Raw genomic sequence first — 113,789 nt, 5'->3', positions numbered from 1 at the left:
TGTCTACGTTCCTTTGGTGAATAATGAGGAGACAATTTATGTGTGTTGTCTCCAATATTGCCAATATTAAAGTCATTGAAGGTATATAAAGCGAATTTTAAATGCACACAACTTAAAGGTTAGTGTTATTCAAAACAATGCAGTCTCCATTATGAGAGTTATTGTCAAAATGGAAGTGAAGAAATCTTTAAGAAAATACAAATTGTTTAGCTAATAAACTGCTGAAGTTTTGACCGCAGCAGTGTCCTAAATAACGTTGGATAAACACTCTGCTTGGTCGAAATGACATGTCAACATATTTCTTGATGGTTCCGCTAAATCTATGTTTGCTGCATTTAACATCCTTGACGCATTTGCCAATTATGTCCGGACTTAAAGTCAATGTAGACAAAACTAATGTGGTTTGGATAGGGTCAAAGAAAGGGCAAGATAGCAAGATATGTAAAGAGATCAATGCCCATTGGGTGGAACCTTTAGAAACCTTTAAAATACTTGGTATTCAGTTTTCCATAGATCTGCATTCTATGGTTCTACTCAACTACAACACGACTATTCTTTCTTTGCGTAACCTGATTTCGAGTTGGTCCAAAAGGAATCTCACGGTGCTTGGCCGAATCACTGTTGCCAAATCTTTGCTTTTGTCTGAGCTTATCTTTCTTATTTTAACCATCCCTGATCCACCTTTTAGTACTGTTAACGAATTGAACTCTATGTTATTTAAATTTATTTGGAGGGGACATGACCGGGTTAGCAGAAATCAAATGGTTCAAGATTACAGCCAAGGTGGGCTCCGTATGATAGATGTTCGTGAATATATGAACGCTCTTTTGGCTCCGCAGACTCCTAATTTCTGAAAATGGTTGTGGTTGGGTCCATTTATTTCAAAAGATTATGGGCATTTCTGGATTGTCCAGTTTTGAAGGTGGTTCCCTGAAATTACTTCACGCACATAAACAAACTTTGTACGGGAACCCTTTTTGGAGAAATATCTTTTCATCCTGGTCAAAATTCACCATGAGGGACCCTTTTGAGGGACAAGAAAGGCTCCAGCAGAATCCTAAAGGTCTTGACGAGCTCCTCCAGGAAAGTCACTTATACATTTATTTCTAAGTGGAACTTTAGTTTGCAAATAGATCATAGTTTTTCTAAATGGTCGTTAATTTTCAATATTCCTTTCAATTGCACAATAGACACTAGACTGAGATGGTTCCAGTATAGACTTATTCATAGAATTCTAGGCACAAACAGTTTCCTTTTCAAAATCAAAAAGCTGGATTTATGTACTTTTTGTCATAGTCAGGAGGAGACTCTTATTCATTTGTTTTGCTCATGTGCCGCTTCAATTTCTGTTTGGACAGCAGTTGCTTAATGGATTAATTACAAGACTAAGCGTAACATCATCCTTGACCATGAAACGTTTTTATTTGGCAAAACAGACTTTAAGTGTAAAGCTAATAACCTTATTTTATTAATTTGCCGTTTTCATATCTACAAAATGAAAATGTCCAAGAACAAACCATCCTTTTAGTATTCAAAACAGAACTCGAAAATTATTATGACATGGACAAATTTATTTCCACTTGTAACAATAAGTTGGCCAGTTTCTATCATAAATGGGATCACTATTCTGTTCTTTTCCAAGATTAATGCTCTAAGGGTTATCTCTCTTTAAATACGGTGTGTCTTGCTTTCACTAATAGTATTCTGTATGTTTGTTTTGACGATCTGATGTACGTTTTTGTGAAATGTTGTGAATTATCCCCCGGGATATATAAAAAAAAATAAAAAAAAAATATACACTTTCTTGTTTGTCCAAGTAAACGACTTTCGAGTAAACGAGAGTGTTTTAAGTGTCCTCTTTTAACTTTTAAACAATTACTCCTGCCCATAAATCAACAGGTTGTTTCAGGCGCGATGGAGAAAGAAAGTTTCGCTTTCTTTCCTGTTAAACACTGGATATACAGAAAAAGGGTAACACCCCCTTGTTATTGTAAAAACGTTTGATATCCGGTTTGATATTACAATGTTCTGTTATTGTGAACAACTGTACTTGACATGACACTAATGAGCCGATGGTAAATCTATTTACCAGGATGTAAATACACTTTTTTTTCGTGTCATTCAACATTTTATTAACTTAACATATTTTTGCTAAAGGGATGATCACAATTATTGACCAAGTGTTTTAAAGATGAAAAAAAAGCTGTTAGTAATAAAATAATGATGCTTATGTAGAGTCACAGGAAGGATGTGGGCCGTTCTTCTTAAAAAAACTGAGCATTTACAAAAAATAATACGCGAGCCGCTGATTCCATATTATGTTATAAAACAAAATTATAATCTCGTATTTATAATGATTTTAATTGGTAGCAACAGTCGAGGTTTAAAACAAAAACCACAAGATACCAAATTGAAGTTGTATATGAAAGACCCTCGTTGTTGCACCTCTCGGTGTGTATTCTCCATTTCCAGTCGCTTGGTATAACGGTTTACTGCTGGAGATCAGTTCAGTTTTTAAAATGCAGTTCATGATTTTAAAGACACTAGACACTATTGGTAGTTACTCTACATAATTATTATCACAAAACCTTACTTGTTAACAAGTAATGGGGAGCAGTATAGTATAAAACATTGTGAGAAACGGCTCCCTCTGAAGTGATGTAGTTTATGAGAAAGAAGAAATTTTTCCACGAATTTGATTTCGAGACCTCAGATTTAGAATTTGAGGTCTCGAAATTAACCATCTAAAAAGCACACAACTTCGTGTGACAAGGGCGTTTTTATCTTTCATTATTATTTGCAACTTCGACGACCAATTGAGCTGAAATGTTCACAGGTTTGTTATTTTATGCATAATTATGTTGAGATACACCAAGTGAAAAGACTGGTCTTTGACAATTACTGCTAGTTTCCAGTGTCTTTAAGATCGTGTAATTGTATCCGTTCTCAATTAGAATAAAAAGGTCTGCTCAAGCTAAAGTGTTTCATTTTTATCATTGATTTCCTGAGGTTAATGAGGCCAGGTAACAATAAGATCAGTCACCCGTGGACACGGGGTTGTTTGCATATTATATTTTAACTGTCCGAAATGGAGGACATGTTAACATATTTTGTCTGAGCTAGACGTCTCTATCTCATATAGACCTTTCTTTTGCAACGTCATAGCCTGAGATGTTGCTAACCCAGCTTGGAAAAATATGGAAAGCCATAAATTCAAATCAAAAGCAGACCGCTACTGTTTGTAATATTGTTATTAAAAAATTGTGTCGACTGTGTTGGAAACAAAACAACTAACTTTGGGAGGTGTTTTATATAATTGAATGTTTGCAGAAATCGTGAAATTGGTTAACATCTGTTAATACGATTGAGTGTTTTACAAACATTCGGCCGACCATGCCAGCCAAGTCGGTTTGATTATCAACAAACTTGTTTATTTCGTCAAAATGGGACTCTCCTTACGATATCCCATAATTATACAGAGGGAGCGTTTTTTTTTTGTTTTTTTTTTACTTTTTGACCATTTCATTTGAATGGATACAATTATGTAACTGGAATACCACTCAGTGACGTAAGCTTTACACATCTTTGCTCTAATTGGTCTGGGGTGATTTGGGTGGATCACAACGGACCAATCAAAACACAGATGTGGTAAGCTTTTACTTTTATTCGTTTGCATGCAGTGTTCACATGTGTATAACGTACAGTACATGAATATGTACATGTATGTAAAATAAATTTAGGTGAAAGGTGATCATGGACGGGATTGGCCTATAGGCTTGATGATGGACCAATCAAAACACAGATATGAAAAGCATACGTTTCCCAATGTATCATTGTAGCCAATGACATAATTGTTTCTGTGAAACAAATGGGTGCGTTCGATTAGCTTCCCCGGGTCGACCCCGGTTTGCCCCGGTACGTTCGAATAGCTTTGACGTCATTCCAGGGGCTCACCCCGGTCAGCCCCCAGTGCCCTGCTTGTGGAACGGGTCACTTGTATTGGGGGCTGGCTCGAGGTGCATGACGTCACCACGAGAGGGCGAGTGTGGTCGTTCGATCAGCTCTTGTCAGGGGTTTTGTGTAGAAAGAGAATGGTGCATGATGTGAGCCAGTGTAACATTAAACCATTTTGTGAGTTAGATTTGAATAAAGTATGGTACAATGACATATGCTTAGTCACAATGTACCTCTTATATTTGAATTCCTCAGACTATAGAGACAGTTGCTACGTCAAATCATGGCTTATTCAACCTCCAGATGAGCAAATCCTGACCATTGTGCCAAACCATACACATCCATTCAGAACCTTGTTGTATGTGTGTTCACTCTCTCTTACGTAACTAAGCAAAAGCTTGCCCCTAATCATGGGACATAACAACTGTCTTTGTTAAAAGGAATCCTCTCCCTCCCTATATAAGTGAGCCCCAAGGTCCACACCCTAGTGCATTTTTGTGACCGGGTATAATTCGACGATGTCTACACAACTATCTTCAGATATTCTTGGTCTACTCGACGACCCTTCGGACTTTGAGTTAAGCGGCACGGTGTCAACTGTTGGCCCGTCTACTTCGATCTCTGCCTCCGGTGGAAATCAATCGGGTGGAAAGGCAAAGCCGAAGCCAAAGAAAATGACCAACAAATCATCAAACGCCGGGGTTACTTGACAAGAGTTTGGGTCTCTACAAGAGCAGATGACAACGATGGAAGACGCAATGCAGATTCTACAGTCTACAGTGTTCGCCTCGCTGGGGAGTTCAAGCTCTGCGAAACGACAGAAGGTCGACCAAGCCACGTCAGCAGAAGACCAAGGGGCATGCACATCGAGTGATGACTCTCTTGCGACTGACCAGCTTATCAACAACCTCCTAAAACCCGACGCTGGTGATAATTCATCAGCCGGGGTACTCAGCGTGGTAGAGAGCAATTCTACTCCGAAGAGGATACAGATGCCACAGTACATGCATACACACAGAAATATTGCTAGAAGAGAGTGTATACATTACTGATTCTTTTCATACAAGTTTTGCCAGTTAAACTCAAATGAGCACATGGAAACCGTTTTAGAATAGTCTGTTCATGGAGGTAGTGTTGCAGTTTTATACCCCATCACGGAAGTTTGTGAAACTTATACGTAATGTACGTCAACGGCTGTTTTGAAGGTGTAAACAAGAACTTTGCATTATTGGTCAATGTTGTGAAGCAAAACGACATTAAGTTTCCTTAAGTCCATTCACAAAATTTGTTAGAGAGCAGTGTATTGGTCAGGACTCGGAATGTACATCTTTGCCAAATCCGTTTGTAGCCTACTTAGGAATCGGCCCCGTCGGGTTGTCACGTTGGTTGTCAGTTAACAAAAGAGCCCTCATGCGGCTGAATCGGGTACATTTTTTGAAATTTGTCTTTACTACAAAATTGACCAAACTGGACGTAACAACAGGCCTGCGCAACAAACCCCTAAAATAACTTTGCAAAAAGCTTTCTTAAAGTGAAATAAGTGAGAGGAAATTAAGGAGTAGGACCAATTTACCGTTTTTATCTAGTTTGTACGATATGACTAGGGTTCCAGGGATAAGGATGATAAAATTTATCAAAGTTCTGAAGAAAAACGACATTTTAATAGGTCCATTTACAAAATTTGTTGAAGCAGTGTGTTGGTCTGGACTCAACATGTTTTATCAGGGAATTTGTACACGTACAAACGAATGGGCCGTGCGCCCTGGCGGATGTATAGGGAGGTTTAGCTGCACGTTCAGCGAGCAACGTGAACATGAACATGAACGGTCAGAAATTGTGTCGTTAAACAGTCAATAAAGGATGATCTCAATATTTCAACTATTACCTTTTTATGGCCAAATAGACATCGTAGATACCGGTTAAAAATCATTTTACTCTCAAAATTTGCATTTAGAAATAAATAATTCTAGTCATAAATGCACCCGGCCGCGCGGCTTTTTCAGCCGAGAGTCAAAAGCTACTTATGAATGATAATGATTACGTAATACCCCTCTGACGTGAGCGGGGGCTAAAAATCACAACGGTCGACGGGTCAAAGACATGACAGCTGAGGTAAACACACACACACACACGTGTGCGACGATCGGGCGAGGCATCTAGAAGTGGATGATCTTGAGTCTTGGTAACATCAGCAAAAGCCAACAGGTGGTTTATTTTTGAACATTTATTACATGAAGAGAAATAACATCACAAAGTTTCAGTTGTTGGTTTTTCAAAATGAAAATTTAGTTTCACCTTAAAAAAAAAAAAAAAAACGCTGTTTAGTTTTTAGTGGGATATCATGGTGTAAACTTGATTGTATATAGGCACACTGAACATTGAACCTTCTATCCAATATTTTATGTAAACAATGTCCATGGACATATTTGTACAGGTTTGACAGAAAACCAAAAGTCATCACAGATTTATATTTAATTAAAGACAGTGGACACTATTGGTAACTGTCAAAGACCAGTCTTCTTACTTGGTGTTTCTCAACATATGCATAAAATAACAAACCTGTGAAAATTTGAGCTCAATTGTTTGTCGAAGTTGCGAGATAATAATGAAAGAAAAAAACACCCTTGTCACACGAAGTTGTGGGCTTTCAGATGCTTGATTTTGAGACCTGAGGTCTCAAAATCAAAAATATGGAAAATTACTTCTTTCTCGAAAACCAAACGTTACTTCAGAGAGAGCAATTTCACACATATTGTTTACTGTCAACCTATGCCCACTCGTTACCAAGTAAAGTTTTATGCTAATAATTATTTTGATTAATTACCAATAGTGTCCACTGCGTTTAATGATGTAAAAACAACTTTTCAGAATTAAAGGTTGTTGGATGGGCTACATTTCAATTGGGCATGTATGGGCTTTATTTTTATGTTTATTCCATAAAGAAAATCAAGGGGAACCGGAACAACATGGGATAAAATAGTTTAATAGGAACAATAATAATGTTAAAAATGTACTTCATTTCATGTTATTGTTAATGTGTGTCCACATCCCATAGCGCTCAGTGTTCCTGAGACGGGCCACATTTTCGCGGATGTCCTTCTTGCAGTTCCCCAGCTTCAGCCGTTTCTTGCCCTTGAAAATAAACACTCCCCAGGTAAATTGTGTAGTCTGCTGGCAACAAATTTAAAAACATGTAAACAAAAACAGGGTAAAGTTGAGGCAAGCGTGTCGTCGTGTCTCACACAAAGCAAACCATTAAGCCTTGTTGACATATTTTTTATGGCGGATATAATACTACAACACTTTGTATGCACCCGATTAAAACTGCAAACAGTGCACATGTCAATAGGGCCCTAAAGGAAAATACTGATACAAATCTTGATGATTACAACTGGGTGTTCGATAGCCTTTAGCTAACTTAAGGCGCACGCGGCACACCGAATGGCACGCAAAACCCGAAAAATTTAACGGAAGTTCTCGCTGCTAATGCTTTTGGAGTTAGCAGCAAAGTTAGCTACTCATGTGAACTTACCCGAAGATGTTAATTTTCCAGTCCCAGAAATACCACTAAATCTTCATTCAATCCTCAACACGACACCCTAGGCCTTTAAGTTCTTGGTGGGTTTCAACCAATGTTTGTTTGAGAGTTGGATGTCACCAGCTTGGCATTTAAATTAATCTGTGGATGCTTACTGGGTTGCCTTTGTTGGGATTACTGAACCCTTTTTCACTGGCATATTAGCCCACAAAGCTTGAACACACTACATCTTATTGTCTGACGATGCTTCAAAATACCTACCACTCACAATATCATTATTAGCTTTGATGATCGTCACCTTGACGTCTTCAAGCCTACTGTTCTTTGCTACACACTTAAATGTAGAGTTATTTCTTTCCAATGATGTCTTTACTGTCACCTTGGAGTTAAACGTGTCGCTCACAAAGAAGCAATCTAAGAGTGGATACAAGTATTATTAAAAATAATAAAATTTCAATTTTAACAATACTTTGAAACCTGCTTGGTTACAAAGATTTGGGTACTTTTTTTGTGGCACAAAACATCATGTCCACAGATTTAGATTAAACTTACACCGTTTGAAGATAATGATAGTAGAAAGCGTACCTTAACATATAAGTTGCTGAGGTGCTGTAGTTTTTGAGAAATGAGTACAACAATGTCATGAAAATACGTTTTACATGCTTAAAATAATTTTCGTCTCATGATCTGTGAGGCGAAAATTATTTTCATGACATTGTTTTACTCATTACTCAACAACTACAGCACCTCAGCACGTAATATTTTCAGGGAAGCTTTCTACTATCATTATCTCCAAACTGTGTAAGTTTAGTGTAAACCTGTGGACATTGTGTTTTTTTTTCCTACAAAAAGTACATAGACCCTTTAAAACACCATAAGGCTGTTAAAAATGCTTTGGATACTGAAAAGAAACTTACGGGAGTCATGAGACACTGGCGTGGCAGGAAATTCTGCCCTAGCCCACCACCCCCCCCCCCCCCCCCCCCGGGTGATTCTGTCCCCCAATATGGCGCACTGTGTACAAACTTCTTCTGATAGCGCCCTCTGTTGAATCATCCTCCTACAGGTCATGTTAATTTCCCATTGATGGACCGAATCTCCGGCGGCCAAAATTCCCTGGCACACCGGTGTGTCAGGAGATTCCGTCCCCCCATGGGACAAGATGTGTACAAATTTTTGTTTGATAGCGCCCTCTTTTGAACCATCCTCCTACAGCCCATGTTAATTTCCCGTATGGAGACCGAATCTCCGGCGGACAGAATTCCCTGGGACGCCGGCAATAAGTGTACCTTAGTTTTTTTCATAGCAGAATCTGGGGTTTTCAAACGACACCTGAGCACGAAGGATGCGTTTCTCCTACTTAAACCTTTTTATTTTTACTATTATGCGTCAAACCAGCCTGAATAATAAAAAAAACGTTTCATTTCAACTTCTCATTTCATTAAAAAAAGAATTTCAAAACAGACAGTTTTCTGTACTTAGGTCTGGTCAACAGCTGAAAATGTACCATGGAACGACTCACCTGTTGCAGATGAATTGCAGGAAGCATTTTCAAACGGAATTTCCACCCGTCTGTTCAAAATTCGAAACCAGACGAACCAACTGATGTTCACAGCCGGCTTAGCATGTTTTACACTGCATGTCAGTTTGAGTTCAGCTGTGTCGGATAGCACTTCAACTGTGTCGGATGAATCTTTATCTTCTCATGACAGTTGATCGTCAATATACAGAGAAACCTATTAGGCCGTTTTGATTTGCTGGAAACTGCAAGGACAATGTTATTGAAATTCCCCGAGTAATTTTGTTTTAAGTTTTAGTTTGAAGAACAAACACAGCAAGCCTCAGGCGATTGCAGGCTGTCAATACTTTACGCAAAAAGATGCACTTTAAATTTTGATTATGGCATGTATGGTGTAGTAATGTCTGTGTGTGATCTGGTGATAGTCAGATAGTAGTAGTACGGTAGTCGGACTCGCAGAGGTTCAACGACAATAGGTTTACTAAGTTCACTGAATTCACTAGGTTCGCTCTAGGTTCACTATGGGTTCACGTAAAAACTGCAATACAAACATTAAGTTACTAAACTAAAGTGAACAAATTATCACTAAATAGATACTGCATATATAACACATGCGCTTTTAACTCCCTTTTTTGTTAACTCTCAAAAACGTGAGAACTACACAAATAAGTCATCAAAAAACACTTCTTTTTAATAATCCAAAACACCAAAATCCTACTCCAACATGGAACTATAAATAATAAGTGAAGATGGATCTACCTTTTGTCTGAACGTCTGGACACAGTTGTGTAACCCTTATAATTAGGAGGAATGACTAAACATCCAGTGAAAAAAAGAGGCCGGAGTTATACAGCCTTGCCTGTTATCTCCTTTTCCAAACAGTGGACTCTAATCTATAATTGAATCTTCGTGCATGAAAACATTTTGTGGGTTTTACCATGGTTTAACATTGCTTTGAAATCTGAAACTGAGGAGTTAAAACCTACAAGCATGGAGCAATAAACCAGATCTAGTTTATTGCTCCATGCTACAAGTTAAAACCACCGGCCAGTTCGTTGCTGACTGCAGGATTACTGCTCATCCAGTTTGTTGATTCAACCCTAGCTATATGATTCAACCATGGAGATAGAAATAGTTCAACAAGGAAGTCATTATAAAAACACCCTCGAGCTGAAAAAGAAGGGGGATACATTCCGAGTTTTTTCAGACAAAACACGGGAAAACTTTAATGGAGCTTACCCGTATGCATTGGAAATCTTGATATAGCTTGTGCAAGATCCAAGTGACATTAATTTTTTGCGATGTTTTTAAAATTTTTCTTAAAAGTTGTCTTTCCATAAATGTTTGCTATTTATAAAACTGTTATTGTAATTTTCACTATACTTCTGTAAATTCATTTAATATGTACTTTAATTCTATTCCATGCCTTTACATATTAATTTAAGTATACTGCCTTACAACTTCGGTTGGACTTCTTAAACTGTGATTGATGATCTCACAATTCCATTTTGTCACTTTTATCGTGATACATTTTACATGCACAAAATTCATTTGCGTAGATTATTGACTTTATGAATATCTGTTACTACTTAAAGTCCAATGCTCTTTTTGATGATTAACGCAATATCATTCCCCCGATAAATTTAATGTGAGGAAGAATTCCCAGCAGTATTTGTAAACATCCACAACAAGTGGCACAAATCATGACAAGTCTCACCCCCAACTTTACACAAAAAACAATAGCACTTTCCCAGGCCACTGGGTAAGAATGATTTCCCAATATTTTATCTCTAGAGTAGAATTCTCAAATCGTTCCATTGTCCTTTCTCTATGGTTGTTCACACTTCAACAGGTGGCCCATATCCTCTGTAAGCCCGGGGATATTAGCCCCCCCTAACATTCCTGACCACCCACTTATACCCCCCCCCCCCCGTTGACCATTACATCATCTCACTTCCAGAATCTAGGTGATGATGTCACCAATCTTATATCATTTCTAAATTTAGAGTTCCCCCGCCACCAAAATCCTATATAAGCTCTGCCCAATATTCACTCTGGTGGAGAATTAGCTTTCAAGAACATTATTTCCTGCGTTACATCGTCACATAATATTTATTATCTGCAATGGCATCAAAACACATTTAGTGGTCGTCACACTTGGTCTCGTCATGGTCTCGTGTTATCAGAACTAAACCATTTCCCATGGTTATCACATCACAGCCTTGCAATAGACCATGCTACCTTTGTATACATGGTGACCTTATACATTCTAAAGCGTTTCCTGGAGGGGGTATACTACACACAGGCTATGGGGAAATTAATTTTTATTATTTTCACGTAAATTCAAAATTTACAAAAGCAACCTGTACAGTTTTAAGATGTGCCCCCTTTCTTAATATCAAAAGTTGAGAAAAATCAGACAATGCAATCTCCATAAAACATAACATTTGCTATTTTCTTCAAATCTGTGTATGGTACAATCATACTCTATGGTACAATGTGCCTGCAGGAAGTCCAAACTCTGTGGCTCTTTTGTAAACATGTGACGACGCAGTTCACATCGTCTATACCCGGCCCTACAACAATAGTCACAACTGTACATGTACATACGCCACCAACGATGATTTTCAGTCAGTCCTTAGTTTGTCGTCGATGTTGATTAAATGCTCAGGAGACTGATACGGTTTGCATTTTGTCCTTAGCTTTGACAACCGCCCTCAACATTTTGTAATAGTTAGTTTGATTTTCGTTTTCAACGATAGCCGATTGATGATTTCTCTTTATTGTTACTGTGTTAGTATTCGTCCCTATTTGACGTTTTATTGTCTGTGTTTGTTTAAGAATTCATTCTTTTAGCGTTTGGCTGTTTTTGTTTTGTTTTTTTCTTTTATATTTGATTGCGTTTTGTTTTATTAGTTTGATTCAGAGTACCTCTTGTTAAAAAACAAGTGTTTGATTGTTAAACCCTTTTCCCCGAAAACATAGAGAAGTGCATTTTGAAACATTTGCTACATTTTGAATTTATAACATTAAGAAGTTAGTAATAATTCCATCAATCTGGCAGCTTTTCATAAGCACTCTGTAGGCTTAGTGCATTACCAAACATTGATCAGGACTTGTTGATGACCTAAATCTTAGAATAGTTCTTGTTTTGTCATGACTACTTTACGTAGTTGTACAGGTATGATTCACATTGCAAGAAGAGAAGTAGTGCGATGAGCATTCTTTACTATTCTTGTCTATACGTGGCCTTATAACAGTCTTCTTGGTCCCCTGCCCGCTACCAAACTAAACATTTTTATCCCTATCAGAACAAAAGTGAGCAAGTACTGTGTCAAAAGAATCTATGGCCATTCACCTGCTTTGGCCTTCTGTAAGCAGTTCCCCCATCCATGGTGGGGTTCCTTTCAATTGTACTGTTGCAAACAATAAAGGAGTTGGTTTATTTAACGTGATAAACAATTCAGCAGGTAATGTTTGACAATGTTTTTTGTTGATCGTTCTCAGAGACATAGAAAATAATTATGAACTAGTAAGATAGTGAATGGAAAAAATAATCAAACTAGCCTGAATAAACTTTGTCACTGCAAATGCAACTTACTTATTTATGTTGAGGAGGTGCAAGTATTTACAACTTCTTTCAATGTTGTTTCATTAAAGGAACACGTTGCCTTGGATCGGTCGAGCTGGTCTTTGAAAAGCGTTTGTAAACGTTTATGCATAGGATTAGAAAGATATTTTAAAAGTAGAATATAATGATCCACACAAGTATCACTCAAAAAAATCTTTCTAACCATGCATTTTATAACAAGCGGTTACAAACGCGTTTCAAAGACCAACTTGACCGATCCCAGGCAACGTGTTCCTTTTAAATGATCTCTTACGCTCATCTTGCAAATCGTTAGTATCATTGTTTTTAATAAGATCTTGGCAAACTTTTCCAACACTTTTAAGCGGGCTTTTTAATTTCCCACATTTGTGTTGGACATGATTGCATGCTCCAAACCATCTGCCTCAAGCACAGAAACTACATTGTTTATGATCTCTATCTCTATGAAAAGTTTTACATTTGGTAGCAGGCAGGGACCAGGGAGAGTAGGCCCTGTATTAAAGACAACGTGTAAAGAATGCTCATCGCACTCTACTTGCAATGGGAATCATGTACAATAGGTAAAGTAGCCAAATCAAGAACTCTCAGTGGCAAAGCATTGGTTATGGTTTGGTTGGATACCATTATGTTTAAATATAAACTTTGTATTCATTACTCAAAGGGCATGGAAACAGTGCCAGATTTTTAACAAGCATGCATTGTTTTTGGAAAAATTACTATACTTAAGACATGATCAGTCACAACAGGATACAATAAACACAGTGTTTCTACCCAGAAGACATGAAAACACCAATAACAACCGAAAGGGAACACTTTAAAAAAAGAGGCGCTATTCACAAAACATTGTTTTATGCAATGTCAAGAAATATGATTGGGGCTGGGCCGGGCAAATTCTAAAATTAATGTCATCAACAGTTCCTGATCAATGTTGGGTAATCCACTAAGCCTATAGAGTGCTTAGGAAAAGCTGCAAGATTGATAAAATTATTACTTTTTTAATGTTAGAAATTCAATATGAAGAAAAAACAATTCAAAATGCATTTTTCTGTTTGGGGAAAAAAGTCTATTTTTGAGACACAACTGTTAACATCAGGATACACTTGCCCAAGTTTTTCTTACCAGAAATAAAAAGAAAAATTTTGGCCCTGATCAAAACCGAAAGGAAAATATTCTGAGACCCCTGAAAAAATGAAATTTCGAGGGCAAAAAATATGGTAAAAATGTTGATTTTGCATGTTCTAAAAACATATTCTAATGCACGTTCTAAAAATAGCACAAGGGTGAAATTTATAGCAATATTTTTTGTCTCAAGTAAAGCCAAGGATGATACTTTGTAGTGATGTAAAAGGTTTTATGAAATATTTTTGTTTTTTTGGTGGGGTGGAGTTGTAAATAATTAACTAAAAAAACAGTTTTTCAGAGCCCAAAATCGGCCTAAAGTGGCCTAAACACAAATAAACTGTTACCATGGCAATGTGTAATACTATGATTTGAAATGTAAATGTTGTTTATTTGGACCCCAAGTCCGTACCATCCACAAAGTTTAAGAAAAATATTCCTTTTTTTTTTACCGTGGACACGTATGTCGATATTATGTGAAAAGACCCTTAAAAAGTAATTTTTCACGTTTTGGGGAAAAAAGTCTAGTTTTGAGGCAGTACTTTCACAACAGGATCCAATTGCCCAAGTTTTTGACACCAGATATGGAAAGACCACAGTTGGCCCTAATCACAGCCGAAAGGAAAATTTTCTGAGACCCCTGGCAAGTTGACATTTTGGGGTCCAAAAATAGGGTAACAATGTAATGCATGATGCAAAAATAGCACAAGGGTGATATTTAAAGCAATAATTTTTTTTTCTCAAGGAAGGCCAAGGATGATACTTTGTAGTGATATAAAAGTTTTTTTGAAATAATTTTGCATTTTGGTGGGGTGGAGTTGTAAATATGAGCTAAACACCAGTTTTTCAAACCCTAAAATCGGCAAAAAATTGCCAAAAAAACTAAATGAGCCGTAACCATGGCAACGGGCTATATATAGAATTGAAAATGCAATTTTGTTTTATACTTGCACCCCAGGGCCCTTCAACCCACAAAGTATAACAAAATTTTTTTTGACCGTGAGCAACTATGTCAATTATTTACCTGAACCGACTCTTAATACCGCGGCGTCAAAGCGTGGCTTTCGAGGTATCAACGAGGTTACAAAACGAGATCCGGCCTTGTTTTGTAACCTCGTTGATACCTTGAAAGCCATGCTTCGACCCCGCGGTATCAAGTACTGTATGTGCCGTGCGGTATAGTATCTATGCATTTCGTGAAGTCAGAGCGGGTCGGTGCTTGCGTAAAGAGCCTTGGACAAGGCTAGCTAAAACCCAACCATAGCAATATTCTATGGCTAAAACACATCTTACGTCACAAAGTTTTACCTACGGCTGTTTGCTGCGTGCGCAACAAGTGTACATACTGGTACCATAGAGCTGGTACCCTGTACGAGCTTCATGGTTCCGTGTAGACTTGTTGACAAGTCGTTAGGCGCTGCCTATTTTACGGTTTTATTATGTTTGTTTACGCACGTCCCAGGTGCGTTTCCTGTGTTACTTTCCCGTTACTCGTTCACAATAACCATTGAACTAGTTATTTCCACCATGCATTAGGAAAACGTAACAATAACACGAAACAAGTGTTTCCTGTGTGTTTTTTAACCAAAAATTGCGAAACAGTCGGACAAAAATACATGGAAAATCAATTGCTGTTGAAATAACAAACAATTTTTCAATGGCACAAGGAACAGTTTCGTATAATCGATCACGCTGAGCTGCGAACACCGTAATTCTCTGTGGGCACACTGCCAAATAAACATGGTATGACTTTTAGTTTAGGAATTGGTAACCAGGTAAAAGTACAGAAGATTATAAATGACACAACATAAAGACACTAGACACTTTTTAAAGACCAGTCTTCTCACTTGGTGTATCTCAACATTTTATTTTGCACAAAATAACAAACCTGTGAAAATTTGAGCTCAATTGGTCATCGAAGTGCGAGATAACTATGAAAGAAAAAAACACCCTTGTCACACGAAGTTGTGTGCTTTCAGACACTTGATTTCATGACCTCAAAATCTAAACCTGGGGTTTTTAAATCAAATTCGTGGAAAACTACGTTACCTCAGGGGAACCGTTTCTCACAATGTTTCATATTATCAACAGCTCTCCATTGCTTGTAGTAAGTTTTTATGCGAACAATTATTTTGAGTATTACCAATAGTGTCAGTGTCTTAACAGCTGTCGTAGGGATTAAAAATCGCTTCCAGTGCTGACCGTTGTCAGCTTGTTTCTCCACTGTCTTAAAAGTTGATTCGAGTTTGAGGGGCAACAAGAAAAAGAAAAGAAAAATTCTGACAGAATTGTGTGTGTAAACCAGTATGCCATTGTTAATGGTATTTTTATTTTTTTTTAAATGAAACTTCCTTTACACATAGGCCTAAATTAAATATTAAACACATGATAATTTACTTAAAAAAAATTGTTAGCATAACAACTTACTTGGTAACGGGCAAGGGAGAGCTGTTAGTAGTATAAAACATTGTGAGAAACGGCTCCATCTGAAGTAACGTCGTTTTTCGGAAAGAAGCAATTTCTCACTAAAATTATTTGAATTTGTAATTCGAGACCTTAGCTGAATTCAAGCATCTGAAAGCACACAACTTGTGCGGCAAGGGTGTTTTTTTTCTGTCATTATTCTCTCGCAACTTCGATGACCAATTAAGTTCAAATTCTCACTTATTTGTTATTTTTATGCATAGGCCTAATTATGTCGAGTAGCCTACACCAAGTGGGAAGACTGGTGTTTGACAATTAAGGTGTCCAGTGCCTTTGAGGGGCTCCGTGGAATTGTCATTGTTAACATAATTGTTAAAGGCAGTGGACACTATTGGTAATTACTCAAAATAATTATTAGCATAAAACCTTACTTCGACGACCAATTGAGCTCAAATTTTCACAGGTTTGTTATTTTGTGCATTATGTTGAGATACACCAAGGGAGAAGACTGGTCTTTGACAGTTACCAATAGTGTCCAGTGTCTTTAAATTGATCGCGTATTTATTATTTGTTGCTGTTTCGCTATGCAAGCTAATGTTCCTTATTACTCATTGCCACAGCCAATGTGGTGGTGGATACAAAATTCCACGAGGCGGTGGGGGCGGGCTTGGGGCTTCATTCAGCCTCGACTCAGCATATGTATGTGCTATGGCATTGCGATTATCGGTTGTCGATGTTGCATGGTCGCCAATCTCTTTAACTTCTGCATAGGCTGTTTCTGCATCTTATCATAAATGCAAACAGAACACTTTTAAAAGAAATTATGGCTACATATGACAAGGTTTCCTTTAAAAGACAGTGGACACTATTGGTAATTACTCACACAAATTATTAGCATAAAACCTTACTCGATAACGACTAATGGGAAGAGGTTGGTAATATAAAACATTGTGAGAAACGGCTCACTGGCTTTTGTTCCACACTTTAAAAAAATGTCAAGATAATTAAAAAAAAAAGATAAAAAAATTGTATTGAGATTTGTTTACCTTGTTGTTCAAATCTGCTTGACAGATTGAGTCCAGATTGTATGCTTCCTGGTGAAGGGGCTCGTCTGAACGTCACAGTAGCTTTGTTCGCATCATTGCTGTTTTTCTAAAAACACTGTGTTGTTTAATTTTAAGTTTGCTCAATAAAAATGAAGGGAGAATATTATCTGAACATTTTGCCGTTAATGAAGTTGTTCTCCCCCCCCCATCAATGTGTAACCTCTTCCATAATTTTAAACTTCCTTCTCTTGCTTTATCTTCACCAAACAAACAAACAAACAATCAAACGTATCAGTCGGATGATATGCCAGCCCCCCCCAAAAAAATAAAAAATAAAAAAATAAAAATGTAGAGTTACTTACGTTTGGTTGATCTGGACAGCAGAATGACCTGGGGGAAAGCAGAGACATTTGGTAAAAGTGTTTTTTATGTTGTGATAATAACCATGATTTCCCTCTCTCTGAACCAGAGATGTAACCATTTAATATCAAGGAGGGCTTATAGAATAGGCCAACGAGATATGCTTTAAACTAAACTGAACCCCGCCAAAGGGCCTTGCCCTGGACCCCATCGGGGGCCCTTGAGCGGGACCTTGAACCCACGCCATAAAATGTTCAACTCCTTATGAATTGTGGCTAAATGCATGGATTTTAATGCGTGTTAAAGACTTTTAATGATTTTGTGCTGACATTTTTTTTTTGAAAAACCTATACTTTTCTAATTTTCCAGATCCCTAAATCACTAAACATGACAGGTCCTTACCGTCTTTACGAAGCCTCGATGCGACAACCAGCAGGCTTATTGCGACCAGGAAAAGTCCGGATGACACGGCTGTGATCAAAACAACATCTTTCCGAGCAGATTCCAACGGAGTATCTCCAGACCCTTAAGAATAATAACAATTAATAATAACAACTTTTTATCGCGCATTTTACAATAACCGTCCCAATGCGCTTTACATTAGTACCCTGGTCGTTGGGTCAACAATCCTTTAAACAGCTACCTGAGCTGAATGTTTTCAACGGAAATCGTATTTTAACTTGTTTATAATGCACTTGTTCACCATTTTAATGTAATTGTGATATGTGTACACTTCTGAATTTTTCGTAATTATCGATTTAAAAATCGGGCCCCAACCTAAAGGTTTTGAAAAACTAAAAACACTTCTGCCGTTGAGAGCGCGCGTCAAAGGACAATGCCGCTGACGTCATCTCTGGGAGCTTGCTTTGTTATGCCTCCATGCTGCAACAAAGCGGCTTTACAAATTGGAGCTCCCAGAGATGACGTTTTGAGAGTGATTACGTAACAGGGCTTTTCGCAAATCTCTCAGAAAAGCGCTGGATAAGGGCATTCAAAATTATTATTTTGTTTACCTGTTGAAATCTGTTTATAGTCATATGACTCGATTTCCCTATTCTTTGAAAACATTTTAAGTGAATTTCATGAAAATTTACGACTTGACATTTTCGTTTAAGCAGCCTCCTGGGAGAATACAACCTACTGTGGGCAACCATAGCAATCCAAATGCTTTTTCATTCACATATCAACCTCTACCCTCGCAGGTACACAGTTATACCCCTTGGTGAAGAGAAGTAATTATAGTAAAGTATCTTGCTATAGGACGCAAGTGCCGTGACCGGGATTCGAACCCACACTCCGATGACTTAACCACAATAACTTTAATTCTATGCTCTTTACCAGCACCCCACACAAATACAAACAAGATAAATTACAAATATCAGCGTAAAGTACAATGTAAACAAGTTTTAGAAAGGTCACAAAATCACATCGTGATCTGAGATTCGTGCTAATGACAAGGAGATTTACAAAACTTTTTTTTTTTTTTTTCGTTTTTTTTTTCGATCTTCTTGAACAAAATACTTCAAAGTCATTCAAAGTTGACCCACCTTGTCCCGTTTTCAGTGTTACGATTTTAGGTTTCACACCTCCATTAAAGTTTGTTTCTGCTGGCAAAGTTGTGATTAATGACGGTTCAGCTGTAACTGCCGAAAAAAAGAAAAAAAAAAAAGTTACTAGTCATCATTAAAAAAAATCGTTCTTGAAAAATAGCAGTTTGTAAAAGTTAACATCTTTCTAATAAGAAAAGTTATTGACCCGAAATCCCAACTATTTTGATTCTTCTTCTTTCTGTAGACTTATGACTGTTTCCATTGTAAATGCAGCTTGCTCAGCATTATTCCCTGCCAGGAAATCTGTATAATTATGGGGGGGGTGCCCTGACTTGCCTTAGTGAGAGAGAAAAATAAGAATTAAATAGTTTTTGAAAATATGTTTTGTTTAGAATCATATATTAGTATTCTTGACACACTTTCATTAATATAGAATCAATACAGATTATTGCTTTATTCATCCCATGTGATCATTGATAGAGATTGAATTTGGTAAAGATAACTTTAAGTTAATTTTAGATTGCGCCACCAACAAATGCTTTAAAGGCAGTGGACACTATTGGTAATTACTCAAAATAATTGTTAGCATAACAACCTACTTGGTAACAAGCATTGGAAAGAAGTTGATAGTACAAAAGTTACTTCAGAGAAACGGCTCCCTCTGAAGTAACGTAGTTTTTGAGAATGAAGTTATTTCTCAGTAAAATAATTGAATTGATTTCGAGACCTCTGGCGTGAGGTCTCGAAATCAAGCATTCTAAAAGCACACACCTTCGTGTGACAAGGGTATATGTATTATTTCAGTATTCTCTCACAACTTCGACGACCAATTAAACTTACATTTTCACAGGTTTGTTAATTTATGCATAATTATGTTGAGATACACCAATTGAGAAGACTGGTCTTTGACAATTACCAATAGTGTTTCGTGTACCTTCAAAGTAGACTGGTGCCACCGATACAAGTCCGGGCTCCCTATGTTATAGGCTACCATTGGCGTTACGGCTATTATATATTTATGTTGGCGTAATGGTTGGGGCAATTAATTTTGGTCTTGGGGCTATGCACTCGATCTTCTTACACAATGTTACTCAAACAAAGGCCATTAATGTAGCAGTTTCACTCACTCTGTGTTGTTTTGAACTTAGTCGTTCCAACATCTCTCATGTAGTTTGTTGCTGTCATTGATAATGGTTCAGCTTTAATTGTAAAATAAGTTTAAACAAATTTAAAATCATCATAAAGAACTTATTTAATCATTTAAACACTTAATAGTATGCAAATTCACATTTTTAAAATTGTACATCATCTCAAATTTCTGTACGAATCAAATTGCATTGAAATTGTACTTACAAGCAAGAACAATTTCTGTTGATGTGATTGTTGCTGGCTCATTGTGAATTGCAAAGGAGAAAGACAAGAAAAAAAAAAACAAGATTAATATAAACAGATGTTCTTGTAAATTGTCTACTTTGCGTCATGATACAGATTCGACCCGGTATTACCACTTGTTTTACATGACATTCAATAAACTCTTTGTAAACTTACACGCAACGACAATTGTTGTAGAATTGTAGTTGGACTGGTTGTAGAAGGAGTCATGAACGTCACATTGGTATCTTCCTTCGTCCTTCAAGCTCAAGTTTAGAATCGTAAGATTACAGCTTGTCATGCCGTGATGAAGCGCGTACTTTCCCGTCTGGTCGACAGAATAAATGACCTCGTCTGATGGATTGCACGACTGCAGTATGGTGCCGTTGAGTGACCACTCAAAAGTGAAACTTCTTTGATCAGTTGTGCCGCTGTCGATCACAGAGCACGGCAATGAAACGTCCTCCCCTTCTCCAGGAGTAAGAATGTTTTCTGCCTCAACACCAAAATTAGCTTTAAGATAAAAAGGTTTATAATTAAAAACGACGTTCCCAATGATAGATCAAACTCCTTGGCAACAATTTCCTTTTGTCATAACAATCGGCTTGAAACAAGAAAATCGTTTGAAATACTATACTACAACCCAACCTTCATGACAAATTGGTAGCAGTTTTAGAAAACACAAAATATATGGGTAAGCTTAAACATTTACAGGAACAGAACAAAAAATTAAAGTTTACAGCTTTACAAATAACTTACAGGGTTTACAGAAGGTAATTGTAAAAGACTTCTGTGCATTCAATAGTGACGCACGGGCCCTTCTGCGCTCCCCAAAAAGTCATCAATATTTAGCCTATTACTGCACATTTTTTCACTAGTTTTTGCCAACGTACTTACCTGACAACCTTGCTGACCATGGCCAAATCATCTGAAAAGAGTAAACCTGCACGAGGAAGCAAAAATAGAGGGAAACGGGATCCGTCACCGACCCAATCCCCCAAGGAGCCTGTTGGGGTGCAAGATGGCTGCCAGTCTTGTCATGGTTCATTGGCCAATGTGAACACCAAGCTGGACAAATTCTCGCTACTCTGGAGACCATGGGTGCTAGACTGTCCACCCTTGAAGTCAACCTCCGGGATACGGATCATCGTGTTAGTGCCAACATCAAGGACATTAACGACCTAAAAACATCTCTGGAAATGCTTGAGAAGCAACATATGAATCTCCTGGCAGCCACCAACAGCAGGTTCGACGGTCACCATAGCGATACACACAAGCTTGGTAACCAGCTAGACGATCTTCAAAACCGGAACAGGAGAAATAACATCGTCATCCATGGTGTCCCAGAGGGATCTGAGAAAGATCAAAAGTCCTGCGAGGAGTTTGTGGCGGGCTTTTTAGCTTTCCACATGAAGCTGGAGGGAAGTGAAGAAGTTGAAATCGAACGGGCCCACCGCACTCCGGGAAACCATCAATTTCGCTCCGGGTCCGGTACTCAGACTCGCCCTCGACTAATTCATGTCAAGCTCCTCAGGTATACGGACAGAAAATTCATTCTCAAAAACGCCGCCCGAACCTTGAAGAACAATCCCTACAGAGGAGCTAACATCTACATCACCGATGACGTCACCTCAAGGATCCGGGCAGGCAGAAAATGTCTCAGAGAGGATCATCTCCAATCCATTCGAAATGACTCAAGGGTACAGTTCGCCTACATCCCTATGTCCATCCCCGCAGTAATCTCCTACAAACTGAAAAGCGGTCCGTTCAAGACCTTTCGGCTTGGGGAAGCAACCCCCATCTCCTAGCTTGTTTTCTTCATAGTACAACCCACGTCAGCTGAGTAATTTTCTTCTGAGTGTTATCACAACATTTCTTTAAATTTAATTGTATATTATTATCAATCTTATTGGAATGTACTTGTGTTATTTTCTTGTAAATCAAGTTACCCCATGTTGCTTTATATTGTGGTGCCATTTTGTTCCCTTTGCATTCATCAGTCTGTACACGGTGCATCTTCTTATTCTTAGCTTAATAATCACCCCCATTGTACTTAATCAGTCTGCTTGTCCATCGTCACCAATTTGAATTCATTTCACACAATGAGTGATAACGAAAGCGCAAGTAGTGACGACAGTAGCTCTGAGCCATTGAATGACACTCCTCTTCGTTTCAATGATTGTGGTTTTAACCCGACAATTCTGAATTCAGCGGATCCTAGTCAGCTTTTATTTAACACCTGTGGTGCTCAATACCTTTCAGAAAGACAACTCAGAGATAAAACAAAGGAATTAGAAATTGACTCCTTTTCAATCTTCCACGCCAATATCAGAAGTGTAAACAAAAATTTTGAAGATCTCACTTTTACTCTAAATGAAATACAACATAAGTTCCACATTATCGGTCTTGCTGAAACATGGCTCAAAAGCACCCTGCATTCTATGTTATCCATTCCTGGATATAAATGTGAGCACAAAAATAGACCTATGCAAAATTGTGGTGGTGTCATGTTATATGTAAAAGACTCATTGCAATACACCATTCGGCCCAACATTGTTAGTGCTTCAGGATGTTTTGATTCAATTTTTTTTAGAAATCGGTACAAATACAAAGAAAACTATCATCATAGGTTTAATTTACAGACCTCCCGGTCTTGCTGTTTCTAACTTTTCCAATAAAATGGACGAAATTCTTAACAAACTAACGACTGAAAACAAAATCTGCTACATTTTAGGGGATCTCAATATAAACTTACTTAAAAGTGATTCCCATAACCCAACTGGCGAGTTTTTGGATATCTTATATTAACACTCCTTTCGCCCAATTGTAGACAAACCAACAAGAATAACGTGTAATTCAGCTACTCTTATTGACAACATTTTCACCAACTGCGTAGACTCTCATCAAGCAGAAATTATTACATTACTTGTAAAATTAGTGATCATTTGCCGATTGTATTGTTCGGTCCCAGTTTTGTTAAAGTTAAAAACTTAAATATGTTTTATAGGAAACGGAATACCAGAGATCGAAATGTCTCCTTCATGAAACGTGAAATGGACACAATCCAATGGGATGAAATTGTTAATACTGAAGATGTAAATGAATGTTACTCCCGGTTTGTTACAAAATTAAATGAAGTGTTTGATAGATATGTTCCATATAAACGATTCAAATGTTAGAAATCAGTGTGCAATCCCTGGATGACCAAGGGTCTGTTGAAATCAATCAGACGAAAACACAAGTTTTATAAATGCTATCTCCGAAACCCAAATGAATCTAACAAAACAAAGTATGATAAATACAGAAACAAGTTAACAACTGTAATTAGAGAAGCGAAAAAGATTTATTTCACTGCTTCCTTTGATAAGGAAAAAGGTAATATTAAACAAACATGGAAAGTTATCAATAATGTCTTGAACAAAAGAAGTAAAGAGCCGCCCGGTTCTGATTCATTCCTTGTCAATGGTACGACCGTAGAAGACCCAAGACACATTGCTGAGCATTTTAACGATTTCTTTACTAATATTGGTCCTAACCTGGCATCAAAGATTCCGGATTCAAGACTAAACCCCACTGATTTTATCGAAGGTGATTATCCTAATTCTCTTTTTATTACCCCTATAACTAAAAGTGAACTTCTGAAGTGTATTGATGGTTTATCGTCTAACAAAAGTCCTGGCCATGATAAATTAGACAGCTATCTTATTAAAAAGACTGGCACCATTATTGCTGGGCCGTTGCTGAAAATATTTAACCTATCGCTAGAGTCAGGAGTTGTGCCACATGATTTTAAGAAGGCTAAGGTTATTCCTTTGTATAAAAATGGTGACCCTAAATTAATATGCAACTACCGCCCTATTTCTATATTACCATGGCTCTCCAAATTGCTTGAGTGCTTGGTTGCTAATCGTCTTAATACCTTTATAACTAAGTATAATATTCTGCATAACTCCCAGTATGGTTTCCGTGCTAACTTCTCAATTCAAACGGCACTTATAGACCTTGTTGACAAAATCAGTTCGTCTATTGATAAATGTAACCACACTATAGGATTGTTCTTGGACCTTTCAAAGGCATTCGACACTATGGCCGTGTCCGAAACGACGACTTCGGCTACAGCTACGTCTAGATCAGCGCGTCTACCAGTGTTGAAGAATAGGCAGACGCGGGCGATCTAGCCGTAGCTGTAGCCGAAGTCGCCGTTTCGGACACGGCCTATTGATCATGTTATCTTACTTTCCAAGCTTGAGAGGTATGGAATTAGGGGAAAGGCCTTGGACTGGTTCAAAAGCTATCTCTCTGATAGGAAACAATTCGTTCATTGGAAAGATTATGACTCTACATCTTAAACTATTAAATGTGGCGTACCTCAAGGCTCAATTCTAGGTCCAATACTCTTTCTCTTATATATAAACGATATCTGTAATTCTTCGAAATTGTTATCCTTTATTCTTTTTGCCGATGACACCAATGTTTTCTTTAGTCATAGTAACTTAAAGGAGGCAGTTTCAGTAATGCACTCAGAACTGCATAAGGTTTCATTGTGGTTTAAATGTAACAAACTATCAATTAATGAAAAGAAAACTTGCTTTATGTTATTTTCAAATATATGTAAAGATGACAACATCAATATTTATATAAACAACTCTAAAATAAGCCAAGTTAATTCTTTTAGATTTCTAGGTGTTATAATTGACAGCAACCTTACATGGAAGTCTCACTGCCAAAAGATTCACACATCAGTTTCCCAAATTTTGGGTGTTCTACGTAAACTTAAACATATTCTGCCTAGAAATGTGCTTTTCTCTATTTATAATACGCTGGCATTGCCCCACTTTCAATACGGGATTCTAGCCTGGGGAAATACTCATGCTTCTTACCTGAACAAGCTATTAATCGTACAGAAGAAATCCTTGAGAGTTATAGCCAATTCTAGCTTTAGAGAGCACACTGCACCCCTTTTCAAGCAATTTAAAACACTCGAAATTTTTAAACTGTTTAATATCATCTTGGGGTCATTATGTTTAAGTTTGAATCTAACTTGTTACCAGGTAACATAAGACTCCTCTTTACCCGAAATATTGACATCCATTCACATAACACTAGATCAGCTACTAAAATTCATATTGGAAAGGCTCGGACCACTCTATTTATGAAAACAGTCAGACATCAAGGCCCCCTACTCTGGAATCGACTCACCCCAATACCTTCATTTAGAACTGTGCACAGCTTCAAAAAATACATGAAAAACCTACTTATAACCAGTATCGTCTAAAATGACACCACCTGTAACTACACGTGTACCATGATTATCTATTCCAAATTATCAAGTTTTTGTAATTTCCTAAATAATGTTCTATTAATTTTCCTTTTGTTATCAACTCTCAATATGTATTTATGGCTGCATAGCAAACAATTTTTTTCAAAACAGTTTAATTACAAACATTCATTGTTTTGTGTTATTTTTGCTGTATGCACTATACCTTTCACCGTACCTTAATTTCAATAATCAATATTGTTATTGTTATAAACTAAAACCTGTTAATTTATGTTATAAAGGGTCCAGGCTCTGTATAAGCCCAGGCTTTTTCCTGGTGCCCTCCTACTATCACTCGTTGTTCTTATTTCTTGTATGTTTCATGATTATTTATTGTGATATTTGGAAATAAAAAACAAACAAACAAACAAACAAACAAACAAACAAATATTATTCCATGAAATGCTTTACTTTTTGAGAAAACAATATAAATTCTCGATATCGAGAACTACGGATTTATTTTAAACACATGTCATGACACGGCGAAACGTGCGGAAACAAGGGTGGGTTTTCCTGTTATTTTCTCCCGACTCCGATGACCGATTTAGGCTATATAAAGTTCAACAGGTTTGTTATTTTATATAGAAGTTGTGATACACGAATTGTGGGCCTTTGACATTACTGTTTACCGAAAGTGTCCAATGTAATGTTAACTATAAAGAAAATTCGAACAAACATTCTTTGTTGGGAAAATTGTTGCCCTATTTTATATCCTAATTTAGTTGGTGAACTTGTTTTCCAGACAAAGGTCCGTTTTATTGGTTTGCCGCCGTTCAACAATAAAAATGTGACCCCGCCGTACATTTTATTTGAAGGTTCCATTGTCGTAAATTTCAATGATTTAGAGGTAACACTTACCTTTTTTTACGTCGACTCTTGTTGTGTTTGTATGACTGATGTATTGTCCATACACGAAACATTCAAACACGGCTTCATCTGCAAGGCCTATATCCAATATTGTTAGACTGCCATTGTCTTGATTAAATATCACAGTCTTGTTCTTGAACGACGCCACTCTACCACATCGTGCAATTTCATCACCTGGCATGTTTCCCAACCTATTTACTAATGACCATCGGAATAACCCATGTCGCGTATCACACGCTGGAATCAATGTACCATCCGCATACCGAGCCTTGCATTCTAATTCAACGTCTTCACCTTCAAAAACTGAGACGACTGGTGGCATGTCTATAGTGATGGCCCCAGAAGAGATGACACCTGTTCAACAAACAAAGAAAAACAATAAATTGAACCCAAGAATTGAACAATGCTTCAAAGTTAGTACTGTTTGAAGCTTTGTATGGTGTGGAGAGATAAGAAGAAACTATAAAATAAATAGTCAACTTGCAGGTACAACCATGTGTAAATCTCTTAGGGTGAGTGTTGGCTCTGAGAAGAGCCGGTTTTCTCCTGTTTTAGACAATTTAAAACAGTCGCCGCTGGAAAAAAATTAACAGTCGCAAGAGTAGAACAAGTTCAACTTGTGCGACGTATTCCCGACGGTCGGGAACCAACGGCAGGCGCACGATTTCTCAGTTGTTGGAACTGAGCATAATTATTTTTGTCTGCGCGTTACCGACGGTTTGTTGTGGACGCATGGAAATCGTAGGTCGACCTGAGGCCGGCTATAAGCTTGACGAGTTCTACTTATGTCGACTTACCTTGAAATATGTTTCCAATAACAAGCAAGACTGAGAACTTCAGAGTAACTCCTCTCTCCATTTTGTGATTAGTTATATTGTCATTGTGAAAATTTTGGCGAATAACAGTTAGAACCTATAATATTAGCCTACATAATTTAATCTGCTTTTAAATCATATCTTTAACAATATCAAGTCTCTCCTGTAAATCAAACACAGATTGATTGCTGGAAATTACGATTTGGATTTCACAGTTAGGGTAGGCATGAAAGTGTTTAGAGACAAAATGGCCTACGTCGAGACTACCCTTTAAAAAACACTGCGTTTTTTAAAGCAAATGTGACCAGAAGCATCATATATAAATTGCAAATCAGCTGAGTTTGTGAATTACTGGTCGATTGCAAAAGAATGTACGTGTGTTTTGTCAGCCAGAATTTGTGATCAAGTTCTTGTTTTGCAACTATGCGCACTCCTTGTATAAACAAAACGACTGTCAATCTTCTTTCGAAAGTAGAAATTTCTAGTTTCCATTTCTGTTTTACTCTTAAAATAATTACTCCTGCTCCTAAATCAACGGTTTTCTGGTTTCAAGGGAAAGGGAAGTTTCGTTGTTTTCCTTTCAAAGCAAGGGATTATAATATCCAGAAAAATTTACCTTCCTTTGTAATAATGCAAATGAGTGATATCCGTTAAAGTGTGTCCTATCAAAATTTGCATAGTGTAAGCTATTCCCGTTGCAAATTAAACAACCATACAAAATGTTGTTTATTGAAGTGGTCAGTTGCGGGTAGGAGAAACATGGGCTGCAAACCACAGCACGGCCGTCACATGGCAAAACAATGCAACTCGAAAATGAGCATTTTAAGAAAAAGTGCTTCAAAGATTCATCGTCTGCCATTTTTTAATGTATTTCTCTATTCAACTAAAACTGTTACAGAATATTTGTGAGTTGTTGACATATCAGCCAGAAAAAATCGTTTGAAAAGAACAAATGGTTTCGTTGTTATTAATATTTAAGCGAAGTTACATTGTTTTACCAAACAAATTGTCTAATTTGCCACTTTTGTTATTTCATTGACAATAATGCAACTTATGTTACTAATATTAAATAGCGTATTTTTTTGGCAAAACAATGCATCAAACATTAATTTAAAAATCATTAGTAATGTTCTTCCCGAAATTTCATGACAAAACAAAGTATCTTATCTTACTTCCCATAAATTGTCCGCTTTCCCAAAATATTTCCTACCAAAACAATGTAAAAGATTTTAAAGGTTTAACACAAACGTCAATTTATGGCAGAACAACGTATCTAATTGTACGATCTTATTAAACTGTGTAAAACAATTTTTTTTAAACATTTGTATCACAAGTATTTATCAACCAAAAACGTTGATTGTCAAAATTTGAATATCCCTTTTAGAAAGAAACATGCGGCGAAGAAGTAATTTTCGATTGATTCAAATTTAATTTTTGTTTATTATGACTTTACAAATTTGGTCAACATTATTCACATTTATTTTATGAACTTTATCGAACAACAACACATCAATAAATACAACTCAACTTACAATATGTAAGTATGAAAACATCACTAAGGCAGTTTTGATCTCATTAATCAACCGAAACAAGAAATCTTGTTTTCGAACTGTTTTTTTTTTTTTTTTTTTTATTTATTAAGTGATTTGGGGAACTGGGGAGAAACACAAATTTAGTTTCCGGCTCATTACGGTGTGGTTTTAACAAGTATTTTAAGGATTTTGTAAAAACAAAATTCATGTTTTGTGGTACAAATTTATAATTATTTTGATTAGTGTATTGAACTTGCACCATACAAAACAGTAAACTTACACCTACAAAACAGTAAACTTACACCTACAAAACAGTAAACTTACACCTACAAAACTTGTAAACTTACACCTACAAAACAGTAAACTTACACCTACAAAACAGTAAACTTACACCTACAAAACAGTAAACTTACACCTACAAAACAGTAAACTTGCACCTACAAAACAGTAAACTTGCACCATACAAAACAGTAAACTTACACCTACAAAACTTGTAAACTTACACCTACAAAACAGTAAACTTACACCTACAAAACAGTAAACTTACACCTACAAAACAGTAAACTTACACCTACAAAACAGTAAACTTGCACCTACAAAACAGTAAACTTGCACCATACAAAACAGTAAACTTACACCTACAAAACTTGTAAACTTACACCTACAAAACAGTAAACTTACACCTACAAAACAGTAAACTTACACCTACAAAACAGTAAACTTGCACCATACAAAACAGTAAACTTGCACCATACAAAACAGTAAACTTACACCTACAAAACTTGTAAACTTACACCTACAAAACAGTAAACTTACACCTACAAAACAGTAAACTTACACCTACAAAACAGTAAACTTACACCTACAAAACAGTAAACTTGCACCTACAAAACAGTAAACTTGCACCATACAAAACAGTAAACTTACACCTACAAAACAGTAAACTTACACCTACAAAACAGTAAACTTACACCTACAAAACTTGTAAACTTACACCTACAAAACAGTAAACTTACACCTACAAAACAGTAAACTTACACCTACAAAACAGTAAACTTACACCTACAAAACAGTAAACTTGCACCTACAAAACAGTAAACTTGCACCATACAAAACAGTAAACTTACACCTACAAAACTTGTAAACTTACACCTACAAAACAGTAAACTTACACCTACAAAACAGTAAACTTACACCTACAAAACAGTAAACTTACACCTACAAAACAGTAAACTTGCACCTACAAAACAGTAAACTTGCACCATACAAAACAGTAAACTTACACCTACAAAACTTGTAAACTTACACCTACAAAACAGTAAACTTACACCTACAAAACAGTAAACTTACACCTACAAAACAGTAAACTTACACCTACAAAACAGTAAACTTGCACCTACAAAACAGTAAACTTGCACCATACAAAACAGTAAACTTACACCTACAAAAAATGTGTACATGTAGATGTATGGCAATTCACAGCTTGAGTTAATGACATTACAATTCATAACATTATGGACTGGGTTCGAAGGATGCCTATGTCTAGTACAGCATGAGCAGTTCATGCTCATTAAAACTTACTGTTTTTGTAATGGTTTCTATTTTCTCATTCATTTTAGTTGAACTAAAAGGCTACATGTTGTTGCAGTTGGTGCTGTAGCATTGCGCATAGCATGCTGTTAGATGGTCTAGATCTACCCATGAGATCATACTGTCATGCACATACCACCATATCTGGCAAAACAAAACACTGCTTCACATGTATTACATTGTACGAGTCCTTTACACATTAAAAGATAGGGAGTAATGAAGCATCTTGTAGATACATTGTTTTGCCATGTAAAAAGTCTAACATAGAATGAAACATTTCTGAATTTCTTTGTTGGCAAAAACGGTGTATCATACAGATAAGGCGTTCTGCCATGTGAACACTACCGTAGTGGTAAAAATTTACTAAACCCAAAACACTACATCATAATGAAAGCCTCTTCTACCAGATAGACACTGACGTGCTGAACAAATAGCTACAGTCAAGCAGAAGACTGCTTCTTATAAATGGACCGTTTTGCCATAAAATAAAGTGCAGAACAAAGTATAAGTCAACATAATGCGTTTTGCCATACCAAAACACACAAAAAGGCAACAAGACCACAATTTGTATAGTTGTATCTTGATAATTGAGCCACGTGCGAAAACGAGACCGGGCTATATGAAAAGAGCGCCCCTAACTTACCCAGACAACTGTTTTTCTCAAAAACACCACAAAATTAGTTGCACTGTTTTGCCATATGACGGCCGAGCATTTCTTGCTTGTAAAATTCCGTTTTCAAGTTTCATTTGAAGCCCTTTTCGATAAGTGTAATTAAACCCATCCATTTGCTCACTTATAGCATTTTTATTATACTGACAGGGTGTGGGAACGACTGTCCACGTTTCCCCCTCATGTAACTGGCTTGAAACGTGCTCAAAAAAGAATCTTTGAAATCAGGCAAAAAATGACCTTTCTTGTGCCAGAACGTGTTCCATTGTTGCCAGTGATTCTGGAAATGGCTAGACAAAAAATCACCGTTCGTTTCCCATGGGTACATTCGATTAGCTACCCAGGTGTGGCGGTTTCAGTCTTCCGCCGTGTTCAGTTTTCCGGGTGACGTAGCCGGACATTTCAGCACGTTGTTCGAGCGGTTTTAGCTTTCAGACGTGTTCAGTTGTCCGGGTGACGTAGTCAGACAAAGATACTGCCGCGAGTACCCTGGCGAGTACTGTAGACTAGTGTAGTGTAGTTCTCTCAGTGACCCCAAAGTGTTTCTACTACGATCCACGCGTTCGCCGCTCGTTGTACTCGTGGACGCCGCCTCGACAGCTACCGGAGAGTGTAACACGGATGACTCAATACGGCACTATAAATGGACTACTTTCGCTTGCTGTGCGCGGGCATCGCATGACGTAATGTTACCGTATTTGGTCATTCGGAAAACTGAACACGGCGGAAAGTTGAAACCGCCACACCGGGTCAAACCCCGATCTGCCCCCAGTACGTTCGAATAGCTTTGACGTCATTCCAGGGGCTCAAGCGGGTCAGCCTCAAGTACCCTGCGTGTGGAACGGGTCACTAATTTGGGGCTGGCCTGAGGTGCATGACGTCCCACGAGAGGGTGAGTGATCAATTTTGATTAGCTCTTGTCAGGGGCTCACCTGAATGATGAGCACCACGGGTCGACCCGGGGAAGCAATTGAACGCATCCTATGCTTACCACGGCCTTGAAAAAATGTGAAAATTATGTGTAAAATGGACTGAGAAAATTTTGTGTAGAAAGAGAATGGTGGTGCATGTTATGAGCCATCAGTGTAACAATAAGCCATTATTGCGAGTTAGATTTGAATAATGATTCGTACAATGACTTACTTAGTCATGCAATGCTGTTGTTCAGAATCCTGTTGTATGGGTGTTCACTGTCTCTTACGTAACTACGCAAACAAGCTTGTCACAATCATGCGACATAACAACTGTCTCACTAGTCTGAGGAATTCAAATATAAGCGGTAACTTGTGATCAAGCACGTTATTGTAACAATTTTAAAATCTCACTTATTGTCAAACGTCCTATAGCAGGGTCCAAGTAAGCAACAAAAAGAACATCGGTCGTATAACGGTAATTGTAACCCAATTATTCTCAACGTGATGAAAGTTTTGCTTGAAAGTTTGTGTCTTTGTTTTTTGTTTTTTTGACAACCGTGTGGATCTTTTTGTTCTACTTTCTGTGTTTTAAAAAATATAAGAAATAAAAGCGAAACCTTTTACTGCCATTGAGCCTGAAAACAGTTGGTTGCTGAGCTGTTTTGTTTAATAAGGGGAGAATATAAAGATAGTGGAACCAATACTCACAGAAGGAGATTGACAGTTGTTTCTCTTTTATAAGGTAAATATTCCGCATGTTTCCAAAAGGAAGAACTTCTTTCACCACTTCTGGCTTGAAAAGATATTCATTTTTGTTTCGATCGACCAGTTTTGCTCAGTTGCGGTTTTTTTTCAGTGTAGGCCTACTGTTGAGTTATACGAGATGTTTTTGATTGTCATGAATTTAAACAACTTTTTACGTAGCACCGAAGTGACCTGTTATCCAACAACGTTTTCACAGTGTCAATAATCATTCCAAAAATGGGAGGCGCATTTACAGTCTTGATAGTTGTTGGAATTATGTTTCAAGGTAAGTCGTCAAGCTAAAGTGTCGATAAAACTTTAAAAATAGCATTAGTTTTTATTTGAGAAGCAACCTGAAAATAAATAAATTTTGATGCAGTGTCGAAGACAAAAACGTAAAAAAACAAACGAAAGTAGTGGCGTGTCATGGCATATAGCGGTTAAGAGCACCGGATTCAAGCTCTGGTGTTTGCTCAGAAGAGTGTTGGGTCGAGTCCCGGTCGTGACACTTGTGTCCTTAAACATGACACTTAATCATGATTGCTTCGTAAAGTTGGGGAGGTAGTGCTTTCTGCTCTACCAGCCAGGCTTCTGATGGATGATACCCAAGCCTTCATCTGTATGGACTGTAAAGGGGTAACCCTGTTCCAGCCCCAGGAGTAGGTGGCAACGGCCTCTGGAATAAAATAATTGTAGCCCTCACCTTGAAGTGGCTTTCAGGCCTTGTGTGTCTGGCGACTGGCGATAAAAAACAAATGTAAAACAAAAGGTTATCAATGCTAACCTGGTGTGAACTATCTTTGAAGAATAATTGTTCAATTATTTGATAAATTTACATTTTTTTCCCATCTTGAATAGATGTCGTCTTTTCTTGGCCCATCACGATAGACATGCCACCAGTCGTCTCAGTTTTTGAAGGTGACGACGTAGAATTAGAATGCAAGGGACGGTATGCGAATGGTACATTGATTCAACCATGTTATGACTCAGTACTCCAATGGTTTGTTGTGTTGGAAAACGCAGAAAGTGTTTATATTGCAGGATGTGGTAGAGTGGTGTCATTCAAGAACAAGACTTTGGAATTTAATCCAGACAATGGCAGTCTAAACATATTGGATATAGGCCTTGCAGATGATGCCGTGGTTGGGTGTACAGTGTTAGGATTATTCGGCAGTTACTCAAACATGACACATCTTAAAGTTAAAAAAGGTAAGTGTTACGTTGAACAGAATGGAATCAGTTAGAATTTATCACCTTTTGTATTGTCCAATAGTACTGAAATTTTTCTGACAATACCAACAATTTATGGTGCTAAAAAAGGACACACTCGTACGAAAACTTTAGCAAATAATGGGACTTTTAGAAGATGAGGGTTTAAAAAAAAAAATTATTGATGATAGTATTTCGTTTAATAAAAAATTATATCAAAGAGTAAATACCCAGTAAAACATATGCTGTTCTTCAGGAGAAAACCCGCTCGAAGTTGGGCTGAAAACCAAAGTATTTATTGCTTGTACACTTCCGTTTTCCGATTCCATTTGAAGCCCCCATTGCACCCATCGATTAACTCCCGTGATAGCGCCTGTTAACGGATTTGAATCTATACCCACCGTTTCGCAAGCTTTCAGCGCCGTGTAAAGGCTTGAATTTGCGTCCGCCTGGGAAAACCCGCCTGGGAAAACCCGCCTGGAAAAAGCTGGCTATGACCCATCATTTTTATTATGCTGAGAGGGTGTGGACACGGCTGTCCAAGTTTCTCCCTGATGTAAACTTTCTTGAAACGTGCTCAAAAAAGACATTTTGGAAATCAGGCAGAAAATGACCTTTCTTATAATGCCAGAACGTTTTGCGTTGTTTACAGTGATTCTGGAAACGACTAAACAAATTCATCGGTCGTTTCCTATGGGCACGACCCCGATCTACCCCCGGTAGGTTTGAATAGCTTTGATGTCATTCCAGGGGCTCATCCGGGTCAGCCCCAAGTGCCGTGCTTGTGGTGTGGGTCACTTGGGGGTGACCCGAGGTGCATGGCGTCACAACGAGAGGGTGAGTGATCGTTCGATTAGCTCGTCAGGGGCTCGCCCGAATGAGCACCGCATGGTCAACCAGGGGAAGCTAATCGAACGCACCCTATGCTTACTAGGGCCTGGAACATTTTCGAAAATTGTGCGTAAAATGGACTGAGAGAATTGTGTGTAGAAAGAGAATGGTGGTGCTTGATTTGAGCCAGTGTAACAGTAAGCCATTTGTGTGTTAGATTTTAATAATGTTTGGTACAATAACTTGGTTAGTGACAATATACCGCTTATTTGAATTCCTCATCATACTATAAAGACTGTTGCTATAATTGTATGTCAAATGGTTTGGGGCAAGCCTCTGTATGCCAACCTCAGATGAGCTGGTACCAATGTGTCATACACATTCAATCAGCATCTTGTTGTGTAGGTGTTCATGCACGTCTCTTATACGTAACTAACACCCCGTTGACACAGCCCTACGACCTTACCAAGATCATGCCGATCACCCCGATCTGAAAAATCCATACATTTTGCAAATTACAGACTAAATCACGACTGTACTGCGATGCTTCTACGTCAGAAGCGTTGCCTACTCGATTCCACGATGCCACCCCGCCCGCGATGATCCTCCTACGTTTGGCCCACGATTGGTCCGCGATTGACCACGCTCTCGGCCATTTTTCCATCGCAGTGGTAACTTGTGATCAAGCACGTCATTGCACCAGACAGTGTTCAAATTTAACACACAAATGGGACACCGGTCGTCTACAGCAATTTAAACTAAGTAAATTTTTAACGTTATTTAAGAGTTTTTTTTTTTTTTTTTTTTTCTTTTTTGACAACCTTTTGACCATTTTTGTTCTGCCTACTGTGTTTTAAAAATAATATAAGAAAGACAAGCAAAACCTTTAACTAGCCTTGAGTCTGAAAACAGTTGTTTTCGGAGACGTTTTGTTTGATAAGTATAAAAGGTAGGATAGTGGAACCAACACTCGCGAAAGGAGATTGACAGTTGTTTCTCTTTTATAAGGTAAATATTGCGCATGTTTCCAAAAAGAAGAACTTCACCTTTTCTGGCTTTTATATGAAGGTCAGTTTCGTTTCAGAAGTAGTAAACCATTTAAAATCTGTTGTTAATTTGGGTTTTTTTCCCCCTTAAAAAACTTCCACACTGTAAAGTTACGACACCAGTACCATTCGTTAACACAATGTGTCATATTTCCAACTTGGTATGAAATAATAATAAATTCAAGTCAAATCTATATGACGTTTATTCAATCTATAATCTTTTGACAAAATAGTACAATATGAGATTGTATCAGCACATAGAAATGTAACAAAATCAAAAGTGCAAAATAAGTAGACATATAACAAATAAATATAATTATTGTGAAAGCAAATAAACAACTAGAATTTTAAGTCGCTAGGGATTAGCGTTCCAAAGTCGTGGACCAAAGAATCGAATGATGTGGCTAGCATGAAGGTGCGGATGAATTGAAGAAACACGTTGCGGGATCTCGTTGAGTAAACATGAATTTCATGATCCGACGTATACAGTATATACAACTAAACTATTTTCAATGTGATAAGAGTTTGTGTTTTCTTCATTTTTTTTTCATTTTTTTTGTGGCAAATGTGTGAACCTTCTTTCTGCATTCTGTGTTCTAAGAAAGAAAAGCGAAACCTTTTACTAGCCTTGAGTCTGAAAGCAGTTGTTTTCGAAGCCGTTTTGTTTGATAAGTAGAGAAGAAAACGATAGTGGAACCAATACTCACGAAAGAAGATTGACAGTTGTTTCTCTTTTAAGGTAAATAATGCGCATGTTTGTAAAAGGTAAAAACTTTACCACTTCTTGCTCATCATTGTTTTCAATACACCAGCAATTCCCTCACTAAGCCGATGGAACTGCTACTGGTTATGCTTTCTCTGCAGTTTCTTAACATGGTTTAAGAAGAACTTATCACATTAAATCTTAGTGTAATGGATGATCGCCTTAACACAATGGAGTTCGCAGTCTTCTTAATTATTGGAATTATGTTTCAAGGTAAGTCGACAAAAATAAAACAACTCGTCAAGCGAAAGGCATAAAATATGTTATGTTGGCGTAACGGGCCCCAAAAAATACGGTAGGTAGGTAGGGATTTTGTTTTCCCTCCCAGCAACGAAAATGACATGGTTTCTAAATGTTTAAGCCGGTAGTATACACGATAACCGTGTGGCCCCACGGTCAGGACTCTCTCCATGAATTTCTGCAGTACCTCAACCAACAACACTCCAGTATCAAGTTCACTATGGAGCAAGAACATTCCGGAAAGTTACCCTTTCTGGATGTTCTCATCACAAGAAAGCAAGACGGCACCCTTCATCACAGCATTTACCGTAAGCCCACCCACACCGACCGTTACCTGCATCAGCGTTTTTTCCATCATCCAGCTATCAAGTCGTCAGTCAACCGTGCGCTGGTTCAACGGGCTTACACCATTTGTGATCCGGATAGCCTCCAGCAGGAGTTGCAGCACATCACCACTTCTCTACAGCGGAATGGATACAACGCCAAGCAAGTCAAGACAAGCAAGCCCGTCCCCCCGACCAAAGGGTCTCCTATACCCAAGGTCAAACACACACACCCACAGTTAGTTTACCATACCTAGGTCCCCCCTCTCATCGCCTCCAACGCATCTTCAAGGAAGCAGGAATCAAGGTGTACCACTCCGCCCCGAAGAAACTCAAGAAGGACAAGAAGGACCCCTCCACCCGTGCCGGAGTCTATCGCATTCCATGCGAGTGTGGTAAGGTTTATGTCGGGGAAACCGGGCGTAACCTTCCCACTAAACTTAAGGAACACCGAGCACACGGAAGGAGGGGGGACTTCGATAAATCCGCCATCGTCAAGCATTCCCACATCACTGATCACCGAGTGAACTGGGAAGCAGCAGAAATCATCGCTCCAATCCAGGCGTGGCACCCTAGACGCATCAGAGAGGCCATAGAGATCCACAAGCATGACACCGTACCCCAAGACATCGGCTTCCACATCAGCGACATCTGGCTCCCCCTTCTCCCGACCAATGGATCTTCTATATCCACGGTCACCCCCTAGGCCCCAACCATTAGACTGCTTTGGGTCATCTATACCCTCAGTCACCTAGACCCCACTCCCTCACTATCCCCTGTGCTTGTTCCTACTGACACGGTTCAGTGGGCACACACCCCCCACACACCACCCAAGGCTCCACAACAGGTTTCACCACGCATCATCGAGTTCACTTCCCGCCTCTATTTCCCGCCTTCATGCATCACTGCTGATCCACCGCCCAGTACTTAAGCAGCATGCAGCATCAGAGTCCAGCATTCTCCAGAAGACGATCACAGCATACTGATCGAAACGTCGAGTTAATCCAACGGTTCTTTTCAGAACCACCCCAACTCATTTAGAGATTGTTATTACATGGTGTTACCGCAAACTTTTGAATATCTTACTTCCACCATGCGAAGTTTCAAATCCTACAAGATAAATCAAGGCTACACACAACAAATAGTATATTTTTAAACTCTTGATGTCTTTTTGAAAAAAAAAAAAAAAAAAATGCCAGGGTCGGCCGTACTTTTAGGGTAGGTCGGGGTACGCCAACAAACCTTTTTTTATGCCTAATAATTGTTATGCCTAAGTGTAATTATTATAGAGAAATATTGCGTATAAAATTATTAATAATAGTTTGAGTCTTTAGTTGAAAATCTACCTTAAAATAAATACATATGACGCAGTGTTGGAAACAAAAACACGTCAACGAACGAAAGTATTGTTGTCAATGCTAAGCTTAGGTGAAATATCTATGAAGAATGGTTCAACTTTAAGGTAAATTTATACTTTTTGTAATAGGTGACGTCTCTTTTGGGACCATCACGATAGACATGCCACCAGTCGTCTCAGTTTTTGAAGGTGACGACGTAGAATTAGAATGCAAGGGATGGTATGCGAATGGTACATTGATTCAACCATGTTATGACTCAGTAATCCAATGGTTTGTTGTGTTGGAAAACGCAGAAAGTGTTTATATTGCAGGATGTGATTTTGTTACGTCGTTCAAGAACAAGACTTTGGAATTTAATCCAGACAATGGTAATCTAATAATATTGGATAATAGGCCTTGCAGATGATGCCGTGGTTAAGTGTAAAGTGTTGGGATTATTCGGCAGTTACTCAAACATGACACATCTTAAAATTAAAAAAGGTAAGTGTTTACCTAAAAAGGAATGGAATCTTCAAGTTGAATTTATCACCTTTTCTTATGTATAATATTACAAAAATTTGTCTGACAGAAATTACCAACAATTTATGTTGCTAAATAAGAACACACTCGTACGAAAAATTGAGCAAAATTATGTTGTAAAACGTTTCATGTGTCATAATTAACGACTTCAAATATAGATGGTTATAGATAGTTTAAAGGAACATGACATAATTGTTTTTTGCTAACAAAACAGTTTTTGGCAGTGTAAGCACTTAACGTCACATGGAAATAGAATAGTTTTCCGACAAACATTAGAGTATGTTAATGAACAATAAAATAGTCGTTTGAGTAATTGTTTGTAACGATGTATATGTTTTAAAAGTAGATAAAGTTGTTTGGGGGTGACTCCGCCTACCCCTTTTGTGACGTCAATCGAGGCAGACTTTGCCTCGATCGAACATCGAACACACGTACGTGCAAGTACATGCAAGTCCTAGTCGTGAGTTTGTACGTTTCGGCAAAAGGTTTTTTTCTTGCATTTTTTCGGCAATATCGACCAGGTGTAATGCTGCTGGTGTATTGCTGCTGGTGGCTGCAAAACAACTAACAATGGGGTCAGTTTGACTAAGTGGTCCGGTCCGACGTGTTTTCGAGCGCTATGCAGCAAACACTTCGAGCCGTCGTGCTTCAAATATCGCGCCTCGATTGACGTCACGAACAGCGCCCTCTCGGGTCGGGCCTACTTTTAAATTGGTTTCTAAAATGAAAACTTAATTTTTAGAACCTTAGTTAACTGTTTATTTATATTATACTCATCAAAACACATATTTAAGTGACAAAAGCTTTATTTTGACAAAATATCACTTCCAGATGACTTTAATGTAATCCACCATATACATAAACTGACAAGCCTGTAGACGTTCGAGATCGATCGGCCATCTGGATCACGAGAGATTAATGAAAAACCGATTACAAACTTTGCATTGCATCGATGCCAAAATAAAAATGAATAAAACGCTCACTGAGCGATAAATTCCAAACGTGAAATTATATTATTTATTTATCACCAAATATGACATTTCAGACAGAAAAATTTCAAGGGATGTTTTCAACTTTCATCATCATTAGACCGTGTAAGTTTGATGTGAGTCTGTGATCTTCACGATTTTTGATTCTTACCAATTATGTAACGTTCCTTTAAGGAAGTGTCGTTACGTGTTTACTTGTTGATTTAGGGTTTGTTCTTAACGAAACGCTCAAACTGTAAACGTACTGTATATTTGCCATATAATTTACCCTTTTAAATATTTAGGGTTTTACATACAGTTTAAGGCAGTGTCTTTAAAATGCATGTTTACTTTTTGATTTAGTGTTGTCATGTTAGTTCAGTTACAATGTTCTAAATTGGTGTAAGCCTACTATATCAATTATATTGTTTGTTTTTTTATATTATAACACTCCTTACCAATATTCCGCCATTTCATTGGTTTAGAGCGCGTCACATGATATGTCTTAGTTTGGCTAGACGACGGCCGTGTGATAGTGCATCGGTTTGCCGTGCGCTAGTCCAAAAGACTAGCACACGGCGTGCAGTACCCAGACGTCCGTTGCGTGTACGGGGATGATAAATTAGTAGGCTGAAACCATTTCGGATTACGTGACACTACATGCAGAGCACAGTAAAAGTTTTCGCAATCTGTATTCGTGTCGTCCGTGGGTTGTAGCATTCAGGTAGGTAAAGTTTGTACAGTATTTAGAAATGTTTGGGGTGTTGTAAAAGAAACATTGGCTGCTTTTACTCGTGCAATGGTTTAAACTATGACTCCCGAGGTGATCACCTCGGGAGTCATAGTTTTAACCATAGCACTCGGAGCAGTCAAAATTTGTATACTATTAACATGCTACATGAAACCGTTGTTTAAACGTCTCAGACTCTAATATGTATTGCAGTAAAAACGAAACGAAACTTATTTCAATTTTCTCAAGATCAGTGCCGTATGTTCATAATGAAACGCTCACACTGTAAACTTATTCTTTATCACCGATGCAAATTTAACATCTGTTATACCATTATTCACTGTGTATCATTTTTTCTTAATGCCAACTTTCTTAAAGCGTTCATTGTGTTTTCTTAAAGCCAACTTTGGTGTTCAGACTGATGGAAAACTTACGCCAGTAGAAGGGGAGAGTGCTTCCTTACCTTGCTCTGTGATCGACAGCGGCACAACTGACAAGAGAAACTTCACCTTTGAGTGGTCATTCAACGACACCATACTGCAGTCGTGCAATCCATCGGGCGAGGTCTTTTATTCCGTCGACCAGACGGGAAAGTACGGGCTTCATCACGGCAAGACAAGCTGTAATCTTACGATTCTAAACTTGAACTTGAAGGACGTAGGAAGATACCAATGTGACGTCCACGACTCCTTCTACAACCAGTCCAACAACAATTCTACAACAATCGTCCTCGGCGGTAAGTTTGCAAAGTAACGATTATTCATTTAAACAAAGGTGTGACACCAGGTCGAATGCTCGTATCGTGACGTTATTAAAGTGTTCAAGTTGCAACCATCCTGGACCATGATAATCTTTTTCTTCCATTAGTTTTGGTTTAAACTCTTACACCTACAGTATGTCAGGCTTATAATGTGGTTTAAAATGTGGCATAATCTCTTCCAAAGATCTCTGCGGGCTGGGTAAAGGGAAGCATGCTTGACTTCAATCACCTTTACCCGAAATAATGTTTGCTTGATCTACTCGTTAAGATAGTGTATCAAGAAAAGCAATATTCTCAAAGACTATGTTGTTATTCTTGTCTCTTACTGAAGCAAGACACAGCACAACATTCAACAAGACACATTTTGTGACAGTGGAGATTACTGAAGAAGCTACTCACACAATGGATACAGTCAAAGGCCTATATTGAGACACCGCCTAATTTTATTGTAATATGAAATTTATGTTTGGATATCATTAACAGATCAGCCGGCATCGATCGCAACATTGCCAGCAACAACAGACTTGAACGAAGGTCAAACAACGGGCATAAGCAGTTTGACACTGAAAACGGGACAAGGTTAATCAACTTTAAATGGTGCAAAGGTCGTGGGTTCGAATCCCACCCGAGTCTCCTGAGACGAAAATTATGTTCGTGCATTGTTTTACTCCTTTCTCACATACTAGAGCACGTCATGGTTTTTGAGAAAGGAGTAAAACAAATGAACTCGGGTGGGACTCGAACCCACTATCAAGCATCAAGTAACATTTTAAGGGAAGCTTTCTGTCATCATAATCTTTAAACTGTGGAAGTTTAATTCAAATCTGTGGACATTGTGTTTTGTGTCCTACAAAAAAAGTACCTAAAGCCCCTTAAAAGCAATGTGTGTTTTGAACTCGTAACTATGTGTTTTAAGGGTCTAGAGCTACTCCGTTGGATACCATTTCTCGGAAAGACATTGTTTTGATCACAGCGGTGTCATCCGGACTTGTACTGGTCGCAATAAGCCTGCTGGTTGTCGCATCGAGGCTCCGTAAAGATCGTAAGGACCTGTTATATTTATTGATTTAGGGATCTCTAAATTTGGAAATTGTAGTTTTTCCAAACGAACTTCAGAAAATCCTTAAAAGTTTATAACGCGCATTTGAATTAATGTCTTTAGTACTCACTCTATGACTAGGGTTTCTTTTTGCTGTTAAATGTATTCATTTTAATTTTGTTTTTATTCAGTTGTGTTTCAGTCAATAATCTAAATTTAATGGGCATTCAAGAGCATACTGCGAGGATTCTTAAAGGCAGTGGACACTATTAATAATTACTCTAAATGATTAATATCATTACTTGGCAACGAGCAAAGGAGAGCTGTTGATAGTATAAAGCATTGAAAGAAACGACTCCATCTAAAGTAACGTCGTTTTCGAGAAAGAAGGTATTTCTCCCTAACATATTTGAAGGACTGACTTCGGGAGCTCAGCTGAGGTCTCGAATTCAAGGCCTCTGAAAGCACACAACATCTTGAGCGACAAGAGTGTTTTTTCTTCTATTATTCTCTCGCAACTTCGACGACAATTGAACTCAAATTGTCTCAGGTTTGTTATTTTGTGCATATATGTTTATATGCACCAAGTGAGAAGACTGTTCTTTAACAATTACCAATAGTGTCCAGTGTCTTTAAGCATGTCTGGTTGGCATAGCTCTCCTTGTTATATATCTGGTTCAGAGAGATGGAAACATGGTTATTATCACAACATTAAAACACTTTTACCAAATGTTTCTGCTTTCCCCCAGGTCATTCTGCTGTCCAGATCAACCAAACGTAAGTAACTCTACATTTAGTGCAGGATCCATTTATTTGTTTATTTTATTTTGTATTAATTTATTTTGGTTATAATTTTTTATTATTTTAACATCATCAATTTTTATGGCACACCATTCGACTGATACGTCTCTTGGTTTGGTGAAGACGAAGCAAAACAAGGAAGTTTAAAATCAAGAGAAGGTTGTACAAGGTGGAAAAAAGAAACCCCGTTTAAAAGAATAATTCAGATGATATTCTTCAGTAAATTTATTGAGCAAACTGAAAATAAAAGACCACAATCTGTTAATTAAACCACACCGGCTCTTATCGGAGCCAACACTCCCTCAAAGGAGATTACATGATTGTACCCGCAAGTTTACTATTTAGTATTTATAGTTACTTCTTAACAAAATCTTGTTTAAACAGCAATGATGCGAACAGAGCTACTGTGACTTTCAGACGAGCCCCTTCACCAGGAAGCATTCGAATTGGACCCAATCTGTTAAGCAGATTTGAAGTCCAAGGTAAACACAAATGTATACATTATACAATCAATACTATTTTTAGCAATACTGGTTTGCGTTTTGTTTTAGGAACTACAATTGTTTAAAGTTTGAAAGAAAACTCATCAAGGGTCAGATACGACTGATTTGGGGTATATGTTTTATAAATCCATTACAAGTATGGCTTGGCGGTGTACTGCTAAATATATAAATTATTTGTTGATATAGGCCTACTGGCCTTAACTTTATGCGAAACAGCAACAAATAATAAACTACACGATCAATTTAAAAGGTATAAGTAGGATTTTTCTATATATTTTTTGGAATGGTGGAAATACGATATAGAAAGGTTAAGACAATGTAAAACCATTTAAAAGGTCATGATGTTCATTTCAAGGAAGAAGAAACAAATCGATTTAAAAACATGTTGTCTTCTTCGTGTGTGTCTGTCTGCTTCAACTAGGATTTAAACATTAAAAGATGCAGTTGTTTTGTGTTCACTTTTTAAGAATGTTGCTGTTTGATACAAACAAGGTTAGGTTAAAAGTTGTTTTCTCTCTGTATCCGTTGAAGCTATGGAAACCGTTTTTTGTATACCGTTGCATATTGCTTAGATGCAGAAACGGCTTACGAAGAAGTCGGGGAGATTGGCGAACATGCAACATCAACAACCGATAACCGCAACGTAATAGCTCATACATATGCTGAGGCGAGGCTGTCATTGGCTGAAGGGGAAGATGAAGCCCAAAGCCCGCCCCCACCGCCTCGTGGGATTTTTAACCAACCACCTCATTGGATTTAGACTGGGCCCCTTTTGCTGAATTATACTAATTAAATTTGTTTAAATAACTTACATAAACGAAAAAACTGGTATGTACGTACGAAAACGATATTAAATGTACAAACTAAAATAAGAGCAATATTTTATAACGTAATTCTTTGAAAATGAATTGAGATTTGCTCGACTAATTAGGTAGATTTAAATATAAGATAGTGTTATGCACTAACTACCGATTGTTGAAACAGCTGCAGTATACTTGCTTTTGATCGATTTAACTTTCAACCGAAATATTTATCTAAAGAGTAAAACTAAAATGGACTGTCATGACTGTTTGAACTTTCTGCTGCTGTTCATTCATGGTGTAAACGCAAGTATTGAATGTCTGTGTTATTGGAGGCTCACTTTTCGTTTTGAAAGCATGTGTAATTGATTGACTTGTTTGAAGAGATACAATAGTGCATGTATGTGTATAATTATCAACTATAAAGAAAGATAAAGGACAAATCAACTTTCATTATGATTATGTTAAAGAGAATGAACAAGACAAAGTGTAGATTCGTGAATACAATATCAGTTTGCTCAGCAAACAATGAATTTTGTAACTAAAGTAAACTGCAAAATGTTATTGTAAATTGAAAGATTATGTTATGCCGTGTGGAATCCTTTTTCTAATGACGCAGTTTGAAAATGACGTTCAGCACTGAAAACAAAGATAGACAATTAATCATTATTTTAGTTTTAATCCAAGAATAAAGAACATTGTTTTAAACAAATTAGACATTGTGATTGTGAACCAAGCAAGACAATTCTTAGGCGTATATTATTGTAGTGAAAGTGCCCGCGTTTTACTATAGTGGTACAACTATATTGTTCAGTGCTCAGCTTCCTCCCCTTTGGTAGACTTGATTTCAAGTCTGAGACTGCGGTTATTAATCTCTGCATCAGCCACGCACAATTTCCCCCGGGTAGGCCATTATATGACGGAGATTAATCCGCAAGAGGGCGCTATTTCAGGCAGTAATGTGTTGGCTACTGGGTAGACTATTATAAAAGCCACGGCCACAGACTTGGAACCAAGTCTATCCATGTGGAGGATGTGGACTAGTCCAGGTCAGTGACTGTTGAGATTGACAGCTTGTTTCTTTTCAATTTGTGTTACTTTATCAACACATGTAATACATTGTTGGTAAAACCCACTGAACCAGTTCCTTTTGTTCAGATACCCGATTGACATTTTGTAATGACCATTTTAGTACATTCTTTCTTATGAATGACATTCCTTTAGTCTTTAGTATCACAGCCCTGGTCAGAGAACACAAGACTGGGTTGAGTTGCCATTTTGGGTGTAGCCAGGCAACATCTTGTGTGTGGAGGGCTGAGGCTTGGAATACTCGGTTGATGATTGTATTATTGCGCTGCATGCTAGTTCCGATTTCATGTAAGTTTTCTTGATTATTTAGAGGGTATTTCTAAAGTTTCAGCATGGCCATTGTATTTAACTGTTAGTTCTGTACCAGCCACAGCTTCTCTACATTTAGTTTGCCCCACATTATTCTGTTTTAATACTTGCATTTTTAGTAGACTTTCAATGCATATTTTCTGTTGTATCTCCACCTCGTAGTTTAAGTAATTTTGTTGTAAGCTTTTCAGATCAGTAATTAAATTGCTATTTTGTGGCTGGAAATGAAAGCCACCAAAAAAACTGTGGTTGGTTCTGTAAGAATGCACCAAGTTCATTCATGGGTTCGCAGATCTTCTTCTAAAACAAATTAAAGTAATACATCATCTTACCAAACGAACAGATCCCAAATATTAGTTTCCTGACGCTTTCGGTTTTGGCGTTATCAGTTATCAAAGTTTTGGCCAAAAAGCCCTCGTGATCCTTATAATAAACAAAAGTAGCCAAACATGTTTACGCGAACCTGTGACGAACAGCGCCCTCCTGTGCCATGTTCGTTGCCTCAGAACTCAAAGCGCCCATGAGTTAAACAAGTTCACATGGTAGAACTTGCAGCCCTAAAACAAATTTAAGTGCAAAGTGCGTTGGTTCTTGTTGGCGCAGTAGAGAGATAATACCAGTAGGTCGAATTTTACCAAATATTGCGTTTTTGCATCTCCGTAACCTCGCGCGCCAACATCACAAAAAATTGCTTAATGACACCCGGGTGTAGAAACAGTTTTCGTTTAAAAAGAGAATCTTGGGATCTCTGCAATTTGCATGTCAAATAATTGTAAGTTTTCTAAGTATTGGCCCACAACACTAAGCCTAGACTTGGCACATTCATTCACTTTTCTCGGTTACTGTGACCTGCGCCAATAAGATCCCATCAATGCTTTTCTTGTATTTGGTTAAGTTTAGTGTTCCTTGACAGATTTGTAGTGAAAAATAATTGGGATCATGCTGGCGCACATATATAACGAAAGTCAAAAGTCATAATTCATACCCAACTACACTAACGACTATTTCGGGCGATTTGTGTCGTCAAGAAACTACGCGCGCCAATATGATCCCATTAAATATTGTCTGCATTTTATGCTTTCAAGTCAAAATTTAAAGTCAATTAGTTAAACAAAAAATACATGATGTACATGTTATCCTTTCATGCGTTGCTGTGGCAACCGAAACTGGAAAGTATCCCACAATTTCAAAAGGTTGCCACACCATGAGGGAGGTGGGTCTCCCATTTTGGTCTATATAGATAGGACTTGTATCAACAAATGGTGCTAGTTTAATGACAGGAACCAGCTTCGGAGCCTATTCAAAATTTTATTAAAGAACAAGGGCTCTATCCTTTAAGTTAGGGACAGTGCATAAAGGTTCCTTTATTACAGCAGGGTGAATATTCATGCATCGGCCTCTGCGATGACGAAACACCTTGCAAGCTTACCCGCGCTATTCAAAGATTTACATTCCACTTACACAGTATGAACATAACGATGGTAGAAAGCTTCCCTGAAAATATTACTTGCAGAGGTGCTGTAGTTTTTAAGAAATTAGTAAAACAATGTAATGAAAACAATTTTCATCTCAGTGATCATGAGACGAAAATTATTTTAGCTTGTAAAAACGTATTTTCATGACATTGTTTTACTCATTTCTCAAAAACTACAGCACCACTGCAACTATTATTTCCAGGGAAGCTTTCTACTATCATTATCTTCAAACTGTGTAAGTTTAAAGTAAATCTGTGGACATTGTGTTTTGTGTTACAAAAAGTACCCAAATCCTTTAAGCCTGTAAAACAGTTGTTTTCGTAGCCATTTTGTTTGTTAAGTAATAAAGAAAAGGATAGTGGAACCAATACTCACTCTTTTATAAGGTAAATTTTGCGCATGTTTGCAAAATGTAAGAACTTCACCTTTTCTGGCTTGAAGAGATGTCAATTTTTGTTTCTATCCATTAGTTCTGCTCAGTTGTGTTTTCTCAGTGTACTGTTGAGAGACGAGATGTGTTTGATTGTCATGAATTAAAACAACCTTTTACAAAATACCAAAGTGAGCTGTGATCCAACAACGTTTTCACAGTGTCAATATTATTCAAAAAATGGGAGGCGCATTTACCGAGAATTCGCAGTCTTGATAATTGTTGGAATTATGTTTCAAGGTAAGTCGTCGAGCTTAAGTGTCGATAAACATTAAAAATATTATTAGTTTTTATTTGAGAAGCAACCTGAAAATAAATAAATGTTGATGCAGTGTCGAAGACAAAAAAGTACACTAATGCGGTTTGGATTGGTAGCAACAAAGAGCGTAAGAAAGGGATTTGTGAGCACATCAAAGTTTACTGGGTTTTGGCTGAAAACTCTTTCAGAGCCCTTGGTATAGACTTTAACACTAATCTTGCTAGTGTGGTGAATTTGAACTACACCAAGGTCATTTCTGCTATTAAAAGTTTAATTGAGCAGTGGTCTAAACGTAACCTAACGGTGCTGGGGAGAGTTACTGTAACAAAGTCGCTCCTCTATCTAAGCTTACTTTTCTTATTTTAACTCTCCCCAACCCGCCTAGCAATGTTATCAAAGAATTAGACTGTATGTTCTATAACTTTATATGGAAAGGGAATGACCGTGTGTCCAGGAACCAGATGATTCAAGGCTATTGTCATGGAGGAGTTAAAATGATTGACATGCATTCGTATATAAAAGCCCTTAAGGTCACCTGGATCCGCAAATTTCTAAATTCAAATAACTTGGGTTGGGTCACTCTTTTTTTGAAGATTTCGAACATTTATAATCCTCTAGCACTCGAGGGAGGCCACCAGGCATTGCTGATCTATTTAAAAGGGGCCGCAACTCAAAACCATTTTTGGATTGATGTTCCTAATGCTTGGTGCACCTTTGTTAAGTGTCATGTACCTGCCAGTCAAATTGACGCTTTGAAAAATGTGTTGTGGCATAATCAGAATATTATGGTCGGTAACAAACACATTAACTATAAACACTGGGCCAAAAAGGGTGTGAACTTCGTGTGTGACATTTTTGACTCGCAAGGTGTGGCTCTTTCTCTTGTGGCATTTCAAAAGGAATTCAGGGTCAGAACTAATGAGTACGGGGCGTGGTCAATGCAATCAAACATTCCTTCCGTAATGTACTGAATGGAGAAACCTCAGAAATTGCTCGCCCATTTTTACCATTTAATTTTGAAACTTTGTTGATGGATATAAAGGGCTCCACCCGTCTGTACAGTGTTTTCACCTCCAGCAAAAAAGTTGTGCACAAGTTTATTGTTAAATGGGAAGAACAAATTGTAGTGATTTTTCCGATTCCTCAATGGCACGTTTTCTTTGGTTTTCCCTATTAACTGTACATGTGACACCAAGTTACGTTGGTTCCAGTTTAGATTGGTGCATAGAATTCTGGGTGTAAATTCCTTTCTTTCTAAAATTGGTCGGAAGAATTCTAATCTGTGTACTTTTTGTAAAATGGAAGAAGAGACACTAGTCCACTTGTTTTGTAATTGCAAGGTGTCTCTGTATTTTTGGCGTCAGATAAAACACTGGTTGACTAATACACTGAACATTGATATTAATTTTGACAACACGACCAAGCTGTTTGGTGTCCTTAATAGAAAATGGTCTGCTCTCAATTTAATTCTCATTCTTTGCCGTTTTCATATTTATCGGATGAAGATGAACGACAGAAAGCCCTCATTTGTTCTTATCAAAAAGGAAATAAATCATTATTTTGTTATAGAAAAAATGATCTTTGGTAAGAATAACAACTTGGATAAGTTCAATACCAAATGGGAGTCTTTTGTATTGCTATGTACCAACTAAATGCCTTGCATAATCATCAAACTTCCTGTTTTTGCAATTTGCCATTTCTCTCTTAGTATCGTTCAATAAGTAGTTGGTTTTACCAGTAGTTTGTGTAGCTTTGTACATTGAAGAAACTTGAATCAATTTCACCCTCCAGGGGAAAAAAAAAAAAAAAAAAAAACCGTACACTAAAACACGATAGTAGAGGCGTGTCATGATGGCATAGCGGTTAAGAGCACCGGAGCTCTGGTGTTTGATCAGCAGAGTGTTGGTTCGAGTCCCGGTCGTGACATTTGCGTCCTTAAGCATGACACTTAAACATGATTGCTTTGTAAAGTTGGGGAGGTAGTGCTTTCTGCTCTACCAGCCAGGCTTCTGATGGATGATCCCAAGCATATCATCTGTATGGACTGTAAAGGGGCAACCCTGTTTCAACCTTCAGGCCTTGTGTGTCTGGCGACTTGCAGAAAAAAAAATGTTATCAATGCTAACCTCGCGTGAAATTACTTTGAAGAGTTGTTCAGTGATTGAATAAGTTTAAATTTATTTCTATTTTGCATATAGATGCCATTTCTTCTGGGACCATCATGATAGACATGCCACCAGTCGTCTCAGTGGTTGAAGATGAAGAAGTAGAATTAGAATGCAAGGTTCGGTATGCCAATGGTACATTAATTCCATCCTGTGATTGGCTACATGGCTTTATACTGAAATGGTTATTAGTTAATAGGGTTGAAAACATGTCAGGTGATGAAATTGCACGGTGTGGTAGAGTGGCGTCGTTCAAGAACAAGACTGTGGAATTTAATCCAGACAATTGTATTCTAATAATATTGAATATAGGCCTTGCAGATGAAGCCGTGGTTCGGTGTGAAGTGGTGTGAGAAATCGGCCATTATTCAAAAGAGACACAAGTAAGAGTGAGAAAGGGTAAGTGCTGCAACAATTTAGTTTTGTTTTGCACAAAAAGGACCTACATTCTGAATCAGCCAAAGACGAAAATGCTGTGCTTCTGTGATTGGTTTCTTTAATATCTCTTCTTCTTCTCATTAGGCATTGTGATTAGCACAGATTAACTACAATGAAAATAGAAACAAAAATATATGTCACAAGAAATACTCAGTGATTGTACCAATTAATTGGACCTAACCAGAATTACCCCAATAATTATGCAAATAAAGGACTGAATAAAGCAATGTTTACATTGACCCATGTGTCTGAAGGGAATCTATTATACAAACTTTGACCTATAAACCCTGGGCTATAATTACCACATAAACACAATTAGCAACTGACTGAATCATAATATATTAAGCGTTAACCTGTGTTATATCAACCAACGACAATATGCGTGTATGAATAACAATCCCCAATTACATGTGCGACCAAATTAAACGCAATGACAAAATACAACTATTTTAGGCTTAAAATCAGTACATAGATATAACACAATCAATCAATCAGCTTTATAATTTTAGTGGCAAGAAAATCAATGCACAAACCATTTAATAAACCTCGGCGGAAATCCAAAAAACTTTGGGCGAAGAACAATGGGATGTTTACTTGGGAAAATCGTGAAACTAAGACTCTGACTATCAGCCCTCGTAGCAACTGCTCGATGTGAACAGCGCCCTCAATCGATAGAAAACAAGTACCCTGAGTTTGGGTGTTACACATTCCTCCATTATATACGTAACCTTTTCTACGTGTTGTACTTATTGTTACGCTTGATTCACCATGGTATATACGCATGCCATCTGGCCAACGCCCTTCAGGCTTACGCACAAGGGTGCTGGTTCGCTGTTCACTCGGTTTGCTCTTATTTACTAACGTATCCCAAGTTTTCGACGAATATCGAACAGTTCGAGTTCTGCGGGTAAAAACAGAAATAGATTTAGAGAAGGCCAAGCTGGCCTTGATTAACAGGGTTGATGGTCAAGATTCAGCAATAGAAGGGCTTCTGGAGGCTGAAGAGTTAGTTGCCGAGCGAAAAAAGAAAATAGAATCGCCGACGAATTAGGCCGGCTGGGTGACAGTGTCTAAGCTTCAGAAAGGGGGCTCAGTGCACCTATCAGCAGAGCAGCAGAAAAGTGTTAAGATAGCTGAAGAAGAGGCTTTGATGGAACTCAAGACCCGAAAACGAAAGAGGCGTGATTTAAATGGCTCTGAGACGTCCTCTCCTGCTTACCGTCGTAATTTTCGAGGTAGACCTATATTTTGCAATATACTTTGTTATTTCAGCTTGCATCTCCGTGCATGCAAGCCTTCACCCATGCTGTCTGATTAATATATAATTAATAAATTCAATGCATCAGAATATTTATTGTACATTGTGTCACTTAGTGTCTTTTGCGTATTAAACCAAACTGTTTTTCATGCATTATGGGCGCAGCGAAGTAGCATGAAAATGGTTGAAATTTACGATAATGGAAACTTCCAATGCCGTTGTGTTTAAACGTTTCTACGTTTCTACTCGGAAAACCAATGGTACGGAAGTTTGTATTGTAAGAGATTACCACCTAGTTGCTCAATAACACAAACCTTGGAGAAACACTGAAACCCTAAAATAAAAATGTTACTTTTGTATATGAAGGTTAGTTTCGATTCAGTGGTAGTAAACCATTTAAAATCCGTTTGTTAATTTCGGGTTTTTCCCCTAAAAAAAATAATTTCCACACTGTAAAGTTACGACACCAGTACCATTCGTTAACAGATTTCCAATTTTGAACGAAATAATAAAAGTTCAAGTCAAATCTATAATATGACATTTATTCTATACTCCTTTGAGAAAATAGTACAATATGAGATTGTATCAGCACATAGAAAGGTAACAAAATCAAAAGTGCAAAATAAGTAGACCTATAACAAATAAATATAATTATTGTGAAAGCAAATAATAAATAAGTAACTCGGAATTAACTATGTACAAGAGAGGAGCAAGAGCATGGGGTTGTTAGAGTAAGCCGAGGCTTGTAGACAACAGCCTTTATACAGACAGACAAACAAACAAACAGCGAAGACGAAACAGATACAAGCCTGAAAACGAACAACAACATTACAAAATACTGACGACAAAATACAAAGAATTCAAGTACCAGGCTAACTGTAGACGATAAAAGTAAATAGATAGTGAAGGCGAGAAAAAGCTATGTCCGTATCTAAATAAGCGGCTACACCTAAAGTTTCTGCTTAAAGGGTCTATGTACCTTTTTTTCTTAACACAAAACACAATGCCCACAGATTTACATTATACTTATACAGTTTGAAGATTATGATAGTAAAACGCTTCCCTTGAAGTTTTACTTACTGAGGGGCTGTAGTTTTTGAGAAATGCTAGAGTAAAACAAATAGTTTTCGCCTCAGTTTTAGCATTTAAAAACGTATAAACCAGTTATGCTATGAGTATGGTATAATACCATAACTGGTTAATGGGATTTTACATGCTAAAATACTTTTCGTCTCATGTGAGACGAAATTATGTTGTGACTTGTTTTACTCATTTCTCAAAAACTACAGAACCTCAGTAAGTAATATTTGAAGGGAAGCTTTCTACTATCATTATCTTCAAACCTTGTAAGTTTAATTTAAATCTGTGGACATTTTGAAAAAGTACCCAAATCCTTAAAAGGACGATACTTCAACTAGACTTGTTGACAAGTCGTTAATGGTCCCACGCGGTGAGATAGTCGAGTTGTGGCGGTGCTCTCGCGAGATCACTCTGCTCGCGCGCGAACTGCTGGTTGCCCGACTTCTACTCCCCATAATGGGACCGTAGTCGAGAGCAGTAGTCTCGCGGGGACAGCAGTCTCGCGAGAATATCGCGGAAATCGCGGGGAGAGTCGGAAGGTTATCACCGCGGCAGACATTTTTTTACACTTGTCTCAAGTCGTTAAATGAACGCAAGATCTTTTTTTTATATGAGAGCTTATAAATCGACCCACGGACGGCATTGTTCTTAAATCGCTAGGAATTAGAGTTCCAAAGTCATGGACCAAAGAATCGAATGATGTAGCTAGTATGCAGGGTGCGGATGAATGAAAGAAACAGGTTACGGGATCTGGTTTTGCAAACAGGAATTTCATGAACCGACGTAGACGGTAATTGTAACCAAATTATTTTCATTGTGATAAGAGTTTTCTTCTTAAATCGCTAAATCGTTCCAAAAGACGTGGACCAGTGAATCAAGGGTGTTGCTAGAGTACAGGGTGCGGGTGAAAGGAAGAAACGGGTTATTACGGGATCTGGTTGAGTAACATGAATTTCATGATATGACGTAAACGGTAATTATTGTAACCAAATTATTATTATTTATTTTTGTTGCCAAACGAGTGAACCTTTTTTCTGCATTCTGTGTTCTAATAAAGAAAAGCGAAACCTTTTACTAGCCTTGAGCCTGAAAGCAGTTGTTTTCGCAGCCGTTTTGTTTGATAGGTAGAGAAGAAAATGATAGTGGAACCAACCTTCACGAAAGAAGATTGACAGTTGTTTCTCTTTTAAGGTAAATAGTGTGCATGTTTGCAAAAAGTAAACGTTTCATCACTTCTTGCTTTACATTGTTTCCAATCGACCAGCAATTCCCTCACTAAGCCGATGGAACTGGTACTAGTTAAGGTTTCGCTGCAGTTTCTTAACATAGTTTAAGAAGAACTTATCACATTACATCTTAGTGTAACGATGATCGCCTTAACACAATGGAGTTCGCAGTCTTTTATCAATTATCGGAATTATGTTTCAAGGTAAGTCGACAAAAAGAAGAACTCGTCAAGCCTATAGCGTAAATATATAGATAAGTTGTGCATAAAAACATTACTAATAGTTTGAGTCTTTATTTTAAAAGCTACCTTAAAGACATGGACACTATTGGTAATTGTCAAAAACCGGTCTTCTTACTTGGTGTATCTAGACATGAAATAACAAACCTGTGAAAAATTTAGCTCAAGCGGTCATCAAAGTTGCGAGATAATAATGAAAGAAAAAACACCCTTGTCACACGAAGTTGTGTGCTTTCAGATGCTTGATTTCGAGACCTCAAAATCTAATTTTGTAATCTCGAAATCAAATTCGTGGAAAATTACTTCTTTCTCGAAAACTATTACTTCAGTGGGAGCCGTTTCTCACAATGTTTACACCAACAACAGCTATCCATTACTCATAACCAAGTAAATAATGTTATTGGAATTATACTTCGCCTCCTTCGGTTTCGAATCAACTTGCGTCTGCTGTATGTTAGGGCGCCATCACCAGTCTTGAAAGAAGTAGTTCCCGCTCAACTCTCTGAAAGTAATGTTGTTGGAATTATGTTTCAAGTCGACAAAAAGACCAACTCGTAAAGTGTCAATATACAGAGAGATACCGTGCATAAAGACATTAATACTAGTATTGGTCTTTATTTGAAAAGCAACCTAAAAATAAATAAACTTTTATGCAGTGTCAAAAAAAAACATTCAACGAACGAAAGTAAAGTTACTAATGCTAACCTTGTGTGAATTGTCTTTGACGAATGGTTCAACTATTGGATAAATTTATACTTCTTTGTATTTTGAATAGGTGGCGTCTCTTTTGGGACCATCTTGTTGATACAAGTCCTATCTATATAGACCAAAATTGGAGACACCCCCCCCCCCCCCCCCCCCTCATGGTGTGGCAACCTTTTGAAATTGTGGGATACTTTTCCAGTTTCGGTTGCCACAGCAATGCATAAAAGGATAACATGTGCATCATGTAATTTTTTTTTAATAATTGACTTGAAATGTTGACTTGAAAGCATAAAATGCAGACAATAGTTAATGGGATCATATTGGCGCGCGTAGTTTCTTGACGACACAAATCGCCCGAAATAGTCGTTAGTGTAGTTGGGTATGAATTATGACTCTTGACCTTGTTATATGTGCGCTAGCATGATCCCAATCATTTTTCACTACAACTCTGTTAAGGAACACTAAACTTAACCAAATACAAGAAAAACATTGATTGGATCTTATTGGCGCAGGTCACAATAACTGAGAAAAGTGAATGAATGTGCCAAGTCTAGGCTTAGTGTAGTGGGGCAATACTAAGAAAATTTACGCAAAGTCTTTTGACATGCAAATTGCAGAGATCCCAAGATTCTCTTTTTATACGAAAACTGTTTCTACACCCGGGTGTCATTAAACAATTTTTTGTGATGTTGGCGTGCGAGGTTACGGAGATGCGAAAACGCAATTTGGTAAAATTCGACCTTTGACCTCTATTATCTCTCTACTGCACCAACAAGAACCAACGCACTTTGCACTTAAATTTGTTTTAGGGCTGCAAGTTCTACCATGTGAACTTGTTTAATTCATGGGCGCATTGAGTTCTGAGGCAACGAAAACGACACAGGAGGGCGCTGTTCGTCACAGGTTCGCGTAAACATGTTTGGTTACTTTTGTTTATTAGCCCAACTGGGGGTTTAAATTTTTTTTATACTTTCGTTGGGACGAGCTTGGCGCATATTTTTGCGTTTTCAGGGAATGTATTTTATAAGGATCACCAGGGCTTTTAGGCCACAACTTTGATAACTGATAACGCCAAAACCGAAAGCGTCAGGAAACTAATATTTGGGATCTGTTCGTTTGGTAAGATGATGTATTACTTTAATTTGTTTTAGAAGAAGATCTGCGAACCGATGAATGAACTTGGTGCATTCTTACAGAACCAACCACAGTTTTTTGGTGGCTTTCATTTCCAGCCACAAAATAGCAATTTAATTACTGATCTGAAAAGCTTACACCAAATACTTAAACTACGAGGTGGAGATACAACAGAAAATATGCATTGAAAGTTCTACTAAAGATGCAAGTATTAAAACAGAATATTGTGGGACAAACTAAATGTAGAGAAGCTGTGGCTGGTACAGAACTAATAGTTAAATACAATGGCCATGCTGAAACTTTAGAAATACCCTCTAAATAATCAAGAAAACTTACATGAAATCGTAACTAGCATGCAGCGCACCAATACAATCATCAACCGAGTATGCCAAGCCTTAGCCCTCCACACACAAGATGTTGCCTGGCTACACCCAAAAAGGCAACTCAACCCAGTCTTGTGTTCTCTGACCAGGGCTGTGAAATTAAATACTAAAGGAGTGTCATTTGATGAGAAAAAATGTACTAAATAGTCATTACAAAATGTCAATTTGGTATCTGAACAAAAGGAACTGTTAGTGCATAACGCTCTCATTTGTTTAAATCTACCTTATTAGTCCACAAAATCTCAATCCAAAGCTATCATTTTCAAAGAATATCTTCTGTTTAAATCTACCTGATTACCCTCACTCTGTATTTTTTTATTGTAAAGCTTTTTAATAATTATTGCAATATTTTTAAAGATTGTACATTATGTCGCAAATCAGTGGCAAGCTGCAATGACATTTTTTAATAAATAAAAAAATTTAATTAATTAATTAGTCGAGAAAATCTCAATCCAAAGCTATTATTTAACAGAATTTCCTTATAAAGTATTGTTCTCATTTTTGTTTGTCTGATTTGTCTGTTATTGAAACAAATGTAGTTACCTTTCTTGGTGAGGAGTAATAGTGAGAGGTTAATGGTATAAAACATTGTGAGAAACGGCTCCTTCTGAAGTTATGTAGTGTTCGAGAAAGAAGCAATTTTTCACGAATTGGATTTCAAGACCTCAGATTTAGAATTTGGGGTCTCGAAATCAAGCATCTGAAAGCGCACAACTTCGTGTGACAAGGGTGTTTTTCTCTCATTATTATCTCGCAACTTCGACGACCGATTGAGCTCAAATTTTCACAGGTTTGTTATTTTACGCATGTGTTGAGATACACCAAGTGAGAAGACTAGTCTTTGAAAATTACCAATAGTCTTTAAAGACAGTGGACACTATTTGAGCTCGATCGGTCATCGAATCTGCGAGATAAAAGTGAAAGAAAAAACACCCTTGTCACACGAAGTTGTGTTTGTTTAGATGGTTGATTTCGAAACCTCAAAACTCTAAATCTGAGGTCTCGAAATCACTGATTAGGCTCGTCTGAAGCCCTGAGCGCATACTCAAGCATGCACAATATTATCAAAGCAGGGCCAAGCTAGCACGAGCCGAATCCAAAGCCGAAGCCGTGGTTTCGAAAAGGGCCTCTGACGTAGTGCTCATTGCCACATCCAATGAGGTGGTTGGTTAAAAATCCCACGAGGCGGTGGGGGATGGCTTGGGGCTTCATCTTCCCTTTCAGCCAAAGACAGCCTCGTCTCAGCATATGTATGGGCTATGACGTTATGATTATCGGCTGTCGATGTTGCATGGTCGCCAATCTCCCTGACTTCTTCGTAAGCCGTTTCTGCATCTAAGCAAACGGTATACAAAATAAAGGTTTCCATAGTTTCAACGGATACACGCAGAAAATTTTTTTGAACTAAACTTTATGTTTTTGGGGGTAACAAACAGTAACATTCTTAAAAAGTAAACACAAAACAACTGCCTCTTTTAGTTAAAACAGACACACAAAGAAGACGTGTTTTAAATCGATTTTTTCTTCTTCCTTAAACGGATATCATGACCTTTTAAATGGTTTTTACATTGTCTTAACCTTTCTATATCGTGTTTACTCCATGCAAATATTTTTAAAATCCTACTAACACCTTTTAAATTGATTTGTGGCTGTTTTGCAAAAAATGAAGGCCAGTTCATTCAGAAAATAATTTATAACTTGAACAGTATTATTGATTTCATTATGTATAATTTCTTGTTTACCTTGGACTTCAAATCTGCCTGACAGATTGGGTCCAATTCGAATGCTTCCTGGTGAAGGGGCTCGTCTGAAAGTCACAGTAGCTCTGTTCGCATCATTGCTGTTTAAACAAGATTTTGTTAAGAAGTAACTATAAATACTAAATAGTAAACTTGCGGATGTAATCTCCTTTGAGGGAGTGGTGGCTCTAAAAAGAGCCGGTGTGGTTTAATTAACAGGTGGTTGTGTTGTTTAATTATACAGTTTGCTCAGTATATTTAATGGAGAATGATTTCTGATTTTTGAAATTTGTTTTACTGAAGTTTCTCTTTTCTCCTATATGAGCAATTTCCTCCTTGATTTTGAACTTCCTCGATTTGCTTTATCTTCACCAAACAAACAACAAACAAGCAACTTCATAATAATAATCATATTATAATAATAAAACTTCAAAAATAAAATATAAATTAATGCAATTAACAAATAAATGGATGTTGTACTAATTTCAGAGTTACTTACGTTTGGTTGATCTGGACAGCAGATTGACCTGGAAAAAACAGAAACATTTGGGTAAAAGATTTTTAATGTTTTGATAATAACCATGCTTCCATCTCTCTGAACCGGAGATGTAACAAGGAGAGCTATGCCAACCAGACATGCTTAAAGACACTGGACACTATTGGTAATTACTCAAATAATTATCAGCATAAAACCTCACTTGGTAACGAGTAATGGGGAGAGGTTGCTAGTATAAAACATTTTGAGAAACGGCTCCTTCCGAAGTACCTAGTTTTCGAGAAAGTAGTAATTTTCCACGAATTTGATTTCGAGGCCTCAAGTTTAGAATTTAAGGTCTTGAAATCAAGCATCTAAAAGCACACAACTTTGTGTGACAAGGATTTTTTTCTTCTTTTATAGTTATCTTGCAACTCCGACGACCAATCGAGCTCAAATTTTCACGTTTTTTTTTATGCATAATTATGTTGAGATACACCAAGTGAGAAGACTGGTATTTGACAATTACCAATAGTGTACTATACACTATTGGTAATTGTTAAAGACCAGTCTTCTCACTTGGTGTATATAAACATATGCACAAAATAACAAACCTGAGAAAATTTGAGCTCAATTGTCCGCGAAGTTGCGAGAGAATAATAGAAGAAAAAACACTCTTGTCGCTCAAGATGTTGTGTGCTTTCAGATGCCTTGAATTCGAGACCTCAGCTGAGCTCCCGAAGCCAGATCTTCAAACATTTTAAGGAGAAATACCTTCTTTCTCGAAAACGACGTTACTTCAGATGGAGTCGTTTCTTTCAATGCTTTATACTATTAACAGCTCTCCTTTGCTCGTTGCCAAGTAATGTGTGATGATATTAATCATTAAGAGTAATTATTAATAGTGTCCACTGCCTTTAAGAATCCTCGCAGTATGCTCTTGAATGGCCATTAAATTTAGATTATTGACTGAAACACAACTGAATAAAAACAAAATTAAAATGAATACATTTAACAGCAAAAAGAAACCCTAGTCATAGAGTGAGTAAGTACTAAAGACATAAATTCAAAATGCGCGTTATAAACTTTTACGGATTTTCTGAAATTCGTTTGGAAAAACTACTATTTCCAAATTTAGAGATCCCTAAATCAATAAACATAACAGGTCCTTACGATCTTTACGGAGTCTCGATGCGACAACCAGGAGGCTTATTGCGACCAATACAAGTCCGGATGACACCGCTGTGATCAAAACAATGTCTTTCCGAGAAATGGTATCCAACGGAGTAGCTCCAGACCCTTGAAACACATAATTACGAGTTCAAAACACACATTGCTTTTAAGGGGCTTTAGGTACTTTTTTTTGTAGGACACAAAACACAATGTCCACAGATTTGAATTAAACTTCCACGGTTTAAAGATTATGATGACTGAAAGCTTCCCTTAAAATATTACTTGATGCTTGATTGTGCAAAGGTCGTAGGTTCGAGTCCCACCCGAGTTCATTTGTTTTACTCATTTCTCAAAAACCATGACTTGCTCTAGTATTTCAGAAAGGAGTAAAACAATGCACGAACATAATTTTCGTCTCAGAAGACTCGGGTGGGATTCGAACCCACGACCTTTGCACCATTTAAAGTTGATTAACCTTGTCCCGTTTTCAGTGTCAAACTGCTTATGCCCGTTGTTTGACCTTCGTTCAAGTCTGTTGTTGCTGGCAATGTTGTGATCGATGCCGGCTGATCTGTTAATGATATCCAAACATAAATTTCATATTAAAATAAAATTAGGCGGTGTCTCAATATAGGCCTTCGACTGTATCCATTGTGTGAGTAGCTTGTTCAGTATTTTTCCACTGTCACAAAATTTGTCTTGTTGAATGTTGTGCTGTGTCTTGCTTCAGTAAAGAGACAAGAATAACAACATAGTCTTTGAGAATATTGCTTTTCTTGATACACTATCTTAACGAGTAGGTCCAGCAAACATTAGGGTAAAGGCAGTGATTGAAGTCAAGCATGCTTCCCTTTATCCAGCCCGCAAGGATCGTTGATAGAGATTATGCCACATTTTGAACCACATTATAAGCCTGACATACTGTAGGTGTAAGAGTTTAAACTAAAACTAATAGAAGAAAAATATTATCATGGTCCAGGATGGTTGCAACTTGAATACTTTAATAGCGTCACGATACGAGCATTCGACCTGGTATCACAACTTTGTTTAAATGAATAATCGTTACTTTGCAAACTTACCGCCGAAGCCAATTGTTGTAGAATTGTAGTTGGACTGGTTGTAGAAGGAGTCATGAACGTCACATTGGTATCTTCCTTCGTCCTTCAAGCTCAAGTTTAGAATCGTAAGATTACAGCTTGTCTTGCCGTGATGAAGCGCGTACTTCTCCCTCTGGTCGGAATGAAAGACCTCGCTTGATGGATTGCACGACTGCAGTATGGTGTCGTTGAGTGACCACTCAAAGGTGAAGTTCCTCTTGTCAGTTGTGCCGCTGTCGATCACAGAGCACGGTAAGGTAGCACTCTCCCCTTCTACTGGAGTAAGTTTTCCATCAGTCTGAACACCAAAGTTTGCTTTAAGAAAACACAATGAACGCTATTAAGAAAGTTGGCATTAAGAAAACATTATACACAATAAATAATGATATAAGAAATGTTAAATTTGCATCGGGAAAAAGAATATTAATTTTTTATTTTTTACCCATACACCGATAAAAAAACAAAAAATGAATAATGATATTAATTCTCTTTTCTGACATGTTTTTAGAAATGTAGCACAAAGTTTCATTGTAAAAAGGGTGTGGTAAGTTTGCAGATGTAATGCGTCACTGCAGCATGATGTGGTTCAGTGACACTCATACGCGAAACTTCTTAGATCAGTTGTGCGTTGTCAATTATGTAGGATGATAAGGGAGCATCCCCTTCCCACGGGGTAAGTTTTCCTTCTTGTCACCAAAATGGCCTTTTTACACAATGATCACGTACGTTTTCCTTGCAAACTATAGGTTTTCTCGGTCAATTTCGGAAAATGAGCAGCCAATTTAACCACCAGCCTATTCTATTTCACACGAAATCGAATGCTACTGAAAAGGGTCATTCGATTTCTTTTTAAGACTGTTAAAAAAAAAAAACCAAAAAACGCACAAAAAATACCAACATTTTATCATAAATGTTATCATTATTTTTTATATAAAAAACGTGGTTGGAAATGTGACAGAATGTTATGTACGGTGTCATTAATTAAGTAAGTTAACAGTGTGAGCGTTTCGTTGTTAACATACAGCACTGATCTTTGGAAAATTGAATTAAGTTTCGTTTCGTCTTTACTGCTATACAAATTAGAGTCCGATACGTTTAAAAAACGGTATCATGTAGCATGTTTAATAGTATATATAAACCCACAATTGATAAAGCAGGCTTACACCAATTTAGAACATTTCAACTTAACTAACATGACAACCCTAAATCTAAAAGGAAACATCTATTTTAACGACACTGCCTTAAAGGCCGTGGACACTAATGGTAATTACTACAAATAATTATTAAACTTACTTAGTAGCGAGTAATGGGGTGAGGTTGAATGAGAAACGGCTCCCTCTGAAGTGGAGTAGTTTTCGAGAAAGAAGTAATTTTCCACGAATTTGATTTCGAGACCTCAGATTTAGAATTTGAGGTCTCGAAATCAACCATCTAAAAGCACACAACTTCGTGTGACAAGGGTGTTTTTTCTTTCACTATTATCTCGCCACTTCGACGACCGATTGATCTCAAATTTTCACAGGTTTGTTATTTTATGCATGTGTTGAGATACACCAACTGAGAAGACTGATCTTTGACAATTACTAATAGTGTCCAGTGTCTTTAAACTGTATGCAAAAACCCCAATATTAAAAAGGGTAAATTGTGGCAAACGTAGGCCTACGTTTACAGTTTGAGCTTTTCGTTAAGGACAAACCCTAAATCAACAAGTAAACACGTAATGACATTTTCGACATTTAAACTATCTTTAACAATATATTTGAATTAGGGCTAGTTAATTATGACAGATGAAATGTTTTTCAACATAAATTTGCTAAATGTTTCGTATGAGTGTGTCCTTATTTAGCAACAAAAAGTGTTGGTAATTTCTGTCAGACAAAATTTTAGTAATATTGGTATAATAAGAAAAGGTGATAAATTCAACTTGAAGATTCCATTCTTTTTGAGGTAAACACTTACCTTTTTTAACTTTAAGATGTGTCATGTTTGAGTAACTGGCGAATAATCCCAACACTGTACACTTAACCACGGCATCATCTGCAAGGCCTATATCCAATATTGTTAGATTGCCATTGTCTTGATTAAATTCCACAGTCTTGTACTTGAACGACACCACTCTACCACATCCTGCAACAAAAACAACTTCCGTGTTTTCCAACACAACAAACCATTGGAGTACTGAGTCACAACATGGTTGAATCAATGTACCATTCGCATACCGAGCCTTGCATTCTAATTCTACGTCGTCACCTTCAAAAACTGAGACGACTAGTGGCATGTCTATCGTGATGTTCCCAAAAGAGACGCCACCTGTTCAAAATACAAAGAAGTATACATTTATCTTTAAGTTGAACTCTTAATAAATATTTCACCTCAGCTAAGCACTGACAACAATGCTTTCGTTCGTTGACGTGCTTTTGTTTCCGACACTGCATCATATCTATTTATTTCAAGGTAGCTTTTCAACTAAAGACTCAAACTATTATTAATAATTTTGTGCACGATAATTTTTCTATAATATTTACACTCGACTTACCTTGAAACATAATTCCAACAATTAAAAAGACTGAGAAATCCATTGTGTAATTAAAATAATGGCGAATATCTTTTACACTATGATAAAATGTGACAAGTTGTTCTTAAACCATGTTAAGAAACTGCAGAACCAGTAGCAGTTCTATCGGCTTAGTGAGGGAAGTGCTGGTCGATTGGAAACAAAGCAAAGCGAGAAGTGGTGAAGTTCCCACCTTTTACAAACATGCGCAACATTTACCTTGCAGGAGAAACAACTGTTATCTCCTTTCTTGAAAATTTGCTCCAATTTATTTTTCTTCTCTACCTATCAAAATAAACGGCTCAGATAACAGCTATGTACAGGGTTAAGGGTAGTAAAAGGTTTCGATTTTCTTTCCATATTTAAAACACAGAATGCAGAAAAGGTTAACACGGATGACCGAAAAACAGAAAAGAAAGGAAAACACCTTAAAGCAAAACTCTTATAATAACGTTGAAATTAATTAAGTTACAATCATGAGACTTTGAGGCGCTAGGTGGCAGCAGACTTAACAGGTAAATTTCCATTGTTTACGTAGTTCTGAGCATGCACACATTACCAAGAACAATGTATTTTACCTGGTAAGTCTGCCGACACCAAGCGTCCTGAAAGTCTCCAATTGCTGTAGACGACCGGTGTCCCTTTTGCTGCTTACTGGGACCATGCTAGGACAGTCAACCCGCAGGTCACTAAATTTCGTGTCCTTTTATCTGCAAATTATTCATCGTTTATTAGGTCATTTTCGGCCTTTTCTGAAAAGTCTCAATCATAATAATGTATCAGTAAATTGAAACGAAGAGCATATCTGTCGTTATGTATGAAAACAAATTGGTGCAATTCAAATTGTAAAAAGAGAAAATTGTATTTAAAATATGGATTCAAAAAGAAAGAAAACAAGTCACAAAAACACGGCAAATTTTCCCGTTATGAATGTCGGCAACAGTCCCCAATTAGTGTATATCGATAGATTATTTCATATTCTTCCCGGAAATGTTAAAAGCGAGACCGGATCGTAGCTAGTCCAGTCAGGATACAGCGATTTCCACCGGTAGTCCAAAACTCCCGTTACGAAAAAACAACCATTAAACCTCATGGTTTTCCTGCACGGTGATTGGCTGACGATGACATCATCCATTGATGTGGCAGCTTGCTGTTTTTCTAGGCTATGGTGCCGAGACCGCCAAGCCAGCGTTAGTCAATAACAAAAGACCCTGTATACAATGAGCCAACCACCCAGATTCAACTCATTCAGCTAATTTCTGGGAAGAGTATGAAATAATATATCCATATATACTAATTGGGGACTGTTGCCGACATTCATAACGGGAAAGTTTGCCGTGTTTTTGTGACTCGTTTTCTTTCTTTTCGAAGCCATTTTTTACGTACAAATTTCTCTTTTTTTAAATTTGAGTTGCACCGATTTATTTCATACAAAACGACAGATATGCTCTTCATTTCAATTTACTGCTTCAATATTTCTGTCAATACTTTTCAGATAAGGCCGAAAAAGACTGGATTTCAGAAGCCCTTTGGACTAGTTATATATTCAAACCGAGGTCACGCATGATAAACCACACCAAATACGGCAGATAAAACCCGGCAAATAAGCTTATTAACGCATGGGTTGCGGGTAGACTGAGGACGTTAAAAATAAGCTACTTGAGATTTTAAAATAATGGTACAATGACGTGCTTGATCACAAGTTACCACTTAAGTTTGAATTTCTCAGACTAGTGAGACAGTTGCTATGTCACTTGATTGTGGCAAGATTTTGCGTAGTTACGTAAGAGACGTTGAACACACATTATAACAACAGGATTCTGAATGGCTTATTATTACACTGGCTCACATCATGCACCATCTATCTCTTTCTACACGAACATGTTCAGCCCCTTTAAAGACACTGGACACTATTGGTAATTTTCAGAGACCAGTCCTTCACTTTTTGTATTTCAACATATGCATAAAATAACAAACCTATGAAAATGTGAGCCATTGGTCGTCGAAGTTGTGAGATAACAATGAAAGAAAAAATACCCCGTCACACGAAGTTGTTTGCTTTCAGATGCTTGATTTCGAGACCTCAAAATCTAATTCTAAGTTGTTGTTGTGCTTTGTATGTGTTACTGAGAATCTATTTAAGCATAAAATGCAGACAATTTAATGAGATCATATGGCGTGCGTAGTTTTATGACGACCAATAGTCGTTAGTGTAGTTGGCTATGGATTATGACCTTTGACCTTTGTTATATTTGTGCGCCAACATGATCCCGGTCATTTTTCACTACAAATCTGTTAAGGAACACTAAACTTAACCAAATACAAGAAAAGCATTGAAGGGATCTTATTGGCGCAGGTCACAGTAACTGAGAAAAGTGAATGAATGTGCCAAATCTAGGCTTAGTGTAGTGGGGCAATACTTAGAAAACTTACAATTTGACATGCAAATTGCATAGATCCCAAGATTCTCTTTTTATACGAAAACCGTTTCTACACCCGAGTGTCATTAAACATTTTTTTGTGATGTTGGCGCACGAGGTTACGGAGATGCGAAAACGCAATTATTTGGTAAAATTCGACCTTTGACCCCTATTATCTTATTACTGCGCCAACAAGAACCAACGCACTTTGCACTTAAATTTTTTTTAGGGCTGCAAGTTCTATCATGTGAACTTGTTTAAGTCATTGAACCTTTGAGTTCTGAGGCAATGAACATGGCACAGGAGGGCGCTGTTCGTCACAGGTTCGCGTACACATGTTTGGTTACTTTTGTTTATTAGCCCAACTGGGGGTTAAAACAAAATGTTTTACTTTCGTTGGGACGAGCTTGGCGCATTGTTTTGCATTTACAGGGAATGTATATTATAAGGATCACAAGGGCTTTTTGGCCCAAACTTCGATAACTGATAACGCCAAAACCGAAAGCGTCAGGAAACTAATATTTGGGATCTGTTCGTTTGGTATGATGATGTATCACTTTTGCTTTAGAAGAAGATCTGAGAACCCATGATGAACTTGGTGCATTCTTACAGACAGAAAACGAACCCCAGTTTTGTGGTGGCTTTCACTTCCAGCCACAAAATAGCAATTTAATTACTGATCTGAAAAGCTTACAACAAAATTACTTAAACTACGAGGTGGAGATACAACAGAAAATATGCATTGAAAATTCTACTAAAAATGCAAGTATTAAAACAGAATATTGTGGGACAAACTAAATGTAGAGAAGCTGTGGCTGGTACAGAACTAAATACAATGGCCATGCTGAAACTTTAGAAATACCCTCTAGATAATCAAGAAAACTTACATAAAATCGGAACTAGCATGCAGCGCACCGATACAACCATCAACCGAGTATGCCAAGCCTCAGCCCTCCACACACAAGATGTTGCCTGGCTACACCCAAAAAGCCAACTCAACCTAGTCTTGTATTCTCTGACCAGGTCTGTGATACTAAATACTAAAGGAGTGTCATTTGATGAGAAAAAAATGTACTAAATAGTCATTACAAAAATGTCAATTTGGTATCTGAACAAAAGGAACTGTTTCAGTGGGTTTTACCAACAAAGTATATACATGGGATGCATTAATATGTTGATAAAGGAAAACAAATTGAAAAGAAACAAGCTGTCAATCTCAACAGTCACTGACCTGGACTAGTCCACACATGGATTTTTATAATAGTCTACCTGATAGCCAACACATTACTGCCTGAAATAGCGCCCTCTTGCGGATTAACCTCCGTCATATTGTTGGCCTACGATCACAGTCAGGGCCCAATTTCATAGAGCTGCTTAAGCACAACATTTTGCTTAAGCAAAAAATTCATTGCTTAGTAAAATCAGATTACCGGCCAAGACTGTACTCAATTGTTATGCTAAGTAAACAACAGCTAAATACTAGTCATAAGCAATGTATATGGCATGAAATTTTGGCCAGTAACATGTGTAAAATAAGCAAGCTATTTTTGTGCTTAAGCAAATTTTTTGCTTAAGCAGCTCTATGAATTTGGCCCCTGAGCGTGTGATAGCAAATCTGCGTGGTTGATGCAGAGAAATAACCGCAGTCTCACTTGAAATCAAGTGTACCACAGGGGAGGTAGCTGAGCACTGGACAATACAGTTGACCACTAATATGGTAGTAAAAAGGGGGCATTTTCACTACAATATTATACGCCTAAGAATTGTCTTGCTTGGTTCACAAACACTATGTATATTTTTTTTAAACAATTTTCTTTATTCGCGGATTAAAACTAGAAACAATGATTAATTGTCTATCTTTGTTCTCAGTGCTGAACGCCATTTTCAAACTGCGTCATCGCAACAGTTGGAGAAAAAGGATACCACACGGTATAAAATAATCTTTCAATTTACAATAACATTTTTCTGTTTAGAAAAAAATCACTTTAGTTACACAATTTATTGTTTGCTGAGCAAACTGATGTTGTATGTACAAATCTACACTTTCTCTTGTTCATTCTCGTTAAAGGAACACATTGCCTTGGATCGGTCGAGTTGGTCTTTGTAAAGCGTCTGTAACCGTTTGGTTTAAAATGCATATGGGTAGAAAGATGTTGTAATAGTAGAATACAATGATCCACACAAACATGCCTCGAAATTACACGGTTCTCCTTTTACCTCGTCGACTAACACGGTCGGCCATTTGGCCGACCGTGTAAGTTCGCACAGGAAACGGAAAACCACGCAATCTCGAGGTATTCTACTTTTAAAACATCTTTCCAACCATATGCATTTTATAAAAAAACGGTTACAAACGCTTTTTATAGACCAACTCGTCCGATCCAAGGCAACGTGTTCCTTTAACATAATCATAATGAAAGTTGATTTGTCCTTTATCTTTTTTATAGTTGATAATTCTACACATACATGTACTATTTTATCTCTTCAAACAAGTCAATCAATTATACCTGCCTTCAAAACGAAAAGGTAGCCTCCAATAACAAAGACATTCGATACTTGCGTTTACACCAAGAATGAACAGCACCAGAAAGTTCAAACAGTCATGACATTAGTTTGACTCTTGGATAAATATTTCGGTTGAAAGTTAATTCGATCAAAAGCAAGTACACTGTATAGCTGTTTCAACAGTCGATATATAGTTAGTGCATAACGCTCTCATTTGTTTAAATCTACCTAATTCGTCCAGAAAATCTCAATCCAAAGTATTGTTTTCATTTTTGTGTGTAGATTTTACAATGTTTCCTATGTAAGTTACCTTTCTTGGTGACGAGTAATGGGGAGAGGTTGATGGTATAAAACATTGTGAGAAACGGCTCCTTCTGAAGTAATGTAGTGTTCGAGAAAGAAGCAATTTTTCACGAATTTTCGAGATTTAGAATTTGAGCTCTCAAAATCAAGCATCTGAAAGCGCACAACTTCGTGTGACAAGGGTGTTTTCTTTCATAGTTATCTCGCAACTTCGACGACCTATTGAGCTCAAATTTTCACAGGTTTGTTATTTTATGCATGTGTTGAGATACACCAAGTGAGAAGACTGGTCTTTGACAATTACCAATAGTCTTTAAAGACAGTAGACACTATTTGAGCTCTATCGGTCATCGAATCTGCGAGATAAAAGTGAAAGAAAAAACACCCTTGTCACACGAAGTTGTGTTTGTTTAGATGGTTGATTTCGAAACCTCAAAATTCTAAATCTGAGGTCCCGAAATCAAATTCGTGGAAAGTTACTTCTTTCTCAAAAACCATGGCACTTCAGAGGGAGCCGTTTCTTACAATGTTTTACACCATCAACCTCTCCCCATTACTCGTCAAGAAAAAACACCTTTGTTGCACAAGTTGTGTGCTTTCAGATGCCTTGTTTTCGAGACCTCAGCCGAGGTCTCGAATTCAATTCAAATAACATTTTAGTGAGAAGTTACTTCTATCTCAAAAACTACGTTACTCCAGTACAAAGGGAGCCGTTTCTCACAATGTTTTATACTCCAACAGCTCGCCATTGCTTGTTACCAAGTAAGTTTTTATGCTTACAATTATTTTGAGTTATTACCAATAGTGTCCAGTGCCTTTTTAAAGCAAATTGTTTGCGCGTGTATAAAACCAACTGGATCGTAAGTTGGATCAAACATAAACGTAAGCTCACACAGCAAAGGATGGCAGATGAACTTACTGCAGTACAGCTTTCATTGTTGATTTTGGATAATGCAATAATAATTGACAAGGATAAGGAATATTATTACTGAATATGAATAGTTTCTATTTCATTTTATTTATGTGGACGTCATGTGAATTGCGAATAAAGCAGTCCATACGGATACACACATCCATGAGCACGTTTATGACTTGACTTGGGCGATATGTACAATGTTGACTCTACAAAATACTGTTTCAGGGGAGAATTTGTTTGGGAAGATCCGGGAAGTTGTTATGTTACCGGGGTAGGGTTTTGTTTGGAGAATATGGGAGGAATTTTTTAACTCGAGTTAAGGGTAGTCATAACTTAGGACTAAAGGATATATTAAAAACTTGCGGACAGTATCATTGATGTTTGGTATGGAATCGTAATGTCAGTCCTGTCCGCCGTAGATCCTGGAGTTTTTATGCCAGTTATTGCCATGCAGGCGTTGTTTCTAAATAAAGCGTTTGCAAAGCGATGCGATAAGTTCAAAATATATAAACCTGGGAAATCGCTTTTTGTCCTTTTTCTTCAAAAATATTTTTTTCAAAGGTGTTTTGACTTGAATGTTCATTAGACATTGATTGATATGCCAACTCGCTACTGCATGGAGTCAACTTATCCAGTATCCAGCGTCTCCAGAGAGTTCAGAACCGTGCGGCTAAACTCATATTCATGGCCCGGAAATATGATCACGTGACCCCTCTGCTGAAAGAATTACATTGGCTCCCGGTTCAACAACGAATCACCTTTAAGATCCTGACCCTCGTCTACAAGTCTCTTCATGGTAAAGCTCCCACCTATCTTGACTCACTCATCACACAATATCATTCTGCTCGACCCGGTCTTCGCTCAAGTTCAGACTGTACTTTGCTCCACATCCCCAGAACAAACAGTAAAGCCGGTGATAATGCATTTCAGACATTTGCACCTTGTCTTTGGAATAATATCCCCCAATCTGTCCGCCAGTTGCCATCACTAGATGCGTTTAAGAGAGCCATAAAAACCCTCCTGTTTGACTAATAGCTTAAACTTATCTGTTATGTATATTGTACTACTCTGTAAAGCGCTCTGGAACCATGTCCATGTGTATAGAGCGCTATATAAGTACCTGTATTATTATTATTATTATTGAGGATTAAGTTTCATGGTTTTTGAAAGTGGTAAAAATGGGGCAAATCTGGTGACTAGCTGTCGAAATTATACGTGTTGAACCAGATTGTCATTAATTGCCGATCAAAATAATCTCGTGACCCTCCGGCCTGGCGGACGTCGGGAGGAGGATTACTTTATCGCAACTAGTGCAGACATGGTTTCCCTGGAGATGACCCCCGACCCTGACAAGTTGCGTCATGCTCTATTTTTGACCCTGGGTGATACCTGACCTAAGATTTTTAACAAGAGACGTCAAGGAATCTTTGGTCAGGGGGCCAGACTAGTGGTTGGTTAAAAATCCCACGAGGCGGTGGGAGCGGGCTTTTGGCTTCATCTTTCCTTTCAGCCAAAGACAGCCTCGTCTCAGCATATGTATGGGCTATGACGTTGCGATTATCGGCTGTCGATATTGCATGGTCGCCAATCTCCCTGACTTCTTCGTAAGCCGTTTCTGCATCTAAGCAATATGCAAACGGTATAAAAAAAAGAAGAAAATGGTTTACATAGGTTCAATGGATACACGCAGAAAACAATTCTTAACTTAACTTTTTTTTGTAACAAACAACAGCATCTTAAAAAGTGAACACAAAACAATTGCATCGTTTTGGAAATCTTAGTTGAAACAGACACAACAAGAAGACAACATGTTTTTAAATCGATTTGTTCCTCTTCTTTGAAATGAAACGAACACCACGATCATGTTATACACTGCAAATACCATTGGTCAAAAATTTCCAAACTTTTTTGCCCAACGTTGGCTCAAATATCAACTGACTACACATTATTGGGAATAACTTAACCAACAGTTTATCCAATAGTTGGGCAAACAGTTTGACTAAACCAGTTGGTCAAATCATTTTAATACCCAACTGTTGGGTAATAACTTTTGACCAATGGTTGGGCAAGTTTGTTTACCATTGTGTTGGTAAAAATGTTACCCAATAACGTAGTCAGTTGATATTTGAACCAACGTTGGGCAACCGTGTTGGGCAAAGGTTGCTACCCAACAAAAGTATCAATGATTGATCATTTGTTGGTTAATACTCCTTTATACAATTGTTGGTTAGGCCAAACAAAAAAAGTTCCAGTTGATCGTTCGGATTTTTCCAAAAAGAGGAAGATGATTTTTTTTTTTTCCAAACGTAAAATATGATGCAACAATAACTTCAATTCAAGGGCATCTAATTTGCGGTACTCTTTCCACACTGGATTCATCTGATGTGTGCAGTATATAATGTTTTCAGCTAGCCATTCGTCTCCACTTCTGCTTCAACTTCTGCTTTGTTGTATCTGCTGGAAACTGGGCAGCATAATATTTTTCAATCTGATGAGAGGTAAATCAATTTATCATGTCAGAAGTAACCTGGTAAAAGAGTCAGCAATCCACAGTGTTCATTGGATTTTTTTATAATTTTTTTTCTTCGCATTTTAAAAATTACCATTTCCGAATTATATTGGGTCTATATAATTTTGTCGAGATAACTGATCCCGATCAAAAAGTCTGGAACACAACGTAATTCAATCTAACCCTTGCCTTGTATCGATCGTTAACGACTGTACGGACTGTTCAGCCATTTCCAGCACGGGAGCATTGAGCATTGTGCACACTCACGATGTATCACTTTCATCAAACTATGCACCGTGGTCGTCCTACTTTACTTACTTTTGTTTTGCTGAAAACTAAACTGTGTGTCACTACACATGAATCAGTATATTCTATGGAATAAGCTTTAAATGTTGGTTGTTATTAGCATCTTACCTATATAACGTCTGAGAGAAGCACTCCATTCCCCAATTTCGAAGAGTATTTTTGACAGCCAGCGGCCATGATGTTGCTTGTGTGTGTGTGTGTATAGGCCTACTGAACAATTAGACTGAGAGCCTGGTGACATTACGATAACAATTCAACCACAAAAGGTTTGTTGGTACCAAGTCATTGTCTGTTGTGGGGTGGTGCTGAAATGGCAATTCTTAAGTTCCCCTGGTCTGACTGGGGTCATGTGACCTCGTTAAAAGGTCAACAAATTGAGTTTAATTAACAATTTGAGCACAAGCACCGTTTTGAGGATAAAGTGTTACGATCGACCTCCTGATAGTAATAATATAACTTAAGAACACAAAACGGTCGGACAAAGGTAATTAAGAATGACATCATTGACGTTATTTTGTATTTGGATCTGTTTTTGTATCTATGAAATGGAAGCCACCTGTAATGTAATTCATTAAATTGATTGTTTTTATAATTTTCCTGAGTCATTTTGCATTTTGGATTGAGCGTGGTAGACTGTTCCACTCCTTTGCTGCAGTGACTGTGAAAGTTCTGTCACCAGCCTTGTAATGGGTGCGTGGGACAGTCAGCAGGACAGGGTTATACCCCGTTCACACATAGACGCCGCTTCTACTACGATGGAAAAGTGGCCGAGAGCGTGACCAATCGCGGACCAGTGGGCCAATTGTCAGAGGATCTCCGTGAGCGTGGTTTGGTCGGGGTGGGATCTCCTAGGTCGGGAAGCTACAAGCTCCCCCCACGCTTATTTTGAACATGTTCAAAATAAGCGTAGCCGGTGTGGCGGTTTCAGTCTTCCGCCGTGTTAAGTTTTCCGGGTGACGTAGCCGGACATGTCAGCACGTTGTTCGAACGGTTTTAGCTTTCCGGCGTGTTCAGTTTTCCGGGTGACGTAGTCAGACAAAAATACCGCCGCGAGTACCCTGGGGCGAGTACTGTAGTTCTCTCAGTGACCCCAAATTGTTTCTATTACGATTCTTTTCTGTTTAGTCACATTCTCTTGCCCCATCTTTACACGTATTCATGCGTACATAAGCAGGTCACACTGCTTGTTTAAAAAACAAACCCCAGTATAATTTTTGCTTGGTCTTCACACCAAATTCTCTCATACGATCCACGCGTTCGCCGCTCGTTGTACTCGTCCACGATCGTGGACGCCGCCATGACATCTACCGTAGAGTAACACGGATGACTCAGTGCGGCACTAAAAATGGGCTACTTTCGCTAGCTGTGCGCAGGCATCGCATGACGTAATGTTTCCGTGTTTGGTCATTCGGAAAACTGAACACGGCGGAAAGTTGAAACCGCCACACCGGGTCGTGGCCAACAGTAAGCATGGGCAAAGTCGTAGTGGGAACGCCATTATCGTACAAGCAGCGTGGTAGCCACATACATATTACAATACCTTATGGTGAGATCTCTGTAGTCGTAATAAAAACGCAGCACCGTCGGCAACCATTTCGAAGTAGAAAACCGCTTGGTTGGCATTGGTCTTTGTGAAACCGTTAGCAATCGTAGTGGCAGCGAGTGTCAGTGAGTCAGAAACACTTTTTACGTACAGTAAAGTTGGGTGGAGTCTTCAGTTTGCAAAATTGCTGGATTTTGACGGCGATCATACACGACTTGATAATTTTTTGAGATCGGGGTGATTGGATTGATCTTCGTAAGGTCCTAGTGCTGTGTGAACGGGGTATAAGAGATGAATAATTATAACATCCCGGATGCGTTTTCTTCCACGTCTCACATTCATACTAAAAATGCAGTGCCCAAATTGAAACCAGTTTTTTTTATAAACTGATTTGGATCACCCTGTGTAACTGTAGGAAATTATATATAAACAAGTAAATAAATAATTAAATGTTGGCCAGTGTGGCAGGAGTTTCTGCCCCCCCCCCCCCATTATAAATATGGCGAGCTGTGTACAACTTCTTCTGATGGCGCCCTCTTTTGAATCCTCTTCAGCTCATGCTAATTTCCCATTGGGTGACCGAATCTCCGGCAGACAGATTTCCCTGGGACACTCACCATATTATTTCAACTATTGTATGTTTACACTAACGCAATATCGATTTGAAGCTCATGGAAAATATGTTTATTTCAAACTTAGGAGTTAAGAAACAAAGGTTCTCACGGTTGGTAAAACGGGGAAAAAAAATGAGATTTAAATAGGCTTGCTAGATCTACTGTTGGTTTCCTTAAAAAACAAAACCAGATAACCTAGTCCCGAAAAGTCGAGTGCGAACGCGATCAGGGTATTAGACGTAACAGTAAATTGTGGTACTTCTACTGAGTGGTTCTTCATTTTGGTTTATGAATAATTTTTCCGGACGAAATGTAGTATTATTTTGACTATTTTATAAAAAAAAAAAAAAAGAGTAAAAAAAGTATAGAACAATAAAGAACAAAAAGGGACAACCAATTAGAAATAAAGCAAATAACACATAAGGTAAATAACTAATGTGTAACTATAAGTTACAAGTACATTTTATATTAAAATTACCATACTCATTGTCTCGTCTAAAATATGTTGCCACTACATGTGTTTGTACAGGTGAATTCTTATGAAAGTTTTTTTTTTTCGATTATTGTTTTTTTTAGTTGAAAAGCTCCACATAGCCTATAAACATGCACTATTAAAACAAACAAGTCAATAAATTACACATGCATTCAAAAAGAAAAGTGCGCATCCAATAACAAAGACATTTATACGATACTTCCGTTTAGGCAAAGGTTATGAACAACACCAGAAAGTTCAAACAGTCATGACATTTTTTCATTTTAGTTTGACTCTTAGACATCAAACACTGCATGGTTGAAAGTTAAATCGATCAAAAACTGTAGCTGTCTCAGCAATAAACCTGTTATAGTTAGTGTATAACGCTCTTATATTTTCATGAAGTCCCACCAAAGCATGTTACACAGTTTCAAAGAAATAACTTTAATAATACAAATACTGCTCCGAATTTTTTTTGTTAATTAAAACACAATGTAATTAGTCAAATTCAACAAAATTCACGATTTATCTGTCCTCTGTGGGTTTATACTTCTTTTCTCCGCTATTTGCTTCATATTTGGAGTGATTCAGCTATTCCCTATCTTTAAATAGTGTACATGTACCATCAATAATTTTAACACAATACTAATTTATAGGATTTGAGGCATTGCATGGTGAGGTATCAATATATATTTGGTTTGCGGTAACACCATGTATGTATCTACTTGCCAGGTAGAGTTTGTTCTTCGAGAACTGTCTTGCTTAATTCTACTACCGCGGAGTAGATTGTTCGGGGGTTCGGGAGACTTCTCAGTTCTGAAAAGAACTGTCCTGCTTATTAACTATTACCCGGGCGGATGGTATAGAAATAGGCTGTGACTACATGTACTACTTTAGCTTACAGGATCGTAATTAACTGTACTACCGCGGAGTCAGTTCTTGGATTGGTCTCAACGTTTCGACTAGCTTGCTCTAGTCATCGTTAGTATACAATACCATACTAATTTAATTAATATCATTACAATAAACGCGGTAAAGTGCCAAGCTAGCTATATACAAAGACACAAATAATCTCAGAACAGCCAGAGTTTTTTTCCAGCCTTGACTTGCCGCATTAAAAGTGGACACTATTTGTAATTACTCAAAATAATTATTGTTCCTTTCTTGATTACAAGTAATGGGGAGAGGTTGACAGTATAACATATTGTGAGAAACATCTCCCTCTGAAGTGACGTAGTTTTCGAATAAGACCCGCTCTGTCGTAATGAGGAATATCAAGCAAATTTCATTTTTGCGTTATCATCCTAATCCAAACAAGCAAATCTTAACATTTTAAATGAAATAAAAATCAAGATCATACGACCTTCCTGTCTGAAATAATGTGGAATTTCCGACGACCTCGACGCTTAATTTTACGACCCGTCTTGGAAAACATAAAGGCCAGAAAAATTAATTTAAAAAAACGCGACGTCTCACACACTCATTAAAATAATATTGTTTACGAAATGAAAACGAAAGATTTTTAACCCCGGCGTAATCGGACCAACAGTAGGATCAAAATGTACAAACAACCCAATGATAAGTTAAATTATAATTGTAGACAATTTCAACAATAAATTTGAAAATTTTTACCTGAAATATTAGAGCGATTTGCGTTGTTATTTCCAACTTGAAATGCGAGTTCGTTCCGTCAGGGCAGGGTGCAACGCATCAAGTATTCCCCGGGGCTATACAGCTACATCACCCTCGTCGCGTCCGGTCGTACATTGACTCAAGACCAGGGAACTGATTTTATTCGCAATTTTTCCGTGCTTGGTGTTGGGTAAGAAGTATCACTAAAATCATGAGAATTCTCATGATTTTAGTGATACTTCTCACCCAACACCAAGTTTAACTGACAGAGTATTCCTTAAGCATTCAGAATTATTTGGGTTGGGACTAGTAATTCAAAACATTCCACTGGATAAAACATGGTGGAGTGGCAACGGTCGTTGTACTTGTAGCTTGGCTCTCTACGCGTGCCGTGTAAAACCTGTATTTACATGTATGTACCACAGACATAAAATAATAACCTATAGACAGACAGCACCTATGGAAATCAACGTCCAGATACCGTAATTGTGACGGCACCAGACTTTACCCCAAACCGTGGGCAAACTCTGTGAAAACGCAAGCGAAAACACGTGTAAAGCAATGGGCGAGTGAAGAGATTACGACAGAAAATGTGTGTTTTTAGGGTAAAAACAAATCACCAAAGTCTAAAAACAATGTAAGATCATTAGCTAGATACCTTTTCTGCCCTTAGTTGTTTGCTGTCCACGAATTTGATTTCGAGACCTCATAAAATTAGAATTTGAGGTCTGGAAATCAAGCATCTGAAAGCACACAACTTCGTGCGACGGGTGTTTTTTCTTTCATTAATATCTCGCAACTTCGACGACCGATTGAGCTCAAATTTTCACAGGTTTGTTGGTTTATGCATATGATGAAATACACCAACTGTGAGGACTAGTCTTCACTAATAGTGTCCAGCGTCTTTAACAATGGTCAAATATACACATATTTAACAGCAGTACAAATTTATACTTTCAGCTGAAATATAAACGCCAATTTGGGATTAAGAAAGATTGAGCTTTACAAATTTGTTAGTCAAAAGATGAAATAATTTCTTATAAAGCACTGAAAGAAAAGCCTGTAACTAGTGTTTCCACCAAACACCTATTTCGCTTCCAGTTAACCCTTCACAAGTTTTGAAATAAAATACGATACGAAACTAAAGGCCAACCTCCAAGGGAGTTCCATGAAAGTGAGAAAAAAAAAAAAAAAAACGCTAGACCCTATCCACAAGTGGGGCTCTTGGGGCTGCCCCGAGGTGCACTGACGTCACCACGGGAAGGCTCACGTGGTGACGTGATTGTTTTTTTTTTCTGATTCGAGGACGAACGTGGGGTAATTGTGTGCCCACATTCGTCCTGGATAAAAATAAAATACGCAACATCGGGGTCGACCCAGGGAAGCTAAACGAAGCTAAAATTCCCTGCTTCCGTAAGCGCCGATTCCGGTGCTTACGATAAGTCCTCATCATCATCATCATAGCCGTCCTCCCGTCGGAGGTAGGTCACGGAGCTGGCTTTCCAACTAAGAGTCTCCATAGGTTTCTGATCCTTGCTAGGTGTCCTGCTGCTGCCACAGATGGTATGTCAGCCTCTTCATAGAAGTGCTTGATATCTTCCAGCCAACGTTTCCCTGCTCTTCCTCTGGGTCTGTTACCTGCAATGTGGCCTTCTAAGAGAATTTTGGGGTATCGGCCACTGCCCACTCTATTCACATGCCCTACATACTTGAGTTTTGTTTTCCTAATTGAAGTTTGAAGATCTTTATAGTAGTGAAGTGCTTGCGAAGTCTGTCTTTTCTGCATGGTGACCCCCAGTACGGTATTAAAGTAGATCCATGAAATTGGGCCTTGGTAAGTCCCACCAAGCGCACAAAAATCCCCCATTAATAAAAGACAGGTGGAACAAAAATGCCGCGAGGCGGTGGGGGTGGCGCTTCGTCCTCTAACCCCACCATAAATTGTTCCACTTCCTCGTCGCTGTCAAAGTAGTGGCCAGCTGGGGTTGAAATATCCCTGTGAAGGGCTCGAGTCATGTTGTGGCTTATTGCAGCGTACTGCGTAGGAGGTTCGGTTCTTATTGGTGGTGCGTTCGGAGGGTGATGTCGTGTGTGCTGCAAATCAGCATAAACCAGTTCGCCTGGACGGGCAACCTAACAAACCGGGAAAACACAATTACCATTTTTAGTGAACCACAGTGTAATTGTTTTTTTTTTTCCAACAAGCGAGTCAATTTAGGGATCGGAAATTATGTTTGCACCAATGGTTTACTATGTACTGTATAACAAAATTAGCAAACGAAAGTAAAAGAAAGACAGAAAAAAATAAAATGTTAATCAACATATTAAACTGAGCAAATAATGTGTATAAAATGAATACAAAGAAGCAAATTGAACGCAGGATTTATGACTTTCAATTTTGTTGGTTCAGTTTTCCTCCTGCTGAACATTAAAACTATTTTTTTAACGCGATACCTTTTTGGGTTGGTACTTGATGGCTGTTGCACCCCGCGTCACACCGGTGTAGGGAGCTGCTGACGCTTGAGGACGCTTTTCGCGGTTCACTGAAGTGTACATAACCCCATTCCCTGTGTCATGAAGTAATTAAATAATCAAAAAATAAGTCAGATGATGAAGAGACAGAAAACCAAATTTAAACGGTTTTATAACATCTACTGTTGAAATCATTGTTACCCGACTGCAGTGTCAATTATTACAGGAAAACAGTTACATGCTGGACACACTTGACACACTGATTGCAATAGACCGATTGTGCTACCAGTGTTTACAATTACAACAAGAACATGGCTCAGAAATCGTCTGTTTTTACATATTTATTAATCTTTTGACGAAAAGGTACGACCATAGTAAGTTTAATCAAGATTTAGGCAACCTAACAGTGTAGAAAAAAAAATTGTAAAAATTCAATAATTTTCAATAATTGTTTGTTATGATTATGTTCGGTGTCAAATTACACGAAACGAGACTTTACTAGACATTCCTCATTTCGTTAGAGCGGGTCACTATAATAGGAATGTCGAGTAAATTTCATTTTTGCGTTTATCATAATAATGCCAACAAGCAAATCTTAACATTTGCAATAAAATAAAAATCAAGATCATACGACCTTACTGTCTGAAATAATGTGGAATTTTCGACGACCTTCACGCTTAATTTTACGACCCGTTTTGGAAAACATAAACGTCAGAATTTTTTTAAAAAGGCAACGTCTCACACACTCATTAAAATAAATTTTGTTTACGATATGAAAACATCTATTTTTAACCCCCCTTAGTCAGACAAACAAAATTACAAAAATCTCCAAACAACTCAACGAGAAGTTAGATTATAATGTGTAGCCAATTTCAGCAATAAATTTGACAATCTTTACCTGAAATTTTAGAGCTTTGCGTTGATATTTCCAACTTGAAATGCGAGTTTTGTTCCGTCAAGTCAAAACATAGAGTAAATACAGCTGTCACTGCAGCCTGTCACTCAGCGTTAGCACCCCCACGGGTATACTAAGCTTGAAGACCATGGAACATTCGCAATTATCCCGTGCATGTTTCTCATGATTTTAGCGATATTAATTAGTTGCCCAACATGAAGTTTAACTGAAAGATTATTCCTTAAAGCCATTGGACCCTTTCGGTACAGAAAAAACAAAGTTCACAGATTTACAAATAACTTACAGGGTTTACAGAAGGTAGTGGTGAAAGACTTCTCTTGAATTATTATTCCACGAAATGCTTTACTCTTTTCTCGATATCGAGAGTTACGGATTTATTTTAAACACATGTCATGACACGGCGAAACGTGCGGATACAAGGGTGGGTTTTCCCCGTCATTTTCTCCCGACTCCGATGACCGACGTGAGCCTAAATTTTTACAGGTGTGTTATTTTGTATAGAAGTTGTGATACACGAAGTGTGGGCCTTGGACAATACTGTTTACCGAAAGGGTCCAATAGAATTATTTGGGTTTGAAATAATTCAACTTTGAAAAACCACGAAACAATGATGAAAATTAGACACTGTTTATCCAACTTTCGATAAACATTCCACTGTTCCAAACGTGTGTCATAGTTGGTGGTTGTACCCGCGATATGTCGTGTCTAAATATAGCCACCCAAAACACGTGTAAACACTGAAAGGGGTTCAAAGGTCACCAAAGGCAAACCCTGTTTTATCAGTCGATGACATCTCTCATTCATAATAAATCCGCGTTGCGAGATTTAGTATGGCTCACAGTCGTCGTATGGTACATGGTGCGTGTCGTATACCAGCTAGCTATGGCAACAAGACCGGGTCGGGTGATCGGACTCTCACGCTGCATGGATAAACAGACTCCTCGTACTGTGAGCCATACCATGGCCATACTAAATCTCGCAACGCGGATTTATGAATGAGAGATGTCATCGACTGATAAAACAGGGTTTGCCTTTGGTGACCTTTGAACCCCTTTCAGTGTTTACACGTGTTTTGGGTGGCTATATTTAGACACCTCTATACATTTGCTTTCCAATGGTACTCTTGGTGGTGCTATGCAAGTTGCATGTAAAGTTTCCCGCCGAGGCTTGCAAAATGGGTGATTTCAATGAATGTTCGCTGTCTGTCCCGTGGGATTTGGATTTTTTTTGGATAATGTGATCACGTGACCTATAGTGGTGGAGAAAAACACAGCTACAACGTAGAGGCATGGGAAGACTCGTACAGATGGACCATAATTGGCTGTATTCTCAACAAAATACGCTAATTAATGGAGCTCTTTTTAAAAAGTTGAATATTGTGACATTGTGATCTCTAGAATTAAGTCTTTTTGAGCAAAAAATTGCAACAGTAATCATGTCTTTTTAGCGCACGTTTATATGCAGTGCGCCGTGTTTGCTTCAGTTTACGTACCTCCCCCCCCCCCCCCCACCAAAAAGAAAGAAAGAAAGTGTTACATGACTATAGGCCTACTTAATAAATGCATACGGTGAATTGGATGAAGTTTTGACCCTAGCAGTGCTATACTCAATAAGACAATGAAGAACTACTCTTCTGGTTCGAAACCCATGCCATGAACTATTTATTCTGCAAAATATATTAAGAATGCAAACTTATGAAAGACGTCACAAATTCTGTTTCCTGTGTAAGGATTTTGAACTTTCGCATACATCTTCTCAGATAACTCTTTTATGTATTAATGTATTTTTAAATTGAGAGTTCAAAAAAAAAGCTACCGAAACTGCCACTGGCCTTCTTTTTGTTTTAAAAGTGAAAGACAAAACAACGAAACATAGATCTGATTTAAATGTAAGCAACAAGACTGTTGTTTGTACCTTTATCCTTGCACGCAATTCTTTTTGCTAGAACTAGTTGCGAAACCAAAGGCTAAATTACAACTTCCTCGAGAGAGAAATGACAACCGACTAGACCTTAATATTAGTAACACATTTTCGTTTTTTTTTCCAGTTTGGAATTGTAGAGTTAAAGGCAATGGACACTATTGTTAATTACTCAAAATAATGGTTATTAAACAAACTTACTTGGTAACAACAGAGAGCTGTTGATAGTATAAAACATTATGAGAAACGGCTCCCTCTGAAGAAACGCAGTTTTCGAGAAACAAGTAATTTTTCACTAATAATAATATTTGAATTTTGTTTCTAGACCTCAGAATTAGAGATTGTTGAGGTCCCGAAATCAAGCATCTGAAAGCACACAACTTCGTATGAAAATGTTTTTTTCTGCCATTATTATCTCGCAACTTCGACGACCAGTTTAATATTTTCATATTATGTTGAGATACACCAAGTGGGAAGACTGGTCTTTGACAATTACTAATAGTGTCCACTGTCTTTTAGACCAAGAAATATAACTGCATAAAACTTATAGTGTTGCATCCAACGTACATACTTACCACTATCGTAATGTTGTATAACCTTGTGGTTGTCGATTAGTGACGCAGGCGGTGACGCAGATAGATTAAGATCTACACTAGCTGCGGTGTCTGCATGGAACGATCTCGCATCTGCCAAAAACAAGAGAGCCATTATTGAAGCCAGTTATAATAATTATACAAATATTGATAGAATTAAGTAAATGTGAGAAATGGCTCCCTCTGAAGTAACGTAGTTTTTTTCAGAGAAGTAATTTCTCACTTAAACATTTGAATTGATCAAGAGACCTCGATGATGTTTTTCTTTCTTTCATTATTCTCTCGCAACTTCGACAACCAACTGAGTTCAATTGCTCACAGGTTTTTTATTTTATGCATAATTATGTTGGGATACACCAAGTGAGAAGACTGGTCTTTGACAATAACCAAAGACGACCAATTGAGTTCAAATTTTCACAGGTTTGTTATTATATGCATATTATGTTGGGATACAAAGAGTAAGAAGACTTGTCTTTGACCTTTACCAAAGGTGTCCAGGGTTGGATTTCACAAAGAGTTAAGTGTAAGTTTTTTTAAGGGTCATGCAGGTGTGAAAGATGGGGGTCGGCGGAATCCAATTACATTTTGCAACTTTGATGTACTATGAAGACTATTTACAAAAATGATATTAAAAAAATCTGCAGTACCCCCCCTGGAAAATAATGGTACCTCCTAAAAATGAGCCCAGAATCATGTACAAGAAAGAGCTTAAAAACAGTTTTACGTCAAATTTACAGAAGGTACTTCAGAAAAACTAAGCAATCTATTGATCTCAAACAAAAATAATTTTAATGTGCATACCTTTGTGCTTGCATACACAACAGTACACATGGTTACTACTTTAGCAACATTTTTTTTCTGTTACACCAAATTACTCCATTTTGCAAAATTTCAAAAAAGGGAAAACATTGATTTTTTGCCCTTTTTTGAATTCAAATATTTTCTATATTCAGGCTAATTTCCAAACGTCCTTGATAAAAACATATTGCACACCCTTCAGCAACAGCTCTATGCTTTCAAAAGTGTGGGTTTTTATTTATTCCTTGAGTGAGAGGTCTTGAAGTATTTGCCATTTTGTGTTTTGTCAAGTTTGCAACAAGTTAGACTTTCCTTTAAAAAAAACATGATTTTAAAATAAATTTCATTTATTTTGCAATCAAGTTGAACAATTAGGATAAAGTAAAATACAAAAATGGACCTTGACCATGACATGTTTAATGGTGCTTTAAAGCTATATCTATGGGTAAACAATTGCTTTATAATTACTAGTACCGCGGGGTAGGCCATTGAAGTTTGTTGCTATAAACCATTACAGTCTATTTCTTCTTCTGTTTTATCCTTTTTGTTATCACCTCAACTGAAATTAATCACAGTTAATATTCAGTTTAATTTATTTTTTGGAGAAACACTAGAATTGTGTTTGTGATAGATGTCAAGGCTTGCAAACCACACTTAATGATATCAAGCGTAAAGCTCAAGCCTACACAATGCCTGAAGTATAGATAGATTCCGAGTTCTTCATGAATTTTCACTACTTGGAGTCGGACATACTTTCTTGGAAAAGATACCTTTTGAGAATAGTAAACCAAGAACTTGGGAAACAAAATGTTCTCAGTCAACTTGGAAATGATGGTGCCTTGATTATTATGGACTGGGCCATGAAATACCTGCCACAGAGATATAGGGAAAAAATGACAGATTTTTATGAGAAGTGTGGCATTAGCTGGCACGTCAGCTGCGTCATCACAAAGAAGGAGGATGGTTCTGATTTTGATGTCAATTGTTATGTACACATCTTTGAAAGCTGCATTCAGGATTGGTATACAGTGGCAAACATAATTGAAAAACTGCTAAAGACCGCAAAGAAAGATAACACCAACATCGGAAAAGTATTTCTCCGCAATGATAACGCCAGGTGTTATGATAATGCTCACTTACTGCTAGCATTGCCCAGTATTCCTGAGAGTGTTGGCCTAAAGCATAGAGGAAGGACAGAGATATGCCGCTTTGACTTTTCAGATGCACAATCTGGTAAAGACATTTGTGACCAGAAGATATCACCTATGAAATCACATATGAAATTCTGGGTAAATGAAAAGCATGACATTACAAATGCAGAACAGATGAAGGAAGCTCTAGACTCCCATGGTGGCATCAAAGGATGCCAAACTGCTGTTTGTCAAACCAACTAACAGAGACAAGAGGGGAGTGGCAAGTGGGAAAGAATAAGTCTGCTGAATAACTTTGAATTCCGCGATAAGGAAATTCGTGCATGGAAGGCATATGAAATAGGAACTGGTAAAGACTTCGAAATAGAAGCAATGGGAAAAAATTCCGAGGGAACACATCCCTTGAGATTTTGAGCCACCACGAGAGTTGGGAACCATGCCAAGGACATCGATGCCAGGCAGGACAGGTAGATCAAACCTGTTTTCTTGTTAAGAACCAGGTTGCTACCTATGCTTTCGAACACCTCAATAAGTAAATATCCACATGGATACTGGAGTTCATGTAAAAAAACTTGAGCAGGAATCAACGTACGATCGCATAAGAAAGCAGTGGGCGGACAAAGATTCAGTGCCTCTGATACCAGCAGCTGAGAAAGAGTCTAGCACCAGCTCAGGTACTGCAGCTTGATCAGCTGGGAAAATGATAATACAGAACATGGGATGGGCATTGAAAGGTCCAAGAAAGGGATCAGCTTTGTCTGAAAATGTCAAATTTTTTCTGACTGATTTGTTCAACGCAGGTATAAGAACTGGGCACAAAGCCGATGTCATGTAAGTTGCAAAAGTCATGAAAACCTTGAAAAATATTAACGGTCAGTTTGTTTTCCTTCCCGCAGAATGGCGGACTGCAAAACAAATTTCAAGTTTTTGAGTAGGCTTGCAGCTGCTCAGATAAGGCATCAAGCAGGCCAGGGTCACCATGATGTGGTGTAGATGCCAGTGAAGAAGACTTTCGTTCTTGGGAAAGTTCAGAGAACGAAGAAAGACTTCGCAAATCAGTTTATGCTGAAAAGTGTTTATGACGATTAGCAAGGACCAAAATACAAAAGGCTTATAATTAACAGAGTACAGTGTATTATCAAAAGTAACTGTTTTATATTTTTTTCCAATGTAAATGAATCAGAAATATAAAAAGGTATAACAGGTAAAACTGATTTATTTATGTCATATGTCTCAAAAGTGTTATAGATCAGAAGTTTGAAATGCTATTACAACTGCAAATGTTTCTGATATCGTCACAGCGTCTATACCATTGCATGCATTCACTGACTTGTGAATGTGAAAGTAGAATAGGTTCTCCCTTGAGTAAATGGAATGTAATGTTCCAAATTCGTTAAAATGTATTTTTTTATCAAAGAACAATGATGCTTTGTATCTATTTAGTTATTAGAACTCAAAAGTGTCAATAAAAAGGAAGCGGTAACTCAATTTAAACTGGAAAACACTATTTGTTGCTTCCAAATAAGGGTAAATATAACCCATATACAAAATTCCCTACCCCAACAATTTTGAAAAAACCCAAATGTTCAACTTAATATCCTTCAAGTACACAACATAACCTCTTACAAATGTGAGTTTCAATGTTGAACTAGCCTGAATAAAGAAAGTACATTGAATTCAAATTTCAGTAATTTCGGAAGTTTTGCGTAATTTAAAAAACGTAATTTTTATGCCATTTTCAAAATTCACTAGCAAAATTCCTAAACCTAACAAGCAAATTCAAGAAATGCTATGTTATTATATATAAAACACTACAGACATGACCCAAAAATTGTAAAAATTGGTTGGGTTTAGAGCACTTTTCTGTAAAGATAGAATTTAGGGTAATTTCAGTAAAAAACACTATTTTCTTTGCATTGGAGGTGTCCAAATTCAGGGGGGTCTCGCCCAAGCTAACAGAGGGGTGCCATGATTTTTTTAACGTTGCCAATGGGGAACCATTCACCCCCCTTGATGATCCCCAAAATATAATTGAAATTCGCCGACCTTCATCTTTCAACTTTTTAAACAGCCTGCATGAACCTTACAAAATCTTACACTTAAGACTATAGTCTTATCTCGAGTTATGATATCTCTTAGGACACAAGTTCTAAGTTATGACTCCTAACTCTTTGTAAAATCGACCCCAGTGCCTTTAGAAATCGACCCAAGTGCCTTTAGAAATCGACCCAAGTGCCTTTAATCATGAAGGTAGAAATAGACCTCGTTTCATTTGAAACCAAAATGTTTACCTTGCTCTCCTCCGTTCGGTTGAATCGGTGAGATTGTGTGCGCGTTTCCTTGTGAGTGGCCTGCTCTGAAAGTAACAGAAGCTGTGCTCGCAACAAATCTGCGTGAGAAAAAACACACCACCTTTTACCAGTTTATTTACTTTCACTTAATTATTGTTTTAGTTCCCAAACACATTATTAATTAGTGCATGCCTATAATCACAATCGAAGTGAAATAACCAAACATGGGATGGGAGACAAATCAATTGGTTTTTCATTTGTGATTTGAACCCAAGACCCAAATGAGGACCATTGATTTTGCTTTCATCCTATGTTTGTTTTAGTTAACTTTTCTTTCATTTCTTTTTGATAACGAAACAAACGAATCATGAAAAGGAGCTACTATATAATACAATGTATACTTCAAATAATATAACTTGGCAATAATGTTGGTTGGGAACACACAATACAGGAATATTTAGTTATTGACTTTGAAAGAACACCCCAAAACAAGAGGGAAAACTTGAAATGAGCCATCAAATATGCATGTTTTCCTGAGCATCGTTACTTACGTTTGACTTGCAGGAATCGCTGAATAACCTAAACAAAAATAAAGTCATGCAATTAGACTTGTATCTTTCTAACACTATCGAAGTATTGAATAAACATATCATGCACAAAATATCGGCCCCTGAAATAGCATAATTTCAAATAAAAGCAGATGTGACAATATCTCTATACTTTTATAAATAACAAGTCACTCATCATGAGCAGTATTATATGTCATTGAGACTGCTAGTATTAGGAAAAGGGCAAAACAAAAATTGTAGTAGAGGTTGAGGACGTTATTAATATGAATAATAACTCTTTCGTAAGTGTCTTGATGACGTGAGAGTTGTAACTTTGTTTCCACTTTTCTTAACTTTACTCGTTTTTTTTTTACACTCCTCGGGACCGACCAAGAAGTGTCCCACACGTTTGTTTTTCTAATAACCCTAATATAACAAAGCCATTTACTACACTCTATTGTTTGTGATCTTTAATTACTAAAATAAAAAACAAATACGCGAAGTGTAGCAATTGCAATCTGCTTCATGATTTTGTTCACCACATAATTTTGCATTGGAAGTGTGAAATAAACAACAACAATGATGACGGTTAGATTGGCTGTAGCGACAATGCTACTGCAAGCAATAGCCTTGTTGAATAATGGTGGACACTTTGGCATTGAACTGTTCGATTTGGTTTAGATATGATCAGATTTACCCAAACCTACTATAGTACTGTGGCCACTATACCTCATAATGGCTTATAGTTTTCTATTTGTGGTAGTTCTAACTATTTAAACAAAGGTTTCGTCAGTACACGATTCCAAAATTCCCAACTTGAATATAAAGTCTTACGTTTTTTATGTAGCCTTAATGCAACCACTATCAGGCTGATTACGATCACCATTGCCAACAGTCCAGCTGATGATGCGGCTATGATTAAAACAAAGCCATTTCTAGAAACAGGTGCAACTGGAACAGATGCAGTAGTAGCTAACCCTTTGACATGACAAATACAAAATAAATATGAAAACTAGTCAGTCTGCCGTGCACGATGAAAAACTTATTTCAGTTATACTTTTAGAATACAACCATCATTACAAATATCGTCATGACTGCTTGAATTAAAATGCTCAGCATTCTTCCATTAAGGAACTGTGTGAACTGTGTTTTCTTTTCTTTTTGCCGGTGTATGTGCTTGCTGGGTGCAGACCACTGGACCGCGGAGTTTGTTTTCATGAAACAGGTCAGTACAACCAGTGAGAGAAAGAAATATGATTTGTTGTTAATGCGTTGAGCAGATATGGCCACAAGAACTTTCTTGAAATACTCTCTTGACGATCAGATGGATCCAGTATATGAGAATGTATTTTACAACCAAGTTACGGAAGGAAAATATAGCAGTTTTACCTTTTGCTGTTTTCGTGGTTAAGGTTTGCAATTCTGTCGATCCAACATCATTCAATGAGTTTGTCGTCGATAATGGACCATCTTTATGAAAGCAAACTTAAATGTAATTGATAAGGGAATAAAAGGGTAGCGATGAGTTTTTTAACGGCCGTTTAAACCGGCAGTTTCGTTGCCGTGTGATAAAGGCCCAAGCCGAAGGCGATGGCCTTTATCGCACGGCAACGACCCTGTAATATGGCAGTTTTACCTTTTGCTGCTTTCGTGGTTGATCCAACATCATTTTAATGAGTTTGCCGTCGATAATGGATCATCTTTATAAAAGCAAATTTAAACGTAATTAATAAGGGAATAAAAGGGTAGCGACCAGTTCTTTAACGGCCGTTTAAAACCGGCAGGGTCGTTGCCGTGTGATAAAGCACGGCAACGACCCTGTAAGGTTTTAAACGGAAGTTTAAGAGCAAGTCACTACTCTTTTATTCCCGTTCACAAATGCCCTTTTGTCGAACGTTAAAAAAATACAATTACGGGCTCTTAAAGTTTGAAAAGAATACCACCACGACGCGCGGTGTCGGCCGGGGGCGGAGCTCCAAAAGGGGGAGATTTTAGCATATTTTAAGAGGCTGTATCTCGGAAACGGTATAGAGTATGGATTTGTTTTTTTGTTTGTGTTCATTTTAGCCATAGTGGGACTGTTAGTAAAGTTTCATGTAAATCTGAGCTAATTTGACAACTGGTTAATTTCAACCCTTAGGTGTGTACACTAAATATTTGGGGGAGGGGGTCTCTGGCAGGCCCTAATGCAGCAGAAAATTTGTCTGGCGGTTGAAATTTTTTTCTAAGCATGATGTTAATGACCATTTCCACTTGGTTTCATGTGGTACCTAGAATGTTTGATTCAGCCCATTATTTTGTCTCTTTGTTGGGGGTCCATGCGTTACACACAGCGGGGGGTCCCCGGCAGTTATCCCCTAAATGTTCCTGTATACTCAAATATTGGTACCTCGTTCCTTTAACCAAAGTGCTCTGGGCTGCCGCTCTATTTGGATGAAGTAAAATGGACACGTTGTATGAAGTCACACAACTAAAATCTCCTCTGAGATGGCACATGCTGGTTTTCGGTTTAAATTGCAAAAAGAATGAACTCTTTATTACAGGCACCTAATATCTGTTTTTGGCAACCACTTTACTTTTACACAACTTGCAAACTTATTGTCACGAGACAAGTAACTGACCCGGCTTTCCCGCTTGTTTAAGATACCATGCAATATTTGCAAACTTACCCCGGACGACAATTTCTGTAGAATTGTAGTTGGACTGGTTGTAGAAAGTGTCATGGACGTCACATTGGTATCCTCCTCCATCGTTTAAGTTTACTTTTATTACCGTAAGATTACAGCTTGTCTTGCCGTGATGAAGCGCGTACTTTACCGTCTGGTCGACGGAATAAAAGACCTCGCCTGATGAACTGCAAGACTGCAGTATGGTGTTGTGGAGTGACCACTCAAAGGTAAAGTTTCTCTTGTCAGTTGTGCCGCTGTCGATCACAGAGCACGGTAAAGTGGCGTTCTCCCCTTCTCCCGGAGTACGTTTTCCATCAGTCTGAACAGCAAAGTTGACTATCGGACAAATTAATTATTAATGTTACAATGAGTGATGTGTTTTCATTTCCTGACTTGTGTTCGGAAATGTTTCAATGTAAACGCTATTGATGTGGTAAGATAACAGTATGAGGGATTTGAGGCATTACATGGTGAGGTATCAATATTATTTGGTTTGTGGTAACACCAATATCTACTTGCTGGGTTGATTATATTTTTCTTTAAAGAACTTCCAACGCGGAGTAGGTTTTCTTGGGAAACTTCTCAGTTCTTAAAGGAACTGTCCTACTCTTCAAGACAAAAAATAGTTAATGGCCTGACGTTTCGACCCTAGCAGAGTCTTTCTCGAAGGCTAAATGACAACACAACAAACATGAACAGGTAACTAAGTGAAACATAAGCAGTGAAGTGGAAATACATGAATGGGGTTAGAAAGCATACATAAAAAAGCAGGGGGTAAACAATGAATAGGGGGACAAAAAAGGGGGGGGGGGGTGAAGGGAAGGGGGCTGGCTTGACCACAAGCAAGAATATGGAAACACAAAGGACAACATCGAGGGTGGTGAGGTTGGGTAAAAAGTAATTTATATTAGTGAATGAGGCTCAGGCTAAAAAGGCTGTGGGGAAAAAAGGAGACGGCAAAACAAAAGGTTTATTAGTCGTTTCCTTCTTGGATGTTCAGACCATGGGGTTGAATGGTCTGGAGGCGTCTAATCCAGAGTTTCTCCCTACTCAAACGCACAGTCTCTCTGTGGTTGCCTAGTGCCTCTATGCCCTGTAAGATCATGTCAGAAATGGAGTGATTAGGAAGATTGAAGTGATGACCTACAGGTGTATCTAGCTTTTGGGTCTTGACTGTAGATCTGTGGCCGTAGAAACGCCTCTTGAGTGTAGTTCTTGTTTCACCTATATATTGAACACCACAGACTCTGCAAGATATGAGATAAATGAGATTAGTGGTGGTGCAGGTGACATGACCCCTTGTCTTATGGGTGGTACCGCCGGTGTTACTGGTGAAGGAGTCCGATTCCCTGATGTGTTGTCTACAGACGATGCATTTGGAGATGTTGGAACACCTAAAAGTTCCCTGTGGTAGAGGGGGATTAACATCATCATTAATGGGAGGGACTTCTGCTCGGACAATGAGATCCCTGAGACTTGGTGGGCGTCTGTAGGCAACTATGGGTTCTTCCTGCACAGCACGTTGAAGTCGATCTGATGTGTGAAGAATATGATGGTTAGAACTGGTTATTTTACGAATGGGAGGAAGTGAGGGGTGGAAAGTGACAACAAAAGGAACTTTCCCCGTAGGACTCTGTTGTTTCTTGGGTCCTTTGGAAAGTACTGACTCCCTAGAACGAGCCTTGACTTTCTGGATAGCTCGATGGACTGCTAGAGAGCTATGACCCCTGGAAACAAGGTGTTTCTTAAGTTCCTGTGAGTGGTGGATAAAATCAGAATCATTAGAACAGATTCGACGGAGTCTGAGGGCCTGACTGTAGGCTATGCTGGTTTTGCAGTGTCGGGGGTGACAGCTAGTGGAATGTAGGTATTGGTGTTTATCTGTGGGTTTAACGAAGAGATCTGTGGTTAAGCCTACATCCGTCTTGAGAACCTTGACATCCAGAAAGTGTGTATCCTTGGTTGAGTATTCGCTCGTGAATTTGATGGTCCTGTGGAAGGAATTTATGTGATTAATAAAAGCTTTGAGGCTTGCTTCATCGCTTGTCCAGATGAAAAAGATGTCATCGATATAGCGCCACCAGACCCAGGGACGGCAAGGGGCTGATGCCAACATGCGCTGTTCAAGATGGCTCATGAAAAGGCACGCCATTGATGGTGCCATACGTGTGCCCATTGCAGTGCCCTGTACCTGTAGGAAATTCTTACCCATGAAAGAAAAGTTGTTTTTTGTTAGAACATGTTGCATGAGGGATACAATGTCTGAAATGGGCGGTGATGTGTGACCACTCTTAGCCAGAGCTGAAGAGCAGGCAGCAATCCCTTCATCTTGGGGAATGTTGGTGTATAGAGAGGTTACATCAAAAGTACCGATGATGGCTGTATTAGGGACCTGCTTCTGAATACCTGCGATTTTGCGGAGAAAATCTGGAGTGTCATGAATGTATGATGGAATCTGCGGCATTAACGGCTTGAGAAAACTGTCAACAAAAAGAGAAATGTTCTCAGTGGGGGAACCATTGCCAGATATGATGGGTCTTCCTGGGTTGTCTGGTTTATGTATCTTTGGAAGGAGGTAAAACCTGGCTGTTCTACAGTCGACCGGGGAGAGAAACTTGTGAGCTTTCTTGGAGAGGTTGTCACGGTCATGCATTTCGTCCAGTGTTAGTTGAATCTCCTTTGAGAAGGTGCCTGTTGGATCAGTGTCAAGTGGTTTATAATTAGTTTGGTTGTTCAGTTGTCTCATGGCTTCATCGATGTATTGCTGGCGGCCCATGACAACAACAGCAGAGCCCTTGTCGGCTGGCTTGATGATGATATCTTTCCGTGCTCGTAGAGTCTTAAGAGCCTCACGCTCTTCTCTAGGGAGGTTGTCATGAGTCCTGTGGGTAGAAAGATCATTCGAGTTAATTTGTGAGCTAACAACCTGCACGTAAGTTTCAAGGGAAGGAACACGGTTCTTAGGTGGTACCCATTTACTCTTACAGTAAAATGGCTCAGGATCTATGGGTGGTGAGTCGAGGAAGAATTCACGGAGTCGAATTCTACGGTAGTAGTCAGTTAGGTCCTGACTAAGCTCAGCCTGATTAACTGTGGGAGGAGTGGGGCAGAAGTTAAGTCCCTTGGAGAGAAGGTCATTTTCTGCATCTGAAAGGGTACATGATGAGAGGTTAATTACTGTGGATTGAGGGGCCGACGGTTCAGCTTCAGTGGGTACATTGCGTTTGAATCGTCTCCGTCTGTGATGCTGCTGTTTGGAGACAAGACGACCAATCTTGCCATTTCTCCTAGAAATCAGAACAGATTCAAGTTTAGTTAAACCAGCATCGATCTCACTGGTGAATTGCTCAAAACGGGCACTTGAGCAGATGGACCTAAGTTCTGCTTCAAGATAGGATATATCTCGGTTGAAGCTGTTGAGACAAACATCACAGTGTTCTGTTAGAATACGAATGAGACTAAGTGAAGTACTATGGAGTGTGGTGTTCCACTGTCTGCGGAGTGGGGTACACAAAGACCCAAGGGCTGGGTCAAATTTCACCTGTAAACCTGTGGGAATGAAACGGGTTAGTGTGTAGAACCTGTAGTTGTCTCGATGATACGAATAACGTAGTGCTTTCTCTTTTAGTTTCCTAAGTTCCTGAAACAAGCGAACGCAACTTTGGTTAGACATGGTGAAAAAGAAAACAAACAGGAACAAATCTGTAGAGAAAAGCAATACAAAAATGTTAACAAACTGAGGCTGGCGGTAACACCAAGGGATGGTAATCTAAAGAGGAGTAGGGGTGGTTCTGAGAAGAACCTTTGGTTTCAATTGGAGAAAATGTTAAGTTGACAAAGACATGAATAAATTGGGGAGGAAAACAACATTAATATACAAAAGGGAAGTGCACTAAAAAGGAAACAGATTTTAGTGAAAATGCAGGGTGTATAGAGTAAACCTGGAGGGGGAGGAAAACTGTGGTTAATTATACAAGGGGGAAGAACTCATGAAGGGAAAAAAAAGGGACATGATGAAACAAGTAGGGAAACAAACGGGAAAACAAAAGTGCTGAAACAAAAGTTCAAGCAACCTGCCACAAAGAAAAACAAGCAAACAAATGAAGAAACCTGTGGAGAAATATAGTAAATTTAGTAATTGAACATAGTCAAAAAGCAAATGGGAGAAACAAATTGGTTATTATATATGGAGAGAAGGCAATGAGAGACAGAAAGAACAAACTGTGAAATACAACCAACAAATAAGACAAAATGTAACAAGAGAGACTGTGCGTTTGAGTAGGGAGAAACTCTGGATTAGACGCCTCCAGACCATTCAACCCCATGGTCTGAACATCCAAGAAGGAAACGACTAATAAACCTTTTGTTTTGCCGTCTCCTTTTTTCCCCATAGCCTTTTAGCCTGAGCCTCATTCACTAATATAAATTACTTTTTACCCAACCTCACCACCCTCGATGTTGTCCTTTGTGTTTCCATATTCTTGCTTGTGGTCAAGCCAGCCCCTTCCCTTCACCCCCCCCCTTTTTGTCCCCCTATTCATTGTTTACCCCCTGCTTTTTTATGTATGCTTTCTAACCCCATTCATGTATTTCCACTTCACTGCTTATGTTTCACTTAGTTACCTGTTCATGTTTGTTGTGTTGTCATTTAGCCTTCGAGAAAGACTCTGCTAGGGTCGAAACGTCAGGCCATTAACTATTTTTTGCATTTATACTCTCGGTCCATTTGGTTGGTAAGTTGTTTGCAACAGCTAATTCTATTTTCTCACTCTTCAAGACAGTTTGTTTTGTATTATTACTGAAGGGCTACTTGTACCCTTTCGGTACAGAATTATTATTTTTATTTTTATAATTTACAGGGTGTACAGAAGGCAATGGTGAAAGACTTCTCTTGAAATATTATTCCATGGAATACTTTACATTTTGAGAAAACATCAAAACAATATAAATTCTCGATATCGAGAATTATGGATAAATTATAAACACGTGTCATGACACGGTGAAACGTGCGGAAACAAGGGTGGGTTTTCCCGTTATTTTCTCCAGACTCCGATGACCGATTGAGCATAAATTTCTACAGGTTTGTTATTTTATATTTAAGTTGTGATGCACGAAGTGTGGGCCTTTACCGAAAGTGTCCAATGGCTTTAAAAACGTTAACAAGTGGCACGTTTTATAGTTTTAATCTAAACCACTGATCTCACACACTTGCAAGATTTTAGGATGTTTAATATAAACTGACATGCCAATCTTTTAAAAGCAACAAGCAAACATGCATGGACAATGACACCAAACTATTAATATGTGTTTGCAATCACCAACAGCTTTTAAAGGTCACAATAGTCCTCGAATGAGTGTGTCATTGTTCAGCAACTTAAAATGTTGGTGATTTTGTGAGACATACTTCAAAGTTAAATTCAACAAGGAAAACAAGGACAAGTTTAAGCTTTCTATATAGGTTCCATTATAGTCAATTTCATTTTGTTTCGAGGCAAGACTTACCTTGTTTGACTTTAAGATTTGTCTCATTCGAATAACTGTTGATTAGTTCATACACTTTACACCGAAACACGGCCTCAATATTTGAAACGATTATGACAATTGAAATATTTTACCAAACACCTTTTAAAAGTCCCATTATTTGCTAAATTTTTCGTACGAGTGTGTCCTTTTTTAGCACCATAAATTGTTGGTATTGTCAAAACAGTTTCATTACTATTGGACAATCCAAATGTGATGAAATCTGATTGATTCCATTCTTTTTAAGGTAAACACTCACCTTTTTTAATTTTAAGATGTGTCGTGTTTGAGTGACTGCCGATTTCTCCGTACACGAAACATTTTAACAAGGCTTCATCTGCAAGGCCTATATTCAATATTGTTTTTTTAGCACCATAAATTGTTGGTATTGTCAAAACAGTTTCATTACTATTGGACAATCCAAATGTGATGAAATCTGATTGATTCCATTCTTTTTAAGGTAAACACTCACCTTTTTTAATTTTAAGATGTGTCGTGTTTGAGTGACTGCCGATTTCTCCGTACACGAAACATTTTAACAAGGCTTCATCTGCAAGGCCTATATTCAATATTGTTAGATTGCCATTGTCTTGATTAAACTCCACAGTATTGTTCTTGAACGACACCACTCTACCACATCCTGCAATAGAAACACCTTCCGCGTTTTCCAACACAACCAACCATTGGAGACCTATTGATTCATGACATGGTTGAATAAATGTACCATTCCCATACCGAGCCTTGCATTCTAATTCTACGTCGTCACCTTCAAAAACTGAGACGACTGGTGGCATGTCTATCGTGATGTTTCCAAAAGAGACGCCACCTGTTCAAAATACAAAGAAGTTTTTTTTATCTTAAAGTTGAACCCCTCATAAATATTTCACCTAAGCTTGACAATACTTTCGTTCGTTGACGTGTTTTTGTTTCCAACACTGCATCATATGTATTTATTTTAAGGTAGCTTTTCAACTAAAGACTAAAACTATTATTAATGTTTTTATGCACGATATTTCTCTATAATATTTACACTCGACTTACCTTGAAACAAAGTTCCAACAATTAAGAAGACTGCGAACTCCATTAAAATAATGGCGAATATCTACACAATGATAAAATGTGACATGTTGTTCTTAAACCATGCGAAACCTTAACTACTGCAGCGAAACCTTAACTAGTACCAGTTCTATCGGCTTAGTGAGGGGATTGCTTGTGTATTGAAAACAATGTAAAGCAAGGAAGTGATGAAGTTCTTACCTTTTACAAACATGCGCACTATTTACCTAGAGAAACAACTGTCAATCTTCTTTCGTGAGTGTTGGTTCCACTATCATTTTCTTCTCTACCTATCAAACAAAACGGCTGCGAAAACAACTGCTTTCAGGCTCAAGGCTAGTAAAAGGTTTCGCTTTTCTTTATTAGAACACAGAATGCAGAAAAAAAGGTTCACACACTTGCCAAAAACAAGAGAAAAAGAGAGAAGAAAACAAAAACTCTTATCACATTGAAAATAATTTAGTTACAATTCCCGTATACGTCTTTCATGAAATTCATGTTACTCAACCAGATCCCGCAACCTGTTTCTTCCATTCATCCGCACCCAGTGCATGCTAGCCACATCATTCGATTCTTTGGTCCACGTTTTTGGAACTCAAATCCCTGCGATTTAAGAACAATTGCCGTCCGTATATCGATTTAAGATCTCATACAAAAGTGTCCTCATCTCCCACTATGTAACATAGCTTTTCTTCCTCGCACATTTCCCACTTTCTTCACGTCGGTTCATGAAATTCATGACTACTCAACCAGATCCCGTAATAACCTGTTTCTTCCTTTCACCCGCACCCTGTACTCTAGCAACACCCTTCGATTCACGCTAGATGATGAAAATCCTTTACACAATATTTCGAAATGTAATGTGGGTGAGGAGGGTATTATACGCCTCTCTTAAACAGCCAAAAAAGGATGATCTCAAATATATAGATATTACAGTTTTCTAATGGCTGGGGTCCATAGGAAACATACAAAAAATATAATGTGTCTCCCTCGCGTTAAAACATAATAAAAATTGTTTTTCTCCAGAACGCTCCAAGCCAAATTTCTGAAAAAGGCGGGGTAAAACACCACCCAATACATGACCCGTGACGTCATCGGCGGCTAAATTATGGAACCTGCACGTACACGTACACGACAATGTGTAAACAAAGTAATGTACAATAGGCAATGCGAATACATGTATAAATAGACGGATTGATCAAGATGTCGAACACCTCTAGTAGTACTGAATGGGAAGACCGAGGATGTAGAGTACTCCAGTGACTCTAGATCTTCAAGCTCCTCGGAAGAAGAACTCAGGGCCGATGGAAACGACGTGGAGGATCTTGAAGTGCCCGGAGGTGCCGGTCCAGCGTTGGTTGTTCGCGGTGCCGTACCATACCGGTACGAGCCGGCTGAAGCTGGGGAACTGCAAGAAGGACATCCGCGAAAATGTGGCCCGTCTCAGGAACACTGAGCGCTATGGGATGTGGTCACACATTAACAATAACATGAAATGAAGTACATTTTTAACATTATTATTGTTCCTATTAAATTATTTTATCCCATGTTGTTCCGGTTCCCCTTGATTTTCTTTATGGAATAAACATAAAAATAAAGCCCATACATGCCCAATTGAAATGTAGCCCATCCAACAACCTATAATTCTGAAAAGTTATTTTTACATCATTAAAGGCAGTGGACACTATTGGTAATTACTCAAAATAATTATTAGCATAAAACTTTACTTGGTAACGAGTGGGCATAGGTTGACAGCAAACAATATGTGTAAAAATGCTCTCTCTAAATTAACGTATAGTTTTCGAGAAAGAAGTAATTTTCCATATTTTTGATTTTGAGACCTCAGGTCTCAAAATCAAGCATGAAAGCACATAATTTCGTGTGACAAGGGTGTTTTTTTCTTTCATTATTATCTCGCAACTTCGACAAACAATTGAGCTCAAATTTTCACAGGTTTGTTATTTTGTGCATATGTTGAGAAACACCAAGTAAGAAGACTGGTCTTTGACAGTTACCAATAGTGTCCACTGTCTTTAATTAAATATAAATCTGTGATGACTTTTGGTTTTCTGTCAAACCTGTACAAATATGTCCATGGACATTGTTTACATAAAATATTGGATAGAAGGTCCAATGTTCAGTGTGCCTACATACAATCAAGTTTACACCATGATATCCCACTAAAAACTAAACAGCGTTTTTTTTTTTAAAAGGTGAAACTAAATTTTCATTTTGAAAAACCAACAACTGAACTTTGTGATGTTATTTCTCTTCTTGTATAACAAATGTTCAAAAATAAACCACCTGTTGGCTTTTGCTGATGTTACCAAGACTCAAGATCATCCACTTCCAGATGACTCGCCCGATCGTCGCACACGTGTGTGTGTGTGTTTACCTCAGCTGTCATGTCTTTGACCCGTCGACCGTCGTGATTTTTAGCCCCCGCTCACGTCAGAGGGGTATTACGTAATCATTATCATTCATAAGTAGCTTTATGACTAGAATTATTTATTACTAAATGCAAATTTTGAGAGTAAAATGATTTTTAACCGGTATCTACGATGTCTATTTGGCCATAAAATGTAATAGTTGAAATATTGAGATCATCCTTGATTGGCTGTTTAATGACACAATTTCTGACCGTTCATGTTCACGTTGCTCGCTGAACGTGCAGCTAAACCTCCCTATACGTCCGCCAGGGCGCACGGCCCATTCGTTTGTACGTGTACAAATTCCCTGATAAAACATGTTGAGTCCAGACCGACACACTGCTTCAACACATTTTGTAAATGGACTTATTAGAGTCGTTTTTCTTCAGAACTTTGATAAATTTTATCATCCTTATTCCTGGAACCCTAGTCATATCGTACAACCTAAATAAAAACGGTAAATTGGTCCTACTCCTTAATTTCCTCTCACTTATTTTACTTTAAGAAAGCTCTTTACAAAGTTATTTTAGGGGTTTGTTACGCAGGCCTGTTGTTACGTCCAGTTTGGTCAATTTTGTATTAAAGACAATTTTCTAAAAATGTACCCGATTCAGCCGCATGAGGGCTCTTTTGTTAACCGACAACCAACGTGCCAACCCGACGGGGCCGATTCCTAAGTAGGCTACAAACGGATTTGGCAAAGATGTACATTCCGAGTCCTGACCAACACACTGCTCTAACAAGTTTTGTGAATGGACTTAAGGAAACTTAATGTCGTTTTGCTTCACAACATTGACCAATAATGCAAAGTTCTTGTTTACACCTTCAAAACAGCCGTTGACGTACATTACGTATAAGTTTCACAAACTTCCGTGACGGGGTATACAACTGCAACACTACCTCCATGAACAGACTATTCTAAAACGGTTTCCATGTGCTCATTTGAGTTTAACTGGCAAAACTTGTATGAAAAGAATCAGTAATGTATACACTCTCTTCTAGCAATTTCTATGTGTATGCATATACTGTGGCACCTGTATCCTCTTCGGAGTAGAATTGCTCTCTACCACGCTGAGTACCCCGGCTGATGAAATATCACCAGCGTCGGGTTTTAGGAGGTTGTTGATAAGCTGGTCAGTCGCAAGAGAGTCATCACTCGATGTGCATGCCCCTTGGTCTTCTGCTGACGTTCCATGGTCGACCTTCTGTCGTTTCGCAAAGCTTGAACTCCCCAGCGAGGCGAACACTGTAGACTGTAGGATCTGCATTGCGTCTTCCATCGTTGTCATCTGCTCTTGTAGAGACCCAAACTCTTGTCAAGTAACCCCGGCGTTTGATGATTTGTTGGTCATTTTCTTTGGCTTCGGCTTTGCCTTTCCACCCGATGGATTTCCACCGGATGCAGAGATCGAAGTAGACGGGCCAACAGTTGACACCGTGCCGCTTAACTCAAAGTTCGAAGGGTCGTCGAGTAGACCAAGATATCTGAAGATGGTTGTGTAGACATCGTTGAATTATACCGGTCACAAAAATGCACTAGGGTGTGGACCTTGGGGCTCACTTATATAGGGAGAGGATTCCTTTTAACAAAGACAGTTGTTATGTCCCATGATTAGGGGCAAGCTTTTGCTTAGTTACGTAAGAGAGAGTGAACACACATACAACAAGGTTCTGAATGGATGTGAATGCTTTGGCACAATGGTCAGGATTTGCTCATCTGGAGGTTGAACAAGCCATGATTTGACGTAGCAACTGTCTCTATAGTCTGAGGAATTCAAATATAAGAGGTACATTGTGACTAAGCATATGTCATTGTACCATACTTTATTCAAATCTAACTCACAAAATGGTTTAATGTTACACTGGGTCACATCATGCACCATTCTCTTTCTACACAAAACCCCCGACAAGAGCTGATCGAACGACCACACTCGCCCTCTCGTGGTGACGTCATGCACCTCGAGTCAGCCCCCAATACAAGTGACCCGTTCCACAAGCAGGGCACTGGGGGCTGACCGGGGTGAGCCTCTGGAATGATAAAAATGAAACACTTTAGCTTGAGCAGACCTTTTTATTCTAATAGAACCGATACAATTACACGATCTTAAAGACACTGGAAACTAGCAGTAATTGTCAAAGACCAGTCTTCTCACTTGGTGTATCTCAACATAATTATGCATAAAATAACAAACCTGTGAAAATTTCAGCTCAATTGGTCGTCGAAGTTGCAAATAATAATGAAAGACAAAAACACCCTTGTCACACGAAGTTGTGTGCTTTTTAGATGGTTGATTTCGAGACCTCAAATTCTAAATCTGAGTTCTCGAAATCAAATTTGTGGAAAATTACTTCTTTCTCATAAACTACATCACTTCAGAGGGAGCCGTTTCTCACAATGTTTTATACTATACTGCTCCCCATTACTTGAATACCAAGTAAGGTTTTATGATAATAATTATTTTGAGTAACTACCAATAGTGGCAATGCCTTTAAAATCATGAACTGCATTTTACAAACGGAACTGATCTCCAGCAGTAAACCGTTATACCAAGCGACTGGAAATGGATAATACACACCGAGTGGTGCAGCAACGAGGGCCTTTCATATACAACTTCAATTTGGTATATTATGGTTTTTGTTTTAAACCTCGACTGTTGCTATCAATTAAAATCATTATAAATACGAGATTATATTTTTGTTTTATAACATAATATGGAATCAGCTGCTTGCGTAATTTTTTTTGTAAATACTCAGGTTTTTTTTTAAGAAGTACGCCCCGCATCCTTGCTGTGACTCTACATAAGCATCATTATTTTATTACTAACAGCTTTTTTTCATCTTTAAAACACTTGGTCAATAATTGTGATTATCCCTTTAGCAAGAAGATATGTTAAGTTAATAAAATGTTGAACGACACGAAAAAAAGAGTGTATTTACATTCTTGTAAATAGATTTACCATCAGCTCATAAGTGTCATGTCAAGTACAGATAAAATTAGCTCTTCACAATAACAGAACATTGTAAAATCAAACCGGATATCAAACGTTTTTACAATAACATGGGGGGTTTTACCTTTTTTTCTGTATATCCAGTGTTTAACAGGAAAGAAAGTGAAACTTTCTTTCTCCATCGCGCCTGAAACAACTGTTGATTTATGGACAGGAGTAATTGTTTAAAAGTTAAAAAGAGGACACTTAAAACACTCTCGCGAAAGATTGAAAGTCGTTTACTTGGACAAACAAGAAAGTTCATATATATATGTCGGACTCTGTTATAAATTGCATATTATAACATAATTTATTTAGTCCGACGAAGAATTCTTACTTTAGTTAATAGTCCGACGAAGATTAGTTTATTTAGTTTAAGTTGTCCAACGAGGATTCTTAAGTTTATTATAGAGTCATTGTTTCAACTTTCACCTCCTGTGTGGGTGTTAGTTTTTCTTAGTTTTTATAATTCTGAGAAACATTTGTTTATAGTACCACATCCTTGAGAGGAGTGGCCAGAGTCACTGTCCAGGAATTCCTTGACCATAAGACATAGCAGTTGGTTGCCCCAGGGACATGACGTAAGGCTACGTTGCAATGACTGTTGCAAGGTCAGTAGTTTCCTTGAATTGTGCCCGGATTTGATTGTCTTTAGCTGCCCACACGTTTTCTTAAGAACTTAGGCTACTAATTCTTTTCTCATTGGTCAAGCCCAACCAGAATGTTATTGTTTTAATATTTCTGGCCAAACATAGTTTAACTTTCCTGTCCGAGTGCGTGACCAGCTTGGTATATCCTGGCTCGTTTTCCTCTGGATCCTCAGAGCGAAAATCGGCCTAATGCAAGGAAAAACTACGATCTATTTGCAATAATAACAAACAAGCATTTCTAAAGCGCCCCACGAAGAACGGAGCGCTTGACAAAGAAGAGGAACAAAGAAAACAGTGAATCACGGAAACAAATGAGTTTTCAATTTCCGCTTGAAAACAGACAAAGACGGCGCTTCACGAAAACTGATCGGAAGTTCATTCCAAAGACGAGCCGCCAGCTTTCTTGTACGATCTTTGGACAACAAGCCGGGTCCAATCAGTGGAGGAGCGCAGTCTTGGAGAATAGCGGTTCTCCTGTGATAGCGGTTCGTGGTTGATAGCGCGTTGGGGTGATAGCGCGCCCTCTTGTGACAAATCCAGGAGAGTCTTGAACCAAGACTATCTTGGTCTGTGTTCAGCGGAACCAGTGTTCTGGAGTTGAGTCATGGCAGAAAGATAACTAGGGGCAAGGTTGTTGATAGCCTTGTAGACATACAGCATGAGTTTAAAAGCAATTCTTTGTCTGACAGGGAGCCAAAGAAGTTACCTTAGTAAGTCGATAGAGGGCACGTCCCGTCCACAAGCCATAACTAACCTCGCTGCTTTGTTCTGCAGGCGTTGCGGACGAGTAAGATCGGCCTCGCGCGCCCCATTAAGAAGGCAGTTAGCATAGTCCAGGCGGGATAGGACGAGTCCTCTAACGACTTGATGGCAGGCGTCAATGGTGATGAAGCGCCGAATACGCCACAAGTTACGTATGTGGAAGTTGACGGACTTACATATGGTATTAACTTGACTAGTCATGGTGAGAGATTCATCAATAGTAACACCTAGGTTCTTGATTGATGTAGATCTCCGAATGGATAAAGCGCCCACGCTCAGATGAAGATCAGGAAGAGCAGCAGAGACATTTCTCTTGGCAATTAGAAAGAACTCAGTCTTATCCTGGTTTAAGCGAAGCGTGTTTAGAATCATCCATTCGTTGATCACACCAATACAAGAAGATAACCTTGCAAGGACCTGTTCACAGTCACCATTTGATTTGGGATCAAACTCGGCATAAAGTTGTATGTCATCCGCGTAATGAGATATTGAAAGCGCGGATGATATTACCTATTGGGGAGGTGTATAAGATAAACCCATGTGGGCCTAAAACAGAACCCTGCGGTAAGGAGTACCGCATGACATGATTAGAGGAGAATTCGCCATCAATGGAGACTTTATTGGCACGATCCTTGAGGTAGGTGGAAAACCAAGATTTAACAGTGCTACCAATACCAAATTTGGATTCTAATCTGGCCAGAAGGATGTCGTGGTCGACGGTATCAAAGGCAGCGGACATGTCAAGAAGGACCATGAGGACAGCCTTATTGTTATCAAGGGAACGCAGCAGATCATTTTTCACCTTCAGAAGGGCTGTCTCCGTACTGTGGTGACGCTTGTACGAAGACTGGAAGGGCTCACCTATATTGTTGCTGTCCACATGGGTCATTACTTGACGTGACGCTGCCTTCTCGATGACTTTGGACAGGAAAGGAAGGTTGGCAATGGGCCGGTAGTTTTTGAGAGAGTTTTTATCCAAATAACTCCTCTTAATAACAGGAGTAATGATGGACTCTTTGAGGGCAGAAGGAAAAGTGCCACTGGAAAGAGATGCATTAACTATCTTAGTGATAAGAGGAACCAGGATATCAAGGTACTTTTTGATAAGCCAAGATGGAATAGAGTCAAGGGTACACACTTTGCTGGGGAATTGCCTGATAATCTCCGCAACATCATCGCTTTTGAGTGGTTGAAAATCAGATAAGGATGACTGAGTAACTGTAACATACTCGTCAAGATTAGCAGATACATTACGTGAACCAACATCATTCTAAAGTTCCACTTAGAAATAAATGTATAAGTGACTGCCTGGAGGAGGTCAAGACCTTTAGGATTCTGCTGGAGCCTTTCTTGTCCCTCAAAAGGGTCCCTAATGGTAAATTTTGACCAGGATGAAAAGATATTTCTCCAAAAAGGGTTCCCGTACAAAGTTTGTTTATGTGCATGAAGTAATTTCAGGGAACCACCTTCAAAACTTGACAATCCAGAAATGCCCATAATCTTTTGAAATGAATGAACCCAACCACAACCATTTTCAGAAATTAGGAGTCTGCGGAGCCAATTTGTTTTAAGAGCGTTCATATATTCACGAACATCTATCATACGGAGCCCACCTTGGCTGTAATCTTGAACCATTTGATTTCTGCTAATCCGGTCATGTCCCCTCCAAATAAATTTAAATAACATAGAGTTCAATTCGTTAACAGTACTAAAAGGTGGATCAGGGATGGTTCAAATAAGAAAGATAAGCTCAGACAAAAGCAAAGATTTTGCAACAGTGATTCGGCCAAGCACCGTGAGATTCCTTTTGGACCAGCTCGAAATCAGGTTACGCAAAGAAAGAACAGTCGTGTTGTAGTTGAGTAGAACCATGGAATGCAGATCTATGGAAAACTGAATACCAAGTATTTTAAAAGTTTCTAAAGGTTCCACCTAGTGGGCATTGATCTCTTTACATATCTTGCTATCTTGCCCTTTCTTTGACCCTATCCAAACCACATCAGTTTTGTCTACAATGACTTTAAGTCCGGACATTTTGGCAAATGCGTAAAACAGTGTCATCGGCATACTGGGATAAACGAAACTCTTTACCGGCTACCTGAATACCTTTTAAATCTTCATCATTATCTATCATCATAGCAAGAACTTCAACACACATAATAAATAAATAGGGGCTTAGACCGTCACCTTGCATGATTCTGAAAGAAAACCATTCACCAAAATCAAAGACGAGGCCTTGTTGACAACCACAAGGTTATACAACATTACGATAGTGGTACGTACGAACATTGTGTGCAAAAACAATTGTAATTATTTAATTAGTTTATGAATCAATATTTATTGGTCTTAATTTGGACCAAACGCATACTGCATCATTTTTCTAAGACGCGTATTCTTTACATGATTTCAACAGTCAAGTTTGGCTTTATCAAAATGTGCGGTTCGACAAAGTAAGAACGACAATGCGTTACTTAAGTCTACATTGGCTGTTCGGGCTTTTTGTTTCCATCGAGGTAGTGATAATTTAGCTTTTGGTTTTGCAACAAGCTCCAGGAAAAACCCAAACATTAGAGTGCAAGGAGTAAATGAAGCACCAGTCGCGTTGCTTACATTTGACATCACATGATAGTTTCGTTGTTCGCTCTTTCGCTTTGAGGCCAGGGGCAGGTCTCGGTAGCTTTATTTGAACTTTCCGTTTGAAAATAAATTAATACGTATAAACAATTAAAAAATAAAATCCCAAGTTTAACATGATCCTTTATAAATAAACAAATGTACGTGCTTCAGAAGGTTGAATGCCTAAATATTATTGGGAAAAAAAGTTGTTGTTGACATGTCATTTCGACCAAGCAGAGTGTTTATCCAACGTTATTTAGGACACTGCTGTGGTCAAAACTTCAGCAGTTTATTAGCTAAACAATTTGTATTTTCTTAAAGATTTCTTCACTTCCATTTTGACAGTAACTCTCATAATGGAGACTGCATTGTTTTGAGTAACACTAACCTTTAAGTTGTGTGCATTTAAAATTCGCTTTATATATCTTCAATGACTTTAATATTGACAATATTGGAGACAATACACATAAATTGTCTCCTCATTATTCACCAAAGGAACGTAGACAGACTCTGGATCTGACTTTTCTTTTCAAATGTGTGAACTCTTACTTCACCAGTAATCTGTTTTCCTTTTCCCCCTGAAGATTCCCGGGCCCAACCTGCGGCATCCTGACCTGTTTTACGTTCCAAATAATAAAGTCAACAACACTAAACATGGGTTTATTCATCGCTTGTCCTTTATAACTTACAGTATAATTACACATTCGAATCCCAGTATTGAAATTGTCCACTTCACTCTTCAACCATAAAACCAATAAAGAATTTGTTTTATCTGAAAGGGGAGGTCGGACCAGAGTGTAACTTGTGTTAACAACTATTTTGATGTAAGGTAATTTCGCCATTTTAATCACGTCTTTTTTGTCTGTTTAAATAATTTTATTATGCTATTTTATGAAATTAAATGTTTTTATCCATCATGTTATTGGTGCTTGCGCTTTTGGATGTGCTGAAATAAAATAAAATAAAATATTGTCTGACGCAGGGAATGGTGTGATGTACACCTCAGTGAACCGTCAAAAGTGCCCTCAAGGGTGAGCAGCTCCCTTCGTCGGTGTGACGCGGGGTGCAACAGCCATCAAGTACCAACCCAAAAAGTTACCGTCTCAAACTATTTTCAATTCAGTTCAATTCATTAAGGTTTATTAAAAATATCACAAAATACACGACAGAAGTTAAAAAGACTTAAATTGACGTGTTTACATACAATATTGTAAACAATGACAAAAAACACAGACTTAAAAGAAGAGAAGAAAAGCTCCAGGCATGAATGCACAAAAAAAAGATAAAATTAGATTAAATTTGATAAACATTTGATAAAACTGATAACTCATTATTATTAAAAATTACAAAAGACAACAAACTCTGACTTAACAAGGAGAAGAAACTGTAGGCATGAATGCACAAATTAAAAAGAAAATGATCAAATTTGATAAACATTTGATAAAACTTAACCCAACTGTTAGAGATTCTTGTTGATGAAGCCACAAATTTGATAAACATTTGATAAAACTTAACCCAACTGTTAGAGATACTTGTTAATGAAATCACCGATTATTATACAGTCTCACTAATGCTGGAACACTAGACATTTTATATATCTGAGTTCTCATTAGGGGCAAGTGAATGTTGTGTGAGTTTCTCAGTCCAGTGCGGGAGAGTGTTTGGCGTTCAGGGGGGGAACAAATCTCGGTGTCGAGTTGAGATTGTGATAGATTTGGCAAAGTCTGTAAGTATTTCAGTTCTTCTTGATGCAAGGGAGGGAATACCAATATCTATCAGGAGATCCTCATTATGATGCCGGTCAGGAAACATGATGATTCGAAGAGCTCTTCGTTGTACCCTTTCAATACTAACAGACTGGTGACTTGTTAGATTATTGCTCCACACAGGAGCGCCAAACTCAAGTAGAGGACGGATGTACGCAGTATATTATGTAGATACGATCACTAAGAGGGACACCACCCTCCGAACGCACCACCGATAAGAACCGAACCTCCTACGCAGTACGCTACAATAAGCCACAACATGACTCGAGCACTTCACAGCGGTATTTCAACCCCAGAAGGCCACTACTTTGACAGCGACGAAGACGTGGAACAATTTATGGTGGGGTTGGAAAACGAAGCTCCGCCCCCACCGCCTCGCGGCATTTTTATTCCACCTCTTTATAATTGATTGCTATAGCCTGTTATTGTTTTTATGAAGCTCTTCTGTTACAACAGACAGCTAAAAAATGTATATTATACACAATGGACTTAACACAGACCACATTGATTTGTAATCGGTTTTTACTACTTTCTCGCCGCTATTACCCAGATGGCAGATCGATTTCAAACTCAATCTCGATTGCAAGCATTGCAGCGCGGCTGCGTTGTAACCAACGCACTTTTTATTATTGAGGCATTCCAATTTTGATAAAAACTACTGTGCTTGTATGGTCCTAATAAGCATTAAATGAACACAAAGCCTGATCCGACCTACCATGTGATCAGGACAGAAATGCCAAAAATCATTTTCAGAGAAATTACAATGCTTTTGTTATAAATTTTTCAAAATAATCAATTATATGCAGAATTGGCAAAAATAATGAGAACTTGTGTTCAAATCAATGATTTTGTCATTTTTTTTAAGGTAGGATCATGACCTGTAATACGGTATCGTGACCTTTAATACAATTTTCGTATATCCTTTAAAAAAAAAACAGGGAAATGAAAACCTGATAAAGCATGTCTTCCTCGACCAGAAACCATTAGAAGAAAAACAAATATTATGGGGTTCTTGAAAATTTAGAAAGTGCGCCTCATTGTTCAACTTGTCAAAAGTTAACTTTGTAGTTGTCACATGACAATCATTCTCTTTTTCCATGTAGCTTCGTATCGAAAGAGCAACCTTTTTTGAGTGGTATTTCTCTCTATATTTTAAAGGGAGCATGGCTCTCTGCTCCAAAAGCTATTTATATGGGAGCAATAGAGTTGTAGAGATATCTGTGAGTATTCTTCTGTATGTAAGTGTAAGTTTTTTTAAGGGTCATGCAGGTGTGAAAGATGGGGGTCGGCGGAATCCAATTACATTTTGCAACTTTGATGTATTATGACTGCAGTACCCCCTGGAAAATAATGGTACCTTCTAAAAATGAGCCCAAAATCATGTACAAGAAAGAGCTTAAAAACAGTTTTACGTCAAATTTACAGAAGGTACTTCAGAAAAACTAAGCAATCTATTGATCTCAAACAAAAATAATTTTAATGTGCATACCTTTGTGCTTGCATACACAACAGTACAGATGGTTACTACTTTAGCAACATATTTTTTCTGTTACACCAAATTACTCCATTTTGCAAAATTTCAAAAAAGGGAAAACATTGATTTTTTGCCCTTTTTTGAATTGAAATATTTTCTATATTCAGACCAATTTCCAAATGTCCTTGATAAAAACATATTACACACCCTTCAGCAACAGCTCTATGCTTTCAAAAGTGTGGGTTTTTATTTATTCCTTGAGTGAGAGGTCTTGAAGTATTTGCCATTTTGTGCTATGTCAAGTTTGCAACAAGTTAGACTTTCCTTTAAAAAAAAACATGATTTTAAAATAAATTTCTTTTATTTTGCAATCAGGTTGAACAATTAGGATCAGATCAAATTAATTTTATTAGGATAAAGTAAAATACAAAAATGGACATTGACCATGACATGTTTAATGGTGCTTTAAAGCTATATCTATGGGTAAACAATTGCTTTATAATTACTAGTACCGCGGGGTAGGCCATTGAAGTTTGTTGCTATAACCATTACTGTCTATTTCTTCTTCTGTTTTATCCTTTTTTTTATCACCTCAACTGAAATTAATCACAGTTAATATCCAGTTTAATTTATTTTTTGGAGAAACACTAGAATTGTGTTTGTGATAGATGTCAAGGCTTGCAAACCACTATTAATGATATCAAGCGTAAAGCTCAAGCCTACACAATGCCTTAAGTATAGATAGATTCCGAGTTCTTCATGAATTTTCACTACTTGAGTCGGACATACTTTCTTGGAAAAGATACCTTTTGAGAACAGTGAACCAAGAACTTGGGAAACAAAATGTTCTCAGTCAACTTGGAAATGATGGTGCCTTGATTATTATGGACTGGGCCATGAAATACCTGCCACAGAGATATAGGGGAAAAATGACAGATTTTTATGAGAAGCGTGGCATTAGCTGGCGCGTCAGCTGCGTCATCACAAAGAAGGAGGATTGTTCTGATTTTGATGTCAATTGTTATGTACACATCTTTGAAAGGTGCCATTCAGGATTGGTATACAGTGGCAAACATAATTGAAAATCTGCTAAAGACCGCAAAGAAAGATAACACCAACATTGAAAAAGTATTTCTCCGCAGTGATAAAGCCGGGTGTTATGATAATGCTCACTTACTGCTAGCATTGCCCAGTATTTCTGAGAGTGTTGGCCTAAAGCATAGAGGAAGGACAGAGATATGCCGCTTTGACTTTTCAGATGCACAATCTGGTAAAGACATTTGTGACCAGAAGATATCACCTATGAAATCACATATGAAATTCTGCGTAAATGAAAAGCATCACATTACAAATAGGAGGACCCGAATCGCGCAAAGACAGTTTCATCAAAGTACCGAACAGTCTTGTTGGTCAATGTAAATGTACTTGTACCAACAAAGGTGGCTCCGAAGACGAGACATAATCATCACATCGTAAGCCCTTTCACTTTGCAGAAAACCAACAATGTAACTAAATATTACAACAAACTGAAAAGTGTTTATGACGATTAGCAAGGTCCAAAATACAAAAGGCTTATAATTAACAGAGTACAGTGTATTATCAAAAGTAACTGTTTTTATATTTTTTTCCAATGTAAATGAATCAGAAATATAAAAAGGTATTACAGGTCAAACTGATTTATTTATGTCATATGTCTCAAAAGTGTTATAGATCAGAAGTTTGAAATGCTATTACAACTGCAACTGTTTCTGATATCGTCATAGCGTCTATACCATTGCATGTATTCACTGACTTGTGAATGTGAAAGTAGAATAGGTTCTCCCTTGAGTAAAAAAAACCCACTAATATTTATAATGTACATTTGTCATTACAATAATTTTGTTAACTTAAAAAATGGCCCTGAACGTTTTTCTTGAACATACAATTAAATTGCTTAACATATTTTGTTGTTGCTGTACAGGGTGGCCCAATCTTAAGCTAATATTATTAACAAAAACAAATAAAGATTGTTTTTCTCATGATAAAGTCTAACGCTCACAGACTCGCTTTGACAATGACGTCAGCATAAATATTAAGGAGGCCGTATTGTGTACAATTAGATAAACCGCGTGGTTGGGAGGGTTAAAACCCCCTATCAAGGAATTGGATGTTCCAAATTCGTTAAAATGTATTTTTCTGTCAAAGAACAATGATGCTTTGTATCTATTTAGTTATTAGAACTCAAAAGTGTCAATAAAAAGGAAGCGGTAACTCAATTTAAACTGGGAAAACACGATTTGTTGATTCCAAATAAGGGTAAATATGACCCATATACAAAATTCCCTACCTCAACAATTTTGAAAAAACCCAAATGTTCAACTTAATATCCTTCAAGTACACAACATAACCTCTTACAAATGTGAGTTTCAATGTTGAACTAGCCTGAATAAAGAAAGTACATTGAATTCAAATATTAGTAATTTCGGAAGTTTTGCGTAATTTAAAAAACGTAATTTTTATGCCATTTTTAAAACTCACTAGCAAAATTCCTAAACCAAACAAGCAAATTCAAGAAATGCTATGTTATTATATATAAAACACTACAGACATGACCCCAAAAATGTAAAAATCGGTTGGGTTTAGAGCACTTTTCTGTAAAGATAGAATTTAGGGTAATTTCAGTAAAAAACACTATTTTCTTTGCATTGGAGGTGTCCAAATTCAGGGGGGTCTCACCCAAGCTAACAGAGGGGTGGCATGAATTTTTTAACATTGCCAATGGGGAACCATTCACCCCCCTTGATGATCCCCAAAATATAATTGAAATTCGCCGACCTTCATCTTTCAACTTTTTCAACAGCCTGCATGAACCTTAAAAAATCTGACACGTAAATCCTCACTGTATACCTGAATTACTGTGATGTGTATACTCTATTTGGACCAGATTATTGTAAATTACCATTATGCGTATTTGCCAAGCAGCATTGATTGTGCGGCGTGATGTAGCCAGACTGTTGTTTCTCGAACAGAATAACTTCCATAAAGTCAACAGTTTACTTCAGCTCAACCCTTAAGTTTACCATCTGCGGTCCTACATGGTGTATTGGATTTTTCTCCAACTGCTTTAACCATCTACGCCTCCGAAGAAACAATAATATGACCACCAGCACTAAGTTCTGAAAATAAGAAAGGTTAAACTTTAGTTTGACTTTTAAACCATGCATGAACAAAATAAATAAATAAATAAATAAAACTGCATGTACAACCTACCACCAAAAGGCTCGTAGCAATCAGCAGAATGGTCAGGATACTCATACTATAAGTGCAGTTTGTCATCGGCGTTGGTTCACCCAAACCAAGACTATCACGATCTGTGACTTCTTGTGGGTCAGCTGAAACAAAACAACCATATTATTCTTCTTCAGGTATACTGGAATAAGTTTTATAAAGAGGGATATAAAAAGTGGCCAGCAATATTATTTTAATGCATGGCTTTATATTACGCCCATTCCATAAATCGTACACAAGGGCATAGCAAAAAAAAATCAATAACAAACTAATAGGGCCTACGTAAAAAGACTATGATCAAAAAAACTAAAAACCTGAAAACCACAAAATAGGCACGTGTAAATTGGTAAAAACCGAGAAAAAAACCCACAATTATTCATAAAAATTATAACACAAGATCTAACACAACTTCCGACAACAATATGTCAACAATATCAGAACAGATAAAACAAAACAAAAACAGTGGGGGTATCAGCGTTGCTAAAGCCCTTTTCACACTAACAGAGCCATTTCCCGTGAAATGATCTCCCAGGAAAATCTCGAGAGTTTTGAACTACACTGCCACCCCAGCAACTGTTCTCATTACACCTGGTCCAATATTTGGCAACTCCCGGTTACGTGCTTCT

At 37.9% G+C, this 113,789-nt stretch overlaps 5 protein-coding genes across 9 annotated transcripts; 1 reads left to right on the top strand and 4 right to left on the bottom strand.

The window, feature by feature from the left end:
- Positions 1-16,772: 16,772 nt before the first annotated feature.
- LOC117301731 lies at positions 16,773-27,852 on the bottom strand. Its single transcript, XM_033785758.1, has 9 exons — positions 27,473-27,852; positions 26,667-27,029; positions 20,669-21,004; positions 20,248-20,319; positions 19,118-19,213; positions 17,973-18,095; positions 17,573-17,600; positions 17,211-17,308; positions 16,773-16,948 (listed from the first exon to the last, which is right to left on the bottom strand). The coding sequence occupies exons 1-9, from the start codon at positions 27,531-27,533 to the stop codon at positions 16,773-16,775; spliced, it is 1,353 nt and encodes a 450-aa protein (XP_033641649.1). The 5' UTR covers positions 27,534-27,852.
- A 5,199-nt stretch (positions 27,853-33,051) lies between these two features.
- LOC117301472 lies at positions 33,052-44,814 on the top strand. 5 transcript variants are annotated; one of them, XM_033785488.1, is made up of 8 exons: positions 33,057-33,226; positions 33,799-34,149; positions 41,328-41,663; positions 42,171-42,266; positions 42,604-42,729; positions 43,476-43,503; positions 43,912-44,009; positions 44,603-44,814. In XM_033785488.1, the coding sequence occupies exons 1-8, from the start codon at positions 33,178-33,180 to the stop codon at positions 44,788-44,790; spliced, it is 1,272 nt and encodes a 423-aa protein (XP_033641379.1). In that variant the 5' UTR covers positions 33,057-33,177; the 3' UTR covers positions 44,791-44,814. The 5 variants fall into 5 exon arrangements, with proteins under 5 accessions (XP_033641380.1, XP_033641379.1, XP_033641382.1 ...); XM_033785489.1 differs by lacking the exon at positions 42,604-42,729 and having other exon boundaries at positions 33,052-33,226; XM_033785491.1 differs by lacking the exon at positions 33,799-34,149 and having other exon boundaries at positions 33,076-33,226.
- Positions 44,815-57,987: 13,173 nt separating this feature from the next.
- On the bottom strand, positions 57,988-59,393 carry LOC117301384. The gene is made up of 3 exons (XM_033785330.1): positions 59,259-59,393; positions 58,763-58,860; positions 57,988-58,355 (listed from the first exon to the last, which is right to left on the bottom strand). The coding sequence occupies exons 1-3, from the start codon at positions 59,303-59,305 to the stop codon at positions 58,162-58,164; spliced, it is 339 nt and encodes a 112-aa protein (XP_033641221.1). The 5' UTR covers positions 59,306-59,393; the 3' UTR covers positions 57,988-58,161.
- Positions 59,394-60,190: 797 nt separating this feature from the next.
- LOC117301382 lies at positions 60,191-88,893 on the bottom strand. The gene is made up of 8 exons (XM_033785329.1): positions 88,802-88,893; positions 87,971-87,998; positions 87,420-87,517; positions 83,162-83,272; positions 63,464-63,814; positions 61,487-61,819; positions 60,883-60,978; positions 60,191-60,533 (listed from the first exon to the last, which is right to left on the bottom strand). The coding sequence occupies exons 1-8, from the start codon at positions 88,851-88,853 to the stop codon at positions 60,379-60,381; spliced, it is 1,224 nt and encodes a 407-aa protein (XP_033641220.1). The 5' UTR covers positions 88,854-88,893; the 3' UTR covers positions 60,191-60,378.
- A 12,064-nt stretch (positions 88,894-100,957) lies between these two features.
- On the bottom strand, positions 100,958-104,412 carry LOC117301730. Its single transcript, XM_033785757.1, has 2 exons — positions 103,985-104,412; positions 100,958-101,126 (listed from the first exon to the last, which is right to left on the bottom strand). Exons 1-2 carry the CDS (start codon positions 104,410-104,412, stop codon positions 100,958-100,960), a joined length of 597 nt encoding a protein of 198 aa, XP_033641648.1.
- Positions 104,413-113,789: the final 9,377 nt, after the last annotated feature.

This window comes from Asterias rubens, chromosome 17 (assembly GCF_902459465.1).
Source record: "Asterias rubens chromosome 17, eAstRub1.3, whole genome shotgun sequence".
Taxonomy (NCBI): Eukaryota; Metazoa; Echinodermata; class Asteroidea; order Forcipulatida; family Asteriidae; genus Asterias; species Asterias rubens.
This window is presented reverse-complemented; position numbering and strand designations above follow the sequence as displayed.

Coding starts and splice junctions, on each gene's coding strand:
- LOC117301730 (XM_033785757.1), bottom strand. CDS start 104,412: ATGATTCTAAACACGCTTCGCTTAAACCAGGATAAGACTGAGTTCTTT. Junction 101,127..103,984: donor CCCTCTATCGACTTACTAAG/GTAACTTCTTTG, acceptor AACCATCTTCAG/ATATCTTGGTCTACTCGACG.
- LOC117301382 (XM_033785329.1), bottom strand. CDS start 88,853: ATGGTGATCGTAATCAGCCTGATAGTGGTTGCATTAAGGCTACATAAA. Junction 83,273..87,419: donor ACCGAACGGAGGAGAGCAAG/GTAAACATTTTG, acceptor TGTTTTTGGCAG/ATGCGAGATCGTTCCATGCA. Junction 60,534..60,882: donor GACACTGAAAACGGGACAAG/GTTAATCAACTT, acceptor ATGTGTTTCAAG/GGTCTGGAGCTACTCCGTTG.
- LOC117301472 (XM_033785488.1), top strand. CDS start 33,178: ATGGGAGGCGCATTTACAGTCTTGATAGTTGTTGGAATTATGTTTCAA. Junction 42,267..42,603: donor GACACTGAAAACGGGACAAG/GTTAATCAACTT, acceptor ATGTGTTTTAAG/GGTCTAGAGCTACTCCGTTG. Junction 42,730..43,475: donor ATCGAGGCTCCGTAAAGATC/GTAAGGACCTGT, acceptor GCTTTCCCCCAG/GTCATTCTGCTGTCCAGATC.
- LOC117301731 (XM_033785758.1), bottom strand. CDS start 27,533: ATGGAGAGAGGAGTTACTCTGAAGTTCTCAGTCTTGCTTGTTATTGGA. Junction 27,030..27,472: donor TATTGGAAACATATTTCAAG/GTAAGTCGACAT, acceptor TTTGTTGAACAG/GTGTCATCTCTTCTGGGGCC. Junction 21,005..26,666: donor AAGAGTCGACGTAAAAAAAG/GTAAGTGTTACC, acceptor TTTATCTTAAAG/CTAATTTTGGTGTTGAGGCA.
- LOC117301384 (XM_033785330.1), bottom strand. CDS start 59,305: ATGTTTCTGTTTTTTCCAGGTCAATCTGCTGTCCAGATCAACCAAAC. Junction 58,861..59,258: donor GCTGTCCAGATCAACCAAAC/GTAAGTAACTCT, acceptor TTGTTTAAACAG/CAATGATGCGAACAGAGCTA. Junction 58,356..58,762: donor AGGCAGATTTGAAGTCCAAG/GTAAACAAGAAA, acceptor CCGTTTGCTTAG/ATGCAGAAACGGCTTACGAA.